Consider the following 144,179-nt stretch of genomic DNA (forward strand, 5'->3'; position numbering starts at 1 on the left):
CAAAAAGTAGCAGGTATGCAATTAAGATGTCAAAAAACAAAACAAAAAAAGGAACAGGAAGAAATTCTCCCCCCACCTCCACACCTGCTTTTTATTGTTATTGTTACAAATAAGCATGATTTCTTCTCCATGTTTCTCAGGGTTCCAGCAGATGGTGCCAAAAAGTGTGGGCTGGTGCACAAAAGTGCGTCTTTGTGCGGTCAGGAACGTTCCTGAGAGGCGAAGAAGGCCGCTGTCACTCCACTCACCTTCACATTAGGCAACACAACAGCCAGCAGAGTGGAGCGGGACAAAGAGGTTCTCGGATGAAAGGCGATGGTGTATTTCTTCAGGGTTTTGCAGCAGAACACGTTCACAAGAGCAGCGTTTGTTTGTTGGCAGGAGCCTCCTGCCAGTGCCTATTAATAGTTAGTTATTTATAGTTTAAGTTAAACCACACTTAAACCGACTGAAAGCGGTGGTTAGAAGTAGGAGAGAGGTGGGGGGGGAAAGAGACATGGATGGATGCAAACTCTGTTAATTGTCTGACCCGCTCTCTCTCCTCAAATGAGAATGGATGGAGGGATTCCCGGTGTCCTGATTGGAAGATGGATGAGTGCGCAGCTTTGGCTTTAATTGATTGAAGACAGGAATTCAGTTAGGGGTAATTGAATCATGGAAATCATTAAAAAAGCTCAAGTGCAGGAGATAATTAGGAGAGCTAACCAGGTTGTAATCAACCCTGGTCTTCAGAGGGGGGAAAAAGAAAAAGAAGCTTCTTACCCTGCAAGATTTAAGTTTCCCTGACAGTCTGTAAGACATCAAGCCCTTCTTTGAGCTTTGAAGCTGCTTTTGTGTCTGTGTCTGTGTCTGTGTGTGTGTGTGTGTGTGTGTGTGTGTGTGTGTGTGTGTGAGTGAGAGAGAGAGACTGGGATTATATTTATTAAAAAATGAATGCCGTGCTTTAATATTTCCGTTTACTTTTGCCTAATTGGTCTCCAGGCCAGTTTGCTGCTACAGATTCCCAGGGTCAGCCAGGGGTCAGCGTTCTACTTCATTACTTCATCCAGGGAAATGAGGAGCCTGATTAGTTTGGGCTCGACCTTGGACTATTCTGTTAAGCTCTCTCCTCACTTTAGATCTCAGCAGACCACCCCCACCCCACCCCCAAAATCATTGAAATCATCATGGTAAAGAGAGGGGAAAAACAACCGGGGTGCGTGTGGATGTTTTGAATGATGCAGGGGAGGCTTTCTTTCTTTCTTGTGAGCTGCTGAGATTCGGTGGGCGATATCTGTAGGTTCAGTGTCACAGTGGATGTGAAGTGCAGCACGGACTGTTACCCATAGAAACTAAGTAACCTATGGCTGGTGACTGTCATAGAATGCCATGGTAACAGCAGAGCCTGGCTTGTTTCCTATCTATTTCAAACACACGATCATACTTAAGTAGAGCTGCTCTCCCTCTGCCCATTACCACCACCCTCCTCCTCCTCTACCACCTCCTCCCTCGTTCTCCCTTCTATAATGTGTTTGTCATCCAGTTGGAGTGGCCAAGCATTAGTTTTATATTTGAGGCAGCAGCCAGCAGGGGGTTATGATCTGTCCCCCTCCTGCTGATTCAGGCTGCCCTAAGTCTGGATATGCCAAGCCCAAAGACTTGTGGGTAATCCCCCCCCCACTCGCCCACACCTACCTCCGCTCCCCAGTTTTCCTCCAACCCACCCGCCACCCCCCTCCTCCCCTGCAGTGCTTCCTGAATCAGATTGCTGCTGACCCCCGCCGAGTGATGTCTCACCCTGGAGGACGGGGGAGCGGGCGCAGCAGGGGGAGCAGGCAGGCAGTGATGCTATGCCCCCTGGGCCGGGCACCAAAACCTGCATTATAAATCCACGTCCCCACCATGCGTGTCCAAATCAAGAGCATCCCAGTGAAGTGACCCTCCAGGCGATCCCGCAAAGATGATCTGAAGCGTGCATCAGGTGCTGACTGCCCCTCTTTCTTGTTCTTTCTTTCCTTTTTTTTTTTTTTTTGGAACATGTGACATCATCGGCTGGCTCTTCTGCATAAAATCAGCCGCTCTTCCAGCAGCTGGCAACCAAAACTTGCACAACTTCTGCAGGCGTTAAGTGCTCGAATCAACATGGAGCTTCACATTTTTACCACTTCATTTCTGTGCCTAATTTTTTGTCAGAGATGAATAGATTTACAAATCAACAAGCAGCCTCGGCGGAGCCTCGCCGCACACAGTTTTAGCCTTGGCTTCAACCCATGCCAAATCGATTCCAGAGGTCATTTTCCCTTTCCTTTTTCTCTCTTTCCCCTCCTGCACCACTGGTCCTGCTCTGCAGACCCCACCCCACCACCACTGTACTGAAGTATGGCTAAGACTTTGTGTGTGTGTTTATTTTCTCCTTTAGAAGGAAAAAAAAAAATCAGATCTGTCTGCACTTAGCAAAGCCTCGCCTTCTTCACAAGCTCGACAGTGGAAGGATGGGGGAGGAGGAGGAGGAGGGGGGAGTCTCAGAAGTATTGATGTGGAGTGAGGAATGCATGAAGTTTGCTGCGAGATGAAATAAACAGTGAGGATATATGAGATGAGCGTGAGGGGTAAAAAGGAGAGATGGTGCTATAAAGTAAGGAGAGGGGGGAAAAAAACAGAGTGAGGTGGATGTATTGAGGAAAAAACAGAGAGATGGAGATGGAGAGAGAGGCCAGGCAGCTGGGAGCTCCCACAGACACGCACTTCTGTCTAAGCAGCTTTCCTCTCAGGGCAGGGTCGCGGCGGGTCATGGCAGGATTACACTTTTGGCAAACAAGAGGGAGCTCCTTTCTCACAAAGCCGCGCACGACTCCCCCGTGACTCTCGGCAGCTGTAATAAAGCCAAGGCAGCCCTGAACCTACAAACAAAAAAGCTAACACGCTATCGATCCACAGCGGCCAACTTTCACGAGGTGGTGTCGAGAGGTCGACACCGTGCAGACAGCTCGGGCTGGGGGTGAAGGGCTATTATTGGGATGAGGGAAAACTCTGGCGTTTGGTCTTATCGCAGAAAATTCCTCACTTAAGTTTGGCAATTTTCACCAAACTGTCAGCGCAGGGGATTGAGTTATTGTTGTTCAGAAGATCAGTTATATATATTTATATAAAAAAAATAGCAGTCTGATATTCCAATCACCACAATCCAAATGAGTTTTTTCCCCTCTCTCTCTATCCTTTCAATCAATAGCCATCCCCTGCAGTGCCTCCATGTCTCTTTACTTCCTAATCAACACTTCCACTCATAGGGAGGTCAGCCGAGCAGGCGCACAGTGCCCCGAGCGCTGCTTTGAACTTAATTAAGCAGCTTTAAACACAGCCGAAAAAGATTCATTAATACACAGGCAAGATGAGCAGCTAAGATGAGAACATGACCCCCTCCCTCCCCTCAGCAGAGGCGATTCGGCTCCGGATGGCTGTTGAACCCACAAAGGGTCAACATTGGGAGGGGAACGGCTATGAAGGTCCCGCAAGGACTCCCAAATCCTTTAGATTTGATATAGGTTCCATAAAAACTCTCTTTTTTGGCTTATAAAACCTATATAAACCCTGTGTATTTGCACAGAAGTAAAAAAAAAACAACAACACCTATATAAATATATATGTATCTGTGTGAAGCACAAAGAATGAAGGGGAAAAGAGAGGTAAAGATGGAGGTGTGCATGCGCCTGGAAGGCTGCAGTGTGCCACCGGGGTGCTGTGAGGCAGGGCCTGTTAAAGGAGAGCTCCAGACCAAGGTGTTCTATAGCTCGGGGGCTAACGGTGATAAATGAGTCCCTTAATGTCGGCAAACACTTTATCTCTGCTTCATCTGTTTTCATTAGGCAGGGCCAACCTTTGGCTGGGAGAGAACGTGCTGTAACTTTCATTACTACAACACAGAAAGGAGAGGCGCAGAGACTTCCCATCGGTCTAATAAAAACACCAGCTAGACCCCATGACAGATCCTATTCCTTATTATTACGATGGCATGGCGCTGTTATAAATTTCGAGAAATGCCACGTCCCTCAAAGATGATCGGTGCTTCTCCTTAACTCGCTGCTCATGATTTCTGCTCCTGTGGGTCTGAGACAAACTTGTAATCTTTCTCACTTCTTATTTCATCTTCTTATTATTTACATTTGTCGCAGCATTACTGAATAGCCACCACAGCGCTTGCGTTCATAATCAAGATGGCGATGGAGGAATTAGGGCTTGGTTTGTTGTTGCTGAGAAAAACAATCTCACTGCTTGCTTCATTTAGTGGCTGTTCTGTTCTTTCCCATCATGCACAGAACACAGCTTTCATTAGCAGATTGTGTTTGCTCGGTTACAAATGTAAATGTTTCAATTTAAGTATTTCGTTTTTCAGTCACTCATTTTCATCTTTTTCACCCTGAACTGTTAAGATGACAGCCTCGGCACATTTAGAATCACACTCTTTGTAAGCTGACGCACACACTTCATTAGGTACGTATGCTTATTACTGCACGTTTCTAATCGGCCAAACACATGGCAGCAGCTCGTCCTGTAGACATGGTCAATATGACCTGCTGAAGTTTGAACTGAGCATCAGAATGGGGAAGAAAGGTGATTTAAATTACTTGGCGTGGTTGCTTGCATTTCAGAAACAGCTGGGATTTTCCCACACAATCATCTCTATGGTTGGAAAGAGAAAATAACCAGTGAGCTGGAGTTCTCTCTGGAGGTCACAGAAGAATAATCAGCCTACTTTGAGTTAATGGGAGGGAAAAGTAACTCAAATAACCATTTATTACAGCAAAGGTTTACAGAAGAGCATCTCTGAATGTACAACATGAAGCAGATGGGCGACAGCAGCAGAAGACCACTCCGGGTGTCACTCCTGTCAGGTAAGAACAGGAAACTGAGGCGACAGTTCACGCAAGCTCACCAAAACTGGACAACAGAAGCTTGGAATATGTTGCCTGATCCGACGAGTCTCAGTTTCTCCAGCAATTTTCAGATGGTAGGGTCGGAACAGTGCATGGAATGGGCTTCCATGGGCAAACAACTGCATCCAAGCTTTGCATCGCCAAGCTCAATGCAAGTGTCGAATGCAGAGGTGTAAAGCACGCCACCACTGGACTCTAGAGCAGTGGAGACATGCTCTGTGGAGTAATAAATCACGCTTCTCTGTCTGGCAATCCAATGGCCAGTCTGGGTTTGGTGGTTTCCAGGAGAACGGTACTTGTCTGACTGCATCTGACGGGTGTAAAGTTTGGTGGCGGGGGGATTATTGTGTGGGGATTTTTTTCAGGAGCTGGGCTCGGCCCCTTGGCTCCAGTGAAAGGAGCTCTTCATGCTTCAGCATACCAAGATATTTTGGATAATTTCATGCTCCAACCTTTGTGGGAGCAGTTTGGGGACAAGTGCTTCCTGTTCCAACATGACAGTGCACCAGTGCACAAAGCAAGGTCCATAAAGTCATGGATGAGCAAGTTTGGTGTGGAAGAACTTGACTGGTCTGCACAGAGTCCTGACCTCAACCCCTCTTATCTTTGGGATGAATAAGAGCCGAGACTGTGAAGCAGGCCTTCAGGTCCAACATTAGTGCAATTGTGAAAGAACGGTCAAACATTCCCATAAACACATTCCTAAACCTTGTGGAACGTCTTCCTAGAAGACTCGAAGTTGTTATAGCTGCAAAGGGTGAGGAGACATCATATTAAACCCTATTGATTAGGAATGGGGATGTCACTCAATTTCACATGTGTGAATGCAGATGAGTGAATACTTTTGGCAATATAGTCCATTTTCTTGGCTCCTTAGTACCAACTGAGCAACATTTAAACAGCACAGCCTTCCTGAATGTTTTTGCTGGCCATCTCCATCCTTTTATGACCACAGTGTGCTTATTTTCTGATGGCAGCTTCCAGCAGGACAACACACCACGTTACACAGCTCACATCATCTCAAACTAGCTTCTTGAACATGAGAATGTATTGAAATGATCTCTACTGTGGGCACAGTGATTAATTATTCTGCCTTTGTCATGTTGTAATTCAGCAAACTCATCTCAAGTCCACTTCACTTACTACCTTCTGCTGTATAAAATGAAAATAAACGCAGAATGGAAGTCATGTGACACCTCTATTTAAATGAAAATGGTCAAAGATAACAGCAAATGTTGAAATGGAGAAATTTCATCCACTGAAAAATGTGTTCTCACTTTGAATTCGATAACATCTTTCAAAAAAAGTTGGGACAACAAAAGAGCATCCCTGAGAGGCCGAGTAATTCACAAATAAAAACAGGCAGGGGTTCACCACACGAAAAAAAAAAACTTTTCGGCCTAAAATTTGAAAAGAATTTGTGGATCTCATCATCTGTGGTACATAATGTCATTTAATGATTCAGAAAACTGGAAGAAAAAAGAGACAAGAATAGAAAGCAGTGCTGAATAGCCAAGATCTTCAGGCCCAGGGGGGCGCTGCATTGAAAACAGAAATGTATCCGTTGTGAGCTCGAGAACACTTCAGAAAGCCATTATCAGTGAACACAGTGTGTCCCTGCATCCACAAATGCAATCTAAAACACTGACATGCAAAGACTAAATAAAAAAAACTGACTAGATCCAGATCCTCCACTTCTCTGAGCCTCAAGTCTCTCTGGAAACCGTGGGCCGTGTGTCCCCCGGCCCTAACAGGAGAGAGACCAGCTGGTCGGGAACAGAGTTCGCACGTCAGCATCAGTGATGGTTCAGAGAATTACTGAATTAGTGCCCACGACATGGGCAACATCTGGCAACATACGCTGCCATCCGGATGACGTCTTTTTCGGGGAAGGCGTTGCTTATTTCAGCAAGATGATGCCAAATCACATTAAGTACATATTAAAGCAGGATTGCTCCACAGCGTAGGCTGACAGGTGTCCGTTCCACACCTGTCACCTGTATAAAACCCAGCTACCCACTCACATAACACAAAAATACCACAAATGAGACGCCAAACTGTTGAGAGGCTAAAATCCTAAATCGGACAAGAATGGGAAAACCAGATGTTACACAGAGGACACGAGAAAGCCATTCAGAATAATTTAGTTCAAAACCACAGAGTTTCTTTTGAATGAACACAAAGGATTCGTTTTATTAAATATATCTTTGATGGATTTTTTTTCTCCCTGAAGAAAACTTTTTGAAGAACTTTAAGGAGCAGTTTGCTGTTGGTTTGAATTTTATAGCTTGGTTTTGTTCTTTATTAAAATAAATAAATAAATAAAAATTAAGCTAAAAGGGTAAAAAAAAATACATTTCATTTTCAGAACTACAGCAATCATTCTGTTCCCAAATGAGCCAAAAGATGAAGTAATGCAGCACTGTGGTAATCTTCTCCCAATCTTTTTTCCCTTTTAGAAATACTGTTGCTGTGAAATTTGAAATGAAACACACACACAAAACCATATCACATGCTGAAACAAAGTCTGTGTTATTTTTATGCTATTCAAAATTAAATATATGGTTTAAATGGGATGGCACAGCGGTTATTTGGATCTCCTCACAGCAAGGAGGTCCTGGGTTTGAATCTGAGCCTTATTCCAAAATGGATTCAATTCATTTTACACCCCAATCTTTTTTCCAGACAAAAACCCCGTGATGACAAAGCGGAAAAGGTGTGCTTGAAATTCTTGCAAAGTCATTAAAAATAAAAAACAAAAATACAACATGTACAGAAGTGTTCACAGCCTTTGCCATGGCACTCAGATTCATCCTGTTTCCACTGAAGTTCCTACAGCTTAAATTGGAGTCCACCTGTGATAAATTCAGTTGATTAGATATGATTTGGAAAGGTGCACACCTGGCTATAAAAAGGTCCCATAGTCTACAGTGCATGTCAGAGCACAAAACAAGCCATGAAGTCCAAGGAACTGTCTGTAGACCTCAGAGACAGGATTGTATTGAGGCATAGATCTAGGGAAGGGTACAGAAAGAGCTGGTTGCCTGATTGGGGTACCTTATTTGGGCCTTATTCAGGGAGGATATCAAGAACAACACCTAAAAGGCACATGACAGCCCACCTGGAGTTTGCCAAAAGACACCTGAAGGACTTGGACCATGAGAAACTAGATCCTCTGGTGTGACAAAACAAAGATTGAAGTCTTTGCCCAGTGTCATGTCTGTAGAAAACCAGGCATCACTCATCACCTGACCAATTCCATCCCTACAGTGAAGTATGGTGGTAGCAGCATCATGCTGAGATGTTATTCAGCAGCAGAAACTGAGGGGTTGAGGGAACGATGAGTGCAGCAATGTACAGGGATGATAACTTGCTTCCGAGTGCACTGGACCTTGGACTGGTGCGAAGGTTCCTCTTCCAAGAGGATAACGATGCTGAGCGCATCGCCAAGATAACAAAGCAGTGGCTTTGGGACCACTATGTGAACGTCCTTGAGTGGCCTGCCAGAGCTCGGACTTGAACATGCTTGAACATCTCTGGAGAGATCTGAAAATAGCTGTGCACTAGTGGTCCCCATCCAACCTGATGGAGGTTCTGCCAAGCTTGTAGCATCACACTCAAAAAGACCTGAGGTTGTAATTGCTGCCAAAGGCACTTCAACAAAGCGTTGAGCAAAGGCTGTGAATATTTATGTACGTGTTCTATTTTTGTTTTGTATTAATACATTTGAAAGAATTGCAAGCAAAGGCTTTTTATTTTGTCATGATGGGTTGTTGTGTGGAAAACGATGAGGTGTCAAATGAATTTGATCCATTCTGGAATAAGGCTGTAACATGACAAATTGTGGAACAAGTGAAGCGCTCTGAATGCTTTCTGGATGCTCCGTAGGTATGCATGTGTGAGTGAATGGGCTCTCTCATTTCTTTCGGTTACCACTGTGATAAATTGGCAACCTGTCCAGGGCCCATGACAGCTTGGACAGGCTCCAGCCCACCTGCAAATTTAAATAGGGTAACTGGAAAAAAATAGATGGATTATATCTGCCTGTATTAATGTATTTTTAATGACATTTTTTTTTAACAGTTTCTAGACAATTTTGAAACCAGTTTATAATTAAACTACTTTGTTGGCATGGCTCTGAACTGTAGTGTTTAACACATCTGCCTCACAAGCAAAAGGTTCCCCTTGTTTGATTTTTTTTTTGGAGACACATTCAAGTCAATTTTATTTATGTAGTGCCAAATGTCAACACGTCACCTCAAGGTGTTTTATATTGTAAGCTAAGAGCTTGTAATAACAGAGAAAACAACAATGAGATGACCCTGCTACAAGCACTTGGCGACAGTGGGAAGGAAAAACTCCCTTTTAACAGGAAGAAGAGCCATCGGGGAGAGGAAACGGAAAGAGACACCGTGGAAGAGAGCCAGAGATGAATAATAACTAATGATTGAATGCAAAGTGGCGTATGAAAAATGTTGGGTCACAAGCTAATCCAACTCTAGTCTTGGGTATCAAGCCCACACAAATGGGAGGACATCTAGTGTCACCAAATCAAACATGCAACATTGGTCTGCTGTGGTGACAACCTTGGGGAAATCAGCCAAAAGTCTTGGTCATCGTCTCTGATTGGGAAAAAAGCCCCCAAAACCTACATCTGTGAAGATGTTTTGTGCGGTTAAGTGAGCGTCGAAATCCAACAATATCGCAAGAAAAAGACAAGACAGCCGACATAATATCTGATGTAAGCTTTACTTTCAAATCCTGTTACATTTAGATCTGGCAAGTTGAACATAAAATAATGCCAAACAAAGAAAAACAAATACAAAACCAAAAAAAAAGAAACAAAAAAAAAAGAAGTACAAATTATCTATTTACCAGTTATCATCACAACCCTGTACAGCCTTAACAATGGAGTAATAAAAAAAAAAAAAAAAAAAGCTTTGTACAGCACATACCAATCTTTACCGAGTGCCAAAAGTTAAGATAGTTGAGCCTTTTCTAATCATAAAATACAGCCAAACTTAAAGCTAACTGATTGCAGACAGTGCAGTGTGATGCTAACTAAATGCAACCGAGGGGGAGTTAGTTTGAAACACAATTAAGTGCTAAAGAACTAGAGGACAATGTCATGCATACTCTGAAGTGCTCAAAAAGGTAGTCAAGCATTAAAAAAAAGAAAAAAAAAAAAAAAAAAAGGTCACTGTGCTGCTTACAGTTGGGCAAAATAAAGAGAATAAGTGCTTAAGAGTACTGGGTTTCAAAAGGAGAGAGCCCTATTGCCTTTTTAAACATTACACTCAAACTAAAGGGGGGAGACAGGGAGGGGGGAGGACGTAAAGAAGTGCAGCCATTCATGATTACGCTGTATTAAAAAGGCAGACATTTTAAAAAGGTGTCAAGAGGAGACACATTCTTTTTCTTTTATTATTTATCTCTGTTTTTTTTTCCTCTATTGGACCCTGACAATTAGTTTGACTCATTCTCAGAAGTCTCAGGTGGTTTCCTTCCACCAAGTGGCACTAGAGTATAAAAGATAACATAGATAGTACAAGGAAAGTGTGTGTGTGTGTGTCTGTGTGTGTGCTGGAGAGATGCTCCCTTTACTCCAGAGACAGCATGCCAGACGTCGACAGAACAAAAAGGAACAAACGGGAATTTAAAAAAGAAGAGGAAGAAGGGGGGAGACAATCGAGGCATCACTCCAGAGCAGGACGTGACGGATTCCATCCTAACATCACGTCCTGCCACGAGTTACAATTTGGTCTTGACGATTTACGTTCTCTGTCCAATCGATGCGTTCTTCTTTTTTTTTTTGTTTTTACCTTACATAAGTGAAGTAAAAAACCCCAAAATAAACATGCAACAATATTTCATTTTTTAAAAAAGAAAAGAAAGTAAAAACAGACACATGGAAATAATAAGGGGAAACAACCCCTTTACAAATAAGGGATTTTGGCTTAAAGACCACTTAGGAAACACAAACGCGATCGATGACGGGTAAAGCTCTTTTTTTGTGCCGCTCCATTTTGCAAAAAAAACAAACAAAAAAAAAGACTCGTTTTCGAGCATTCTCGCAGATAAATACATAGTCTCATAATCAAAAAGTGCAGCACTGTGCAAAATTGGCTATCACAATTTAGCCTGGGACCTTTAGTTCCCAGGGGGAGCTTGACCTCTACTGTCTAATTCATGCAATTTGTATTCATTTGCTTTCTCTGATTTCACAGAGGCAGACCCTTTTGCACCGCCAGAAACGTCTAAATGTGAAACTAAGGGGTGTTGATTGAGTCATTTCCAGCAACTACTGCCTACTTCACATTATGCTAACTTGGTGGATCTAAGTTTGCACTTAAAAAAAAAAAAAAGGGGGGGGGGGTGTAAAATAAAAGGTTTAAGTGCTTTTGGCTTGAAGTGTAACTAAAGTAAGTGCAATTAGAAAACTAAAAAGGTTGACACGAGGGAAGGAGGCGGGGGGACTAAAAGCAGTACCGTGTCTGCCGGCCTAACAGAGGCCCGGCTTGGCTTCATCGTGGCACCTACAGGAGCTTTGCCTCGTCACAGGTTCTCTATGAACGCTAGTAGAAAAGATTTATTATGATGTAAAAGGCTCAGTTAAAAATAAAATAAAGAAAATAAAGGACAAAAAAATGAGAATAAAAATAAACGAGGACACAGAAAGGCCACCAAACACTAACTTTCCCCGCCTTTACCAGCACTGAAGACGTCTCTTGACTGTTCACACTTCTGTATCGCCTTTTTTTTTTCTCCATGTACATAAACAAAAATACATTCATTCAAGTCATTTTGGAACAGTTTTTTTTCTTCCTTTTTTTTTTGTACACAAAAAAATTACAAAAGCTCCAAAAAGCACCATTGAATCGGCCTGCGGTGACGCCTGCTGCGGGCTAGCTCGCTAAACCCGAGAGCGGGTCACCTCCACAAAACAGTTATCTCATATCTCTTCTAAGTATAGGTGCGTGATACATAGCTCTGCATGTGACGCTGCTCTGACATCGATCCCGTCTCAGGAGAGACGAACGGATGTTTGTAACTTTTTTTTTCTGCAATATTTCATATTTAGATTGATTGATGACAGGTCGGATTTTCCATATTTACATCGTCACAGCTTACATATATTTTTTTCTGAGCTTAGAAATAACTACTAACTCTGAGATGGAATCGATATCAGCCAGCAGCTACGCACAATACCGTTTCACCATTATACAACAAAAAGAAAACAACAGAAATTTAAAAAATAATAATAATAAAAGTTAAAAACAAACAAAAAAAAAAACAAAGGATGGGAAGGGGGAGGGCTATAAAACTATGTACAAGATTGATAAATAAGTAAGTGCGTGGTTTGAGGCGTTGCTTTTGAAAAGCATTCCGTTTCATTGGTTCTGTCCACAATTGCACCGCTAACACTTCAAGGATATCTCGAATTTCGCTTCCTAATGACGTCAAAGCTAGTTTGAAACACAGAAACAGGCATGCTATTCCGATGCATAATAGCAATAGACAAAAATGCACTAAAATTGTAGCACTTGCGAGTTTTGTTTTTCGTCTTTTTGTCTCCTTGAAACGACTAACGAAAAATTAGCTATAAAAGTGAGAGACGTTAGTTCCGTCAGGTAATGCAGCTGGGTCCAGGTCATTCAGATGCTTAAAAACAGGGAAAAAAAAAACAACAAACAAAAACAAAATATTAAAAAAAAACAAAACAAAAAAACAGGTAAAGAGAGTAGTAATTGATGCTGAAGTAGTAATAATTCAATTGATAGAACTGATAAGAAAAGCAGCTTTTTTATATATAAATGCATTTTAGCATGTACAGCCTTTTTCTCTTATAAATGTTATTTTTTTCTTTTTTTTTCTCTGGTCCAGCTTATTCTGCTGGTCTGATTGGAAAAAAGGGTTGCTCCCGCCGCAGTGGTCAAGTGTCATTCACACCACCGTCCGAGGAGTGAGGGGAAAGAGCAGGAAGGGGAAGGAGGAGGAGGAGAAGCGGGTGAGGTCAGACAGTCTTGGCCCTCTCCATCAGTCCCAGGTAGGCCAGGAAGGAGTGTTTGTGGGAGGAGGGTGAGGGGGAAGAGCGGGAGGGGGACGCCAAGTTGGAGGAGAAGAGGAGAGGAGACGTGGCCGGCCGCCATCTGGAGTGGAGCTGGGAGTGGAATGTGAAGCGGCTGTTGTGGGTGAACAGGGTGGTGAGGGGGATGAGGTGGGCCCGGTCGCAGTTCCTGTACTGCTCCAACATGTGGCGGGAGGAAGGGAGGAAGAGGGAGGGGCTGCCGCCGTCGCCGGCAACGCTCGCTCCGCTGGGGTTTCTTGGGGCAGCGCCACCAACGCCGTTGGCGTTAACCAAACCGTGCCAGGGGCCGGCGGGGTCCAGCTGCTGGGACTTGCCCAGCGTGAGCGACAGCGCGACGGACTGAAGCGCCTGAGATGCCGTGAGGTTCATGAGAGGGCTGTTGCTCCCGCTGCCTCCGCTGCTGCTACCACCGCCTCCGCCGCCAAACAGGAAGTTCTCCTGGCTCTTCTGCAACGACGAGCCACCCGGTGACGTCTCCTCCATCGGCAGCTCCTCCCCTACCGTCTCCTCGTCTTCCTCCTCTTCTTCTCCTCTGCCTCCTCCTCCCCCTAAGGCTCCGTCCATCCCCCCCGTTCCCCCGCTCTGGTGTTTCTTGAGGTGGCGGCTGAAGACGAAGGGGTGTGTGGTAGTGAAAGGGCACTCTTGGCAGCCGAAAGTCTGGCGCGGCGCGTGCTTCAGCTTCTTGTGCAGGTTGAGGTTGTCCTTGCGCTTGCAGCTATAAGAGCAGCGGTCGCAGTGGAAGGGCCGCTCGCCCGTGTGCACGCGCACGTGCTCGATGAGCTTATTGGCCGTCTTGGACAAGTAGCCACACTGCTCACACTTGTAGTGGTTGCCCAGGCGGTGCCTGCGCATGTGGGCCTCCAGCGAGGCCTGGTCGGGCCACAGTCCCTGGCAGATGCGGCAGCGGTACTCCATCTTACAGTGCGTCTTAAGGTGGCACTCCATGGCCGCTGGACGATTGGTGGAGTAGATGCAAAAAGGGCACCTGGTTAATGGAAGGAAGGACGGAGGGAGGAAGGGAAGGGGGGCAGGGAGGGAGGACACAACACACAAAAGCAAAAGACAGCTGAAAGGAACATGTATGTCCACAGCCATGTAAGACACCTTGAAACTTAATAACACGAGAATGATGAAGAGGAGGACAGATAAAGGAAAATTGTGTGCAATGTACAGTTCTGTGTGCACGTGGTGGTATGTGTGGAAGTTTAATGGTGAAAGAATTGAAGTGACCAGGTATGCATGTGTGAGAGGGGAGGGGAGGGAAAGGAGGAAGGTGAGGGAGTGTGGGGTAGGGGAGATGACAGGCAGGAGAAAAAGATTGGAGCAGTAGGACATGAAGGGAAATGAAGGAATGGAGTGGCACTTACATTTAAATAGCACCTTTCATCTGCTCTGGGCCCCAAAGCGCTTCACAAACCCTGCAGAACAGAATTACCTCAGAAAAACCTCGAAATGGTCAAGGCCCTCTCTCCCTCTCTACACACTCCTACATATACAGAAACACTTTACATTGCTCGAGTGCATACATGTGTGTGTGCGCACACAGGATGGGAGGGGGAAGGGAAGGGTGGAAAAAAAAAAAAAAAAAGTATTGATCTGGGCTCAAAGGGGGGTAAGAAAATGCAGGCAATCGAAAAGCAATTTTCCCCGAAGGTTCTTTAACTTTTTTCTAGTTGGCTTAATTCTGCCTGCTTTTATTAGTAAATATAAAAGTGGCTTAAAGAAAGTCTGGCAGAAGGTCACATATGCAGATGTTAACAGTAAGGTATACGAGTCAAGCTGGAGCGACTTGAATACGCAGACATCAAAAGAGCTCTGTTCTTCTTGTTTAAAATACCCTCTATCCAGGTCTATATTATTTGTATACTGTACCATAAAAAATTAATCTGGCTTCAGAAACGTACACCAGACAAACAGTTAAATCATTAAACAAGAAGTCCTTTACATTTAATCGCTCGCACTACAGCTAGCAGCAACGTGTCGAGGTAACGACTAAAAGACGCCGTGTGCAGGTCTTCGAGCTATGAAGGGGCTTCTTGTGTCATTTTTGCATTCGTATTTTCAGATGAGATAAAAGTCAGTGCAACTCTGTTAAGCAGCTTCCTGTTTTCATTCAGTGAAATGCTACCATTTCCACACATTTATAGCAATGTTGAGAACTTCACTGATGGCTGAACAGAAAAAAAAAAAACTACAAAAAAACAAAAAAATGTACAACACAGGTCTTTCGTGACAAGATGAGGCGGTATTCATAATGATATTCGATGGTTCTGCACATGCACGGGACTGGAGTTGTGTGAGAGACTCGAGAACAAAAACAAAACATGGCTCATGTTGCTTGAAATGAATCTTCACAAAACATCTGCATTTACTTTTTAAGACGCATACAGAAGCTTGAATCTTGTATCCAGAGTGGCGTTAACATGGCCGAAGCTAAAGGTGTGTTTAAGTACATTGGTACATTATCAGTGTGTGTGTGTGTGTTTGTGGGGGGGTGCTGAGGTCAGCAGATGAGTTTTATGTTAGCTTGACAGGCCTGAAATGTCACAAGGACGTGTCACAGTACAACAAAGGCTCCTGTGGGACTGGAGTATGGTGATGGAGAGGGAAGCGTGAGGAGACGAGAGCTGTACACACAGTCGGCGCTAATGGCTCAGTCACACTAGAGGAAAAGTTGGTGGTTGTCCGGTGTTTGCGCTGAATTTTTTCCACATTCGGCGGCTGAGTGCGCAGAACTCCTCTCAGCCTCTCTGTGACCACTTTTGATCGCACAGGTCTCCTAGTGGGAGGCAACCGGTTTGGAAACACTCATGGTCTGAGTGCAGCAACTCTCAGACAGATTGGTGAAGGTTTACAAATAGCTGCTGATTAGTTTATCAACAGACTGCCAACATCTTACAATCAGTCAGAGTCAGTCTGCAACCATGAGCACAACTGGTTGCAGACTGGCTGCATTCCATTATATTCCTATAAAAGCCACAGAAGTCGCAGAGCGCCTATGTCACTTTGTAGTCAAATATTTGTCCTGCGGCAACTACGTCACTATTTGTGGAGATATTTCTGAGGTTCTCGCTGGACTCTGAACGTAAGTAGTTAACATGAAATTCTGTGCATGTAGACGACAACAGATTTGCAATTTAGCTGTCTGATTGCTAGATTGAAACGGATAGCCGACCGACTCCAGCCTATTGCCGTTTTATCTCCATCTTGATGTGCCAAAGTTGCTTTGAAGGCAAAACTGACCACAAGCGGTTGCAGACTTAGTCTCTAAAAATTTAACAACTTCAAATTGATTGCGCACAGTCGCAATACTTTTGGTCGCACTGCGGTCTCCGACTGCCGTTTTCCTCTAGTGTGACTGTAGCATAATAAAAACAAGGCTGCTTTATCAGAATACATTAAAAATAACAGAACCATATGCAGTGTGCATGTGTGTTTGTTCACACTGGTATTTAAAGGCTGTTCATTCTTTCCACTGCATGCATTTAGACTGAACAGACTGCGAGTGATTTAGACATTTGTGATTATGGGGTGCCTGTAACATGCTTGATTATCTTTTAGGGGTGTGCCAACAAATTTTATATAATCAACAGCAGAGTGCACCATGTGTCCGTTATTTTGAGGAGGGAGGGAAGTAGTTTTGTGGAATGCAGGTTTCCTAAGATATTTTTTCCTTGGCATGCCTGTTAGCTGTGGGCAGAGGAACAACAGACCCTGAGGGGAAGCCCGTTTCCATCTCCTTTCCACTCTCCCTTCTGTTCACAACAGCCACTGCAGACCCACAGACCGCTGTCTAATAAGTTGGACTTGCCAAGACAGGCTGTTGAGAAAAACTGAATCAAGTATCATTTCATTTGCTGGCCGCAAATAATAACCATTAAAAGGGAGGTTAAACGATTAAATGCATGCGGCCCAAATAATCTTCAAATTAAAAAACGTGTTGGTTACAATCAGCTCTTATTTAAATGAATAATGCTTATATATGCTTGTGCATTTTTTGAAAATGTTGCATTTATAATAAGTTACAAGCACACCCCATGAGGTACTCTAATGAGTGTGTATATACAGTATGTGATTTTTGTGTGTAGTGAATTGAGAGGGGAAGGGAGGGGAAGGACGGGCGGAGTTAGGAACCTCTGTCTGTACTTGCTTTCCTTACTTGAGCCCTCCGGAGGGGACGGTGTGGCACTTCTTGTGCTCCAGCAGCTGCTCGGGCGTCTTGAGGAACTTGTGGCAAACGTCGCACTCAAACATTCGTGTGATGAGGTGGATCTGGAGGTGGCGCTCGTACATGCTGCGCGTCTTGCACACAAAATTGCAGAAGACGCACTCGAAACCTGGAGAGAGAGCAAGAGGAGGAGGAGAAAGGTGAGTATTAAGACCGGGTTTGTTTTTTTGTAGAAAGCTGATCTGCATTTGGACGAAATCTCAGAGGTTCCCCATCTGCTAAGGGGAGAGAGAGAGTTCAGATACAGGGAGAGTTCAGGTGTAATAATGCCCTCTTAGGCTGCAGGAGTAAAATTCCTCTGCACTTCTGTTCAAGCAAAGGGGCTCACGAGAGACAGATCGTGAAAGTGGACGGTCCAAGGAGATGCAGCAGGGGCTCGAGCTCTTTAAAAAACACACGACCCTGCAGTTCTTGCAACAAAATGACCCCTTAATGCTCTGTAACAAAAACCTCTTTCTGTTCTACAGTACAGACAGACTTCAGAACACAGGACATGGTTGTACACAGACTCTCATTTAGAGTAAACTAACCTTCATGGATAAAATCTGCAGAGCATCCAATTAAAAGGAAAAAAAAAAACAATAATTCACAGCATCCTCGATGAGGCCACATATGAATACAATTAAGTGAATCAAGTTAGTATGTACTCATTGGCTGTGCTTGGTTGAGAATTAATGAGTGTGTTTTTGAAGGACAGAATCGGTTTGGGGGCGTTGTCCCGTCTTCTTGAGCCCGTCGCCCAGCGTGCACCTTCCTGACCAAAGCATTTAGTCTTAATAGATCTTCAAAAGACAAGGGTAATTATGGAGACGGGATCTCTTTAATACTCACTTTCTCAATCAGAGGAGTACCCTCAAACTTTTTAGCCAAGAGATTTGTTGATCAGTTTGACCAACTTCCCCCCAGCGAGGTTTCAAAAACATGTCAGTTTTGCTTGTTTGGTCACTTTAAACAACTTTTTAAGAACACCTAAACTCTGATTCTTGCTCATTTAGAAATGAATAATTCAGTTTGTGGAGATTTCAGGGGCTTTGAAAGTGTATTTGGGTGCAACAGTTCCCACAGTCCCTTGCCTTTGTCAGACTTGTCCTCGGTTCCCGATCCCGAGTGGCTTCCGGAGCTGGACTGGCTGCCGGCGGAGGAGGGTGGGGCTAACAGGCTCTTGAGTTCTTCGTTACCGTGGGTGAGGTCTCCGCCCTCCGAGCTGTTGAGCGAGTCACTGAGGGCCGAGAGGGAGGATGAGGTGCTCTTGGTCTCGCTGAGGGGACTTCTCGAGTTCAGACCTGGACGCCGGAGGGCGGAGCACAGAGAGAAAGAAACGTTTGTTGGTAGGATCTAATAAGCAGGGGAGAGAAACTGCAGGGGCAGTGAAGAGAAAATAAAAATCTACACAATCTGTGAGCGACACATCATTGGTTTCTAGATCCCCATTGTTATGCACGCGGACACATACACAAACAGAATGAAAACAGGCAGGCTCGATGGTCCTGAGCTCTGACTGAGGCCCTGCTGCCAGTCCAATCAAGATGCAGTGTGCTTTTATTGATCCCCGTCTGTAAGTCTGCAATTCAGTAGGAAGAGAGAGGGAATAAGGAGCGGAGGGGGCGGCAGGGAGGGAGGGGCGAGGAGCTCGGGTCATGGCCAAAGGAGCTAAGATGGCGGGAGCATCTCAGGGCACAGCTCAACAAAGGGCATTCACTCAGGAGGGAGAGGAAAAGAAAAAAAAAAAAAAAAGGAGGGAGGAAAAGCCTGCACCGATCCTGAAATGGTTGACCTACCTTTTTAATAACAGCCTAGTACACACACACACACACACACACACACACACACACACACAAAAGCATTAAATGTACAGGAATGTGCACATGCAGCGCACATGCGTCTCCCCCCCGCCTGGTATCACAAGATGACGAAGCGCCTTCAATCAAATCTAAATATACCAGGGTCATTCACAGCACGGTCTCAGCAGCTTTTAAATACAGCGTGCCTCTGTCTCCTTTGCTGCAGTATTTATCATCTGCTGGCCTTCTCTTATAATATCCCAAAGGCTAATGGCGAAAGATGCAAGCGGGGAGGGAATGCCCTGAGCCACCGAGACTCGACCTTAAAACACACTTTTAACTGAGAAATATTTAATTTTCTTTCACAGAATAACTTTTCTGTGACTGTCCAGCAACATTTATGATAAAGAGAAATAAAGAGGCAAATTTTCACTCCTCCCTTCTTATGAAATCCCACCCACACAAGCCCCCGCCACCCCCCACTCACTGCAAACTTCACCGGAGGGGGTCGGCTCAAACACCCGGTGAGCTCTCTGCCATCTCGCGCCTGGGTGTGTCCACACATCTGACAGGCTGCCGAGCCCACCCTCTCCGACCACCTGAAGTTTTGACACTTCACCAAAAATGGGCAGGACCTTTGACAAATCATTAAAACGTCCTCACGAAAGAAGGCGGGATGCACGTTTCTACAGTTGAAGTCGCTCGTACCCCCTCCCGCCACCGTTTGTGCCTTTGCCACTGGTGTCCATCTTGTGCGAAGCTGAGATAAATGCCAAGAGACGCTGAGAGACTTAAAAGATGGCCAAAGTGGCATCGTAAACCCAGCTCGTCTCCAAAAGGACCCGAGGCCTATTGATTTTCCCCCCCTCAGGCACGATAAGGGCCAACCTTCTCAGATAAACAAGGCCGCCGTGGCCTCTGAAAGACCCCTCAGCTGTCTGGGCCGGACAATCCCACCCTCCCACCCACACATAAGGAGCAAACACACACAAACAAGGAGCACTAGCAGAGGAGCACAACGTCAGCAATAAACTGAACAAAGCTGTTTTAGACAAAAACAGTCATATCGACCACCAGAGGTTCAGACCAGCAGCTTTAAAAGTCCAAAGAAGGTCGATCGGAGGAGGCTTGTTCATGAAACCCAGCTCTGCCGCTCGTCTTTCCCTCTGTCCTCTGAAATATGTTTTTTATCAAGGGTTACATTAAGATGTTTTTGCTTAAAACAGCCCATAGTGATTTCCTTTTATTACACAAAAGCAACCCATAAATATTTAAACAGTGGCAGAGTTTATATTGCTGTGATTATGCTTTTTATTTCTCTTAAATTTGATATCTGTTCACAAAACGCACATACGCCATCCAACTCAAATGCTTATTACCGAGCACTTTATCTTTAAGTTGTTCACATACAGACAAGGTGAGCAGAGGAGGAGCCCTACGATTGCCCTGCTCGCCCTATCTGCGCTGCTAAGGGGGGGAGAGCTCTTTAACCTCACCCGTTGTTTAAATTTAAACTCCATGTGTTGGAGTGCAGAGCCAAAATAATAGAAAATGTGTCACTGTCCAAATACCGCACTGTATTTATATTCTGAGCTGTGACCAAGAGCCACAATGTGTAAGCTACCACCCACTCTTCCATGCGAGAGTAATTTTGAAAATAACTCCATAAATCTCTTTTTCTGCGGGAGCTGAATCTGGTACTTTTGCAGAACAGGTCTGAGGACCCGCAGAAACAACAGCGAGCGGAAAGGAGATTAAAAGACGCGGAGTGCGGTTAAGTCCCGCCCATACGGGAAAGAGTTCTCCATGGAGTTTACGTGACTCCTCATCTCCTCCTACCTGTGACCTGGAAATCATCTTACTGTGCCGTTCTGAAGCATCTATCGTTTCCTAGAACGCACTGAGAGGAGGCAGGAACGAAGAGAAGAGGCCTGATTGAGGGTGCGCAGATGTATCCTCTGTGGCACCGTTTGCACCCATGACATATTACAGAGGCGTGAGACACAGATAACACCTATACGTTTTACACCAAATTAGGTTTAGGTGTGAAAAAAAAAATACTGACTGTATTTAAAAAAAAGAGCGCAGCAACAAGATTGTGCGTATTTTATTTGTATTTCTTTTAGTTCCTTTCTATAATATCTGGAGGGGAATATTTAAATCATGCACAAAAACTTTGATTTACTGCCAATTACACCAACATTTCAGATGGAAAAAAAGACATGTTTCGCACACGATATTCAAAAAAAGACGCAACTGATTTAGAGCGCAACATCTGTAAATCACCCGTAAAACTAACCACAGGAGTATAGCGCCTCCCCCCCCTTTAGTAAATCTGGCCCATGGTATGAGGAGGACTCTACAACTAAGTCTTCCTCCTTATCCATTAAGTGCATCTATGAGAAGCTTGTTTCTGCTGCTGAAAAGAAATTCATCAATTCAAGTCATTTTTTTGCCATTCAGAAGCCAAAAGTGTTTGTTTTTTTTAATTAAATACAATTAACATCCTAAGATACAAAATAATAAGAAAATAACATGAAATGTTGAGTTATTAAATTGAAATATAAAAGTTCTTCCTGAACGCCGGTAGTCTCATCTGACATCTGCTATCCAACAGTAGGCTGTAACAGTGTAACAGCGGGCAGGCCATGCATCTCTGCCACATGTCACACATAACCAGTCGCTTTAAAAATGAGGTTCAGATTCAAGGACGCTTTTTGCCTGGACTCCTTGCGTCCTCTTGTGGGTGGGACTAGACGCGAGGAGAGCAGACGAGGAGGGAAACGGTGAAATGTGACTCATTCAAAAAGCTGCGAGTAACGTGGCAGCAGTATGCTAACACGCAGCTAACATTAGCCTTCCAACAGCTAATGAGACAGAGCAGGAGGCTGAAACAGTAAAGTCTAATATTTCAGCCTCGCCAGAGGGTGAGCTTTTTCTGTTTAGGAAAAACAGAAAAAAAACAAAACAAAAAGCAAATTGTGTGAATATTTGATGCTTTGCTGATGAGTTGGAGCGTATTTTTTCTCTTTTCTTTTTGCAGAACTTTCCTAACATTTCCTTCCATAAACTGATCATCAGCTCACTCCAACAATACACATACAAACAAAAAATAAAAACCAAAGACTCTCTCATCAGTGCCGTCACCACCAAAAGTCAGGCCAGCTATCTGTACCTGCGTGCCCAGTGCTGATGTGGTTCCTCATGTCGGTCTCCTCCATGCACACATAGTCACAGACGCTGCAGCAGAGCGAGAACATCCACTGCTCCTTGTCCACATGGAGCGACATGTGGCTGACAAACTGGGCATTCAGCTCCGTCTGGAAACCACACACATGGCAGCTGGACAGAGAACAGAGAGGAAGAAGGAGGAAGAGGGTGAGAATGAGAGGAGGCCGACAGGCCGCTTCAGTGTTAGATTTTCCCTGCAAGAACTGCCAAATGGTATGTTGTAGCTACATTCCTCTCAATGTGATAAAGACTGCTGAAGATAACATACAATTCAGAAATAGTGCAACTGACCTATTTTAAAAGACATTGGACACATTAAAGTGTCCAGTAACATCTTGGAAATTCATCCAGTTAGATTTTTTTGCAGACATTTACAGAAAGAGGAGATGATTAGCTAAGCTCTGTTTGTTCAACCAAGCTGCTCACAAATCAAAATCCAAGCTGTTTTACCAGAACAGAGTAACTGTTTTTTTAAATATATATAATAAAAACCCCACAATTTAGTTTGTTTGTTGTCCTCCAAAAAAGCCACGCCACTCTTTATGCTAAGCTACAGTACTTTATGTTTTGCTTCCAAGGAACAAGACCTATTTTAATTTATTTTAAAGTGTTGTTGTGCAATAGCAAAACAATTAATTAGAAAAAGGGCACCTAACTGAAGGGATGAACCAATTTTAAATACTTGATTCAGGTCCTAACTAGCAGCCTGTCACACAAATAGCTGAATCTACAAAAATGCAAAAAAAGACCATTTTTATACCAACAAGATGATTCCCCAAAAGCTTGATTCTTGATTTGGTGTCCAGTATGTCCTTAATTTTTTTTTTTTTACAAAACTGGACAAGGAGGAGAAAAGAAGATAGCAGGGCTAACAAACAAAACAAATCAAATAAAAACTATCAATCATAAATTGATTTATGGACAGCAATTTTAGACATCCTTAAAAGATCCAGAAAAAATAGAAAAACAAACAAAAACAGCAAAGACCCGACACAGGACCAGACAGAAGCTCCATCACAAATGGTCTCAGTGGAAGGTTGGCTGTCAAGAAGTCATTTTTAAGGAAGAGAAAAAGGAAGTGTTCCACATTAAACATGAATTGGACTGAAAAATACAACAAGTGAGTGCCTACAGTCATCTGTAAAACACCGTGGACACTGTGTCATGGTTTGGGGCTGCATTTCAGCCAGGGTTGTTGGGGGTCTTGTGAAAAATGACGGAATTATGAGCACAGGAAAGTGTCCAGCATCCTGGATTTAAAAACAAAACAAAAACCCAAACACACATGCAGTGGAACACCATCAGTCATGGATTGGCCTCCCCAGAGCCCGGAACGCGACATTATTGAAGCAGTGTGGGATCATCTTGACAGAGAAAAGAACAAAAGGCAGCCAACATCCAGAGAAGAGCTTTGATTATCCTTCAAGAAACCTGGAGAACTAATCCTGAAGACTACTTAAAGAAGTTAGAGGAAAACTTGCTAAGAGAGTTCAGGCTGTTTTGAAGAATAAAGGTGGTCACACCAAATATTGACTTTCTCAAGCTTGTTAGAATTTCAAACTCTCTGTTTTGTTTTTTTATACTGTATTTCCATGTATCGCTAACATATTTCTGCAACACTCATTTCTCAGCTTCCCAGCAAAACATAAGGAAATGTGGGACTTTTGCACAACTGTTCACCGGGTCTTGGTTCATGTGAAAAGCACAGACACAAGAGCAGATCTACTTCATCTCCTCATCTGAACTTTTAGCAAGAAGGCGAACGAGCATGTTTCAGATAAAATGAAAACAAACTTTTAACGTGTAGCAGTAGCAGAGAGAGGGTGTAATTGTGCATCAGAGAAATAAATATATATATATTTTTAAAAAAAAGCCTAAATCCACTATGTGGTACTGGCTTGAGATGTCCTCAGCAGGTGTGGTGGCAACACGTGGTCACTTATCACTACCTGTAGTAGTACGGGCAGTTCTTGCGCTCGGTGGAGTCGGCTGTAACAGCGCTGACAATCTGCTCAGCATCTGTGTTGACCAGCTTGACAGAGTGGATGGTCAGGTGCTGATTGAGGTTAGCCCTGCACTTGGCTGCATAAGGACACAGGTGACACTTGTACTTCCTCTCTTCTGCAAGGAAACACACACAGACACACACGACCCTGGGTTACTGTAAACATCACCTCAGATGATATTTCATTAAGTTGCGCTCAGCCTCTGAGCTTTTAAAGCAAGCCTAAACCTAATTACTTAACGCTTAACCCTGCCTCACCTTCGCCCGACCCCAACTGTAAACCTGATCCCCAGATTTCTGGGAAACACATGTAGATGCCACAAGATGTTTTAAAAAAACAAAACAAACAAACAAAAAAAACAACAACAGGCACACATGAACATCATCTCCCAATAATTTGCGAGCGCTATGAAATCCACGCAAAAACACACTTCTCTTTATCTGAAAACAAATGAACATAACAGCACATCCAGCTCAAACACACACATGCTTACACAAAGACACACGCGCGCGCACACATACGCCATTTGCCCCAAGGACACGAAGCCAGGCAACCTTTATGTCGCCGGGGAAACCAAAAAGACCATCACACTGACATATGCCCCTGCTTCTGCTCTCTGTGGTGTGGCCAAGCTGTTCACAGCCAACACTCTCAGATGGTGAGCGTGCATGTCGTGCAGTGTGTGCACGCTAAATGTGAGAGCATGTCCAATTGTGTGGGGGCATTTTGTACACTAGTCTCCATTTGTGCACTTTGTGTGTGTATAGTTATTCGTTACTAATCCTGAACAGACAAAAACTTTACAAACAGGAGAATCATTTTATTTATTTATTAATTCATTTTTAACCAATAAGGAATGAGGAGAGTGGAGAGTTGTGGAAGACGGCGATGGGGTAGAATGAATCGATGGGGTGCAAAGGCGGGCCGAGTCTGAAAAACACAGGGTAATCAGGACACAAGGGAGTGAGGCAGACTCCCAGAGAGAAAGTGAAAGAGCTAACCAATCGTAGCAGGATCAGAATTACTGGGGTGTGTGTGCATGTGTGTATACTCCGTGGCATCCTTCTAGCTGGGTAATTAGACGGGCAGTTTTCCCAGTGAGACTAATCATGGTAGTAATCTCTTTAAAGGAAGGGTAATCTAGTCTAGTCAACCTTATTTATTTACTGTGGGCAGCATCAACAACACAGGTGAATGCCTAATGCCTGCACATGAACGGAGAAGACGTCACAGCATGCTGGCGGTGACTTACCTGTGTGCAGGGAGAGGTGTCTAGAAAGGGTCTGCTGTCGACCAAACACCTTGCCACAAATGGGACAGGGGAAGAGCTGTTCGTTTAATCTCCACTGGGCGATCCCATTTCCCAGCTCTCCGTCATCCTTTTCCGAGTCTAGAACACACACGCGCACACACACACGGAGAAAACCGTTCCCATCATTTGCTGCCAGCTACAGAAACGACTGCAGACTGCTGTAACTCAGCCAAAGTTACTTACGCTCTACATGCACTGCTGTGCTAAGTGAGCTTCTACTAACCACCGTGTTCTCTGGATTATTGGGTAACCTTTGCTTTCCTCATCTGTTTTAAGCATTTTCCTTTTATTCAATAATCTGTTGTCAGGTGGGATATGAGGCTCCAACATTAGCCCGCTACGATGCCCCAGTTACTTCCCTCCTCAGACCAGTGACGCAGCTTTATCGAGGCGCACTCGTCCGTTCATATTTTCGTTGAGAAATATTTTCACATTTGAAGAAATCTGCTTCTTTGCTTTCTTTGAGGACAGCATCTAATAATTATTGACCTAGCAGCCAGGCCGTTTTTTCACAGGACAGGCAGAAAGTAATAACAGCAGCCCAGCAGGATAAACAGCAGCAGTAAAAGGACATCTTGCGTGTACACTGTAATTTTCATACTTGTTAGTGAATTTAAATATGTAAGGTTTATTTTTGAACTGTGGACAGAACAATGCCAGACATTTTTTGCTCTCCTGCATCCAGCTGACATAATCTAAGCCGTCCTGAAATTTACCCCGATGAGCCAAAACATTATTCTCACTCCACAGTGAAACTAACAATGTTGGATATTTCATAACAGCAGCATGTGTCATGGTCTGAGATATATTAAACCTTTAGGGAAAGGCTGGTTCTGCAGGTCAATTTACTGAATGCAGGAAACATGATCTGGTGTACTGAATTATCCTTATAATTGCATATTTGAAAGTGAATATCCAGACTGTGGTACAGGAAGCTTTTTGAATGCAGTTTGTAGTAACAACTACATCTGAGCAAAATTCTTGGCCCATATATTCTCTGGGTACAGCAGCAGCTCCAAAACACGGCCCATGTCCCTAAGAGTCATCAGATAAGAGTCAAAGTTTCTCAACTTTAACAGTGACCAAGTGACCATGGCGCGACAACTGGGTTAAAAAAAAAATCTCTCGACAGCTTAAAGTATAATGTTGACAGGCTTTTAATAAAATTTAATTCAATGCAATTTGATTTATATAGCTCCAAATAACAAAAACAGTTGCCTCAAGGTGCTTTAAAGGGGACACGCTTGAACAAGACTCAGCCGAGTCCAACAATGCGCGCTCCAACTCAAACGTCTTACACTGGCTCCCTGTTAAATCCAGAATTTAATTTAAAATCCTTGTCCTCACATATAAAGTCTTGAAAAATCAGGCGCTGTCATATCTTAAAGACTTATCCTAACAGAGCACTTCACTCTCAGACCTTCAGCTTGGTTGTAATTCAAAGAGTTTTTGAAAGTAAAATGGGAGGCAGAGCCTTCAGCTATCAGGCCACTCGCCTGTAGAACCAACTCCCAGGGTGGATTTGGGAGACAGACACCCTCTCTACTTGTAGGATTAGGCTTAAAAGTTTCCTTTTTGATAAAGCTTATAGTCAAGTCTGTATAGTTATGCTGCAATAGGCTTATGCTTTAACCAGATGTGAGGGATGGCCGTCACCGAGCCTGGTTCTGCTGGAGGTTCCTTCCTGTTAAAAATAAGTTTTTTCTTCCCACTGTTGCCAAATGCTCGCTCATGGGTTTTTTTCTCCATAATACTGTAGGGTCTTTACCTTACAGTGTAAAGCACCTTGAGGCAATTGTTAGGAATTGGCACAATATAAATAAACTTGAACTGAATTGAATTAAAAGGATTTGCTGCAACAATCTTGGGACCAGATACTACACGACACTTACAGCATGCAAAAGGTGTGTTAAGCAGGGGTGGTCACAGTATTTGGCTCTTAAAAGGCTACATAAACGTTCTCTAATCTAACGTAATAATTTCACATAGTTTCACATTCAGGGCAAATGAAACAGAATGGTGACATGTTTTGTTAGTTCCTTCTTTACGAATGCATTTTAATTATAATCTGTGTTCACATTTTTGATGATTGTAAGGTAAAATCTGTTCAACAGCCAAAAGCTTGGAAGGTAAAAAAGGCTTGTTTGAGAAAATATGCCCCATAATCAAAACATTTTCAGTCATATAAATATGAAAAAGTCTTAATTCCCTTCGTCTGAACAGCAGAACGACTGATACACCGCGGGCTAATTTGCTAACCCACAAGAGTGAAACCTGTCTGCCACCATTTGACAGATGCTCGTTGTTTAGCCTGCAGGTGGGATGCAGTCTAAATGCATTCTTAATGTCAACGGCAAGCACAAGTCCTTTGCTCTGAAGCCTGCAGCACAAGCACACCACTGTAACTCTCCTCGCTGTATTTCACCTCTTTCATTTGGGAGAGGATGGAAGGAAAGACATAAAAAGCATAACACTGAGAATTTTCACTTGCTTTGACAGACGCTGAAGAAAAGAAGTTACAGCTTTGAACTAACCCCCACCATATGAATAGAGCAAGGAGTAATTCACAAGCGCAAAAGCATGTAGCACTTTTTTTTTTTTTTACCTCATTGTGGTGTACAACTACCATGAATGAAGGCAGAAATTTTATTTACAAATGTCTATGCTGTTCAGGGAACAGGCTACACAGGTAGCCTTGGCCAAAACCTTTCTATGTGCAAGACATTAAAAGGTGAAAAAGGCATCTTTAAAAATTCTTTAGTCTCTTTTTTTAAAATGACGATAAAGAAAAGGAAAAAATGCTGCTCATTCCTCCCACTAGCTCAGAGTTAGATTCTTTGCAGATGGAAATCAGTGCACTTCAGTCCACTGTTGATATTTAACAACTGCTTGCTATCACTTTTTTTTTTTTTTTTTTTAAAGGCTGTCCTAAAACATACCGTCTAGCCAGCCGATGAGCTACTCGTGTGGGTTTGAATACCACAATGAGGGAAAAAAAGCAAAGATTGTTTTGTGGCATTTTGGGGGCATGTTTAGTGGCAAGTGGTAAAGAACAGATGTTGGTGTGAAAGGACATTTCACTGCTGCTGCAGTGACTCACACAGCTTCACGCATTTAAAAATCGCCTCTCTAGCCTCTATATGCAAACTACTGAATTTATCTAGCATATCTTTGTTCGTGTTCTGTCATCTGCGTCACACTGTCTCCTCGCAGAGTTTCGGAACTGTCAAAGCAAGATCACGCACAGTCAGCTCGACTTTTCTGCAGAGAAATAAGCGTCGGCTAGGAATCCAGACAATAGATGCATCCAGACAACAGATACAGAATTCTATCAAAACAATTACTTTTCTTATAAAACTTGATTCAAGCCAAAAAAAATTCTCCTACCTTGAACCACTCGTGAAATAACGATTTGACAGTATTTCTAAGGAAGTGTTCAAGATTCAAGGAGTTGACTGCAGATTGAGTTTCTCGATTCATCCAGATCGTTTTTAAACTGGAGGTCAAACTGTCTGAATGAACATTTAAGTTGATTAACATGCAGAAATGTCAAATATCCTCTGGTAGGAAAGTTCTGGATTGTTGATCAGACAATGTGAAAACATCCGAAAATGTCGCTTTGGGTTTGGGACTGCAAAAAAAAAATAGATTAAAACAACAGTCTGGAACTCGTTTGGACCTTTTTTTTAAAAAAAAAAAAAAAAAAAAAACTGATTAGAAATGGAATTAAAGGCAAGGTGTCACATGTTGAAACAACATTAAACCCATTTTGAATTTAATTACCTTTACTCAATTTAAAAAAAAAAAAAAAAAAAAAAAAAGGCAGAACATGTGTAATCATACTTGTTTCCCGTTCACCGCTCTGCTGCAGAGAAGGATGAACGAGGCTGGAATACGATGGTAAATGCATGCAGGCCGGTGTCAAGCAACACCTACCATTAGTGACGTTAATAACGAGCAACTTTGTGTTTCTTCACACGCATAAACACACAGTAAAAGTCCTCAAGGTGACATCCTGCATTAGCTGGAATCTACCTGCATCTATCGGTTTTTAAACTCATTCGCAGTTTGTGACCTATTGTACAAATCCTAATATTTATTATGTCTTAAAGCTAAAGTATACCCCACGAAAGCATTAACTTGTCCTGACTCACAAGTGAGACTCGGGGATGGTTTTGGTCACACAGAGTGATGAGAATCCAGACAGCAGAGGCTCAAGGCCATGACCCGGCATACACACTGATGATTAAGCCAATTAGGGTGTAGGGGCCTTCAAGTGGTTAATGGTTTAATTAGTGCTATTAGAGCAGAAGAGAGGGACGCAAACAAGAAATGAAGGATTGTGTTAAACCCCAGACTGGAGGGAGGAGACAGCGAACTCCTCAAGTCACACTGGTATCACACTAACTCCTACTCATTTATTCTCTCTTTCTTGCTTAAAGGGAAATGCTCACACTTTTCAGCTTCATCTCTGCATGATAGCTGCTCCATTAGCTGCTTCATAATGGAGAGCATTTTTGTGCTACAGACGCTCTGCTGAAGCTGTTATGTCGCCTGTTATGCAGTTCACAGTCTGGTTTTAAGTTCTTTTATGGATTTTTTTTGTTTGTTTTTCCAGGGGGTGGACGGACAAATTAAAGTGTAGTTTGTAGATGACAACAATAGTGCAGCCATTAAAAAATAAAAAATAAAAAAAAATACTGGAACAATTTCATTTTGATTTTTGGTGTAATTTTGAATCCGGTCTTTTGTCCGTCATGATTTTCAACTTGATTATTTCAAGTGTGCTTTAGCGTAGTCCTTAATTTTTGAACACTATATATTAAGCCGGAGGATCTATACTGATTAAAAATGATGAAGTGAAATTTTAACTGGTTTGGATAAACTGCACGCACGCACACGTGAAATTGAAAATGCAGGTTTTTATAGAAAAATCTTTATCTTACACTGACATCAAATAAGATATCAACTAGCTGTTTAAAGGCTCAGTCACCTCCTTACAAGTCTGGATAATGACTTTGGATTGCAAGGCGACTGCATGGGTCGCCTGGTGAGAGGCAACCTGTATCAAACAGCTGTGGTCAACTTGAACTGGATGCAATAACTCAGATTGGAGGTTTGCAAGTAACTTCCTTTTAATTTCTAAATCCAGACAGATTGCGAACATGTTGCAATTAATCTGAATCAGACTGCACGCTCAGGCGCAACTCATCTCCTTCCAACAGAGGGAATCGACTCAGCTGGTTACCAGCTGGTTATATTCCTATATAAGTAAGGTTGCAGAGTGCAGGTATCATTTTGCAGTTAAGTCGCCGTCTTGTAGCAAGTACATCACTGTCTATGGAGGAATTTCTGTTTCAAACCTATGATGTTCTGGCTGGACTCTGAATGTAAGCGGTTAACCTGAGTTTGTGTATGTACATGCAACAGTTTTGTGATTTTTATTTTTTTGTGTCTATTACAGTTAAAGGCTGTATTACAGTTTGCAATTGGATATAAGAGTTGGTTTGACCTCATTCAATTTTAATCTGAGAGCTGCCTCGGTTTTATTTGCAGTTTTGATGCAACAAAGTTGCTCTGAAGATGACAACTGACAGCGAGCCGTCACAGACTCGGCCCCCATCTTTGAAGCAACCACGCGGTCTCTAACCACTGTTTTCCAATAGTGTGACCAGACCATAGTATGTCTAAATCGAATGTTAAAGGAAACTTTGAAGTTGGGATCTACAAACAGAATAAATCCATCTTCAAAGAACAAACAAACAAAAAAAAAAAAAACCTAATTTTTGGAATTTTAGCTGTTGATTGGATCAGATTAAACACTCAGACAAATAATATTAAAAAATAAATAAAAAAAATATTAGAATTTAAGACCAAGTCATGTTAATAACAAACAAAAGAATTAAAGACATTTGTTCATACTGGTAAGCTGTCATTTTCTGCTCATTGGTTTTTACATATTTTTATAGGGAAAAACCCCAAAAGAACCAAAATCTGAGGAATTTTATGAAAAGACTAAATTAAAACAGAAAAACAGAAAACTTTACATCTCTGGTATTTTGTGAAACTCTCTGATTGTGGGCAAACTAAAGACTAAAAAACACACTGATCACCTTTTATAAGTTGCGGCACATCTTTTCTTTTTGTCTTCTCATGGCCACAGCAGCTGAATGGCAGCATTTTCCAGGAAAATACTGTCTTCCCCTATACACTTCTCTTTATAACAAATTGGAGTCCAGTGGAATGTATAATCATTATATTACACAGGAGTGCTAAACAAAGACTCGAGGTATGCCTTTGACAGCTGACGCAGGATCAAAACCACACAGTGACATCTGCGCTATAAAGGAAAGGTGGCACAAAGTGGCAGGGAAAAGATGGCAGTTCACCGACCAATGAACTGAAAATATGTTTAAAGGTCTGCCTCCCTACAGCTGCGGTGGGCAAACTTACCGATCGAAGGCAATGGAGACGCAATAAAACACGGACACAATGAATGAGGGAGGAAAGAGAAATGGTACAACTGTAAAAGAAAGAAAAAAGACAGAGAGAGAGAGAAAAGGCAGCAGAGGCTGAATGTGAAGCTTAAACACACAAGGGAAAGGGGGAGGTGGGCTGGGCGAATTAACTTTCAGGACACTCTTGACACCCAGAAGCCAATCAGATTTTCATTAACTGGCAGAGGGACAGGCAAAGCTGGCACAAGCTAATTAACCTCTGGATCTCTTACTGCCAAAGGAACAAGGAGGGAAGTTCTGAGATGCCAGGAAAGAGGGGAAGAGAGGGGATGCCCTGAGCAGAGCCTTCAGGTTGGGGAAATGTGCGAGAGTTCAGAAGGGCCTGAAGCGGCTCTATATATGAAAAGGTGAGAGGAGTGGTTTAACCACAGTGTGTGTGTGTGTGTGTGTGCTGTATTCACACGAAGAGTATTAATCTGTGGACATACTGTATATTGTAAGAAAGCAGGTAATGAGCAACTCCACATTATCAATTATTTCCCGAAGCTGTAGCGAGAACAACATGAAGACTTGGAACCTTTAAAGACCATGAATGATGCAGCGATACCGAGTGCTGGCAGTTAATTAAGTCTCATATTTTGTCGAGCTGCGGAGGACTTTTTTTAGTCCAGTTTCTCTCGTAACAAAACACAAAGACACCGGATCAATTCACTGATTTTTTTTTTTTTAGCTGAGGGCACAATGATTTTCATTCTTGATCAATAAGCAAATTACTTTTCTTTATGTGATCAATTATTTAAATTCCATATAAATTCTTATTTTTAAATTTGTCTTTAGGTCTAATTGAAAACACTAGAACTCGAATCCCGCATCTTTAACTTTTATCTACATGTCCGTGTTTCCCCGTGATGATGTTGGCCCACAGTGTGTGTCGGTAACATGTGTCTCACCGTTGAATGGTACCCTGGTAGAGGAGCTGGCCTCTGCGGGCGAAGTGCTCTTGGAGCGCGAGTTAAAGGGTGATTGTCTGAAGCACTCGTCCAGAAATGGACTGAAATGGAGAGACATGAAATAAATCACACAGCCTACTTACACGGCCATCAAACCAACCCAATATTCAAGCCATGTAATTACTGATCAGACATTGAACAAAAACACGTGTATTTACAGTCTATTTACAGACTATTTACAGACTTACCTGTTTATCCCCACCATGTTACTGTCTTTGTGGTTGTTGGCTTTGCTGACTTTTTCTGGAGAGAAAAACAATAAACCTTACGTTTAGATCTCTTTTCTGTCAAAGCACTGTGCTCAAATTTGAGGGACCGGTGACAAGCTGTCCATTTAGGCTCAGTGTTAGTCGGCAAGTTTCCTAAAACGCCCCGTGGGTCGCAAGTCGCTGCCTGACAGTGACACAGAGATGAAACATGTGCAGAGATTTATCCAACATCCCAGACAATCTTAGTTTGACACATGAGCTGCTATTCAGAGGAATCACACAGATCAAGCCATCGGATGAATAATTAAACAGCGCTGTCCTAACTTTCCTTCTTGATCGGTTGTGACACAATCAGGACAACGCCAAGTGAACTTATGGCCAGACTGCCAAGTTAAGCTATGCTCACGTAAAGTGCAGGTTTGCCACAGCCAGCAGGGAGGCCACTGGCCATCTGGATTAGTGGGAGTTTCTCCAGCGGGTCTGCTGACCTTTGCGCCACGAGCTCGCCCAACAACACCAATTTGCAAGCATTTAAAAAAATTAAAAATAACAATGTGCACGGCTGCCCAGATATGCATTAGCCTACCCAGATGACACATGTGTTGGTGTACGGTCATGCTCTTGTATGATAATGTGGGGGGGAAAAAAACAAAAACTGTCAACATTTTAGTATCTAAATCAACACCACTACTCTTGCACCTATGGACTCAAACCACAGCACAAGAGCTGAATCACCTTCAATAACATGAAGGTTGAAAAAGATGTGAATGTTTAATATTTGACTGTATTACACTGTATGCACACATTCCACACCAAAGTCTTCAACTCAATTGAGATGTGCTGCATGGAAAGTTCACAGAATGTGACTCACAACACTTCCATATGTAACCAACCATTCAGTGACCACCTCTTGCCCAATGGATGCAGGCACCGTCACGCTGTACGAACCTGCTAATGCCTCATCAGTGCAACAATGCGACCACAGAATAAGTTATGCATTTACACATCAGTCTGAGGGGACAAGTAAACCCAGAAAGCCCCCCACAGTGTAACAGCTCACTGTTGGAGGTTAATGGTTCAGCTTTATCCTCTAATGTTTTACCCATCTGTAAATAGGCAGTTTAATACACTGAGAACTGGGTGACAAAGTAAACTCTTTAAACTGGAAAATATTTATTTTGTTTTCATTATTGGCTTGCCTCTTTGTTTCCATTGTCCCCAAATTGTAAAAAGCCCCCCGCCCACAAACACAATATGGTGCTATTAATTTTTTTCCCACCGAGAAACTGTTTAGTAATAAGAAATATCAATATAAATGTACTAAAAGAGCAAAGATTTTCTGTTTTTTCCCCTCCTTAAAAAAAAATAAAAAATCAAAACCTTGAGAATCCTACAGCACTACAGTACAGGAAATCTCTTAAAAGTAAAGCAAGAATTATCAAGTTGGACACTAGGTGCCCAGCAAATGTGCACACGGATCATGGGTGTTTCAGTATTTGGCAGTAAAGAGCACTATACAAAATGCCTGAGAACGGAGCCATATGTGTGCGTTTCAAGGCAACGCATTGAAGTGAATTTCAAAGCTGCAATCATCTCGGTGTTCAGAGCGACCTTGCTACTGATGTGTCTCTGAGGTCCTACTGCTCTGGGTAATTCATATTGATTGCTCATTGTGTGACAGCAGCCCACTCTGTTCCAGTCCCCCTCACATTCAAGCCCAGTTCCAAGGCGGGCGGTCGTCGCTGTTGCCAGGCTCGTGATGGCCTGGCCTCCCTGGGTGGGCATACTCCGTACCCTCGCTGCCCTCCCTACCCTCCTTATCCTCAGCCACCCCCCGCCTTTGCTACAACCCACCACCACCACTACCAAAACCCACCCCCTACCCAAAACACCCTATTCCGTCACACTACTCGCCAAGGACAGAGGTCTCTTTCCGCGTTGCCATGGAGATGCCGCACGGGAGAAATGTAAAGGGAGAGAAGGAAGGAGGGAGGGAGGGGAAGTGCAGGGGGAGAGCGTGTGCAGCCAAGTGTGCTTGAGCCGGCATGTCTGAAAACGAGGAGAGAGAGAGAGAGAGAGAGAATGAAAGAAAGAAAGAGGGAGGAGGGAAGAGGGGGCATTTGTGCAGACACCACTCCCCATGGGGCCTTGTGTGAGTGTGTAAAGGTGTGCAGGAAAGAGTGTGTGGGAAAGAACGATTGGCAATGTGTGAATTTGTGAATATGTGTGAGAGCAAGACGAGCAAAAAAGAATTTAAAAAAAAAAAAAAAAAAGGGAAAAAGAAAGATTTACACAAGCTTGTGTCTCTGTACAGCATTTAAGAGATGCAATCAGAGCCTGGATAGAGCCCTGGGTCCCAGCCCAGGGCTACAAACCTCATCTCTCACATGCACACACCTGGTTTTTCTCTGGGGGGCCATGAATACACGTCAGTGCTCTGTCTTCATCTAGCAATACAAACAGCTGTCTGCTGCTTCAATGTCACTTTCATGGCCATACAGGTAAAAAGCAGGAAGTCATTACATCCTGACTTTACTACAGAGCCACCAGAGGATGGAAATGGAAACATGTAGGTTTTATGGTCAAATATCACAAACTGTCCAAGGTTTACACCAGAGTGCTGAGGGGAGAAAAAAAAAAGAACATGATGCTCCTGTGTGTGTGTGTGTGTGTGTGTGTGTGTGTGTGTGTGTGTGTGTGTGTGTGTGTGTGTGTGTGTGTTGTAGATCTTCTATGGCTCAGTAAACAGTGAGTGACCAGCCTGAGGTAACATACCTGACAATTTAAACAATAGTTCAGAGGCCATTTTGACCGATATGTCTTGCGAGAAGAGATCTTTCTGGGGGCATGCCAACGTCTCGTGGAGGTTACTCATTGGCTCGCTCTTCTCACTCGCACCTAAAGTGCTGAAGGCTAGCATGTGGGAGGCAGGTGGGGTGAGGTCTGCAGGTGGCGGGTCCACCTCCATGGGTTCTGCCTTTACCTTCACCTTCTGGTATTGGGCATCTTTGTTGTTCTCTGTGGAAAATAAGCAAACAAGGAGCAATTATTAGGGTTTCTTCAAAGAAATTCAACCAGCACACCCAAATATTTGTAGGTAAAGATTTCACTCTAGCTTACTGTGATACCGAAACCACAGAAAACCCTGAGCAATAACTTAATAAGAAAAATTAGCAGTATTATTACAATTATTATTGTATATTTTTACTACATTAGTGCATACTTAATGAATTTTTAAGATTAAACAGAAACATACAGTACGCCATTTACATTAAACCATTGGTTCCAGTCAGTTTTGGAGTTACGACCCCTCATAATGATTCATATATACATGTATAGTTACTGTAGCAGGTTCATCCAATCATCCAATTACCTCTGATCATTTCAGGAAGCCCAGGAAAGTAAAACTTTCCTTAAAAAAAGAAAAACAAAAGAACAACAATGGCAAGTCCAAAACAAACAAACAAACAAAAAAAACATATCTGCAGGCATTAAAATGTTAGACTTCTACAGTTTAATGAAGACCTGTCCCTCATTCCTCTTGAATAACATTATTCATCCTCAAATTTCATGATCATTTCCATTTTTCCACACCTCGCCTTATTTCAGATTTTAACATCACTACACCTGTCCTGTTTGCCTGCATTCCCCCAGCCAATCAGACCCGGGTCCTTAAACTCATTATAATTGATGGCCTTTGTTCTTGTATTCCAATTAATCCATCCTTATTGAACATTTTATAAAACTCTCTATTGTTAATTTGTCTAGACTTAATCAAGCGCAGTATAATATTACACTGCACTTTTTCAAGTAAACCTGACAACAGAACGGTGTAATTGCTGATGAAAGTGCTTCATTTGGCGCGTTTTTCCTCTAAAATTACCTAACAGACGTGATTACTCTGTTTAAGCAAAGTCTATTTTAAGAAAAGTAAAACCCTCCCTCTTCTATCTTTGAACATACTAAGTTAAATCAGTGATCCTGGCATTTCCTGCCTTCAAAAGGCAAAAAGAAAAGGTTTACACCACTCACTTCAATTGTTGTCAATCACTAACGATTAAAAAAAAAAGAAAGAAAATCCAAATATATTTGTAATGATCAGCATGATTACATTATGAAATTCTAGTTTATTTTCCCTGCCTGAATCACATTCACTTAACCGAGATTCACTCCATACCCCACCCGTCCCTTCTGCCCGTCCTACCCTCACAGAGACCCTAAACCCCAGCAGGGGGGCATGGCGTTTTAAAAGAATCAAGTAACACTTCAGTTTAAACTTCTTTAAAAAGGGGAAAAAACATATTTAGTTAATTCAAATTTCACCATCTCACCAGAACAAAACACTCAAACTCTCCCTTCAGGTCCAAGTAAATTAAGCATCCTGCATGCGTGTTTACAGATGTTGCATGAATGGAATTAAATCTAAACCAGCGGAAATCCGAATAACAGCCAAAGCATGAGAGCACTGGCTCTAAAGCTGAGCTGAGCCGGTTAGCATCTAGCTGTGTGATTATGAGGGCAAGAGGGCAGCGGGAGGTCATGCTGTCGCTTGAGGACAGCAGTCCATGTAGGTTTACTGAGGCAAGCAACAGAGACAGTAAAACCCTTTAAATGTTACCTAGGAAGCAATGCCTCTCTGTTTATGATGACACGTGTAATTTGCTCCCCTCCCCACCATCTCGCAATCAATGATGCAAAATGCTAAAGCAACCAATGACTTGTTTCTTGTGCAAGTTTAAAGAAGGGAGCGGCTAAAAATAGTCATGAGGGAGATGGCAGCTGTTAGGAATGTCCTGAACTGATCTAGACTCAAATTTCATCCATGGATGTTTAAAGAAAAATATGAAGAAACTGGGGTTACACCGAGCTATTTCAGTGTCACAAGCTCTCCAGTGGTCTTGATTGCTATATTTATCAGATTAAATGTTCATTTTACAGCAGGTTTTCACTGTGCAGCTGCATAATGAGGAAAAATAAATAAATAACTCAAATCCAAGACAAAAAAACAACAACAAAACCCCCAAAAAAGAACAACATTGGGACATCCTTAAGCATCTGCAATTCCAAGATAGCTGATCTTTGACCAGAGTGATGGCAGGAGGCAGAGTCTCGGTGTGATGACAAACAGAAGCAAGACAAAGCAGTGGGGTTTATACAGCGCTGCTGACATGGCGACTCACACGATTAAAGGGATATACAAATTTGGCAGGACATCAGGAGCAGTGGGAGGCATGGGGGAGGCTACAGGAGCAGGAGAGAAAGACAGGAGGGCAATAAAAGACCTGGGCTAACCCTGCCACCTCTCCTCTTACATTCTTTATCCGTCTGGTCAAAAAGGCCAACGTGAGACAAACGCTGGTCCTGCATTAAAACTGAATTTACTAAATCCATGTGTATGCATACACTCCTGTGTTTATGTGCATGAAATAAGTGCTACCAGCCCCTTGCCTCCTCCCTGAGGTCCAGGTGTCTGCTTTATTGGTAGTAGCCAGCATGTGGGGGACACTGACAACCATCAGCCCCACTAATCCCTTAATCAGGTAGCCAGAGTTGGCCAAGAGTAACCTCAGAGAGGCTGATGGAGAAGCACAGGAGAGGAGGAGGAGGAGGAGATAGAACGGAGGGTGGAGGGGGTAGGGGGCACTGCACTGTCAGGGTCAACCAAGGGACACTCGAGCCTTTACCATCAGATCTCCACCCTAGTGACAGAGGCTGCGTGAACTGATCTGCTGCAAAACAGATGAAACGCACCAATGTACCAGAGGATCATTCACGTGTTAGGATAAATATGCTTATAACTCAAAAAGCCATGACACAACGATCGCATGATAACAGACGTAGCACATTTTAAAGGGCTTACTTCTCCAGGATGTCTGGATGGGTGATGTGCTCTCATGCAACCAAACATGTTCTGGTATCAGTGGTTAATAAAGACCTATTTTCAGCCATCATATAAATATGGACAAGTGCACACTTATCATTTGAGCATTAAATAACTACCTTAAATTATTTAAAATGCTGCAGCAGTGTTTGTTTGTTTTTTAAGTTGAGAGTGTGCCGTGCACTGCAGCAAATTTAGTTAATTTAGAAAAAACATGGACAGATTTTCTTTTCAATCAATCAACTGGTTGAAGAGTAGTCACAATTTCAGTCCAACAATTTTGATTGGTCAAATTCATCCCTAAACATTTGATCTTAAACACACCAACACTGAAAGGATCACATCACAGCAGGCTGGATGAAAAGTCTATCTGTCACCAAATAAAAAAATGAAAATATGGCCTTACTCCCACATTGATAATAGCTATGGCTTTTTGGTTGGGGTCATGACCTTATGTTCTGAAGCCATAAAAAGCAGCCCTTTACACTGTCTGAATCCAGCCCATGCAAGAGCGCGCGCGTGTGTGTGTGCGTGTGTGCGTGCGTGCGTGTGCGTGTGTGTGTGTATTCCCCTCTAGTGCAGAAGCCTCCAGCTGCCATTAGGCCACAGAATCAGGTCTGGAAAAATGTCTCAGTGTGCATGGTACGCACAAAAGAGACTGTGCCCTTTCTCAATAAATATCATAGCTTTTCTTTAGTGTCACTGTTGCTCCAGCACCACTATTTCAAGATGGGAACCAGACTACACAAAAATAGTAAAAGGAGTTTGTCACATCTGGGATATTTCCATTTCCATTAATATTCTATTTTTAAAACTTTCTGTGGCTAATTTCTTAGAGCTTCCTCCACTTTCCTGATGGTTTCCATGGCAGCATTTCATTAATTAATACAGTACTGTACAAAAGTCTCGAGTCACACCTCATTTCTTTATATTTTGCTCAAGGAGCCAAACTTCCTTGCATTTTTTTTAAGTGGACTTCAGCATTAGTTATCTGGGATTTCTTTGGACTCTCGCTGCTTCTTCACTCATTTTTTAATCCAGTCCTTGTAATGACCATTTTCAGAGAAATCTTTTTAAGTTTGTTTTGACCTATGAATCATTAAAGCATAAAAAATAAAATAAAGTCGTCAAACACAAGGGATGAACCAATGTTGTGTCTACAGATCATAGGCAGCTTAGGAAAGAATTAATTTCAAGTTGGATCGTTGCTACTAGCAGCTTGTTTGAAAAATAAATAATCTGTTCCAGTTTGTTTAGATGAATCTCTGAAAAATGGTAAAGATAACACAGTTTGACAGACATTAAATAGAAGTTTTGCACCAACAATGTGACTCACAAAAACCTACTGGCAAAAACTTGATATTTCTCTGCATAGTGCGAGTGTGTCATTAAAAACTATCTGATGAAAATGGACAAGTGGAGGACAAGTGCACACCTAAAAAAATTTAAAAACTATGTACAGCAGATGGAACAGCAGTTAAACGCCATGTCTTTTAGGAATCAGAAGACTGACACAGGACCTGAAACATTGATCTAATTGTCAACGGCTTAATTTTTAGCATGGCAACGATCCCAAACACACTGCAAGTGCAGTAAAAGCATACCTGGATAGAGAAAAAACAACAACAAAACCACACAGTGGAACACTATCACTCATGGATCGGCTTCCCCAGAGCCTGAACCTCAACCTTATTGAAGCAGTGTAGGATCATCGTGACAGAACAGAATAAAAGGCAGCCAACGTCCAAAAGATTCACTTCAAGCTCGTGAGAATTGTACAAATTATTTTTTTGTCTTTGCTAATACTACGCTGTATTTTCATTTTTTGTTTGCACATGTTTCAATAATTTACTGCACCTGATTTGTACATGTTTTTGCAAATTCCTTGCAAAAATGTGTAACTCAAAAGAAATTCAATGACTGACTTGAGACGTTTGCACAGTACTTTAAGTGTCCACTTCAAAATAACAGACACAAAGGTTGTGTCTATTTGCCATTTTTTGAAGGCTCAAGATCTTTTTTCAGTTCTTAAGAGCAGATGAAACAATTTCACAGACTTGCACATATCATTGTCGTTCCAAATCTTTTTAAAATAAGAAGTGGCCTTTTAGTTTTATTTGGGTTTAGTTTCAGTACTTCACGTCTTTGTGTCTCTGTTTTACCAGAGAAATGAAGCTGCAATGAAGTTGAGCAATAAAAATGTGCTTGGATTAGTTCATATAAAAAGTGTAAGAACAGCCATTCTGTGCAACTCTGAATGTATGCCCCATTACTACAAACATGTTATATTCTCATTCTCTCTTCCACATCTCGACTCAGTGTTTGAGTCAGACTGGAAGTGATTGGGATTTGTGTGATGTTCTGTTTTTAGTGATCACCTTTGGCCTCAGGTGTCAACTTGAATCTGTGTGGACCTGGGAGCCTGTTTTGCTGAGGATACACAGTGCACAGGTTGCGCAATTACACTTGGATTAAAACACTCACGCAGTCCAGTGATTTAATACATGCACAGTCAATTTACTGCACTACCTTGGTGCAATGAAAGCATAGGAATAAAAACTTGGAGTGACAGGCAGTGAGGGAGATAGAGAGGTAAAGAGGATGGGTAACGATAGGGAAAAATGTCAAACAGTGCTAGAATAGAAGAAGAAAAAAAGAAGCACCCGAGGGTAACAGGGTAAAAAAAAAAAGCAAAGTGAGAAAGAAGAGCTGGAAAAGGACAGAAGGATGAGGAATAGCTAGAGCCTAAATGACAACCTCTCCCCCTCCCGTTACCCAAGTCTACACTTCTCCCTGCTCTGTTATTCCACATCTCTCTCCATCCCTGCCCCCATCCCTCGCTCTCTCAATCTCTCTATTCTGCTGCTCTCCAGCCGACCTGCTCAGACAGGGGTGAAGAGTTCAGGCGCTTCAAAGGCTGCAGTGTAGAGACTGCATGTCATGTGGGAGCCACAGCAGCCTTGCCTGCAGACTTCACAGACAGCTGCTGCTACAATTGATCCTCGACCAGCCAGTGTGCAGTAGTTCAGGCTTCCAACGGTTGCATACTGCAGCTACATCTGACTCTGGAGCAGCGTGCTTGATATACAGCCCATAAGTAGCCAGATAGGGCCTTTGCGAAGTACTCCTAAACAAAAACATTGGACACAAGCCAGAGCTGAGGTAAGGATACTAAAGCCTTATCATACAAAGGTCAGGACAAAAGGTGCCAAGTGATTTCCTCTGTAATTTTGTCAATCACTGCTGCATATATTACCAGGCACTCAGGAAGCAAACACATCCAGCAAGGGGCAAAAGGAATCAACTCTGCATTTCTGTAAATAGAACTTATAGGCAGTGATGAGGAGCCAGCGAGACAGAATATGGAAGTAGGAAGGCGGGAGTAGGAGAGGTCAGCGAGCGGCCACACTGAGGAGGCACAGTGAGGACACTGCCAGAACAGTGTAGAGCTTAATATAAAGTAATACCGTACAGTAATGCCAGTGTTTTGAATTAGAATGAGGTGCTTAGGCATTACGCTGTGATTGGTTATATTGAGTAAACAGTAAATCCTTTTACGTGCAAGTGACGAGAGAAAATTACAATCGCATTTACTTATTTGCTAGAAAGAGGAAAGGTTTTAAATATTTAACATTCTTTACATCCAAACCAAAGCTGGGATTCATTCAAATTACCTCATTTTTTTTTTTTTAAATAAAAGGTATTTATGTTTGTATCTAATATGCATTATAACAAAATGAATATTATACTGATCAGACATGTAAGTAAATAAACAAATGACGTGGGTTTTTTGTTGTGTTTGTTTTTTTTTTTAATACATGTAGGTGTAGAGGATGCTTTATTTTCTAATGATCCCTTTAACAGGATAACATTGATAGTTAAAAGAATTCCCAGGCTGTACCCAGGCTCTCACCCTGTAAAGACTCAGGCTTTTGGGGGTGGCAGACAGTGGCACTGTATGTGGGCCATATTGGACCCATGTAAAGTCAATGGCAAATTATGATACAAATGTAAATACTTGTATCGTAGCCTTTGTCACATTTCAGTCACCAATAAAATGGTTTACTGTATTTATTGAGAGGTTCTTTTTATGATTTTCTGGGAAATCATAATACAACATTGTTGCTCTTATTTTGAAGGGCTGCTATTTCTAATTTAAATTAGCATGTCTGCATGAAAATGCAGATTCTCTCTAAATGTGCTGGAAAGATGGAAAAAAAACAAAACCCTAAAACAAAATAAAAAGATTAATGCACAACCTATATTTTTTAACAAGACTTGGACTTGTAATTATTTATTGACTGAAGTATGAGGTGAAAGCGTGTGCTTCGTTTGTGGAGAGCAGATTGCCGTGTCTGAATCATCTCATGAGACTAAACATGACAAGTACATGCTTGGATAGGCTCATGCTGAAATAGGACAAACTGGATGGTGTTGCAACGGATGGAGGTCCAAATCTGACAGGGAAAAATGTTGGACTTTAGAAACTGATACAAGATAAAGTGACTGAAATGAAGGTGCAAGGAACTGCTAAGAATTAACCACATGGAAATTGATTACTAAATTAGTTTACTTAATCAGAGCAAGAACACCAAATCACAGACAGTTTGCTTTACATTTGAACTAGGATGAGACTGAACATGGTGACACAGGCTACCACACAGCTGTCAGGTAGCTCATCGAGGTGCCATTAAAGATAGAAAGAATATGGGACCTGAGAGCAGAAATTTGAGAGTTTTATGAGAAGAAAAGTAATAGAGCTCTCTGAAAGGAAGGCAGACGTTGCACTTGCTGTTGTGACTGCCCCTTGCTTTTCTACTCATACAATGAACCAAATTTTAAATAGTTTAAGCCTAAAACAGACTAGATTTCCCACTTAAAACTACAAGCAAAATAACAATAGCATAAAGTCATTGAAAGAAAATACGCATTTTATTCAAAACTGTTTTTGGGAATGTTGAATAAATAGTGAAACAATGTTGGCATTTTTAGTACGCCCATTTCACATTCTCATTACAAAGTGCAACATCTACTTTTACAGTAACAGTAGCATCTTATAAGAAGATACCTTAATATAAATTAATATTAAGCACAACTGAGTTCAGCTTATTGTTGTCTTCCACAACAGTTTCTCAAGTGGTCTCTTACGAAAATGAATTGCCCACCCCTGGTCTAAGAAAATGTATGAATGAACAATTTGTTTCCCTAAAAATCGATCTGCTAAAAAAAGAATCCATACATTCGGCTATTTCAATATCTCTGTGGGTACAATTATAGTTTAGAAAGGTCCAAAAAGTCTTGTAAGAACCCCCCCCAGCAGATCAGCCCATGTAGGAAAATGCCCAAAAAAAAAAAAAAAAAAAAAAAAAAAAAAGATTGTCCATGGTGTGTATTACATTTTTCACATAACCAACCAAACTGATTCTAACCAGAAGAGAAGTGGGATGATCTAGAGGAAGATAAGTAAACCAGAGTCTCCATATCTGAGGCTGGCCGTTAAAAAGAAGAGCATAAACTCAAACTTTCCAAACTCTGACTCAAAGGTCAGCATGCTGGATTGTTTAATGAAACTGCCAGTCGATGACCTGTGAGGCATCTGTTTCTTTTAACAGAATAATAATCCTAATCTCCACAACAGAAAAACTACCAACAAAAGGAGGGTTGTGAAAGAACTGATGTGTAGTACATGGACAAAAATCCTGAAACACATCACCAGTGAAGAAATTCTGCAGAAAAAAACATCTGTTGACATTTTAGTTAAAGAGGAAAAATGGAAAAAGTCCCTTGTCAGCTGTATCCATGTATGTAATCAAAGAGGATAAAAAGCTTGCTTGTCAAAATGAGATTTTCATTGGATTAAAAAAAAAAAAAATTAATGAACTGTTTGTTTGTTTCCACAAAACCGTAGTTGAAATATTTTATCACTGAAAAATAATTTCTTCCAGGTAAACAAATCCACAACCTTCTTTAAGTTCCACATTTGTGGTTAAACATTATCATGTTATTGTAGCTGCTGCATTTGAGATAATCGTGTCAAGTCCATTAATTAGGAAGCCAGGTGAAGCTGACTGTTAATTATCAATCAATTAGATTTGGCCAGTGCTACAAAATCTGCCGCTACTACTGGAAAAAAGCTGAAAAGGCTTCTTTTTTTTATTATTTAACATTCAGTTAATTGATACTGCTACACAGATGAAAAAAGCCCAACCTTACAGCTTTTAAAATCACAATGACCACTCTATCAAAGAGGTGGTGGACCAAACCAGGGGAATTGCCAGCAAATATTAATAGCTAAAATTGAATGGACATCGGAACAGGCTCCAGTGTGATGCATTTGTCCCTTTCCTGCAGAGTGAGTGCATACAGTCTGGCTTTCTATAACAACAACAATAAAACTAACCTCATATGTTAAAAGGGTGTTGCTGTCAACTGCTCGCTCTAAATCTTTCTGCTCCTTAGTGGTCAAAATTGCTTAATGCAACTTTTATTAGCAAAGTAACGAGCACTAGAGAGGGGAGAGGGCCCGTAAAATGTCCTCGGAGATGCAAGGCCTGTTCCTAAGAAAAAAAAAAATGAGTTAAGTGAGTACAGTGTGATTTCACACCTATGGTGAGGGTGGCTGGATGGTGAGTGGGAGGCACGGCTGTTACCCACACGATGCCAGTCTGCCAGGGCACCACCTAGGGCCCTACATCGCCCCCCTTTTCTCCCCCTCCCGTCCTGTGACGCCATGTTCCCCTTGCCCTGCAACACCAGTGCCCATCTGCTAGGACACGTTAGCCGCTGGCGCCAGGGACTATTTAGCCTGGCGTAATTAGCCCCCAGACACCAGCAGCCTGGTTTTTAAACAGATGTGGGGGAGGTAGCGCTAGCAAGGCGACTATATACGACCAACAAATGTTTGATAAGGATGAGAGAGGAAGAGGGAGAGAGAGCGCGAAGAGAAGATGTGACCTAGTTAAAGGGATGATGCAACTTATGTTACAGCACAATGGGCAGTAATGATGACAACCCCACTTGCTCTGACTGTCCAATGCCATGGTCGAGGAAAGCCGAGCAGATGAAATTTAATTAGGCTGTGTCCATTTGCTGTACTGACATACAAGTATGTGGAAATAAACACTTTAACAGACAGACAAGGATGTTTTAACCTAAAATCCCGATGCGTTTTCCTTATTCCGAGTACCCTCACTGGCTTATTGTGTACTTGGCCTGACCTTTAACGAGGGACAGAGAAAGGTTACAGTGCAGATGCCCTTGAACCTCATGATCGTAATCACACGTGACTGTAACGGCAATGACCTTTACCTGCTTCCCTCCCCTCCTCCTCCTCACCATCTTTTTCCTCCCTTCCTCCACACCCCCCAGGGTCATTTGAGGGTCCAGACTCTTGTCAAGGCTGTCACTCTAGACAGCCCTCTCCATCTACCGCCCCCACTGTTGCCATGGCAATGGACGGCACTGCGCTCCGAGGACTGTGTGAGGGGGCAGAGGGAGCCAGCGGACGGATGAACGTTGCAGCATCTTTCCCTAACCTAGGTCAACCTTGCAGAGCTAGTGTAAGTAACGGGAGGGGATAAATGCTGGTCATGCAGCTTGAAGCCCAAATAAACTGTCAGGATAACGTCAGCGCAGGGACGGGAAAGAGCAGTGATGAAACAAAGAGCACAGGTAGAGGGAGTACAGTGAAGGAATTACATAAAGCCCATAAGCATTGTCTCAATTTCTCTGTTTACACTCACGGGCCAATCATGTAATCCCTGTCTTCTGCAAAGACATGCACACACACGGAAACGTGACCTGGGGGCAGGCACTGGAGCAGCACACGTGTACTATCACAGAGCTCCCAGCCAGCATGAGTCACTGTGAACACCAGTCGACCCAGAGAGAACAATGGCAACCGGTGTGTGTGAGGGTGTCTGTCAAGCGTGCACGTACTGGCACAGGATGAAGAGCCACGGATGGAGCAACACCCCACTGCGCCACCGTCAGACAGCCATTTGTTTTCTTTGTGTGGATGCATACTTGCACGAGCGTGCCACACTGTACGTTTTATGATTGCACCGCCTGTCTTCCTCTTATACTTGTAAAGGAAAAACAATTGCGCTGTACACATAATTTGAGCACTGCAATTAAGCAATCAATAAGGAAAGAATCACTCTGCTCATATGTAGTTGGAAAAGCTAGCTGTGTCGGTGCATACTTCAGCCTGTTTCATTCCTGACTGCCTGAGAGACGCTCTCCAGCAGCCCACAGTGGACAAACACCTGTCCATAACACACTTGAACCAGACCTGGCATTCAGTAGAGATTCTGATGCAGGTTTAAAAAAAGCACCTGCTCTAACACTTTATTTAGCCCGTGATACAAACCGTATAGTACGTTGAAAACAATGATTGCATTTATGTAATGCTAAGCGCAGCAGCAGCAGCGCACAAACTCCGAAAGAAGGAATCAGGTTTGCATCTTCTGCTTCCTTGGGCAGGGAACCAGAAGAGGCAAAGGCTAAATCACGCTGCAATGCATGATGTCAGAGCGGTCTGCACAGGTTGAGACGTGGTTCATGTCAAAACTCTTGCTCTTAAACTGCCTGACATGGAACAAGGAGCAAGTCAGGGTTGAGTTTAAGTTCAACAATGCAAGCAAGGTTATATAATATTATATAATTTGCCATTTGCTGGCCTTGTTTTGGGGGACATCAGAGCAGAAGACACTAGACAAAATAAAAGTGAAACAGAGGCTTCAAAAGAACAAAGACAATTATCCCCCTGCAGGTCCATAATACTCTCCTCAGTTTTAGCTTGGGTTTTATGTCAGCCAGCGTCTTAACCTTCTGCCTACATCTAACCTCCCGAGCTGATCTGGAACATAAACAGCCAACTGGTACAATAAATAACAAGATAACAGTGCGTGACCTGTTCTTTCCTAGAACTACTTGCAGTGGTGACCGTTCTTTTAAATATGTACGTTTGCAGAAACTGCTTTGTTGAAACTCACGAAATACAGTGCAAGAATTCAAAATATATATTGAAGACCACAGAGTTAGTGTTTTGCATAGATTTAAGGGCACAGAACTGTGCCAATTGTTGCAAAGACCGATCTGAGAGCTATAAAGCTCATTTTGCATTTCTACAGTTCTATAGATAAACAGACAGCCTACCTGAAAGCTTAATCAGCAGCTCAGAGGCGACCTTAACGTTGATATCCTGGCTCAGCAAGCTGTTCTTAGCCATGGGGCTTCCTTCTCTTGGTTTCAGCGACCCTGGGCGATCTGTGGCTGCCACCGTTGGCCCATCTGGGCTGAAAGTCGTAGGGAAGCTTGGCTGGATCTGGCTCTGGGACTGGGAGGATGGTCTCGGGCTCAGTGCTTCCTCCACTTTGGGCTCTTCCTTCAGTTGGAACGGAGATTTGAGTGTCTCCCTCTGATTGGCCGCTGGAGCCAAGAAGACAAAAGAGATCAGAGGGAAAAGTGATTATCCAAAGAAGGCCATGATCAAAACACCTGACATGCATTTCATAAGCTGAAGTCACTTACGCAGCACTGTGAAAATGTAAAAAAACAAATGAATGACAACATTTTCCACAATGAGATATCACAGGTCATACTGGCCAACAGTTGGCGCAATATGGGGGGAAAAACCAGGGTGCAATCTCATGATCTCATTTCGTCTTAAGGGTATCCACAACAAATTCAGAATTCCTCCTCTCTTTCTTTTCTACCTCACAGAGCCTTTCCCTCTCCCCAACCCATTCATTTCTGTGCATATTATTCTCAACCTTAAGTCTGGATTCCTCGTTTCCTTTTGCATTTGACATCATCTGAATCCCCTTCATGAGGGGACATGAAATAATTGGACATGAAATAATTCCAGCAGTTCTGATAGCAATCAGCCGAAGTCTTATCTGCCATCTTTGCTGTGTGTAGCCTAGGTTAGGGATTGAACTGTCACATGGATCCCTCTGCTCTAAAGTCATCTTCAAGAGAAACTGGGCCACATCTAATCCGCCTTAGATGAATAATTAATAATTAGACATGGAGCAACTTCCGATAGCCGCCAAGAAAAGAACAGCAGGGCAAGCGCCTCTCTTTGTGTCTCTGAGCACATTCCACTACTCCCTGTGCTAAAGCGAAGGTTTTTACAGGTTATGGCTCAGAAAAATGGTTGAAATAAAAACTGCTTTAACACACACAAAAAAGAAGAGCTAAAAATATTGCCTAAAATATACCATACTGTTAGTGGAAAGACACGTCACGTCTGTTTAATACAGGGCTATGGGAACAGAAGGTTAAAGGATACCACTGTCTACCAATTAAGTGCAGGTGCACTATAACATTTTTCAGAAAGAATGCGAGCACTGAGGACTTTTTTAACAAATAGATTATTGTGCAATATCACAAAACTTCAGTTACTTAAATTTAAGTCACACTGTTTGGCCACAAAATTAAAAACCACTTCCTCTAGGTCCCTCACTGAACCTTTTTATGTCACTAGAGCCATTTTCATTTCCAAATATAGTTTTGTTCTTCTTTTTTTTAAACTATGTCAAATGATTGAAAAATGCACTGCACAATATTCGTTTGATTTATGAGGACACAATAACTTGAAAACTTACCAAGTCTTCTGGACTTAATTGGACGTATTAAAGGATCAAAATCCCCCGCTGTTGCATGAAGTGAAAAAGCCGAGTTTACATGCTCTTTGATCTTGTTTATTCAAAATCTAAAGAGATCAGCCCATGTGACTTGTGAGCACTATCTGCAATAGTGGCATTGTGATGTGGGGCAAATTCATATGCGAGCTAAGAAGCAGCTTTGTTGCTATGATAACCAAACATGACAGAAGTTACAAAAATAAAGATGGTATATAATGTAATTTTTACCCCATAGCAACATAACTCATTTGTAGAAGGACATCACTGCAATCTGCAATAAATCAATTTGCGAGCGCTCCAGCAGACACCACGGTTGAGTACCTGCTAAGGAGCTATGCAGGTATCACTAGTTCAACTTAATAATTAGCCACACCAAATTTGGCTTTCCATTTTTCCATTTGAATGCTAATACTGTTTGACTGTGCTAATGTCGAGTGGTGCAGCGACAAACACATCTTCACATCTACTGGCACAACCCCTGACACTTGTACAGTTTGAAACAGCTTGTACATCCTAGCATGGACACTCAATCTGCAACACACACACAAACACACACAGAGCATGGCTATAAGAGAGGCTATCACTCTTGGGCAGACTGCTGTCCAGTCTCCTCTGGCCCCAGCAGAGATCTGCTCCGCTCCTCACCCGATCGTCTCACCTAACATCTCTAACCGCCACAGGCCTGCCGCCCCCTGCCCACATCATCAATCTGCGCTGGCCCCAGCCCCTCTGATTAATGATGATCTATGCCGGAGGGATAGAGGGCTCAGGGACAGGGGATACAGGGCAGGGAAAGGGGACAGGTGCTGGCGTTCTGACCACCCATGTGATGTTGTGATGCCACAGTGCCACACAATGGCAGGGTTGGGCTTGCAGTTCAAGAGGCTGAGAAGGAACAGGGTGAGCAGCAGCAGGGAGGGGAGGGTGGGGGGACATGGGGGTGGGGCGATGACCTTCAAGTTCAGGGGGGCAGTGGCGCAGGGTCGCACATGGCACCAGCTGGAAATGTCATGCTGTCAGATGTCAGCGGGCAGGCTAAGTATAACCTGGTCAGCACCTGGAAGGACGTCCTCTAATTAGAAGCGTGTTGGGCCATGTCGGATCAGACAGGGACAGCGCACTTGGTCAGCGCCTTACAAACACAGATTAAACAAAAAACAAAAACTCACATTTAACCATACTTTGTGTTGCCGTTTGCTTCGTCATGCTGCGTTCAAACCCCGGGCAGTCGCTGCGCTTAAACCACTGACAAATAAATACTAAACACAAGCTCGGATTCTCGAATCCTTCTCCTCGGCGGCCTCATGACAACAAAAACAACTTCAGGACGTGCACTCACACACAAAGTCACACCACTCCTGTGACCTTTTGGATTGCTATAAATAGAGCGCATTTCCACTCAGAATCTATGTTACAGATCCCAATGAATAATTTAGTAGCCTAATCCAGTAGGCAAGTTTTTTGTTTTTTCTTTTTTGCTCCTCTGAGCTGATGGCTCAAGAACAACAACAAAAAAAAAAAAGGCAGCGCAGAGCACCAACAGGAACTATTCAGCCAACAACACCACCAAGCTTACACTTTTGGCCTTTTGTCTGTCAAAATTCACAATCACAATAGCATCATGAGCATCCAGTCCCTGGCAGATCATTCTGTGAAGTGAGCACAGATTCGCGGAGGAGATGGGCATCTCTGGGTGACTGGGCTTCGCTTATGTGAGTTTCGTGACTGTGTGTGTGTGTGTGTGTGTCTGTGCATGCGCGCACCAATGTCCAGTGTCAGCTCCCTGCGCTGGTTCTAGCTCAGGTTTGACGATGCTATCAGTTTGTCTCCGTGTTATCACACCCTTCTGACACCTGCCACCAACGCTACTTCCATCGCCGTTCTCCTGCCCGTTTCTCTCCCCCTCGCTACGCTTCTCTCTTGCGCCTCATCTGTCTCACTGCCAGGCGCTTGTCCACTCCACCTCACCTCTAGCTCCGTGGCCAGGGCTGCCGTCAAATAACTTCATTAGCTTTCCACCTCTGTCACGCCGGCCTGCTCCCCCTCTGACAATTGGCTGCTGTTTTTTTTGTTTTTTTCAGAGAAGAGGAGGAAGAGAAAAAAAAAAGCACAGGGCTACATGGGGCAGGTTGAGAACCCAACAAAAGCTGACAGTGTGCTAGACACCGGACAGTGATACTGATGGCTGCAGTGGGGATGTATGGACCAGAGGTCACACACAAAAGACCTGCCTGTATCTGCTCATGCAGAGCTGGAAAGCAGGGGACACATACGATTAAATCTAGACATTCTTAAAAGAAGGGAATCAAAAAGACTCTGTCATGAGACGTTCCAAAAAAATGCCTTACAGAATCTTTCCTGCATACTTTTTTCCTTCAATATGCATAAATACACACAAAAAACCTCGATCTCCTGCTAGGATGACACACAAACGGCATGTTTTACAAGTCTAAATTCTGCTTTTGCGTCACATTACTGTACCCAAGCACCACATGGGAGTCGCTCTCCCAGGAAACACATAAATAAGACAACTGCAGAAGCATCATGACAGATGCAACACCTCCTATAAACCCCCCCGCACACCAATTATTCACACCCAGCCAGGGTCAAGCACGTTGTGCCTGTGTCACCGCAGCGGGGTGGGAGTGGGGGGGGTGTTCGGAGGGTGTGCAGTGCCCGCTGTCATTATTAACTCGGGGTCCACTGGGCACAGGGTAGGGGCTGTGCATTTCAAAGTGCCTCTGTGGCTTTCATCTCTGAATCAAAATGTGGATCACACCGGATAGCTAACGGTTGTGTCAGTGTGCAAGGATAAAAATCAAAGGGTATCAGTATAACACTCAACGGAAAGCAGGGCAGCCACCCCCCCCCCCCCCAAAAAAAGAGATATGCTTATTATGTCAGAGGTCACTGAGAGTTCACTGGCTTTTTATGCCTGGGGAACTCGATGCAACTCCCTCTTTGCCTTTTACTCCCTCCGCCTTTGCTTGCTGTCACTTTATCTGTCTCATTTTTCTCCCCGTTTTTCTTTTTTTTTTTCCCCTCTGCAGCTTTTTAATACCCCGCCCCCGCCTCCATAGGGCCTTGTGGGATTGAGGCACTGAGACAGCAGTGTAAAAGCAGGAGGGATGAGCTGCTCGTGTACGCACTCAATCTGGGTTGGCAGGGAGGTCAAAAGAAATAGAGTCTAGAGGTCCCAGGAGGAACTTCCTCACCTCTCCTTTCCTGGCTGCTCCTTGGCATGGGTAAGTCTCATAAAGATCTGAGCCCACTTCTTTCCACTTTCATAACCCTCCTTTCTTTAACTCCGCCCCCCAACAAAGGGAGAGAACTTTGTGATCAAAGAAGTGGTATTCATTAAAGCCCATCATCACGCATTCAAGTTCAACATCCTCTCGTCCTGTCTTTTTATATCCTGCCTCACTCTCTTTGAATGATGCCCCGACTAAGATGTCCGCCACTTGACACTGGGCTGACATTGCAGGGAGCCATCTTGGCTCCTCTGGGAGTTGCCTGGGCTTGATTGTGCAGTCTGGGAGTGAAGCGCAACTGGCACCCAGGGGGCATCCATGTGGAGCCGGGGCGTGCAAGATCGAGTGGGAGTTAACTAAGCTGAGCCGAGTCCCCGTGCATCCTGGCGGGGTCACAGGATGGCGCTGAGGGCGCTAATCATTTCAAATTATGAATTCCTTTTTAATTATGAATTATGCATAAATTTTTAATTAATCTAATGTTCCCAGGGTTTTTTTCCCCTCCCATCCTTACTCTCAAGATCTCAATCTAATTACACAGTATTAAGAGGAAGAGTGGCAGTCGTCGCCTCGACCCTGGCGCTGAACCCCGGTCAACCTTTTTCCATCAATCTTGCCATCTTCTCCAAGCTCATCCTTTGATATTTTCTGCAACACGGTGAAATGCATCTAAACATGGGTCAGGCCTCGTACGGCTGGGAACAGCGTGTTTGTTAAGTTTGTTCAAGAAAGTGCAGTATCATAGCTGGCTTAGGAAAATAAAGAAGGAAAGGACAAACTTCCTATCAAGAGCAGCCAATATGAAGTCTTCTATTTTAGACGACAATCTTTAAGTCAGCTTGTGTAAATATTCAGTTTATCCCTTTGGCTAATTTGGAATTGAATTTGTCAGTAATAATAACAACATGTGCAAGGAAAAGCAGGAGGAAGACGCCAGGAATCTACAATTAGTCACCAACCGTGACAACTGACAAGATGCCGGCGAGGAAAATAAACCCCTTGACCACTATTGATGAGGTACCCTTGAGCAAATCATTTAGTCCCTGACTGCTTTTGTGGAGTTAATCAGTGCTCAGCTGCAGAGAGCTGAAGACGTGCCACCGGGCATTACCAAGTATCAATTTTACCAAAAAAAAAAAAAAAACAAACAAAAAAAACAAAAAAAAAAAAAACACCCCATCATACTGCATTTATGTTTGACTGGATAAATGATTTTAAAACTGAAACTTTACTTGGGTATTGATATGTAAAAATAACTGCAATTTCCAAAACTTAGACTAACTAAGAACATGCATGTTTGCATGAACTGCATGTTTTATGCTATTGGATTTAAGGTTCTGCCCTTTCCCCCATAAATACCACACTGGACGACCTCCCTCGTACCAGCAATGATGAGTTTTGACACCTCTGTGTACATCTATAAAGACAATTTCCAGGTTTTTCCAAGGGTAGGTGATACAAACCCAGTCACATGACCGAAACCACTCAGTTCAGGAAAGAGCATCAAGGGTTACTCCTAGTAGATAAAGCATTAACAACGTCACAGTGGCACATAAGTCAATTTCCTGTATATATTCCATTCTGCTGCTACCAACCCTGGTTGTGTGTACAGTGGGATGCGCTTTGCCCGATTACCAGCAATTTATGTTAGATGTTTTGAGTCATTACCGACAGGGTCCACAATTCATAAGCAACAACAACAAAAAACAGAAGAGACAGGAAAAGCTCAGAAAAGGCTTTCTGAGCAGTCTTAGCCCCATGCAGTGAATCGGGCAGAAGGAGGATATGAGTAAATGAGCTAGATGTGTTGGGCCCAACAGTTTCTCACTTATGCATAAACTCTGTGTATCAATCATTGAAATGTGTCAGCTTTTGAATATGGATTTAAAGCCCAGATCTCACCTTCCCGTGTTTATCTCAGCGTCATCTGTGCTAGGGTTTTGTTTTTTTTTTTAAACTGATGTTACTGGAATATTTTAAGCTGCTGTATCAGTTCACTACATTATGTTTTCAATAGCAATACAGAGTATATATAACAAATACCTATGCACAGGCAAGAACACATTAGGCCAAAACCTGGATCAGAAACCACTATTGTCGTGTGGGTACCACAATGTATGGTACACAAACAAATCATGAATGGATGATGTATGTATGATGTATAAGAGACTACAGTATACTATGATTAAAAGATTTGAATTCCTTTAGTATAGCTGAAATTGCTTTGAATACATGTGGCATTATGACACCACCTTTTCTGTGCTCAATAAGTTAAAGAGCTCAATCACATATGCCAAAACCCATCTGTGCAGTGCGACTAGATGCACATAGTGTGAACTGTTTCTATTCTTTTCACCAAGAATGACACCAATGGGAATTTTAAATGTTTTCTTATGTTAATGCCCATAAAATAAAATAAAAAAAGAAGCCCGAGATGCGTTGGTGTACGTGCTGCTGTCAAAAGCTAAAACTCTCTATTCCCCGCATGTTTGAAATAACAGACATTTTACGTTCTCGTTGTTTTTATAAGCCATTTAAAATAAAAAATAAATAAAAATAAAACAGCTCAGAGACATACTGCAGCCTTGACCTGAGACAATAAGCATAAAAAAGTGTTTACACTTCTTACGAATGTTATTTCTGGTGACAATGAAGAATCAAAACAAAACTTAAGGCAAAGGGGAGACAACATCTAGCTGGAGATCAGCGCCGATGTCTTCATATGAGAGTTTGGAAGAACTGAAAAACTCTTGATGAAAGTGCAACTGCAGTGAGTCGAGTTTAAAAAGTCAAGCTGAGAAAGCGGCACAATAAACAAAGCAATTATGGATTACAGGAGTTACACCACCGCTGCATCTGTGTGAGCTGCTTTTCTATGCGTTTCTGCACAGCGTTAACTAAATGCAGCACTGTAAAGACTGCACTATAAAAAAAAGCTTTTGTTTAACGTAGGAAAAAATAAATCTATGCTAACCTGAAAGCTTCATAAGCAGGTCAGTGGCCGTTTTGGTAGTGATGTCAGGGCTGAATAAGGAGGCTGTGGTCGGAGCGCTGGGGCTGGATCTGACGCCGACTACGACCCCTACTCCGGGTAGGTCCAGGGAGTTGACGCTGCTGCTGGCACGGTCCCTGCAGATGCTGAAAGGGGAGAGCACGGACAGGTCTCGCTCTTGTGGCTCCTCCTTGATGTGGACGTGATTGGAGGACGCCTCGACTGGAGGGGACGTCTGCTGCTGAGCGTCCGAGTGCAGCGGGGACACCTCCGTCGCTCTCATGTCTGCGGAACTGCCGTCACCCATCAGGGAGCCCTCGCCCTCCGTGTCGGTGGTGATCTCCTCTTTCACCTTGACGTCTGTGCGTGGGAAGTGCTGGTGGCAGCGCATGTGAAGCTTCAGGCTGAAGTGACGGGAGGAGGTAAAGGGACAGAGTTCGCACTGAAACGTCTCACCCCGGTCCTGGTGCTGATGTACCTGGGAAAAAAATGGGGACAGGTTTAAGCGTCAAACCCCTCCTTATCTCCAGCACTGCATGGCGCCAGGAAGACAGCTAGGGATCTTTTGCTTCATTTCTACATTTCTTTGTGAGCCGCAACAGTGTTAAATCATGCAAAAGAGAAATGTAAACATTTAAATAGTGATCAAACACGACATGTATGGGGATCAGATCAGAGAGGAGAAAAATAAAATCCAACCTTCATGTGGGACTTGAGATTGTCTTTGCGAGCACAGCGGAAGGGACACAGCGGACACTGATGGCTTTTCAAGCCTGTGTGGATGACCATGTGTCTCTTCCAGTAGCTCTTGCGTTTGATGACCAGGCCACACACAGGACACTGGAATGGTTTGCCACCATCCTCAGGAGAGCCTTGATGGGAACCAAAGAATTATTATTTTTATTTTTCTGTTATTCATTTTTTTATTTAGAGGTACAATCCAGTCCCAAGATTTTGATGGACTTTGATGGATGAATATGCATTAGCTAAACGAAGCATTTAGTTACTGTAAGTGAGTATTGTGAGTGCAAATGGTTCTCTGTCTCTGTGTGTTAGCCCTGCGACAGACTGGCAACTTGTCCAGGGTGTACCCCGCCTCCTGCCCTATGACAGCTGGGATAGGCTCCAGCACCCCCGTGACCATGAAAAGGATAAGCGGAAGCGAATGGATGGATGGATAGTTACTGTAAAGCAAGCGTGGCAAATATATTGATCCTATTTGATCTCAAAGGATCCGTATGTAATAATGCCGGCACCACTGCACTAAGACTGCACTAAGTGCATTTGGCTGAAAACAAATTGGATTTGTTAACGACGATCTTCATACGTTGCAAAGCCACCTAGCGGATCAGGGATGGACAGTTCGGTGGGCTTGTTCTCGGCCGCAGGATGCATGTTTGACAATCCCACTGTAAAGAAATGCAAATCCCCTCTTTAATAAGGGAGTTACTCAGGCACTGATCAGATCTGCGAGAGACAACGTCTGCGCACCTAATGATGAAAACTATCACGAGAGAAACACCAGCTGGAAGCGATGGAACAATGAAAGCAAAAAACTCTAGCATGTTTTAGTATCTCGATTATTGTTGTTGGCTTCATATCCGGCATCCATTACTGTTTAATTGGTCTTATTAGAAAGAGGCATGATTGCATTACAAATTCTACAAGGGCCTGTCAGGATGGCTTCATAAGTATTCCAGTGCCGTTCCTTGAAAAACATCTGGTAATCAGTGTTTGGTGAAATTACTGTGCTCAGCCATTCATTGACCTGAGGTGTAAAACCTCGAGACTGCCTATTTGCAACAATAAACCACCATCTGCGGCCCAACTTCTCCAAGCACAGCAGAGATCACAATGCAGAAATGACTTGTGCTTAGTCTAAGTTGAGGCGAACAAAGCAGAAAACCAGGAGGCAGCGTGTGTGTGTTTAGTGCTTAACATGTGCATTTCCTATGTAAGCCTAATCACGTGTTAGAAAAACAGGAGTCGATTCTTCCTAAAACACGAAAGCACAGCATGCCAACGTGATACAGTTTTATAGCAGAACTAGCGAGGGTCTACAATAAAACAAGACACGACAGTCAATAATCAAGGTCACATTTTTCAGTCTGGCGACCAAACAACTACCTGCATTTTTTTTTTTTTTTTTTTTTTTACAGTGCTGCTCGACCTTGACGGCATGCCGGGTTAGAGCAGACCCCTTTTTAGCATGCAGATCACAGAATATTACATCGACTGCCTCATCTGTCTGAAGTCAATTTGATCCAGCCATTTTAGTTTTGGCGGGGTTGCGACACAATCCCTCAAAAGTGCCCATCCATCTCCCTGAAAACGTTCTGTTCTCCCTTAAGACTACTTAGCTGGAGCTTGCACTTTGAAGCCATCTCTCCGCCTGTCCAAGAGTGAGATCTGTGTGTGCACCCTTGTTTGGGTTACACGTCTAAATCTGAGCACGCTCTTACAGATTATACTGCGTGCCCATTTGTAAGTAACAGAGAGACAGCGTGTACGAGGGAGAGAAGAAAGAGTGAGGGAGGAAAGAAAAAAAAAAAAAGAGTGCACGCATCTGTATCCAGTCAGTGGAAAGTATGATGTGTTTGGCCTTAAGTCTGCTGTGCTGATCAGTGCAGAGGGCTCTGGTTAGTGGGGTATGAAGCCAGGAGGAGGCTGCTGAGATGGATATGGACTCCAGGGCTCCCCACTGTGCCGAGCACACACTGACGGCCCCCTTTTGGCAGCACGCACATCCGAGCACAAACGAGCTGGTCTGGGAAGGCAGTGAGGTCTCAGTCGGAACCCCCCGTCGAGCCCACAGACCATTTCCCAGACTAGAAGGCCAGCCAGAGCTGTTTTCTCTCGGCTATGCTCTCTGCTCGGCTGACAGTTAAGCTGAGGCTACACTACACACTGCTTCAGCGCCAGTGAGGTGAGAACAAAACCATTACAAAACTAGAGAAAACATGTCACCGAAGTTCACAATTCTGTTTCTCCGCCGGCATTTCTTTTTTTTTTTTGGTGACATGCGAACCTGCCGCTGCTACACGAAAAGGAAAGGAGACACGAGTCCGCGCTTTTTGGAGTCATCCTTAGAACGAAGTAATAATTTAGCACGGCTAACGGCGTGACTTTGAATTTCATAGTGTTGTATGTTTGGCCACACGATGGCTGGGGAAATATAGAAACTGAACTGACAGTCAAAAGACGTGAATTATTTTCTGCTGCAGTAAGACGAGCTTGCACATTCAACCATAGCAGTCTTGTTTAACTTTAAGCAGACAGATTGTGTGTTTAACACAATCTAACACTTGCGTGTACTTTAAAAATTTTGCAAGTCTCTCTTGCTAAAGAAGAAAAAACTACATATTTTAAGTAGAGAAATATGGAGTTATGCACCTAAGCTAAGATGGGCTGTTATCTGTACTGGTGCAACCATTATTTTAATTAATTCACTAATCTCATTATGCTTATAGTGATTCCCATGCTTATTATAGTCCTTTATTGTGCTTTTAGATTACCTGCTTGGTTGCTGGGCTTCCCTCTGCCCTTAGGAGGAGAGGGCAACAGCAACTCTAGGCTCTGATTGGGTGTAGAGGGCGTGGGTGCTTTCTGGTTCTTGTCCAACAGGGGCTTCACGTCCTCTTGGAGGACCCCAGTAGTTGCCAAGGGGGAACCGTCTTTCTTCTCTGCCAGCAGGTTTCCTGCTGCCCTGGCTGCCACCTCTTTGAGCAAGGCAGCGGAGGAGGTCATAGACACAAGTGAGAGGAAGGAACTCGCTGCTTGGTGGTCCGTAGCAGCACTGCCCGTTGACGAGGCTTGGCTCCGTTCACTGACTTTCTTGGAGAGCGCAGCGAGGGTGGAGCTAGCTGACTGCGGGCTAAACGGAGAGTTAAAGGCATCGAAGCGCACCACATCGTCTCCTCGACCACCCCCACCCAGGGTGGGCACTGCAGATGAGGCAGAGGTGGATGAGGAGGAAGATGTCGTTGAAGAGGAGGCCACAGCGTTCTTGTCTTGAAGCACAGCGTTGGCTGCTGCTTTTAATTTCTGGATTGCAGAGTCTGGGGACAGGCTGGAGCCGCAGGGCGTGGAGCAGCTGGCTGGGGGCCACTTATCTGCCACACCTGCCCATACAAAGCCACTGCCGTTGCTTGGGGTGACAGAATTAAAGGGGTCTAGGGGCTCTTGCTTGATGTTGGTGGCTGAAGGAGCTGTGGAGGCCGGTGAGGCTGAGCCACTGTTGTTGTTGTTACTGGCCAGTTTTCGGGCAAGAGCACTTAACTGCTGGGCGTGGTGGGAAGATGGAGAGAGTGTCAAAGGTGGGGCTAGACCTATTGGAGGAGAGTCGCCCCCAGCCCCTCCCCGGGATGACCGACCCAAGAGCTCCCCGGTGTCGAGTTTTAGCGACCCAGCTTCTAGGAGGCGCCGTAGGTTGCTGCTGAGGGGCTTTCCCAGGGCTCGAGATGCTGCCTCGCCGTACAGTGACGATACCACAGACGAGAGCGTGTCCTGGGCCGAGAATGCACCTCCATCCAGTCCAAGAAGTTCCAAAGAGGCACGATGGACAGGCGTGGGGCAACCCAGCGAGCTCTCACCTCCGCAGGTGTCATGATCCCCAGACCCAGCGCTGACTCCAGGTCGTTCGTCGGGAGAGGAGCCCCTGGGCAGGAGGACCTCATCCTGGGTGTCTCCAAAAGACGACGACTCTGAGCGCGTGTCAGAGGCGTTCCCAAACCAGCCTTCCTCCTCCACAGCAGTGCCATCAGGCCCTCCTTCCTCATTGCTGTCCACATCTAGAAGAGGAGAGGAAACCAAAGGAAGAATTAATGAAAAGTGTGTGAGTACTGTGGCAAAGGTTGCTTTAGCTAACAGTTAAGACTGATGATTATTTCACAGCTAAACAATTGCCGTACAGCTCTAACTTCGGTTTACATTTATGATGCTTAAGAGCAATTAGACAGTTAAGCTTTCACAGTCTGGCTTCTACACTGCAGAGATTAGCAAACTACACATTGCAAATTCTTAATTGGGAGTCAAAAAGCCTTTAAAAGCTGAAAAAGCAGACAGACAACTAAAAAGACTTAAAGCCCAAATTCAACTTATTTTTTTTTTTTTTTTTTAAATACAGTCACAAGGCACATCCAAGATGTTTGAGTAATTTAGATTTTTCTGTCTTTTTTTTTTTTTTTTAAACCTTATTTTTCCCACCCTTGGTCTGGAAGAGCCTAGTAAAGGGGTTACCATGACAACGGGTCCTTCTGGGAGGCTAGACAGCAAAGATTAGGGTAATGGAGGTTACAGAACTAGATTAATATTCATGAGCCTGCGGATACCACCAGGGAGCCAATAAGGATAGGGTTAAGGTCACCAAGGGTCATTAATATACACTTCATGTATCAATATTCATAAGCAAAACATTACAGCTTGCCAGACAAGGGCGAACAAAGAAAAGTGAATATTCCTGATACATATTAACAAACCTCCATAAGAATATGTCAAATGCACCAAGCCCGGGTGAAACAAAATGTCAAAACTGACACCTCCTCTTTGGGTTACTGAACACACAAAGCTCACGAAACATTTAACAAAAAAGGGAACTGGCTGAGATTCATTAGAAAAGCAGGCACTCAAAAATGAAAATATCATTTAAGATGTCTTACACACCAACATACATTTCCAAGCACACCAAAGCTGTGTTCACCTTCACGACCCTCGCTGAGGCCCGGTGGGTCCGCTCTTTGTTTACAGGCAAAGGCAAAATCGTTGCCAGGCAACCCAGCCCAGCAACCTGTAGGGATCATTAGAGATGGCTGACATCTGGCCAGCATGGCTCGCTGTGGTCCGCAAAGGTGACCACAATCACAACCCGCTGTGACCGCTACTCTCCTTCTGCAACAGATATCAAACAGGGCCTGCACACTTCCAGATATCTTCTCATCTCAAACACATCCCCACTTTCTTTCTTACATTTTACAGTAACACAGAGGAAGATGTCAAAAAGCAGAGCAACGGGTTACCTTATAATATCAGCCTTAGTGCTTTCCAAACATCCTATAGCCGCATGCCTAGTAGCCTTCACCTTGACAAGATATTACAGGACGCACTTTATGGCACTGACGAGCTTGTGTGACACTTTATCTGTTGAGACTATTATTAAGGTGAATGAAAAACACCAAAATGCACCGATTGTGAACCCAATTTACCATGCCGCTTGAAGCCATTTTACCACCGGAGTAGGGTTAACAGGAATAAAGGGAGGCAGAGGGAGAAGGAGCCAGTGAGTCATGCAGGGCAGGGCTTGACCCATTTCCATGTGACATGCGAAAAGCAGCAAGAGCCACTAATGGCTGTAATGTGGTTAGAGGGAAATCGCTAGATTACTGACCCGAGGTCTCAGCTTTGAGGCTGAACTTTCTTGCTACCTAAGTTCAATCTTAAACCTCGGGGTTAGATGCAGCTGCACACAACACTAAGCCACTGGGCTTCTGCCTGAGTGCTACAGTGCACACTTCACTACCATGGCTTTGTGTGTCACAGGCGAGCCACCCCTGTGGACAGAATGACATTTTCCAAGGTCATGGTCTCCAGACCAGCTCTAAGGGGCCTTCATGCCAGTTCTGTACTTACAGCTACTGCTACATGCCCATCGTACACATGGAGACAATCTTCTTTGAAGAACAAACACACGTTTTATTGCTAAAGTCCTGCCCATGATTATCTTTTCCTTTTTTTCTTTTTCCCCTGACATACACATTTAACTGCTTCGGCTCCTCAACGGTGGCTGGTTTGATGATGGAGACATGGAGATACGGGCCGAGGCGGCAAGTGTCTGCCACTGAAAGGGAACCATTTAGCGGTGTAATGGCGGGGATGACTTGCATGTTGAGACAAACAGCTGCGGGGTGCTCAGCAGTCTGGATCTGTTATCACTCACACACGGATGATTCACTGGCAAAAACGGGAGGGAGTTTTCTCTCTGGGCCACTGAGATGTATAGCGCCACCTTATTATAGACAGACAAAGACAGACCTATAAAGGGGTCCAAGTCCAGCCTGAGACTCCATTAAAGGGAGGGCCAAAGGCTTCAAGACTTCCCAGAATAAACAGTGTTGAGCTTGACCAGAGATGCACACAGAGCAGATAAAAATATTTTCATGTACAGCGTTTAGAAATTTGTTGTGCTAACCTGTCAAAGGAAGAAACCGGGAGGCTCACAGCCCGTAACTACAGCTAAAAACAGTTGGACCTTCCAGGTAGTCGAGTTGTTCATTGTTTCACCACACAGAGCTGTCAACAATCTCCAGTTGTGAACTTGGCAGGATTATTTTGGCTGAGGCTTTTCCAGGTCAGAGGGTTGTGCACGCATGTGTGTGCTTTCGTGCTCAGATGTAGACGTACAGAACGTGTGCCAGCTATATTTCAGCTAACCTTGTCGCGCAGAAAGATCACTAGTTAAAAAAAAAAAAAAAGTAAATATATAAAAGGAAGGCGTGTGAATTAGAGAAAGGAGAGAAGAGCAGGACACAAGAGTAAAAGGTAGGTCAAGAGGTCACCAACCACATGACTTCTGCGAGGCTGCTGACTAACATGTTCCCTCTCCTTTTTCCTCTCTCTCTCTTACACACACAAAGCTACTCTGTTGCTTAGCCAGGCATGAATATTGGCCTCCCTGACCCCAGGCCTGAACGGGGTAGGGGGGAGAGGAGACGGGACAGTGAAGGAAGGAAGGGACAGATAGAGAGATGGCAAAAAGGGAGGGGCTGATCTGACTGGGCAGGCAAGAAGAGGAGGCCATTAGCCGATTAAGGTTGGACGGGGGTGCATCAATACTGCGCTGATGTCAAAAGGAGAGTCGTGCCCATGAGCTAATATAAGAATGAGAGAGAGAAGGAACAAGAGATAGAGAGAGGAGGATAGTGCAGGTCAGGGAATCACTAAAAATCGCACAGACTGCTGACCGCAAAGCCCTACAAAGTGAAATAACATGAAAGACTGTCACAACATACCGAGACTAGAGCCATCACATTTACATCACCAAAATGATTAGCCTCTCTTTCCTGCTAAGACTGGGAGGCTCATGGTGGTATGTGTGCTTGGGTTAAGGAGGTAGGGCACAGGGTGAGGCCATAGGAAGGAAGGCAGGGAGTATGGATGTGGTGAAGAAGGAGCTGGGGCAGTAATTAAGTGTCCGGCTGGACCCTGGCGGGGGTTGCCACAGCCGCGGGCTATGCTAATGAGCAAGCCCGGCGGTCAGGGCTGCCTTATTAGTGCTCGCTGGACAATATGGTGGGAGAGATGCACTACTGACTGCTTCACGTCTCTGCAAATGACTAACAGTCCTCCCAAGGAGGAAGGTAATTCCATTAATTGGAACACAGTGGATCAGGATCACCTCCCTTTCCTTTTTCCACAAACCCTCACTTGCTCGATCTATGTCAAATCCCCCCCTCCCCCCCCTCAATTAAGAAAAAAAAAAGAAGTAGAAATTACTTATTTCGTTATTCATTATTACCTGTAATCAGTAAAGTAGTCTCAGTTATGTAACCAGGATGTTAGCCACTTTGTCATATACTTTACTTCATGCGTGTTTTTTTTTCGTAACACCAACCAATTTTATAAAAGTTTTCACTTTGAAGAAGAATAACAGCAAGAGAAGACTGCAGGAGTAATGATTTAACCGAATGTTAACACAATACTTCATTGACATTTATTAGAAACAGACTTACTTTTGATTCAATGTCAACAAGTGTAAAACACATGTAAGTCAGTACCTTTCTAAACAGACAAATCTTATACAGGGAGTGCAGAATTATTAGGCAAATGAGTATTTTGTCCACTTCATCCTCTTCATGCATGTTGTCTTACTCCAAGCTGTATAGGCTCGAAAGCCTACTACCAATTAAGCATATTAGGTGATGCGCATCTCTGTAATGAGAAGGGGTGTGGTCTAATGACATCAACACCCTATATCAGGTGTGCATAATTATTAGGCAACTTCCTTTCCTTTGGCAAAATGGGTCAAAAGAAGGACTTGACAGGCTCAGAAAAGTCAAAAATAGTGAGATATCTTGCAGAGGGATGCAGCAGTCTCAAAATTGCAAAGCTTCTGAAGCGTGATCATCGAACAATCAAGCGTTTCATTCAAAATAGTCAACAGGGTCGCAAGAAGCGTGTGGAAAAACCAAGGCGCAAAATAACTGCCCATGAACTGAGAAAAGTCAAGCGTGCAGCTGCCAAGATGCCACTTGCCACCAGTTTGGCCATATTTCAGAGCTGCAACATCACTGGAGTGCCCAAGAGCGCAAGGTGTGCAATACTCAGAGACATGGCCAAGGTAAGAAAGGCTGAAAGACGACCACCACTGAACAAGACACACAAGCTGAAACGTCAAGACTGGGCCAAGAAATATCTCAAGACTGGTTTTTCTAAGGTTTTATGGACTGATGAAATGAGAGTGAGTCTTGATGGGCCAGATGGATGGGCCCGTGGCTGGATTGGTAAAGGCAGAGAGCTCCAGTCCGACTCAGACGCCAGCAAGGTGGAGGTGGAGTACTGGTTTGGGCTGGTATCATCAAAGATGAGCTTGTGGGGCCTTTTCGGGTTGAGGATGGAGTCAAGCTCAACTCCCAGTCCTACTGCCAGTTTCTGGAAGACACCTTCTTCAAGCAGTGGTACAGGAAGAAGTCTGCATCCTTCAAGAAAAACATGATTTTCATGCAGGACAATGCTCCATCACACGCGTCCAAGTACTCCACAGCGTGGCTGGCAAGAAAGGGTATAAAAGAAGAAAAACTAATGACATGGCCACCTTGTTCACCTGATCTGAACCCCATTGAGAACCTGTGGTCCATCATCAAATGTGAGATTTACAAGGAGGGAAAACAGTACACCTCTCTGAACAGTGTCTGGGAGGCTGTGGTTGCTGCTGCACGCAATGTTGATGGTGAACAGATCAAAACACTGACAGAATCCATGGATGGCAGGCTTTTGAGTGTCCTTGCAAAGAAAGGTGGCTATATTGGTCACTGATTTGTTTTGGTTTTGTTTTTGAATGTCAGAAATGTATATTTGTGAATGTGGAGATGTTATATTGGTTTCACTGGTAAAAATAAATAATTGAAATGGGTATATATTTGTTTTTTGTTAAGTTGCCTAATAATTATGCACAGTAATAGTCACCTGCACACACAGATATCCCCCTAAAATAGCTAAAACTAAAAACAAACTAAAAACTACATCCAAAAACATTCAGCTTTGATATTAATGAGTTTTTTGGGTTCATTGAGAACATGGTTGTTGTTCAATAATAAAATAATTCCTCAAAAATACAACTTGCCTAATAATTCTGCACTCCCTGTATTAAAAATGTAAAAAAAAAAAAAAAATCAAGTAAATTTTTACAAATCCAGATCCTGGCTCTTTTGCCATTTCCCATTTTTGAATATAAAATCAAAGGTTTAAAAAAAAAGAAAGGTGTCACGTGTTTAGAGTAAGGACACATCTGTAAATCGGTTGAATATTGATGTTCCTTTGCAGGAGCAACATGACCATCACTCCATCGAGTTTATTCATCATGTTGTTTCCATTAGGAAGTTGATGAAACATGACAACCAACAAGGCGACAGGCAATACCAGTGATTACTGAGGCGAAATGTCATACAGGACAGTATGCCTCCTATTTACATTAAATGAACTTGTAAGACTGTGCCTGTCCTTTATGTTAAGCAACACCACCGCTTAACAATCTTAAAATAATCTGTAGTGTCAAACAGGGGCAGGGCTGTTTAATGGGACTTCTTAAAATTCCAGCTCGGTTCCAAAAAAAAGGGAAAAAAAGTGGCAACAGTGTGAAAAATGATGTCAACTGAAACAGGAAAACAATGACTTGGAAATCATTTTAAACATCTGTTTAATTGATAAAATAATGTCCAAATGATTTTAATAAAAATGCTCACTGAATTTAATGCCAGCATTATTCAAAGCAAAGCCGATGGAGGTGAGAAAAGAAGCCATTTGTTGTGTAGTGCTAAAAAAAAATACAAATAAAAACACACCTGGCTTAACATTTCAAAACTAATCTGTCGAATAAATCCAGGAATCTCCATTTGTGTGTGTGTGTGTGTGTGTGTCTATTCAACAACTATTTCTAGAATTCACTTTTAACGTGACCTTAGTTCGCATTAGATCTTCTTAGGTTCACATTTGAGGCATTTATGGAACATCTAGAAATTTTAGCTACAGAAAAAAACCCAACCCAAGCCTTTGCTAGAAAAGAAAGTGATAGTGTAATGATCCATCTAACTATTATTCAAACAATTAATCACAGCACTGCTGTCCTATCCTAGTCCTTTCTAGTGTCACTAGTTAATCTCGCACGCTGGTTTTAATTTCATGTATGGATGATCAAATGTATAATAACCAAAGATGTTGCTTGCCGTGCACCATTTTTAATCACGATTATATCAAACTAATTAAAAAAAAAATAATCAGCAATTAATTTGTTTTAACATAGTCTCAGCAAAGTGCACAAATACAACTAACTTACTTAGAATATGTATACACATGTTTTTGTACTTTTGACAGTACTATGGCTCACAACAGAAAAAAACAAAAAAACAAAAACCTGAACCATGTCATAGATCAGAGCTTTCCTGTAAGCAGGCCGATTACAGCGTTGTCTGGCGCTGTATTGTTAAAACAAGCATGTATCCTTCTGGTGCCTTCATAGATGCGCTAGTTACCCGTGCTAAATACACTGATGCACCCCCATACTATCGCTACTATATCACTAGTGCTGGCTTTTAAACTGTGCACTGACCACAGGATAGTTTTCCACTTTGCCCTCAATCCATCCTTAATGAGCTTGGGACCAGAGACGAAGGTGGCCTCTGCACTGCTTTTGCATGCATTGTGTTTATTTGTATGTTCCTCTACAGAGTCATGTCAGCTGTGCACTTTTCTTTTATTACATTACATTATTAGTTTGCACACGCCCCATTTAGATGCCTATTTTTTTTAAATCATGTTATGGACCTCTTGCCATTTAACTAGTCTAGTTTTTACATTTTAAATAACTAGTTTTAAACGACTAGTTAAAGTGACTAGTTTCTAGAAATCTACTGTAAGGACTGATCAACTCATTTTCTCGTGGTGATTCAACAATGTGGAGGAGAATGTGATGGAGGACACCACCTTGTCCATGTTCAACTAAGATGAGATCATAGTTTCATCAGTGAGCCCTGATGCTCTGCACAGATGAAGGCATCATCATCCTGGAAGAAACCACTCTCATCTGGACACAAACATTTTATCATAAGATACAAGCACAGCTACAAATCAACTTTTTATTACAGCCATCCTCTCCTCCAAGCGAACTAAGGGACCCAAACCAAAACGTTCCCTCAGGGGTCACGGGTTAGAATTTTTTATTTTTTAGCAACAAGATATTCACCCTATAGTAACACGATGTCGTTACATGACATGTCATCTCATGTACTGATGAAGATTAACATTAGACATTCAAATATTCAGTTCAAAAATGATAAAAATCCAGAATCAACGCCTCTCCAGCTACCTGCACTATTCCACCCAAGTGTTTGTGTCTGTGACAAAGACATAAAGAGCCCATCTTTCAGCTGGAATCTGAGGTGAGGTGATACTCTCAGTAGGGATCAGGGTTCAGACAGCAGTGCTATATATAATGGTGGTTGAGTCGTATTGAAATGTAGCGCAAATTACCATCTGTGTATTTTCGGCCTTGGCCTCCGTGGTTTGTGGGTACTTTGGGCGGCATGCCAGAGGTGAAACAGGAAGGAGAAGTGTTCTTGGAAGAGAATGAGACGACTGAGAGCCCGAGACCTCTGAAATTCCTCAATGCAGATGAAGTGCACTTTACATCCTGGTTTATTTTTCCCTTCCATTTTTAGCATCTCACATAGAAAAGGTAAAAAAAAAAAAAAAGTTCTTGCTCATAACCTCAGATGTGTACTCGAAGCTATGTGCCTAAACTGCTGGAGGGAGACGTATGTATTACATGCTGCAGCTTTAAGCTGAAACATTACAAGTTCATCCCTAAAGGAACGAAATCTTCATTACAGTCACTTTAAAGTCAACTTAAAATGCAAAAAAAAGTCAATGTGACACTAATATGGTAATGTCTGTATTACTGCACTGTAGCCCTGAACTCTAAATAATAACCAACAAAAGGTGCGTGTGAGAACGCAAATGTCCAACATTCATATTTAAAAGCAGTCGTTTTCTCAGAAGCAAATCCTTCTTATATATTTAATTATGATGTTTAAAAGAGCAAACATTTCAGTGACTGTTTTCAATGCAGTATGAGATTCCTGCTTAATCGTCACAGTGCACATTACCTTTTGATGGCAGTTGGCACGGCCCCCCAGGCAGGCAGGCAGACATACACAAAACATAGGATCCCGACAAGAAAAACAGTCATTTTAGCTTGAGACACACTGATGATTGGTTTGCTTGTGTTCATGCGTGACCTTTGTATTTTAACAGGTTAGTTTGGATCTGATGTTACGTGTTATAGCACAAAAGTGAGGAGACAATTTGTGCTTTCTATGAGGTCAAAGTGACTGGTTTTGCCAGCAGAGACAGGGTGGCTTTGAAAAGACTGATTTCTTTTCAAGTGTGTTATTTCCACAAATCAATGAACTTTGCCAATGCTGCCACGCATGTCGTTATAACATGTGAAGTTGTTCCTTTGTTGTTTGACAGGCAATGTGTCTCACTCTGTGCTGCAGGAGAACTTCTGGGATCGAGCGAGAGACGACTTACGCAAACAACGGCCAGCTTTATTCGAGAAAAGCTTTATGTAGCTCAACATCAAGTTATTTCAATACAAATACTCTCTAATCCTATATATCGTTTGTATGTTTTTTTTGTTTTTCCCAAACACATAGGTCTCGACTTGATTCTACTGACAATGTGCAAAGTTTATATAAGCAGTTGCTTATGACAGCTGAACATAAGTGTCATAAATGAATGTACTTAAAAGAAGTGTGAAAGTTTGGCTTAACAAACTTTGTTCTAAACTAGGGATATATCAACACTTTTAGCCCTTTATTATACAATCTTTGATTAAGCACAAATTAAAAATCATCAAACTCATGAGACAACCTTTAATCTTGTAAAGGAAACAGTTTAAGAAATGGATAAATGAAAACACACACACACACACACACACACACACACACACACACACACACACACACACACACACACACACACACACACACACACCGTTTCAGAGGTCTTTGTAGCCCGCTCCACAAATATCAAGCACTGCATCTGTACAACACAAAACTGATGTGACAACAGACAAACATCAGTCACCATCAGCATTCATCAATAGGCTGAAGCAGTCAACAAGGTGAATATCTGCCAGTATATTGGCCCATATTTCTACTAAAAATATAAATTATTTTCTGCTAAATGTAAACCAATTTAGTTTAACTTCATATGAGTTAATAATCACCCAAAAATGCACACACACGCACACACTTCAGAACACCATCTGTAATTGAAAACTGAAAATACTCCCACTAAATGTTAAAACTGATCATTATAACAATAAACAGCTCAGGCTTGTATACTAACTGAAGTACCCAGTGAGAACAGGCCAGGGTCTGCTATCTGTCACTGTTCAAAGAACCAGCTTAGAATATGTGAAACATCTATTCCACATGAAACTGTCAAATCCCTTCTCAACTGAGTGGGCAAAAGGCAGGCATTTTCTAATCACCGTGCCTATACTATCAAACACTCTCAAGGTTATTGCATTTTAAGACTTTTTTTTCCCCTTCCTGTCTTGAAAAGGTCGACAAAGAAAAGCGCTGGAAAAAAAAGAAGAATGAGAAAAACTCTAGTTAGTGTGTTGCATTCGTGTGTTATCGTGCAGACTAGACACGCCGATTTCAATGATCTGAAATCAGTTGGTAAATATGTTGCTTTTTTCAATGTGCGTCTGGGCCAAAGCACATGCTGCTAGATATTTGGCACTATGAATCCAGAGCAGGTAATGTGAGGTGTTGAAACCGCATTGATGAAACGAGAATGCAAATCACTCTATTCAATCATTTTATCAATATTCTGGAAAACGAATCAAGTAAATGGTTTGTTTTTTGGAGTTTCCTAAACATCTGTGTATATCGTTTACAGCTGTTCAGATGGTATAGAAGGCTAGATGCAAGCCCTGCTGAGAACCTGTCCATTCTGTGAGAGCAGGCCATTATACTGGCACATGCATTTTAAATGTCTTGCAACCGCAACCTCGTCTTACTCTGACGAATGCTTTATGTTGCTGCGCCTTATTAAAAGCTCTCACCATTATTGTCTGCTCCACAGCTCATCTTTCTAGATCCTAATTTAGTAAACTGAGAGCTCTGAAACAACATATAGATGGTATCGTTCCATTTATACCATCAATGCCGCCTGACGCCCAGGAAGGAATGATTGTGGTGACTTTTGCGTACTCAGCTATTCAAACATTGTAACAAGATGCCAATTATCTACAAATAGTTAACTGAAAGGCAACAGTACTTCAATGTCCTGTCCTTAAGTAATAAGGGGGGGGAAAAATCCAGTGAAAACCTCACATCGGACCTGAGAGATGTGGTCGAACCTTCATTTAACCCATCTACTGCTCACTGAGACCTCATCAGAGATGGTGTCAGTGGAAGGGTGGTTGTCAAGAAGAAGGGAAACAGGAAGAAAAGGTTGAGGTATGCCAAATTATACAAAAATACCTCTTTTCCACTAGCACCTACTCGACTTGACTCAACTGGACTTGTTTTTAAGGTTTGCGACATAAACAGAGTGCATGTCATGAGATTGACTACTTTACAAAAATCAAATTCACCATTTTTGAAACCGATGGAAATGGCTACACACAAACCAACACCGCAGTAATGACAAGGTACAGATTTTTTTGAGCAGCAAGTATACCATCGCCTCAATGTCCTCCATTGTTGTGTTTTGTTTGTGTCGCATACAAAAGACTTTCAGGCCACTTTGCTGTGACAGCCCCACCCACACTTAAGTGGGACTCTGATTGTGGAAAAGAGTTATAAGTGGACTGAGAAATCAGTGGCAGCAGGTGTTATGGAGGGATGAATCCAAATCTGAAATGTACATTTCTACTAATGTAGACCAGTTTACAAATATAAAACTGTCTAAGTAGTTTACCTTTACCCTACAATTTTACCGCAAATAACAATTAGCTAGCTGCCACCAGTGCAGGCGCAGTGGAAACGAGTTCTCTAACTGCACACGAACGTAAGGCGCAAATGCTGACTGCCTATCAGATAATCATTAGTCCTTGATCAAAGACTTCCCTTCATAATGAGCTTCAAAAGTTTCAAAAGTGTCAACAGAAGCTAAACTGCAAAGACATGACTGTCACTTTGTTAATGTCATTAATATCAGATAAACGTAGCTGCCGCGATTAGGCTCATCAAATAAAAAGGAGTAAAGGATACAAAAACACGCTTACTGTTCAGTGGATGAACTTGCTTCCTATAGTGGTGGATATTTTGTGTAAGTTATGTTAAATTAAAACCTGAGATCATTTACAAAGCTATGATATGGATGCAAAATATGCCATACATGTTGAATGTCCTTGACTTAAAATGTTGCTACTGAAACACTAGCCACTTGAATAGACTTGACTCTGGCTAGATACATTAAAACAACATAAAGAAGGACATTCGAGCTCCACAGCAGAGAGGAGAGGGTTTAACTGGCTAATTTAAAAAAAAAAAAAAGAGAGAGAAAAATTAAGCCAGGATATTTGGATTTTCAGGGCTCTGGTTTAAACAATTAAGAGGGCTGTGTCAACTTCTTAGCGGCCGTGGGTCAGTTGATGATTTTAACTGTCACGCTTTGTGCCAATTTTTTTTTTTTTATTTTAATATGAATGGCATCTTCTTTGCTTGTAGTGTTTTTAGTAGGGATGAGTCATGCTTTTCTACTGAATCTGCTTTATGCGCGCTGGTAAATAATCTAAGCAGCCATTTGAAAAGAACATCTCAAGTCTGACAAGGCTGTACAAAACCCCTCTTATCAGTTAAAGTAATTGTATGGGGTGTTCTATACAAAATGAATAAGAAAAACCATCAAAAGCTACAACTATGGTTCACTGCTCCAAATGTGATAACGCCACAGTTTTTAAAGAGAAGTGCTAAATGTCAAGGTTCAAATTTACTATTCAGCACCTTTGCGGTTTGGTTTCCCTGAATATAATTTAGTGGTTTGTTTCTTTGTGTGGCTGTGTGTAAATTTCATGGCAAAATAACAATTTCCACAAATTTGAACAGGTTGAGGTCTTTAAAAACTAGATGTCAGTAAGTAATCATCTAATCCCAGCAATAATAAAACTACTGACAAGCCGAAATTGCTATTTGGTCAAAGAGGTATGGAAGGAGCCAACTTTATTTTGTTTTATGTTGCAATATATTGTTTTATAGACCATTTTTTCTAATTTGTATTGCTATAGTCTACTTGTAGTCCTCCTTTGGGTAAGGCAGTGCAATACGGCTTTAATCTCAATACAGCCGGACTCTATGCAAAAACTAAATTTATGAACCATAATTTAGTACTCCATTTTTTTGTGGAGAAAAGCCAGATGGCAGGTCTATGTGAAGTCAGCCAAAACGCAAACCTTTCATTTTTGGGGGGAGGAAAAAAAAAAGTCATAAGCAATTCAAAAGCAGGGCTTTAACAGCATCACTATTATTTAATTAGGAATAACTGACTTAAGAACAACATTAATCAAACTCATTTCAGTTCATGGGCCACATGAGCTCAGCCCAATTTGATCACAAGTGGTTCGAAATATCGCATAATGATCCATTTGTGCTATTTTTAGAGTAAAGAAGAGCAAGTACATTCTGAAAATGCCCACATTTAATAAACCATCCATTTACAAACCGGATGACAAAGCACCTGGAAGAAACACAGTCTGATGTAACTACAAACAAACATCATAATTCAGAGACACACACTGGCCCAGCTCCTTAGTTTAACCACCTTAATAGAGTGTCATATGACAGATCATGGGTAATGTCCTAGTTTGGGCCTCTTACTTGGACTGATGACAGTTTATTACAGCTGGTTAAAGGTTTTGGTTCGAGCCCCGGCTTGGACGGTCTCGGTCGTTGTGTCTTTGGGCAAGACACTTCACCCGTTACCTACTGGTGGTGGTCAGAGGGCCCGGTGGCGCCAGTGTCCGGCAGCCTCGCCTCTGTCAGTGCGCCCCAGGGCAGCTGTGGCTACAATGTAGCTTACCATCACCAGTGTGTGAATGTGTGTGTGAATGGGTGGATGACTGGTTGTGTAAAGCGCTTTGGGGTCCTTAGGGACTAGTAAAGTGCTATACAAATACAGGCATTACCATTTAGATTACTGTAGACAAGCATAGCAAAATAAAGCAAATATATAATAATTAAAAAAAAAAAAAAAAAAACACTGAAAGAAATAAAAATTATTATATATGAATTACATATGAAAATGACTTTAAAAAAAATATAAAAATCCCCCCCCCCCCCCCCCCCCCCCCAAAAAAAAAAAAAAACTACAAAAAACTACAAAACAAAGTACAACCTGTAATACAATTCTTCCTAGTACAAAGTGCAGTGAAGTAAAAGGCCCAGTCACACTGGCAATCACGTTTTAGATCATCCGCTTCATGATCGATCACAATTCACATATTATTGTAATGTGTGAAGTACAGAAACAGAGTGATGAGCTTCGGTTGGTTGTATTGCACAAAATAATGGGATCCATTAAAATCCATTGAGAGGTTAAGCAACACTAAGAGCGGAAGAGCTTCTTTTGAAAACTGGAAGGTCCCTGCAACACGATCAATATGACTGTGCCACTGAGCAAATTTGGGGCAAAGACCTATTAGGTGATAACGTGCTCAAGTTTCACTAAAATCTGACCAACACTTAGGAGGAGCAGTAATTCCTGTGATCTGAAGGAAGACAAATGGATATGTAGATGGTGGTCCTTAAGCCGGAGATGTTTGCAAAGTGCGGAGGACTTTTTTTTTTTTCTCAAAGTCATCCAGTGGGCCTGATTGGACCGTTTGATTCATGTTTGACAGACCCAGTCTGAATGATTGAGTTCACACTTTCTTGGCTGTGTGAGGAAGAGTTGCTCATACTCAGAAACTTCTCTCATATTCTCTCATTGGTTGAGACATGTCGGTGGCCACATAAAACCACATGGAACCCACACGTGCATGTTTTTACATATATGCATGTACGTATGCAAAAATATTCAAGCATATGTAAGCACTTTTCACTAGTATCGTGGTTGTTTTACAGTTATAACGTACACAGGAATTAGTGACAAATACTAAGGTTTTGAAGTATACTAATTTCCAAACTTGCAACAGCATCCCAACTCCTCAAATGAAATACACAAATTCCTCACGCATTTGCTTGTCTGCATGAGGCAGAATTGTCACAAATGGAGCGCAGATTATCGTTTCATGTGGTGCTGAAAACGACCAATAATAAGCCACTTGACACACAAGTCAGACGCCACCAATTTTTCTTCCGCTTAAAACAAACTAACCTCGTTCAAACCGAGGCGTGCATGTTGCGCTAACTTTCAGAAGAAGCCAGGGTACATTCTTTAGAACAAGTGTGAAAAGAACAGGCCATCACCCTGCTGCGTAGTTTTCTGGCATACTGAAGCTCCTCACAGAGGTGATTGTGTGTCTGTGGAAGAGAAGTGAGAGAGTGTAGGAGGGTGGAAGGTGGGAGTGTGTACAGCGTCCATGTATTGTTTGTAAATCACCCTACTGGCAAAAGGGACACTTGGCTCTATAGCAGCCAGTCCACCCAGGGATACAAAGCAAGCTCTGGTGTGAGGTGGAGGGGAGGGAAGAGTGAGAGGTAATTCTATATGTGCATGTATGCATGTATGTGAGAGGACAGTGTGTTAGAGCGATGGAGACAGCATCTATTAGAGACACTCAGAAAGGACGGCAGGGGAGAATGAGCAGAGGAGCGAGGAGGACGAGGGGGAGGGAGGGAATCTTGCGAATGGGGGGTAGGTGGTGGGGGGTGTCTTTTTTTATATGGTGGTACTGGTTTGAAGGCTGTTTGGCAGAGGCGCCCAAGGCAGTGCTTGCTTGGATTTTAGCCTGTCACTTAGGACAGGGACACTAATCAGGATTGGTCCCGGTTCCTACCCAGAAAAAGGGGGAGTACTTTCAGACCATTACTTAAGAAAAAAAAAGAAAAAGGAGGGGAGGGGAGAGGAGAGGAGAGGAGCAAGAAAGAGAGAAGAACTGCTGTAGCACAGCAGGAAATGCTAACCGCTAGCCTCATTTACATGCAGGTCCAGGGAGAATGGGGGGGGGAGGCTTATTCCGTTTCCAATCTCCATGTTAAATGCTGGCCAGGGCAGCTGATGGGAATGAGAGGCATTGTTCGCCCCATGCTGCTCTTCCCCCTCTCCATTACACCAATACCTGCCTCTCTTTCTTTGTGGCATTAAAAAAAAAGGGGGTGGCACTGCTTTAATAATTTCAATCTCGACCTGAAATCCATATGAACCTCACAAGGTTTGTATGTGGCTGTTTACTTTGTGCAGACTGTGTACTGCAACCAACCCTCATAGGTCTATCTGTTCTGTCATAACCAGGTTGTGACCCGAGGCTGCCGCATTCAAAGCCATCTTTCACCCACTGAGTCTGTTCTGTGGCATAATGATTGCTATGACAACCATCACTTAAAGCCACGGGTAGGTGGAGGAGAGATGTCAGCTTCTCGTCTACTCTTCTGATGATCTCATTTCTGGCTGGCAGGTACAACAAGGTCAAACCACTGAAACTGGAAAAGTGGCTGCTTGCTACATGCAAATGACAGAACCGACTTTCCAAACAATTACACTGCCCAGTCCAAAAATCGACGTGGGGCTAAGCTGCGAGAACCACAAGGTAGGGATATGAAAAATAAAAATAAAAACCACAACAACAAAAAAAACAACAACCCCAAAACAACAAAAAAAAAAATATCAGGGGAGTCGGAGAGAATGAGATGTAGAGGGAGGCACGGCTCTCTGGCCAGCTATGAGCACAAAGTCTGACTGTGCGTGCCAAATGAGGTTTTAAAACGGTTTTTCTGGGAGGATTTGGGCTAATCTAGAAAACCTTCTGGAGTAAGTGCAAATACATCTGCCGCTGACCACTCTCCTGTAGAGTACGAGGGATTAATGGCATGGCAATCTGAACCAACATGGACCTCGGTCAAAACACTGGTGGGGTGTGGGAACATACGGGCAATTATGAGCTGAGCCATCTGATTCTGTCTTTTAGCTTCCCACATCCGACCGCTGGTAACTTGACTCGACTAATTTGTCCAGCTTAATTTGTTTCTACTTACAGTTTTGGCTTCTTTAAAAGAACCATAAGCCACTGGACTCTGCACTCAAAAAAGATCCACTTATTTGCTAATCTCTTTAGAATCGTAAGGTCGGAATCAAGTGAGCATGTGCCCTTGGTTAACAATGAAAGGCAAGATATTTGTTTTAATACGCCAGAAGACGAAACGACTAAATAGCAGCATCGTAAATAACCTCACGCCGCCCTGACAATGTCTTTCTCAGGAGATGACATCACATCAGTGATTTTAACTTCTCTGGATTTTTGTCCCACTGCCAAACACTTCCACACCCTCTTTTAGAGGTGATATATTGTTTCCCTAGAGAGCTGTCACTGCCTTATGGTCTTACTATCCTGTGTCTGTGACGGACCCCCCCTTCTGTACTTTTAATCTTCCTATAAAACTGATCCTATGTCCCAAAAAGCTGTAAACACACAGCTGTTAGACCAGCTAGTTAAAGACATTAGCCCGCGTCGTGCTCGTGTCTGCCCAAATGCGCAAAGACGAAACGCGTCCGCGCCAAATGGAGGGAGAGGGGTTAGCCTGGCTGGTGCGCTGAAGGCTAACTGAAGCCAGGCTGTGCTTCAGAATGTCTGTGTGTGTGTATTTGTGCGTGCGTACGAGGCCTCCTGCCCTCCTCTACCCACACAGGAAGTGAGGTTATCCCATAGCACTGTGCCGTGCCGAGTGCACTCAGCAAGGGTGACAAAGATCAACGTGTTGGCCAGCCCACTAGGAAATATACGTACATTGAATTACAGAGTTTTAAAAGGCAGCTTTGTGGGTAATTAATGCGTAATATGCATAAGCAGTAGGATCTGTATATAGACAGTTAAAAAAAAAAAAGGAAGCAATAAACCAAGCGGAATCCACAGACGAAAAACAAAATCAAGATGCCACCTTGTGCCAAAAATATTCCCAGTTTGGTGCACTTGTTAATGATGTACCACATGCTCAAAAAATTCTTCACAGCCCGCAGGGGGTGGTCGTTCTTTTAAGACAATTGAGGAAGTACTTTATCTCTCAACAACGCAATTTAAGTGTCTTTCTAGGAGTGAAACGTGAGACAGAGGCAAACAATAAATCACATCCCTGTTTAGAGCGGGCGTCTGGCACGACTAGCCAGCTTCGGCTCCCCAGACCACCACCACCACCTCCCTCCTCCTCCACCACCGCCGCCGCCTCCTCCTCCTCCTCTCCTCTCATGCTCTCCATCCCTCATGCCTGTTAAAGGCTTGTCCTGCAGGGCCTGGATGCACTTGTGTGGTACAACAACAGAGAAACCGCCCAAAGCTCTTAACAGCTCTTCCTCTCCACTTCCTCCCTCCCTCCATCTCCACTGCTGCTACCACCACCAGCTCCTCTCTCCCTCTCCACTCTGCTCTGTCTTTCCCAGCTGCACCGGCGAGCTGTTCCGTATGAACTGCTGCCAGCTGAAAGCCTGCTACTCCTGTGAGATTGCTATTACTCAGTGCAAGCAGGGCTCTGCGTAGCCAAAGGGCTGCTCTCCGAGCTGTAGATCTCCATGTTGTGACTTGTCAACACGGGAAAAATCGTTACCAAGGCTGAGGCACTTCCATTCCTCACAGAGGGGGTTCTGATTGCGACCAGGCAGACAGGCAGGTACTGTACTGAAGTATTAGGCTGACTACTGATTTTGTGCTGCAGAGGACTCTCTGCTCAGAGAAAGCACTTTGAAATGATTAGATAACACACATCTGAAAAAAAAAAAAAAAATCCTTTCCAAGTTGACCATTTCAGATCAAGTTTTTTTTTCCTGTGTTACAATTTGAACTAAACTTTGCTACACTGTACCAGAATTTATTTTTAAGACACCTAACTTACCACAGGCTCGAACAGAAAGCTTTTTAATGCTTCTTTACTGTGACTTATCAAATGCATTCCTTTACTCTTTATTAAATAGTCTTTATATTTCTATGAGCGGCACGCCTCTCTGTCAGTTCTTCTACTAAAAATGTCGCTGGATTGTATTAAACCAGCTGGGGGAGATCCAAAGTGTGACTGGGTGAGTACCACATGAGCACAAAAACCGTCAGGCAGCCAAGTCCCAAGTTCGATTCCCAGCCAGATGGATCTTTACTACAAGTCGTTAGCCCGCTCTTTCCCCCCGGGCTTCCTGTCTCTCTCCATCACTCAAATGCAGAAAAAAGGCACAGGACTTTTTCCTTTCTCAAACATATTTAATAAAGGGGAAAAAGGATAATATTTATTCAATCTTCAAAAACTCCAATATCTTCTAATCTCCTATAACTCAAGCCAAGACTGCACATTAATGCATTACCACAAGGGGAAAAAAACTGTCCAAGTTTGGGGAGCTTTTTCTTTTTCTAAATTTAAAAAAAAAAAAAAAATCAAATCTTTTTTGTGCACAAATACGGTGATGCTCAGTCTCACCATCTAACATAAAAACGTCATTACTGACGATGTTCCAGTCACACTACTATGTGTACATGATGCTTTATCATTGTAGCCCAGCAAGAGCTTGAAGTTCAAGTGCAAATCATCCTGCATTTACAACCTTTAGCATTTGGTACTGTTATAGCCCTTCTCAGTATGCAAGAGACCGACTTGCATGATTCTCCTCCATTAATTAAAAAAAAAAGAAAAAAAACGCACACAGACGCTTGGGTCGTGAAACCTCAAAAGACTTGGCGAGGTAATATAACAATCTGCATAACTTGTGTGAGTGTGTCTAGACACAAAAGGATTATGTCTGGCCCACCACTTGTCATTGTGTGGTGCTTTAACTAGCTATGAATCCACAAAGATCCAAGCAGGCCTTGTAGTTTTGGTTTGACTAGCACGCTGTGGTCTAGGTAACCGTAAGTGCACGCAGTCTTCCAAGAAGACAGATTTCTTTTGTAAACATGTCAAATTATCACCAGAAATCTCAGCACAATTGTTCATCTTCTGTCCCAACACATACAAAAAAATGAATTTCTGTGATGCTGTGTCTTGATGTTGCTTTAGCCCAGACTTGTATTTACTGCAAAAAGAAGTCATAGGAAATCAAGGCTCGTGGTTTTGTGTCTCAAAGTATTGTATTTCTGTATTGGTGATAAAATCCAATTAAAGTGAAAAGAAACTGAATTAATGACAAAAAAAGAAGAAAAAAAAAATCTCCATTGTGCTTTACCAACGTGACACTGACCAACATACTTGACCCCGAGTGTTAAGAGTTTTCAATTGACATGCCTGCATTCAGATGTTCTCGAGTAACAAACATAACCAAAACCTAAGGGAGACATAATACCAAAAAAAAAAAAACCACTCAGTTAACAATGTAAGGTATTAGCCTGGTTGTGTAAAGAGCGGTTAGCATTTCAAATGATGCCTTCAACAGGATGTGAAACTGAATTTTTTACAGCGTGTTCATTTCACATTATTTTCAAGTAACAGATCCACACAGAGTTTTGCTTCTTAAGAAATGGTTTTTTTTTCCTTTTCTTTTTTTGTAGTCTGTGTGCTTTGAGCCAATTGTCTGAAGCAGCAAATAAGGTTAACATTTGGTATAAATATTGATCCTCACCCTGAGGCTTAGTTACTTCTTTGAAACCAGGCCCATTAAACCTTGCCCAAACTCGCGTCACTCTCAGTGTTTTTCTGTTACTATTAAGTAAAACACAAAAGGCAGCTGGAGTCTTCTTCTTCTGTTTTTTGCTTACAAAGAAGAAGAAGAAGAAGAAACAGGTTTCTCTTCTCTCAAAGACTATACAGCGAGAGAGGCGTCCGCCACCTTTCCCCTGCCCTATAATTCATTTCTAAGTTAAAGGCTGTGTATCATTACTCGCTTGAGCTCTACTCGCCCGACGCCGCCAGTGCACCCAAGCCTCATCAACTTGAGGGGCAGCGGTGGTGATGTTAGGGTGTGTGTGTGTGTGTGTTGGGGAGGGGGTGTTCTTGGCAGAAATTCCCCCACAAATTTTATGCCAAGAGCGAAATGGAAACCTCCTCTCATTTTCCTTTCCCCTTAATCCAATGTTTTCAAGCCCCAGCCCCACCAAGGTCATTATAATCATAGCAAGTGGAAGGTAGCCAGTGACCCGCCATTACAGTAAGCTCCAGAGCCACCCAGTCTGTCAGCTATTGACTGACAAAGACGAGCAGAGTTAGATCTAGAAATGCCCAACGCAACTCCATTTCAGCTGAAGATAACCAGGGGTGGACGGAGAAGGCTCCTCCCCAGTCGCTGAGGACGGTGCTTTTTGTGATGTGGCTCTTCTTGATTGTTTGAGAAGCACGAGGTGGTGCAGAGCGGGTGATCCGAGTAAAGCGGAAGCTGGGATATGGACATTTTGGGGACAGAAGGCGGCAAAAACGCTGCTTCTCACATTTTCGAATGCACAAAGTCACATGCAAAATATCCAAACTTTTACGCATTTTAACCTAACTTTGAATCGCAAGTAATAAGGCAGCAACATTACACACACACACACAATAACACACCACAAGGTCATAAAGAATGGCTGTTTTCATTGTGGCACCAAAGGTCATGTTTACTTGTCAGAGTGAAGGCGCCATACTGTACTGTGACCTCCATAGCCAGCTTATGTACCCACAGACACAAAACACACACACACACACACACAAGAGGTTGTGTGTTCACTTTCATAACACTTTCACATGTGTGTGCCATGCACACGCACTTAAAGAATAGTCTCCACTCACAAGCTGTGCCACAGACAATAGGACACTGCACACTGGGCAGCACAGCCCATATATCTGGGTCTGTGCTAAGATAAAGCACCTCCAGCATTAAAGCCAGTGTATTAGCTTGCCCTTTTTCACCACAGATGAAGAGATTTGAAGCTCGATATTGTGCTCGTTGGCTGGCACACCACCAGGGTGTTGTTGGCTGAATAATGAAAAACACACAGACTGACAGCAAATGGCATGGGGTGACACTTCCATTCTAGAGTGGGAAGATCCAAAACAAAGCGCAAAAAGCTTCTGACAAATTCATACTTTTCTGTGACAGTTTGTTGACTGAGGAGGGAAACAACTCCTAAATCAGAAAAAAAAGCAGCTTTCATTTAGAGCCAGGAACAGGCACAGCAGTGCTCCAGTACAGTGCCTACACGGGAGTGCATGGTTTCAGATACGTGGGTGAAGAGTATTTTTGTTGCAGGCCAATTACGAAGCGGCTTAATTGAAAGGTTGATGTGCTCAAAAAGAGAGAAAATACTGGGACATCTTGTGTTGCTGATCCAGACTATACATAATCACACTGTGCCAAACACAGCTTTTATCACGAAACCGTGTGCACCTTCTGAAAACACCGGTTGTCTTAAATCACAAATCTTAAGCAACCCCTCTCATTCCCCTCTGCTTGGATCTTATATTTTAATCAGCTCACCGCTCGTCTGATAGAACGGTTCATTTCGATTCACACACTATGCCAAATATTTACATTTTAAACTAACAAACTCCATCCTTAAAAGTCAGTGCCTTTACCTTGCTGCTTCTTTCAAAGTCTAGAATGCAAAAATTGAGATGGTTTAATAGATATTCAAGTGCTGCAGCCCTCCGCCCCCCCCCCCCCCCCACACACACACACACACACACACAAAATACAATTTATTTGAATATATATCACAAAGTGAGTCACTCCACCTGAGCAGGACTACAGACGTGTTCTTATTTCCAGGAAAAGACGAGTATAAGCTCGTAGGAGTACAGTGGGCTGTACAGTAGAAACCCCCCACCCCCAATCTGAAACCTTTCTTAAAGAGAGAATGGCAGAGCAAACTGATGAATACACCTCACAGAAAAGGGTCACTCTCACCTCACGTGTGAAATTAATGTGCCACTGCTTGCATTTCAGGGCTACGGCGAGCGCTCGTCACACATCATGACACACAAGACTTTGGCAAAACACATGCCTTTGCACAACTACCGTTAAAGACACCCCTCCACCCCTCTAGGATGTGTAGTGATAGTATGCAGGCTGAAGCGGATTCTTATCATTTAAACGTCGTGACCCTGCTTCTGCGCGGTTCATCCATGTGACTTACACACTCCTTATGCAGCACATCAGCGAGGACTCGCTGTCAGTCAAGTCAGGAGCACACACACACACACACACAGTCCCTGCACCCACTGTCACCTCGTCTCCACCTCTATGCCTCCCAGCCAACCGCTGCAATTTCCCCAAGTTCAAGCCTAGGTCAAACACCTGAACAGTAGATCAGTTAATATTAACAGTGGAGAAAAGGAAAATGGGATCTGTGCTGGTTAGGCCGAGCAGCTCCCCAGATCTGACATTTAAGAAATGATGATGATGAAGAAGAAGAAGACAGTGCCATAAAGACAAATGCATCAAGCCACTGTTGATGTAAACATGAATCACTCATTATTCATTACATTTACATACTAATATGACTAATTGTGCTCTTTTGCTTACGCACGTGTTGGGCAAGAATGATTAAGAGCAGACTAAATGCCACTCTTGGATAAACCCTTTAATAATAGTTGTCATCGGCCACGCTAACGTCTCCAGCAATCCTCTAGTGGCCAGAGAATGTCACTGCAGCTTTTCATTATCTGGACTGATAAAAGGCACAATACGAACATCCAAGACACGGTAGGGTCAAACACACAAAAGTAAAAAGAAAAAAAAACGAGCTTCTTCCCAATTCAGCTTCAGCACGGGATTCTCTAATGGGCTTTCTGCGGCGTTTGCACGGCGTTACCGTGAGAAACGTAGTAAAGAAGCACAAGTGTCGTTTCCTTTTTCTAACCGCGTTATTGATCGTAGTCTGTCTGCAATGAATGGCTGCAAAAGGGAAGGGGGGAAAAACCCTGAACTTCAGGTGACCGACCATGGCTCTGACACAGCCTGCATGCAGACTGGGAGGGGTAGGGGGGAGAGAAAAAAAATTGCATTGCCTCGGAAAGAAAAAAAAAGAAAAGAGAAATTAACCATACTTTAAAAAATAAAAAAGTCGATGACAAACAAGCGAGAAGAATTTTCGTCTCTACGACTGGGGAGCCGCAAAAAACTATGAGGCGAAAGTTGGACGTTTATTGCCGACGAAATGAAGTTTACCGAGCGTTGCTAGATAGCGCTATTGCTAACTAGGAACACTGGAGTACGGGTAGCCAGAGTCTGGCTCGTCTGATCCGACTGACCCTTCATTTTATTGCGGCCAGACTCCCAGATCCTCCCCTTTCTACCCGAAAAGCGACCTAGCGGAGGCGAACGCATTACCGAAAACGCTCGGCCGTTATCGCCCCACACGCACACACAACCGACACATATGCCAACTGACCGCAACCTTTAGCGGAACCGGACCTTTATCGATTATACCCTTATTAAAGCCACGTATCATTTATCCACTCACTGCCTAGGCTAACGTTACCCATCGCCAACAACATGGCTGCCTCGCTCGGACCTAAAAAGGGGAGAAATAACCTACGCCGAGTCTTTTGTCTGTTTCACCTCTTTAACCCTAAACTACTGCGCAAAACACACGGAGAGCCGTTAAAATTGCACAAAACGAGCGAACGACTTACGTGAAGGCAGGCGCTTGGGTTGCTCCTGCTTCCTCCTTGGCATTTTCCCCCGTTTTTAATCACATTCTCGTCCTTGTTTAGGGATAAGGAGAAAAAAGGTTTTTCCCATTGAGACTGGAGGCGCCAGTGATGGCAGGGACTTGGTCGTGCACCTGGCTTTGCTCGGTTTAAAGTGTATTGTTGGGGGAATGGGAACACACAGGCGGAGGAGGTGCCGCTGTTGTTGTTGCCGTGTCTTGACTATGGCTGCTCTCGGTGCAAGTGTGTCTCCGAGCCCCTAACTAACACTAATGCAGGGATCAAAGGGCAGCAACAGCAGAGCAGGCAGACACGCGCGCGCACGCACACACACACATACACAGACACGCGCGCTCTCTCTCTCGCTCACACAGGCGCTCACACGCGCTCTCTCTCTCTCTCTCACATACACACTCACTCACTCACTCAAACGCACACTTGCGCGCACGTACACATTGGAGGAGCTCGCCCCCGAGAGGAGCGTACGGACAAGGTGCCCCCAAGCTTTCAGAGTGTATTACTGAACAGAAAATATATTTGAGAAAGCAGGGACATAATTCGGCGGAGAGAGCATATTGATGGAGTCGGGTTGCATTAAAGGGAGTCAGGGCAATTTCCTTCCCACAAAAACAAAACAAACAAAAAAACCATTATAAATAAATAAATATATTTATATATGTATAGAGATAAATAAAATAAAAAAAACAGCGCGACAATAATTTATGCGGTGCATGCAAACATGAATGCACATCTTAGCTTTGACCTGCTGGTGGAACTCGCTAAATCCGGGGCGAAATTTAACATTAAATTCAGCGCTCTGTGGATACATTTTCACTAAAACCCTAATTCTTATATATATATATATATATATATATAATCCTTATCACGATTAATATTAGCCCTCAATTTGCGTCACGGTAAAAGTTAATAATAAATGGAAATAAATAACAGGGGGCTTGTGGTGAGTACGACTAGATGCAATGCATTCTTCTTCTTTTTTTAATTTAATTTCAACATAATTTGCAATGTGTATGAAAAGTGCAACAAGAAGAATACACTCAGGCTTCACACATGTCAAACTTCATGTAAAAAAACGGCCTGCAGAGTTATTCCTGGAGTTTGTCTATAATAAGAACAGTTTTTTAAAAGAGTGCATTTGTGTGGAAACCTGTATTAAATCAGGTGGGGGAAAAAACAAGTGTCGGTGTCAGAAAAATGTCCAACAGTTATCCAACCCAATGTAGTCATCTCCCCATCAAAGTTGAGAGAGAGCAAAACTGGCCAGAGCTGAATCCTCCTCCCTCTCAGCTGGGTGTTGGGGCTTTTTCACAGCGCAGGCTGTCCCCCACTCCCTGCTGTTGGACTCCTCCAGGCTGTGTTCTGTTGGCCTGCCGCGTTCTTTCACACCTCGGCCGTGTGTGAGCAGAGCTGTGTCTTCATCCCTCCATCCTTCCATTCTCCAGTCCTCCTCCTGCCATGCCTTCCACCCACCCCCAGCGGAGGCGCAGGAGGCTCGTTACCGTGGCAATTAGTGAAAAGCCCAAATTAGCCCTCTTGGCTGTCCACAGGTGACAAAGACACTTTGCATTTCTGCTAATTAGGAAACAGAACAACATGATTAAATGGGGCCTATCAGGAGGAGAGTGGACAAACATGTTCCACAAATAGCAAAAGAGCGATTTTATATTGCATCTCCTGCATGAAATGATTAAGACACTCCATTAGGTTTTTTTTTTTCATTTGTGGAGAGGATAATGTTGGGTTGTGATGCTGAATATTACAATGATTTATATTAAAATTTTAATAGAGTTGTCCCAGTGTGTTTGTGCGCGTGTAAACAGCTGTTTCTCACGTGCACATGCAGATGGACAAAGACAGGTTCTCCAGGCAGAAAGCTTATGAGCTGGGAAACAAAAGAGGTTCAAATCGTTTAGGTTTCTTTCTGCTTGCAGCTTGTTTTTTTTTCTCTACAACATAAAATATGCAAAAGACAAGACCTCTAGACGGTTTCTTGCACTACATCAGAAAGAAACTCTTAGTTTAAGCACTAAAAGATAAACGTGTAGAGCGTTCACTGTGGACAGAGTCATCGAGCTAACAGGCCTTATCACAGATGACTTTACTGTATTTACTTTCCGATCAGTTTCCATGCATACACTCCTGCAGAGCGAGCTACTTTTGATCACACCATCAGTGATGTGGTTTGCAGTTTTTCGATGAAATCTCAGATAAATGTGCGTTTCTTCGTGCTGGACACAGTTTTCTTGTTTGCACATTTGCAGCCTAACAGTGGCACTGCAGATCTCTCCTTTAAGCCATCGCGTGTCGTGCTCCTGTGCAAAATCTTGGTCTGCTTGTCCACCCTTAGCTTATTACACCACATTAGTGATCATTAATGATAGCAAACTGTATGTTATATCACACTCACTTTACAAGGCTGACTTCTTCAAGGCACAAATCATCAAAGAATATCTTTTGCATTGTCTCGGAAATGCCATCATTTCCACTAAGCATTTACATTAACAGCAGATTAGCCAAATAGGATACTAGTGTTTGTCTTAGTGGAGCTTTTTTTTGTTCCCCATTGAGTTTGGTCACCATGGGGAGGTCACAGCCTGTTCTCTGACCCTGACAATGCCAGGCAGCTGAGGTAATGCGAGCAACAGGGCAGCCTGCTGATAGTAGCCATGGCAACAATGACATGACCTCACTCACGGTTGAACCTAAAGGTCGTTCCTCATTGCTCAAGGGAGGAATGCTTCAACTATTTTGCTGGTGACAGCCTCTTAAAACTTCTCACATGACCCTGGTGGAACACATGTGCAGCGCGTGTGTATTCGTGCATGCACTAATTACATCTTAAGGGCCGTGTGTTTGTGTCTGCTTTGTTAACTAATGCGCAGTACATCCGAGGTCAATTACAATTTCTTTGTTTCACTTCCCAGTAGCTGGTTTAGGTTTCAGGCCTCTAATGAAAGCTCATATTGTCATGTGGCATTATTACTACTTATTAAAATGCTTCCCTATAGTGGCACAACAGTTAGTGGGGGCTAAATGAGTTTCAGGTGCTTCAGTGGAGCATGGAGCAGATTGGAAAGGAATGGGCTCGCTTGCTTGTGTACCTTGGGGGTAAACTGAGCATCTATCCACTTCTTCTTCTCCTCCTCTGTCGCTTTCCCTACCTCCCTCTCCTCAATCCTCTCAGGCCCCATCCTGTGCTGGCTGGGCTGGGCTGGTTGGGCCAACGCTAGGCTCAGTCAGTCAGATGTTGCCCTGGGGTAAACAGCAACATCTGTCCCCTGCCCAGCCATGACTGTCGCTGAGTGATAAATCCTTGGGTGGCTCGTGCCAGCGCTGTCCGGCGTGCCACCTGTCCCCCCTTCCTCCTACACAATATCCACAACCCAGCCCCTACACACACATATACACACACACACACACACACACTTCACCCTATTTACACTTATCCGCCTTCATCCTGACAGTGTGACAGAAGCAGGTGGTTCACTCCCTTTTTGCCCTCTGGCCTTCTATGCTCTTGTCCTCGGTTGGCACATTTATGCAGGGTGCGAGCAGGGTTGTCGCCTCTAGCAAATACCAATGGAGAACTCCCTGCACCAGGTTTTTTAGCAGCGGGTCTCCTGGAGCCTATATGAGTTGCTTCTCTGAATCAGAAATAAAAGTGTGAGGATCAGATAAACAAACTTTTACAAAGGTCAATAAAATGTTCAGTGAAAAAAAAGGGAAGCATCACAAAGTGCTGGAAATTTAAGAGTATGTGACTCAAATGACAATAATTTCAACTTATTTAAGGATTTCCAAGCTCCAACCCAGCTGACCTTGAAAACTGAGCTGCCAGACAAAAGAATGCACACATACAACTTTTACTTATACTTTCTCTCTGTGTGTGTGCTCGTTTGTGTGTGTGTGTGCTTTTAAGTGCGTGTGTGTGTGTGTGTGTGTGTGTGGCACGTCTCCCGCTACTGCTTCCTCTCTCTTTCCCCTCAGCTACTGTTAGTGTGACAGAGGCAGGTGGCCAACTTCCTCCCCTTTGACCTTCAACAGTTTCCCCACAGTAAGGAGACAGTGCAAACACACGCATGCACACACATTTCCACAGACACACATATACAGAGGAGGAGCCTAGGTTGCCCTGGGTGAACTGGGGCAGAGGTCTTGCAAAAAGCCCTGGAGGGAAGCGAAAGGTCCTTCGACTCAGGGCCGAGAGTTATTTTAGCGCCAAACCTGACAGGGCTGAATGATCATCACCACGGTGACAAAACCTCAGTGAATATGCACATCAGAGAGACAGAAAGATGCGAAAACTTACGGTTATAAAAAATGAAAGAAATCATATACGAGCTTATTCGTGACACACCCTTTGCAAACACTGGTCTACAAAAACTGCAGTGCTCTTTTTATCATTTCAAACGTTTTGCATACTGAATAACGGCGCTTTTTTAAAAAGAGAAACTCACACAGCATTAGGACAGTAAAACTCTCTGCCACCTGCCTCTAAATCACTTTTACTCACGAGGCTGGGTGAGCAAAAATAATTACAAAGAGTATTATGAACTGCTTTTCATTTGTCCACCTCTCTGCGCTTGGCTTGCCTGGCTATCTTTTTTTTTGTTTTGTTTTACAATATGTCTGTACTTATCTTGTAAAAAGCCAGTGTTATTTCAATAATTATTTCCAAAAAAAAAAAATATCGAGTGATCATTTCAAGGCTCAAATATTTCCTTTGAGCTTTTACTTCGGGCTTGTGTGTGCACTATTTGCATGTTTGTTTTTTGCCTCCATGTATGTGTAAGAGGACCCCTGCTGATTAATGTCACTTCGCATTGTAATGGAGCGTGCTGAACATGTTCGGATATCTGTAATGCGTTACCAGTCTCAGCTTGATTTTATTGCCATGGTCTAATAGGATATTGCCACTATCACAATTTGGATTAACTTCCATATCACTGCTGTTAAACCAAGTGAGGTTTCCGTGTGTGCATGCACACAAATAATAGAGAAGGGGTGGTGGGAGGGGTGTCTGTCAGGGTAGGCTTCTGTGGTCGATTAGTTTCGCATTCAGCACCTCCTTCATAATGTATCTATCCGGTCTTGTCACCACAATACTTCTCATTTGCTGTCAGTAATTCTGGGAGAAATGTGGAGATATTTTTCACCCTTTACCAAAAATAATGCACCGTCTAAATTAGCTATGAGGAGTTGCTGTACCAGCAGTTGGGCTTTTTTTTTGACTGCCTTGCCTCTGATACACAATCATAAATACACAGACACACGCAGGTATAATGTAAGCCAGTAAGGAGGTCTGGCATGCTTTTGTACAAGCAGGGAGCTATATGCAGAGGAGGCTGCCCTTGGTCTGTGAGTCCTTTGTCTTCCTGCATCCCCAGGCTCCACCTCTCTCTCAGCCAGCCCTCCAATGGGAGAGCCTTCAGGTGTTGACCTTATCGGGTGCAGGTCAAAGCCAGGTCAGGGATCTGTTGCTAGGCTACCATCAGATAAGTGGCTAGGGTAGGCAACAGTGGGCAGCGCTGTCATTCAGGGCTTGTCATGTAATCTTGTTCATTTGCAGACAATTGTCTGGACGTCAGAAAGGCTATCTGGCCCATAATGTTGTAATGAAACACATTAAAATATTAAAACCAGCCATGCTGAGCATTGGCAGCTCCACTTGGCACATGGCTTTTTTTTACAGTCATGCCAACTGTCATGCAGTAACATGAACCCCCGAAATACGCTTGTGTGGTGGGCTGTGTTGAAATGTTAGAGATGTAGAGGATCGAGTGGTATTTACTTGTTTTTTTTATTTGAAAGTATCTGCTTTACAGACTTTTACCCAACTTAATTTAACAAATAAACGCATTCATTATGCAGACATACTGTTATGTATCTAGGGGATAATCTATTTTAAATTAGGTCTAAATAATGCATAAAAATGATAGCACTTTTTAATTTATGAACTTCATTAAATAAAACTTTCTCTTGGTTAATAATAAACTTTATGTTCCCACCAGTGTGTGTACATACGTGTGCATTCTCCTCCAAATATTGTACATATAAATGACTGGATCATGACTCATGGCTCATATAGGGGTACAGGTGGGAAGGCGTCTTCCTGTTTGCTAACCTACAACCTTTAAATAGTGTCCAAAGACAGATACACAGCGATCTGTCTGAACAGGGAACGCGAGAGCAGAAAGAGGGAGGCAAATGAGAGAAAGAAAGAGAGAAAAAGAGAGAGAGAGAGATAGTTGTTGCATCTTCACACAAACATGGTCTGTTCTCCCACTCTGCCATTCTGCCACCTGGACCGAGCTATGTGGGAGACTGCGCCACACAGTGATGAACGACACCAAACAGAACAATTTCTGTTCACACTGTGGGTCATATGGCGTAAGACGGGTTGACACAGCGTCTGTGTCACATAACAGGTTCCTCTTTGGCGACACCTGCATTTTGTCAATGTCAGCCACCCGGCCGTTCAGGTTAACTGTCGAGTCTAAGAGGAAGTGGCCTTCCAGAGGCCGAGTGAGGACCTCAGACAGTTACACATAAAGACACATAGATAAGGCACGTGGCAATTTATCCATGCCAGTCCTCGTACTGTAGCTCCAACATGGGATCTCGTCTGTTAGATTGGCGCATTGTGAAAAGAGGTTCTCAGTGTCTGGGCGCTTGCCAGCTGACATTCCACGAAGACAAATTGAGAGAGAGGCTCCGGCAGATTTATCGGGCCATTGGCTCGCCTCAGGAATTCTCTTGTAACATGGCACTCCTGTGAAAGGGATAAAGAAATTAGTGTAAAACAGCCCCCCACCACCCTACCCCCGCCCCTACCCTCTCCAACAGCACCCGTTTAGATATCCAGTGCTAGCTTGTAAACCTCTAACACACACACACACACACACACACAATTCCTTTTTTTTTTTAGATATAAAACTGGATGGATGCAAGATGGATTGGTCCTCTTATTTCTATGAATATTCAAGAGGGTGGGCAAAAGAACATTGCTGTATTCTGGCTGTTGAGTCACAGGTCCTCAGTGGCAGGAAGCACTGCTGGTCAAATGACAGAGAGAGGGAGAGACAGAGTCAGAGAGAGAGGGATGGAGGAGAGATAGAGATATGCGTGTGTGTGGGATTTGAAAGGAACTGCTTCTGGCTGTCTTGGATATTTATTCCTTTCTAACGCAATGGGGTGTTTGGAGATCCAGGCCAGCTATGTTCTTAATGCTACAGCGAGGACTGGGAGCATTCTTCTGCACTTGCCCAAGTCTGGTGTGTGGATGCGAGAACACATCCTCAGACCAAACCTTTTGTTGATAGAGGGAAATCTGTTTTGGGACCTGATTTATAATACGATCGTTAATAAACTGCAAGTTAATAGGTAATCCTTGCACTTCATCAGCAATGCGCAGAGTTGCGAACAGGTGCAGTTTATCCCACACTATGATCTTATCCTAAACCCAATCAATTAGCTTTAAATTCAGTTTAATTTCATTTATATCGAACCCAATCACAACAACAGTTATCTCAAGGCGCTTTATATTGTGAAGTATGGGCCCTACAATAATACAGAGAAGACAGAGAAAAATCCCAACAGTCAGATGACCTCTTATGAGCGAGCACCTTAGCGATGGTGGGAAGTAAAAACTCTCTTTTAACAGGAAGAAACCTCAGACAGAACCTGGCTCAGGGAGGGGGGGGTCAGTAAATATTATTAATTATCTTTCATTTTCTGCTAATTTAAAATAACAGCAACTACATTTAATTAACTATCTACGTGATGCTGACTATTTGCAGATTGGGAAAAATTAACATAGAAAGTGTGGCCTTTTTTTTAATATTCATGCAACCTTGCACCATATTCATCATCAAATAACAAGGATTAATCATTAATTACTTGCACAAGCATCACTGTTGGAAAACTGCTTCCCGCTTTTGCATACAATAGAGCTCTAATGCCATCGCCCATATCATTTGTCAGCATCTAGAGGTTATCTGCCAAGTTGATGAACAGAGAGATTGGCTATGAAACACAAGGTGTGACAGTATGGCAATATGTTATAGTATGCAGGCAGGGCTCATCAGGAAAGAGAGGACGAGCGGCTTTGTTCCAAATGTCACAATGCATATTTATGGGTGCACTGGAGTGGCTCCTTGTATAAGCACCATTCACCATCTATCAAGCAAAACCACTACAGTGTCCCTTTGGCAACTTGGTAGCATAGTGCTGCGTGCAAAGTGATCAAACTGGCCAATCTTGCTGTGAAAATGGTCATTCGTGGAAATGAAGTACACTGAGCTTAACGAAGTGCAATTATTGGCCAGTTCAGACAATTATTTTCCCGACAGGATGCTTTTTGGCAAACTTATCCAACTTGCTATACTGTGAAAAATAAAATATATTCTTTTCCTTCCCTGATGTGGAACAGCTTTGAAATGCATTTCCTCCTTTCCCCAGATTGAGATATAAAAGGGAAACGGCAACATGGGAGAATGTCAGACAGAATGACAGACAGACAGCCAGATACAAGCCCACAGCATAAGCTCCACTGAGCTCTCTTTCCACTAAGGAGGATCTCAGGAGAGTTGTGTGTTGGCTGGCTGCACTCGGGCCATACAGCACAGGATGGGCAGTCTGACTGTCTGGCTACAGTGACACTCCTTGGGGAAAGAACATGGCTCCGGGGCTGTAGCTGATTTGAGATGGTCTCAGGACTAAACCCTGGGGGACATCAACCAGGCAGAATTGGTTCTCTGAAGCTCTCTTTTCAGATTTTTGCAAGCAGTGGAGCTCGATGGCTGTGGAATGACAGGAACAAGAACAGGGCTTTCATCTTGACTGTGAGCAGCTCAGTAGGTTTCCTCCAAATTACAGGGAGTGATTACATCCCACCTAGCCTGCCTTGTGCCACCCCCTTCTCTAAGCACGGGGCCCCCAGGCCAGCCAACCTCTGTCAACTGTCAGCGCTCATAGCTGAGTCATTAAGTGGAAGTTGAGCGACGTGTCATGGGCAAGAAAATAATAAGGAGCAAAACTCAAAGCACAGGGACACTCCTATCGCTTCTGTGGGCAATTTACCGATGCATAGAAATGTAAATTCTTCAGCACTTCCCTGCTACAGTGAAGGGATTCAGAGCTCTGTTTTGTGGATGTGCAGTAAATGTGACGATTTGATCAATTGTTCCGGTAAGTGGCCGCGCTGTTGTACAGTTAAAAGAACAGAGGGCAGGCAAGATGTTTAAGCAAGTCAACCATTTAAAGGAACCCTAGGTGCTACAAAAGTAATAGATACAAGCGTCAAGACATGCAACTGAGTTGTCCTGGTCGCCTTTTAAAGGAAGAAAAAGGTTTCCCATCACTTCCAGGCTATTACCTCCATACAGTTTGGGATTACACAGAAGCTAGAGAAGGGATACTTGGTCTACCAATCTGTTTTTTTATTTGAAAAGTCCCCCAAGCTTTTCCATTATCTTCTCCATATCAAGCTTGACCTGAAGAGAAAACCTGGCTTCAAAAGGGTCAATGCAGTCTAGACTTTCTCCACATCTTGCACTGCCAACCCCCACCTCAACCCCCATCCTGCATATTGCTTTAGGATACAAGAGGGATGTGCCCCCTCCTCCTTATTTCCACTCACCTCAAGCCCCTGCCTGCTTTGGTCCAGTCCCCCATTTCCCACCTACAATAGCATCTCCCGTCACCATAATCTTTCTATTTCACAAGCCCATCCCTCGGGGTTAAGAGGTCTGGAGATGGAGACGGGATTTGTCTGTCAATTGACAGCACTGCTGTTATGGTTTCTGGCTGACCAGGTTTACACTGCATGGTCAGAGAGGTTTTGAAGAAAAATGACTAGCTGTTTGTCCAAACATTAATGTAAGCTGCCTCCCCCCCCCCCCTCCCCCCGTTATTATCATTATTATTGTTTAAATCTGGCCTTATTGAGCCTCTGTGTGGGCGTGAGGCTCCAAAAAACAGGTTGAAAATAACTACACGGTTGATGTTTCCTGCTTTTATACTGCTGCTACTACTGTGAAATGCTTAAATGCTTGCTATTTTGGGAAACCAAAATAAATAGAAGAAAATATGAATAAAGAAGCATTAAAAATACAATACTTGCCTCTTTTGCCTTAACTTGTTAGCAAACTAATGATGCGGTGATTGTGAAAATCTGTCAATACAGGTGTTTAAAATAACAATCTGGTCATTAGTCAGTGTTTATATCAATACATTTTTCACTGGATTTCAGCCTAAGCAAATTATTGTAACAGATAAATATCAGCCACTGACAATGGGAAGTGTCAAAGAGCCAGTATCCATTACCTTAAAATGCAAAATTATATATATATGTATAAAACACACACACACAAATATATATATATATAACACATGAAATGCAAATGAATACAAAATTAGAATACAGTGAGGAAAAAAAATCAAACATTTAAGACTGCCTGAAGCAATTTGACACCAGAGAGGGAAATCTACTACTTACCTGAGAACATGTGCTGACTAAAAGCAAAAACAATGAAATTAGAAACAAAAACAAAGCCTGTTGATGCTTTTGTATTTGCATGTGTTTATGTATTTATTTATTTTTGAATCTGCTGTTACAGCATATGTAAAACAAATCAAAGAAAGACTTGGCATCTTAGACATAGATTACAAATGTAATGCATAGGCAGCAGAACAGTCTGGTGATCACTGACGGGTTAACAGATACAGCCCACAGTGTCAATGTTTTAATTAAGCCCTATTTCAGCTGACTTATTAACCATCATTGGTGGATTTTGTGCTGGTTACAGGCCAGAAGCACTTTTCTCAGCCTGTGGATTATACCCGATTTGCTCGTGCAAGCTCACTTCAAACATTTTCTCATTATGTTTCCACTAAGATCCAAGAAAACATCTGCATTAAATGCCAGTCATGAGTATAAGTTCTGCTTTATCCACAAACTTCATGACTCGGACATTTTTTTCGTTTCTTTTTATTAGATTATTGGTTTTTATTGTACTACGAAATAAAAATCACAAGCATTTGCATTCAGTGCGTTCAAGAATGGAAGCGAATAATCAGCGTGCCACATTTCAAAAAGCAAAAAGCCACTATTCGTTACAACTATAGGATAACAAAGGACAACTAAATGTAAGCACGCAGAGGTCATTTCTGAAGGCCATGGAGAAAAACGGTGGTTTTTTTTTCCTTTCCAAAAATTTTCTACAAAGCAAGCAACGACAAAGGAAACAAGGGACAAGGGGGAAAAAAATCTTCATTGAATATTCATTAACCGGTGCCTAGGTGTATACATGGCTCTTAACCACTCTTGTTTATGACTTAAGGACTTGTAGTACTGACCTTAGTTTAACACAGCAGCAGATACCAAATTAACCTCTAGCCTCCACAGGGCTAGCCATGCCCTGCTAACAAGCAACCTGTCTAGACACACAAGAAGTACTTTATGATTCCACCTCTCACAATCCCCCTCTCTCTCTCCCTCTCTCTCTCTTTTTCTCTCAACCTCTCTGTCTCTGCTAACACGTACTGACACATCCTCGTGCCCTCTATCCTCTTCTATCTTTCACCTCACCATTTCATCCCTATTTCCCCCCCTACACAATTTTTCATGTACCTCCCAAGCTGTGCAGTGTTTGGGTCACGCACCCTAACAACCAGAGTTTTTATCAGATGGTAGACTTTCTCTTATCCTTCACAGCACAGCTTACCAATAGCATAATAATAATAATGATAATAATAAAAAAATAATAATACTATTACTAATATTGCATTATACGTTTTTAAAGCTATAATGCACTTTATTTATTTCTCTTTTAAAAACAAGAGAAATTCCACAGTGATTTAAAAATGTGTAAACCCAAAGTGAGAAACACTCATAAACGTACTTTAACATATAAGTAAACTTCTGTAGCTTTTAAAGATTTCCACTGAGATTGAAATTTATTACATTAGGTTAAGCTTTTGGATTAAATTAAATGAGACTTTGTCCATATGATTAATGTAGAAAATTATGCATAATGCAGTAAAATAGTATCAAAGTCAAACATGTGAGATTCAGAGTAGTTTCATGAACATTTAGGGAGAAGCATATTTACCACTGTGTTGCATCACCTGTACATTTTACAACACAACCTTCGTGAAATTAAATTGCAGTAATTTAGACCACAGAGTCCTTCCTTCTTCTTGCTTGATATATAATTGATATATAAAAGTTTGGGTTCTCTGGAATTGTTTGAGGTTTTTTTTATTTTGTTTTTTGCAATGATCCATTTTTTTTAGTGTGTAACAAAAACAAACAGGAAGGACTGTTACTCTTTATGATGAATATTCAGAATATGTACAGACATCCTCTCACTGAAATAAGCAATGATTCTTCTGTGAAACGCATCATTTGGACTGTATAGCATATGTTGCTTGAAAATGTGTATTTATCCCTGTGTGCCCTACAGATGTGCAGGTTAAACATGCCATGTGTACTACATGACCATCACAGGTCTCAGCTTTTGAACTATGTGCTGATAAAAATGTACTTTCTTTGCATGGTAGTGTTTTAACTTTCATTTGCTGAGGCAGTGACAAATAACCTCCATCCATTTATCCAATTCAGGGTCGTAGAGGGGATGAAGCCTATCTCAGCTACCACAGGGTGAGTGGCAGGGTACACTCTGGACAGGTCGGTAGCCTGTCACAGACAACCAGGCATGCAGTTAGTGGGGTTAGGTTAACTGGTCATTCAAAATTGCCCATAGGTGTGAATGTGAGTGCGAATGGTTGACAAATAATATTTTACTGAAAATGGACCCTGAGCCCATGCAGTGATTTCTACTAAAGCATCATGTCTATTTTTAATGTCGTGCTAGCTGAGAGCCCATAGATCATGGCCCTTCAGCAAAAGTTTTGGTGAAATCTTTATCGATTCTCTGATTGATTAATTGCTATTATGTACCACAAATGACCACAGATTTTTTGCAGACTCAACATTTCCAGTATGCTTATTTTTTGCCCATGTACCTGATAGTCTTATAATATTTTCAGTTTAGACTCTGATATGTTGCCTTTGTATTTTTCTCAATTATAGGCTTTAAATGATTTGCAAATTACTGCATTTTGTTCTTGTTTACATTTTACAGCATCCAAACTTTTGTGAAACCATAGGTTATAATATATATTGATGTCACCCATTAAGTTTAACTCAATTCTGCCTCAGGATCATATGCATTTTAAAACAAGGCAAGCACCTAAAGTATTTTTTAATATTTTAATTTAACAACACAAAGAGGTATGGGGTACCAACATCATTATCTCTGTTGTTATTAGTAATATTCATCCAGAAATTGCTCTGATTTCTTCTTATTTGGGTAGTGATTTTCTGTGCTGTAACCAGAATCCAGATTCAAATGTTTTGTTTTCATCATGCTCTTTCAGTCTATGATGGTAATTATGTGAAATATGATATATAGAAAACGCACAGATCTAAATTAATGACTAACAGCAGGAAAATAAATAGCTGATATATATATATGTATATATATATATATATATATATATGTATATATATATATATATATATATGTATATATATATATATATATATATATATATATATATATATATATATATATGTATATATATATACACACACATATATATATATACACATATATATATGTATATATATATACACACATATATATATATATATATATATATATATATACACACACATATATATATATATATATATATATATATATATATATACACACACATATATATATATATATATATATATATATATATATATATATATATATATATATATATATACATATATATATATTATTTTGCTGGACTAAAATTCACATTTCCTTTTTTTCATAATCTTCTCTTTGCACATCAACTGTGATGGCTGGGAACATAAAAGTAACGGTGATAGTGAACACAAGGCTACAGTGTTGTAAGAGTCTTAAACACATAAAACACCGCATGCTCTGAGAAAAGTATTTGATCCCTTACAGATTCCTTTTTCCCCTCTTTTTTTGCCACTTTGGCACACTTACATGTTTCAGATCAACAAACAAATTGTAATTTTACACAAAGGTAACCTGAGTAAATACGAAATGTGGTTTTTAAATGATGATTTCATTGATTAAGGGAAAAGACTATCGAAAGCTGGCCCTGCTTGAAAAAGTCATTTTCCCAAAACCTAATAACTGCCTGTGGCACCTTGGCTCTCACTGGGGTTCGCTGGAGTCCCAAAGCCTTAGAAATAGCTTTGTAACGCTTTCCAGACTGAAAGACGTCACTGACTTTGTTTCTTATCAATTCTTTATTTTTTTTTAGCTCAAGGAATGAGGAATGGTGTGTTACTTTTTGAAATCTTTCACCTTTTACACTTTGTCAGACAGCTTCTACTTAAGTGATTTCTTGATTCAGCAGGTCTGGCAGTAACGAGCCCTGGCTAGGGAAAAGTTAGCAGTTAATTCACGACTTAACAAGTGGGGATTATTTTTTTCACAAAGGACCAGGTAGCTTTAGAAGCTTTTTTCCTATAACAAATGAAATCATAATTTAAAAACTGTATTTTGTATTTACTCAAGTTATCTTTGTTTACCTGAAAAACGTAAATGTGACAAATATATAAAAAAAGGCAAAAAATAGAGAAGGCTCAGGCAAACATTTAATCACAAAACTATAGCTACTTTGTTGCCAGTTTGATAGCTGATTATGTGATTAGCGATCAATCATTTAAGTTTTTGTCCTCAGCCGCTTTCCGTACAGAACACGCTTGTGATTGGTCAATCTGACGTCCATGCTAAATACAATTGTCGGGAAAACGTCGGTCTGGTGAGTGAAATGCTAACAAACATATTGCTGCTGCATATAAAATTAAAGGGTTTCTTCTTGTGTTGTTGGGTGCAATAAAATGTAAGCATGATTTTCACAAAGACAGCGACCCTCGCTGCGCAGATTCACGGGAAAATAGTCGGTTAGCAGGTTAGTTATACTCGTTAGCTAGCTAGCCGCTAACAATACTAGCCTGTTTGCGTTAGGAAATCGTTACTGTTACAGACATGAACACGAGTTAGCTTTTGTTACGCTAATGTAGCTCCATGAAATAAATCGCTACTATAGTATCTAATGCTCATCTTCCATCCTTTCAGATCACAGTCAAAATGAGCCTGAGGAAGCAGACCCCGAGTGACTTTCTGAAGCAGATCATTGGCAGACCTGTTGTGGTCAAACTGAACTCTGGTGTCGATTATAGAGGTACGTAACAGCTTAGCCACTTGTTTCCCCCCCAATACTGATCGGTAAGTAATGACTTTAAAGGAAAACACGGTGTGTTTGTGTACCTGCAGGTGTTCTGGCCTGTTTAGATGGTTACATGAACATCGCCATAGAGCAGACAGAGGAGTATGTCAACGGGCAACTCAAGAACAAATATGGAGATGCCTTCCTAAGAGGAAACAATGGTAAGCATGTCCCTTTTATGTAGACTTTGGTATTTAAGGCAGTATAGGTCTTCTGTAATCAGAATCAGAATACTTTATTGATCCCTGGGGGAAATTATTTTTTGTTACAGTGCTCCATTATAAACAAAGAAGACTGAAGTGCATAATTAATATGCTAAACCTAAGGAAATGCTGTGCAGCTGTGACAGAGATGATAAAATAGATAAAAAAATAAATAAATGCAGGTTTATGTTTCTGAGGCCATCAGTTTTTTCTCTTAATGCCTGAAACTGGAACTCTTCCATGACAGTTGGAAGGAGCAGAAAATATGACAAACACAGGTGAGGAGCGCAGATTAAAGTGTGATCTAAAAAGGTTGTCAAATAGCCAACTTACCCAGAAAAGTAACCTGCTCTGTAGGATGTTCCTCTCAAAACAGGAAGCTGTGGTCTGTCTGATAATGACTCACATTCAGTGCTTGCTTATTAATTCCGTTTAAATGAGGGCATACATTATGAATGGCACAACTTAATGGTGCCATAACCTTTTAGCTATGTTCTGGTCTAACACAACTCATTTTTTACTTGTAAAATAAAAGTGTACACAGCTCCAGTAAGCTGTACAGTAAAAGTCAGTTGTGAAGAGTAACCAGAACCCTGAAACTGTAAAACTGAACTCAGAAATGTGTTTTATTTTATTTTTTTATTTGTACCAGTACTTTTTTTCCCTCTTTAAACTGTGGAAAAGGTCTCTCGCCTTCTTGAAAGTATTGTGAGGGTTAGCCAAATGGTGATAATTAGTTAATGATGAAAAAAAAAAAATCCCACTCAAATTAAATTGGTCTTCAAATTAAACTTTTTGCCTGCATTGATTTTTCGAAGTACATCATTATATGATAATAATCAGTAGATAAACTGTTAATGACAGTAGCTGTAAGCTGATGCCCGAGCTGATTTATTAAGATATTTTTAACTCACTAATTATTGTTAAAACAACACATTGTTAACACAGCTCTTGGGAACTGCCCCTTTTCACTCATTGTCAGTTCAATATTGCATTTTCTTGTGTGTCTTGCTATATTTTTATGAAACTTTATATTCTCCATGTTGATCAGCATAGACAGACTGGAGCGAACTCAAACTGTACAATGGTTTTGTACAGAGACATTCAGAGTGGTGTGAAAAAGTGTTTGCCTCTTTTTGATTTCCTATTTTTTTTGTGTGTTTGTCACACTTAAATGTTTCAGATTAAACTAATTTAAATACTAGACAAAGATAACACAAGTAAACACAAAGTGCAGTTTCTAAATGAAGGTGTTTATTATTAAGAGAGAGAAAAATCCAAACCTACATGGTCCTGTGTGAAAAAGTGATTGCCCCCCCTAAACCTGTTGGGCCACCCTTAGCAGCAACAACTGCAGTCAAGTGCTTGCGATAACTGGCAGTGAGTCTTTTCCAGCACCGTGGAGGAATTTTGGCCCACTCATCTTTGCAGAATTGTTTAAGTTCAGCCACCTTGGAGGCTTTTCAAGCATGAACTGCCTTTTTTTAAGGTCATGCCACAGCATCTCAATCGGATTCAGGTCAGGACTTTGACTAGGCCACTCCAGAGACTTCATTTTGTTTTTCTTAAGCCATTCAGAGGTGGACTTGCTGGTGTGTTTTGAATCATTCTCCCAACTCTGCTTCAGCTTGAAGTAATGAACAGGTGACCGGACGGCAGAATTCATGGTTCCATTTACCACAGCAAGCCTCAGACCATCACACTAACACCTTTTCACTGTTGGTATGACGTTCCTTTTCTAAAATGCTGTGTTCGCTTCATGCATGATCTAATGGGACACACACCTTCCAAAAAGTTCAACTTTTGTCTCGTCAGTCCAGAGAGTATTATCCCTAAAGTTTTGGGGATCATCAAAATGTTTTCTGAGGCTGTTCCATGTTTTCAGCATTTGTGGATAATAGCTCTCATTGTGGTTCACTGGAGTCATACATCTTAAGAAATGGCTTTAAACCCTTTTCAAGACCAAGAGGTCTTTGTTTCTCATGTCGTCCTGAATTTGGATTCCGACATGTGCCTGGCTTTTGAGGATATTTTTGGTCTACTCCACTTTACATGATTTCTTGATTGAGAACAGGCGTGATACTAGTCAGACTAAACGCCTTCATTTGGAAACTTGTGTTTACTTGTGTTATTGTTGCTTAATATTTACATTTGTTTGATGATCTAAAACAGACAAACATAAAAAAAATGGAAATCAAGAAGGGGACAAACACTTTTTCACACCACTGAAACTGTCCTGACACAGAGATTTCATGTTTAATCACTGGTATGCCCCTTTTTTAATGAGAATTGGCTCATTGTAAGGCTCTTGTTTGCAGAGATAGTTTTAATATATTCTGTATTCACCACAGTAGTCGGAACATTTTTTTTTAAACTGTATTGTTTACATCTTCATCTCTCTGTCTGCATTTTCCAGACACCAGGCATGCACTGTATCCAGTATGTGATTTGATCTCGAATGTGAGTCATGCAGGCCGGTGTTTCAGGCCGCAGATAGTGTTATTTTTAGTCAAAATAACCAGTACAACAAACTATACAGATTATCTTTGAGGGAAAAAATGTGGAACGTGGATGCTGCAGGGGGTCAAGGTTTAACATAGAATTTACTAAATCATCATCAGCAGCAGCAGCACATTTTCTTGTTACTGGAATCGTCTGCAGGTTGTGCAAAACGCTGCAGCTAGGCTTTTGACAAAATCCTCCAAGTACTCACATGTGACACCGTTGTTATCTCAGTTACACTGGCTTCCTGTTAAATTTAGTCAATTTTAAGATCCTGGTCTTGACCTACAGAGCTGTGCACGGACTGGCACCAGCCTACATCTTTGATCTGCTACAGCCCTATGTCCCTAGCAGGTCTTTGAGGTCATCTGATCAGGGCTTACTTGCTTTAAAAAATACTAAGAGGAGGACTAAGGGTGACAGAGCTTTTGCCACTGTGGCCCCTAGACTGTGGAACTCTCTCCCCCAAACATTAAGAACTGCGGACTCAGTAGCTGTTTTTAAAAAAACAACTCAAAACTCACCTTTTTAAAACTGCTTTTGGTTAATTTTTTGGGATTTGTTTCTGTGGAATAATTTCTGTGTTTGGGGCTGCACATTCAGACTGTTGTGAGGTGCAGTAGCTATTCACATAAAAAAAAAAGAAAGAAAACAAAACACACAATGGCTCCTCTGTTAAAGACATTTAAGAAAAAAATATTTTACAGTGGAGCCAGACTATAATTTATAACAGCTCATAAATAAAACAAATTAAAGACGAGAGAAACACCCTTCAACAGTGTTGTGAGCATTGATGTTACACAATTTAACCAGCAGAGGGCGCTCTTCAGCATCTCTCCTGGCAGTACAGGGTGTTTCCAACAACCAGCTGATTCGAGCAGCCGGGTGGAGTGTAAATGAATAACTACACACAAAAAAATGTTAGGGGAATATGTTTATTTTGTGTGTCTGAAAGAAAATAAAAAATATCATCCGACATACCGGAATATAGGATTTTTAAGTCACCAGATGTCGGTGTCGATCTTAAAAATCCTACATTGGCCTGCCTCTGTTTTGCTTTACCCCGCCTCCATTGAGTATTTTGTCTGTCAAATGAGATTTTCGGAATTTTGATTTATTTTTATGGATCATCGTGTATGAATAAGATCCCCCCCCCCCCCCTTCTTTTCTCCTGTCTCCTTCTTACAGTTCTGTACATCAGCACCCAGAAGAGGAAAGTCTAGTGAAGACCATTTTGAGTTCATTTAATTTTTTCAGTTTTTAATAATGTTTCAGAAGACGACTGTCATACGTTTTTGGTTCTGTAAAGCTTGAGAAGCGTTTGTTTTGTAAAAGTGGAATATATGAATAAATTCTGAGTTTCGATTTATGTCTGACTTGTTGAACGTCATTTACACATTTTGGTGTTATTATCACAAGGAAAACAACTACAGCTTCGCACGTTTACCGGATATGGTCCAATCTAACTTTTTCCTAGCAGGAAAAGTAAGAATTTAACACAAACCTGCGTTTTCCTCACTCAGAAGGGCTTTAATGTTTAAGTAAATAAAAGGTGGTTAAGAAAGCTGGTGAATTTCTTTTGGCTCTGTCCAAACCTGCAAATAACATAATTTTAAACTATTTGTAGAGATGCATCATCTGGTGTGGTTTTTATTTCCCATTTGGTGCCATGGAAACAAAGAAATGTTCAATGTAAAAACGAACTGAACTGTTTTTGAACACTTAGCCAGCACAAAATTGATGTGACTCAACAGATGAACATAGCTCACTGCTATACCAGCAAATGTCTTGTATTTACCAGTAGCAGTCAATGATGAAAGTGCTTTCTGACTGATATATCCATACATGCTTAATGATTTTAATAATTGTCATTTAAATCTTAAATGGCTGCTCTTAGACTTCCCCCTTGCTCGTGGGGAAGTCTGACTGTGGAAGACGAATGATCTATTTTTTTTGTCCTTTTAGTGAAATCGCTCGCTCACAGTTTATCCCCGGAGCAAGCGGAGACATCAAATCTACCACTGTTTTCCCAGAAGGCTTCAAAAGGATTAGAACATAATTTTGTAATTTGTCAGTCCTAATGTGCTAATTTTGTAATTGATCTTGATGCGACTGGCCTGCAGAAACCCATTACTGAATGGCTCGTGTACAAAAGCACTCATCATTACACATAATCTGACAATCGGCCGCTTTATAATTCCAAATAAAGCGCTTCAAAACAAGAATTTATAAACAAAAGCTCCTGTTGTGAGGCTCATTTAGCTTCAGTCTCTGGCTCTTTGGTTTGCAAATTGATCACAAAGATTTAGCTCAATATGACATCATGCTTTGATTGCTTTGTGCGCATAGATAGATATATAAATATAGATGGATATATATGGATAGTTATAGATATATTTTTTAAACCCCTACATCTGAACTTTGCTGGTGAATGTGTTGCAAAATACACTTGTTGATCACTTAATGCGCCGTCACAGATTGAATATCTACCTGTGAAAGAAAAAATGTGCCATGCAAATATGTATCACCGACCAACAAAGAGTACAAAGACTGCAGGACCAATCTATAAATGGTGCCACCTGCAGGCTATGTCAGGCTGCATTAGCATGTAAACAGATCTGTCAGATCAACTCTGACTGCCTACTGCTGCAGTCTTCCATGTTGTAATGCTTTTAAAAATGTCTCGGAGCGAACGGGCCTGCTTTATCTTTTTTTTTTTTTTTTAAATCATCCGTGACTGCATAGGTGTTCTTTGTTCAGTCAGGTTTGGATTGGCTCTGCTGTGTTTTGCCCTGTGAAAATCAATGCGGTGGCACATGCAGGGAATTGGAAGTTTATTCCATTTCTGCGTCTGGCCTGTGGTCATTTAGCAAATGAGTTCAAAAGTGGCATCACCTCATTACGCTAAGATAAGAATGCTATAAATATATGATTCATTAGTTTCTTAATGAGAATGCTGTAGCGTGGAGGCATTGGAAGAAGGGTGGGGTTGGGGGTGGGTGGGGGATTCTTTTTCGTCCAAGGATGGATGTTTTTTTTTTTTTGTTTTTTTTTGAGAGCCTTGTTTTCCAACCTGTACATGCGCACTCTGGCCCCTGGAAGGAGACAAAAGGCTGCCAAGGTCAGGCCTGACTTGAGAATGAAGGACGCGTTATTGATCAAACTCTGGCGAGCTGCAGCTGTAAGAGAGGGAATGTTGGAGGGAGATTGAGCTGCAACACAGACACACGAAACACACAGGCGGACATAGGCGCTGAGTGACATATATATATACACACACACAGAAAGGCACGGCACACAGCGCAACACACAAAGAATCATTATGGCACTTGGCGAGGGTTAGTGCAGGCAAATATTTACCCACTGGAATCATAACTGAGCCGCTGGCCGTGTGGCCTCACAGGGAACCCAATTAATACCATTCACACAAATGACCTGGTGGGAGACATCGTGCTCGCTTTGTTTTGTTTTTTTGTTTTAAAAAAACTCTTGAATCAATGCAGGTTCTTCTTCATCTTGCATGTGCATGCATTTGTCCTATAAACCCTCTGCAGAACAAAACTGTTTTTCTTTTAGATCACTGAACACCCAAAATCCACCTCCTTTTTTATTTTACATTTCATTTGAAGACCCTTCATTCCGTCGTCCAGGCTTACTTTGCGTAGAGCGCTGGTCCCCACTCGCCCGATCACAGCGGGCTGACGGAGGATGCTGCAGTGGCTCGCTGTTGACGTGTGGAGGTGAGTGATGGAGGGGAGAGGACAAAGGAGGGTAGAATAGGTGACAGCCTTGTTATGTAGGAGAGAAAGCCAAGGGGGGGCAGACTCAAGTCTTACAGCACCACCAGCTGCCAGAGCTACAAAACTACAGTGGAGACGACATGGGATGAGGGAGGGAGGGGAAAGTGGAGTATGACTTTGACCCTGACTGATCACTGCAGCATGACTGTCTAGCCTTTTCACAAGGGATCAAAGGAAGACAAGGACAACCTGAGATTCTGTTTTATAACATTTGGCTGTGCAATGTGGAACTTTTTATATGAATGGTTGATAAAGAGTGTTTTTCTTTTGTTTGTAAAAATATATACACAAAAATATTCAGTAACTTTAACTAAGGTGGCTCTTCCTGCACATTTACCACATTTCCGCTGCATCTACCACCTGCACGTGTAGATGCGAGCAGCTATTTGTTTTTGCGTGTGTAAAGAGATCGCCCTCCTCACATTGTATTAGGATGTGAACTTGACCTGCTTTGACCTCTGCCTGACAGCCTGTCATGTGTTTAGGATGTAAATGATGGCGCTGACCTCACACTCAGCGGCTCCGCTCTCACGTTTCGCAGGCTGGGTCAGAGGTGCCATTTGGAAAGTGCAGAATAAACAAACACCTTAGAAACAGCATGGCGGTGGCTGACAAATTTAAATACGTTCCTCTGATTAATACGCTGAATGTAAGCTGCACGTTAACTGATTATTCCACGAATCAGTAACGGGAAACATGATTTTTATAATTCTGCCCTCCACATCCCCCACAGTGAAGCAGCTAAGATATGATTGAAGTGTATACTTGAGGCTTTGATTCAAGGGAATTCATAAACTATTGCATTAACTGTTTAAGCATTGCACTCATTTCTTCCTCCATTTTCACAGGCCTGAAAGTAAACCGTCAGAGATCAAGTGATACAAAGCTTTATGACAGGTTTCACCGCAAATTAAGAAGTGGGACTTCGATACGTTCCCTAACCCTAACCCTAGGCATTACCATCAAAGTGAAAAATCTAAAAAGACTTGAAGAGAGATGGCAGAAACTCTTGCAAGCTGATGGAGAATAAGTAAAGTGACGATACCATTATTTCCTCTGTAAATACAAACCTCTTCACAACAGCTGGTCAAGCCTGTGGGCATTGAAAGAGACACCTTCATTAATGTAAATACAGAAGGTTTCCAACAAAGTGCAAATAACTGGTATGTAAAAAGAGCAGAAAGGCTGGATTTGATTTTTTGCAGATTATAAAAAGGCCTGTCTAGTTCTTGAAAAAGGTTATTTGTCAGCTAAAGTTAAGATTGTCTTGTATCAGAATAAGTGAAAAAGAAGAGAAAGAAGGAGCTATCATCATCTGTCAACCATGGTAACACACTGTAATGGCACATGTATGTATAGTGCCAATGAAACTGGGTCTGTGGTGTTTGCTGATTATGTGAGCCTGTACAGCTACAGCTTCTGCTCAGGTTCAACCAAATGTTGAAAAGACTTAAAGCAAAGAAGTGGAAGTTTGTTAACAGGCTGATACAGTCATCTTACCACAAACACATTAACAACATTAGTTGTTCCTGAGGCGCAAAGACTCGCAAATATAAAGCACCCAAAGGTGGCTGCAGTAAAGGCCCGGCGGAGGATCTCAAGGGAAGGGAACTCATCATTTTGAGATATCCACTGGTTCCAGATCTCAGGTGGTCACTGGCTGCAAAGGTTTGTGTCCAAGAATCAATAATATTCCTCATATTTATACACTATGTTGGTTTGAGCCTGTACAAATGCGGACAGTGCAAAAAGGGCTAAACGATTAACACAGTTTTGTTTTTTTGTTAAGCGAATCATGTTTTTATGCTTCATTTCAAATCCACTGTGAATGTGGTTGAAGCAAAAAATATATACATGCTGAGTCTCGCAACCACATTCATTCAGACAATGTATCAGCAGAAAAAAGGTGTGCATTACTTATGTGTTGATCCGCAAGCTTCTCAGAATCGCTTCCTTGTCTTTCAGGAACCTTCATCCACGTCCAAGTTTGATGGCTGTTTTGATCCTAATTGAGTGTGAAGGTCTGTGCAAGCCTGTGTTGTTCTGCAACCCCTAGGCTCTTTATTTAGCCTCGAGGACAGTCAGCCATGGCCAGAAATGCGACCCCTGACCTTCTTAACTGGAAGAATTCTATTTTCAGCATGGACAGGGTCTTCTGTGATTTATCTTCCCCCAAAACAGCCCGATGCAGATGGCAAAGTTAGCGGAGTGTGACTAGGTGCTCTTCAGGACGCTAGAGAACAGCTCTTTGGCTCTCGGTGTGCTGCATGTGTACGCTATGAAGAGTAAAAGCTTTATTAAGGAAGACAGGAAAAGTCTTGAACGATCCAGTAGCACGGTCCATGTGAGTCCTTGAACCTTGGCCCCTAAAAGATTCTGCAGCTGTCCTGCAACAGTAGGGTCTATTTTGGAAACGCACTCACTTACATGTTAATCGTACTGTAGCACTGACCGTGACCTGACCCACTTACAGCTCAATAAGCTGTATGGATATGAATGCAAAGCGCATCATCACTAGTCTAATCGACAGGCCAAAAACAGGTTTGTTAGTTTTGCGTTCTGTTGTCCCCCCGTTCTGTTAGCCTGAAGCTTCGGGCTAAAAATGTGTGATCCTCAAGCAAACTCCTTTAATCCATAAAAATAAATAATTAGGTAAATAAAATAAAACTTTTATTCTTCAATAATAAGTGTTCGACTAAACAGCTCTGCTGCCATATTGCTGAACTTTCCTGACATGAAAGGTATTTGTAATTTTATTCCAGTGCAATTCCCGACCACATCATACTGTAGGAAGAAGAAAAAAAACCTCACTGTTACTAATACTTGGTAGGAGGTAATTTTAGGTTGCACAGAAGTTATTGCATCAATGGCTGTCTTGGGACCTTGTCTCACAAAATAGTAAATGTAAGGATGAGCTCATCAGCGCTTGTGAGCAATAATCAGTGAATATGAGGTAAACGGCCCGTGTCAAAGAGCCATTTTCAATTACGTTTGCTTCAGAATGGCCCTTGCCTGTCCTGTTTGTCAGCCAAGTCTCACTATTATGCACATGAGATTTGCATGAAATACAAACTAACCCTGCACTCAGGCAATTAGCCTCCATTACACTGGTGTTCCGATTGCCAATTTGTCTGCCATGCAAGGTAATCTGGAGCGTTGCTGGCAAGCACCCAAAACAGTAATAATGGTAATGCAAGAGTCTTTTGTTGTTGTTTCCTCTCAGACTAACAGCCACAGGCGGCTGGTGTGTCACTGGATGAAATGTTGAGGAAGTGGAAATGTTTGCACGACAGTCAGAAGTTGAGACATGAACCTTTGTTCTCAAATAGTGCAGGCCAAAGGCTATTGGGGTGCTGATTTGATCTGATTCTCTCTCACCGGGTTATTCGGGGTTAGTTTTAAGTTTTGCTATTAAGCCTGGAAGAGTTGCCTGAGAGTTACGTATATGTCTTTTCAAAGGCTTTTTATGAGGGCCCAAAGAATCAATACTGGACCATGTGTATGTGAAAAGAACTGCTGGCAGCAAATCCAGCCGTAACTATCCCAGCTGTGCAGCTCAGGGCTTCAGTATGTTTCAGCTTCAACTCTCTACTCTCGCCACTATCACGCCATCAGATTTCATTCTAGCAACGGTGGAAGCTGTTTCCAGTGAAGATGCTGCGTATTGGGAGACGGTTAAAAGAAAAAATAAGAAGAGTGTGAATCTTTGACTTCTATAAAATCATATTTCTACCTATGATCGAGCTGACTGCTAAAATAAGCTTTTTTTTGGAAGAGAAAACAAAGGTTAAAGGTAAAAATATAATCTGTAGGGTCTGCTGCAAACATCCAGTATGGTTTACAGTCCACAGTGGTGCAGCTTTGATTTGCTGTAATGAATGCTCGTGGCGTTGTCAGCATTTCGGGGTGCTCTTGATGTCGGGATAAACTGTTCCAGGTCTCATGGTTCGACCGCTCATGTTTCTTCCCTTGATAGTGATAGTACAGCATGCTCTGGTTAAAACATCCAATAATAACCATCAGTAGCAACAACTCAACATGTTACGAACTGGAAATATGCTCCAAAAATGTTCTTTTGACCGATTTGTTTTACAGAATTCAACCTGTCTTTCACAATCAGCAGCACCGACTGTTGTGATGTTTGATCGTGTGTGTGTGCCACACTAGAAAGGCCTTTGTGTGCATGTTTGGTCATCTCAGTTTGTGTGTCCACTGCTAAAGACGGAAGCTCTGTGGTTTGACTTGCTGCACTCAGACTGCCTTTGATATTGCTCAAGGGCAAAGCCAGACAGAAGAGTTATGACTTCAGCCCATCTTTGACTTTGGCCGTCAGGGAGGTCATAAGGAGGCTACAATCACACACACGAGAACACATATTAAACGACTTAATCTATCACAAGAATGCACAAACGCACGCACGCACGCTTGCACACTGGACTGCAGCCACCATGAGAGTCAGAGAAACACAATTAATGGCTTTTTTATACCTCAGTTAGTTTGTGTGTGTGCGTGTGTGTGTGTATGTGTGTGTGCGTGTGCACAGGAGAGAGAGAGCATGTGAACATTTGCGTCACAACATATTAAGAGACAGACGGAGGAAAGCACCTTTCACATCACGATATGACTTCCCGTACAGCGCAGCGCGCGGACAAGAGGCCATTAAATTCAATGTGACACCCGCCGGGTGAGCCACTGATGCTTTTTACGGGGGCGTGTCACTTCCAGAGTTTTTAACGAGCGTCACTGCGAGCGAAGAGGGGACGCTCTCCGACTCACTCCAGCAGAAGGCGCCAATAGAATTGAAGGAGCAGGTTTTATAGGGACCGCACATGTGATGGTACGGCCTGGAGGAGGAGGCGTCTGATAGACTTTTATGTAGAGCCTAAAGTGATGGAGCAGCGCTTTTAACTGAGCATACAAATTGAAACTTGAACATATTCTTACATCATTTTTTTAAATTTTGTTTATTGTGACAACTGATGGGATATTCCTCTCTGGAAAAGATTCTATAAATTTCAAAAGCTTTATGGATATCGACATGTAATCTGGGCTGCGACCAAGCTCCTTTTGCAGCTTCCTTCCCCCAAGTTTTGAAAGCACTATCCGAGCTCCTTGTGCCCTCTTGTGGTAGATCCCGGTGATGGCTTTGCCCCTTAGCCAGCTACTCAACTCTTCCTCCTCTTCCTTATTTTAATTGACCTGGATTTGTTCCTTTGCTTTGCTGTAATGAAAAAGCAAGAGGTGCCTCGAGACTGAAAAATCCTGTCAGCTTCACCCTGCAGCAATTCCCACACCCCAAAACTGGGTCCCCTTTACAAGATCTCCTGTTTGAAGCTGAGCAGAAATAAAAAATTTAAAAGACCTGGGTGCTTCAATGCCTTGCGATGAATAATTAAGAAATATGCATTTTCAGATAATGGAGAAGAGAATTTTTAATACATCTGAATGTAAATCCATTGGAAAAAGAAAAAAAAACACTGCATATGTTTGTGTGGAGCTGGCACTCGAGTTTGTATTGTATTCTTATTTCTCTGTGTAAAGATGCAGTGAAATATTTATCCAGAGTTTCCTGTTAAACACAGAGAACGAGCCCGATCGCTTTCTTAAAATACAGAAACCTGTACAAATGGGTCCAGTATGACACGCATGCATATTAATGCGGTCTGCTCAGTGCGCTGCTCAGAGGTTCGTGTTATCAATACAAGGCGATCAATATTCTACACGATGAACAAGGCCAATCAATCAAAAAACGCTGCATGAGAAATGAAAGAGAGATCAAACTGAGAAATTAATGTATTTAGCAGATACAAAGTCCTTGGGTGAATATATAAAATCCATATAAAAATACGCATTTGTGTGATTAACAAAGATGGATAATGGCGCCATACTTTTTTAAAAATGTCATTCTGAACATGTTGAAAAACGTAGAGGCGATAAATACACAAGCAATTTAGTCAGTCACACCTGCCACCACCTCCGTCTGACGGTGTCACGGCAGGTCACGTAAAAGCCATATTTCAGGTTAAATTCTCCCCTGCTGCTCTTTCCCCACTCCCCCTCCCTACTCACCCTTGTCATGTTACAACTCCCAATACACCTATGATTCATAAACCACAGGGCTGTTTGATTTTACACTTGATGACTCATCACAGGTTTAAGTCTTCATATTAAAGCCCGGTGACAATTTTATGGTCTCCATACTGGAAGGAGAGCGAGCGTGCTGTGCCACGATACAACAGAAACTCCCGTCTGTCTTCATAACTCATCTCTGTGATGGCAGAGCTGGATTGAGTCATCTTCGCTTCCGGCTGGTGCTGTAGCAGAAAGCCTGGCTGAATGCTGGGGCCGAGGTGTGCTGTATGTGTGTGCATGCGCGGCGTTTTGTTGTGTGTTTGTGTGAGTGTGTGCTTGAGTGAATGCTCGTCCTAATTAAGCATCGGCAGCTCCTTGGACCAGGGGGAGGCAAGACTTCACAGCCATTAAATCAGGACAATGCTTTTTGTGTCACTGGTGCTGGCGTAAGTTGCCCTGCTTCCCCTCCCACTTCTTGCATCTCCTCTCCCTCCTTACCCTCCCACCTCCTCACCCTCTGCCAGTCTCACAGCAGCCAGGCAGCCTAGGGCTCCAAAAATAAATGATGGCTTCCCAAGTGCATGGTCAAGGCCAGGCAAGTTGGCAGGACTAGGCATCCTTTGAGAGCTGTAGCAATAACTCACTGGGGTGCCCTCCAGTGGTGGATTGTGCTCACTGCAGTTACACTTCAGGAATGCACATCCAGAGATAAAGGGAGCAGAAATACTGCATAGTATAAGGTCCAAAACAGCAGCATAACCTGCATTTACTCACTTCATGGCCTTCTCTTAGACTATTGTAATGTATTAGACAGAGAGACAGATAGATAGATAGATAGATAGATACATACATACATACAGTGTCACAGGTGCCAAGTAAGGGCCTTATACTATGAGAATTATAGCATGTATATATACAAAAGTCATAAAAACAAACATATACAGTATTTCTACTTTTAAACTGATTGCTTACACAGGTATCTAATCAGGGGATCACATGTCAACTCAGTGCACTTAGTCATGTGAACATGATCAAGACGACCTGCTGAAGTTCAGACTGAGCATCAGAATCAGTGAGGAAAGGTCATTTAAGTGGCTGTGAACGTGTCATAGTTCTGGTCTGAGTATTTCAGAAATTTTCCCCACACATTCATTCATTCGTATTTAGGGTTTATAGAAAATGGCCTGAAAAAGGGAAAATATCCAGTGATATCCATCCAGTTTTCTGGATGAAATGCAGAAGAGCATACCTCTGACCTGTGTCAAAGATTGCACACCTGGTGCCACACCAGCCACACCATACCAACATTTAACCACACGAGGGGCCACTCCTGTCAGTATAAAAAACAGTAAAGTGAGGCTACAGTTCACATGGGCTCACCAAAATGAGACGGTGTAAGATTGGAAAAACAGTACATGGTTTGATGCCATCTTTTGACTTTGTATTTTGCCTCCAGGTCACTGAGATCATCGTCCTAACGACTCCTCTCAGTGCCCTCTTCTTGCCTTAAAACTAAAGGCGACCTCTAAAGATGTAACGTTGGTGGAATTCACTGTAAATGTTTTCTACTGCTCTTTTATTTGACTTTTATTTACTTATATATTTACTTTCATTTTTTATTTATACTTCATTTTTCAGTCTTATTCGTGGATTGTATTATTATTTTATTTATCACATTTTTAAAATCCTTCCTACTTTGTATTCATTCTTATTGTGTTGTTTGTTTATGAGTTTTGTGTGCCTGGAGAGCACCTTGGGTCAGTCTCTGTTGTTTGAAAATGTGCTATTGAGTCTCAATTTCTGCTGCGACATTTAGATGTTAGGGTCAGAATTTGGTATAAATAACATGAAAGCATGGATCCACCCTGCCCTGTATAAATAGTTCATGCTGGTGGTAGTGTGTAATGGCATGGGGGATATTTTCTTTGCACAATTTGAGCACCTTAGTACTAACTGAGGTTGATTTCAACACCACAGCATACCTGAGTGTTGCTCCTAACCATGTCCATCCCTTTATGACCACAGTGTACCCATCTTCTGATGGCTGGATATCAGATATCTATATTTGAATCATTGCTGTATGAAAGTAAACTTCAAAACATCTATGTTAAAATCATCACAGGTGTGTTGAATTTCTTTATACAGGTGTTTTTTAAACTTTGCAACTTGGAACACTGGGGCTCAACAAACTGAACCTTGAACAGGTAAAAAGCACTAATATGTAGCATTATAAAAGCAAAAGTTAATAGAGTTGAGTTGTAAGGTTAAAATAAACCTGTCTTCACACCCAGCAAAGCTCAGAATGAAGGGCACTAAGGAGTCAAAGTGGGCCAGTGTAGAGTATTCCCAGCACGGGTGTCACCTGCTGTTCCAGGTCAGTGAAGGACTGGTGAGTGCGTGTGTCAGAGTCAGACAAAAAGACTATTTAAGTCATTTGTATAACCAGACATATCTATAATATGCATAACTTAAGACTGGAGCTGAAAGGATTTTTGAATGAATTACACTTTCAACTGACAGAAACTTAATTGGGAGCTAATTTTGTAACTTTTAACCTCCATTAGAGCTCCATTTGCTAATTAAAGTTTCTCAAATGTGAGCTTTTTGTTACTTTTTTCTTTTCTTCTTTTATACACACACATACACACACTCAAAAATGCCTTCAAATTTGTGTGGACCGGTGTGTGTGTCCTCACAAGTGACTGTCGGTTCTCATAAGTATAGTAGAATGGAGATTTCGGTCCTTACAAAGATAGCTAGACAGGAACACACACACACACACACACACACCCATATATATAGATTTTTTTTGTCAGTTTTTCCACACTTGATAGACAGACCACCTGATGGAGGATGGACGGTTCATAGATTTGGAGCTGCTTTCAGTTTCCCCCAGCTGGACATATGAAACATTTGAACACATATTTTAATTCCTATTTAAATGAAATAAATCAACACCCCAAATTCTTAATCATCATACCAGACAGCACTATTGCCTCACAGCCTGATGGTCCTGGGTTTGAACCTTGGCTGGATGCTTTTGTGTGGTTTACTTGCTGCTTTAATATTGTCTCAGGGTCTATTGAGCTTTATGTCCTGATGAAATAAAAGGAAAAAATTAAGCAACGGCAAAAAACCAAAGAGTCTGATGGTTTTGGCAAGAAGTAATTTTCATTTGATGCCAGTACTTCTTAGTGCTCAGGTATGTGTATTGTTCTGTCAGGACAAAAGCAGACTTTTCATATTTGCAGGCTTTACACACACTGATCGCGCAGGCAGTGAAATACAGCAGCTTACTGCTTAATACGGGAATAAAATATACAAAAGAGAAATATCATTCTTGCATCAGAAGAAGAAGAACAGACGCACTCACACAAAGCCTCATCTGCCCTCCAAAGCTCTGCACACTGTAGTAGCTCAGTGCTGTAGAGTGGATGGAGCGGCTTAGAGGCAAGTCCTTTGGTCTGCTATTAATTTTACATACTCTAAGGAGGCAATATATATCTTTTATCCATTTAATTAGTTCTGCTGTCTCTAAGTTGGTCAGATCTATTTTCCACTCGATGAAACGGGCTGGTCGAGTCAGTCATGGAATTCATCAAATATATGCATTGCATCTCTGAGGACCCTTCAGTCGTTAATACATATTCAATGCCTGAGTTATTGTTGTCATAGACAGACACGCTGAACTGCAGTTCAGAGAATTGAGAGCAATTTAACTCGCATTTCCGTACAGCCCGTTATTGACTTTGGCATCAAACACGATGGATAATGGCGTCGTCTGCTTAAATACAAATAAATGTTTGCAGACACGGACCAATGCTGAGGGCCTAAGGCACTTCTAACTCGAATCCTCTCCACAAAACAATTCAGGACATGTGCTGCCTGTGAAATCCAATCAAAACGTCTCAATAGATGATTTATTAATTTTAACAAAACTTATTCAAGTTTCATAGATGTTTTCCTCTTTGCTGTTTTCCCTGTAATACTTCTGTAAACGGGCGCATCGGTGGGTGTGCTGGATGTCCACTAGGGGTCAGGCTGACACAAAGCATTGAGCAGCTTCTGAAACAACGCGGCACGCGCTCAGATGCTGGAGCGTTGTGAGGTGATGTGAGGCCAGGTCCTAATGATGGAAATAAGATTCAAAATCTTTTAAAATGAAAATGTTAAAAAAAGGAAATTCAGAGTTCTAAAGTGAATGAGGTGAAATGAACACATGTCACACGCAGAGAAGCACAATAAGAAACCCAGAGACAAAGGACATGTTTGATTTTAACAGACTCGTTTGCATTTCATAAAAAAATCCAATAAAATCCTTGACTGCCTGGTGGTCAGAGCCCACTACTGCTGCTATTTCAAATCACAAAAATTGCTTTTTTCTTTCCTTCTTTCAATTTTTTTTTTTTACACCCCGTAATCACCTTCACCTTTAAGCAAATCACGTCTGCAACAGAGTCAGTGCATTCACCTCAAGTGCTGTGCCATAAGCAATTTTATCAGAAATGATTGCTTTATGCTCTCCTTATAACACCCCTCACGGCTAGAATCACATAATAATTAATGTAGCAAAAATGACTCATTAGTGCAAATATATTCCAAAAATACACCAGTCAGTCCTGCTGATGAAAATACATTGATTTGCTTGAAAGGTGAAATTTAGGAGCTGAAGGTAGAAAAAAAAGAAAAAAGGTGAAACTGCTCCTCGCTAAGGTGCCATTAAGTCCATACGAAAGGTTTCAAATCTGCTGATTTTATTCTTAAAGTGTCGAATTCAGCTTTCGTCACTACGGCAACAATTCATAGCAAAAAGAATCATCTCAGGGCGATTTACGTTGGAAAGCAAAGAGCTAGCAAGCGAGCACTTGGCTTCTTTCTTTCTTTCTTACCACAAATCTCAAATCAACTGAAAACAAAATCACACTGTCAGGCTAGTTTTCTCCAGTTAAGTCACCTCATAGATTCATACATCTGTTATATTCTTCAAATCTTTAATTAGTGATCACCTTCAGTATTAAATGTAACACTGCTGAGATAATAATTCAGGACGGTGCTTTTGCTGCTGCTCTCAGGTTTAATTACCGTCTGCAGCGCTCAGTATTTATCCTGCCCATCGTTCACGTTCATTCATCACTTTTTGAGAGGAGCCAGGTTGGTGTTTGTAAAAGTCCTGTCACAATTCTGAGCCTTTTCTGTAATTAATACATCCTTGTGAGCATAATACATTATGCTCACAAGAATTTTTTTTTGTAATCACTAAAAGTTTCCTAAGTCACACATCAGTAAATCTACAAAATAAGACAGAACAAGGAAAAAACAACAACAGAAAAAAACAACTTGTTTTTTTCTTGTTTTTTTGTATGTTTAGTCAAAAAAACTTCACTCTCAGATGTTAACAAACACAAATATGTGTTTCTGTGAGTTTTGACCGTGTATGTGTGCTTGAATATCTGCTGTGAGGATCCTGACACAGACACAGACACACACACACACACACACACACACACACACACACACACACACACACACACACACACACACAGAGAAGACAACTCGGTGAAGTCTTTAACAAGCTGTCAGGGGCCATAACATTGTTCTCCTGCAACAGTTAACACAGCACACCAGGCAGCTCCAGGTAGTGACACCCTCAGTGCACTACAGGAGCACCTTTGTGGTCCAAACACACACACACACACACATAAAGAGAGAAAAAGCTGTGCTTGTACTCGCATTCTCACTTCTGGCCCCATACACACCGCAGCAGCTAATAGGCGGCAGTGTTCTAGCTTAATGGAAGTGCAGAGAGAGAGAGTTCTGCTGTTGAGGTAGATAGGGCCCTCTGGGCAAAAACACATTAACCTATTTGGAGGGCGTGAATTCTAGATGGTGTTATTAGCAGAGAGTCTGAGCACCTTGAGCTGAGCGGCTCTAATACTCACTGTGAGTTTGTGTGTCAGAGAGAGAGAGAGGGAGAGAGAGAGGAAGAAAGAAAATTCTTAGTTTCGCTCGACTGTCTCAGACCAGGAGTGAAGGCCTTTGCACAATTTATCTCCAGCGGTGTGAATCAGCAGGTTGGAGAAAAAGCTGGACTTCCTTCACTCAGGGTTTTATTAGCTTTTGAGCAGGAGCGCAACAACAAGTCAATGCGGTGCTGAAAAGTGAGGGTGGAAACAAACCCGACCGAGTAACTAGTTTTAAAAAAAAAGTAACACAAGTCGAGAATCAGCCTGACAACAAGCTACAAAACTTATTAGAGAAAGAAAACACAACAACTGTCACTGTCACAGCTACACATATAATCTCACGCTGAATGCTAAAGGAAAAAAATAAAAGAGCGGGGTAATTGCGCTTATGCCATCCACCAATTCTATCCAATTAGCCAATTAAGGCTAATTACAGTTTTAGCTTTGGCACAAGGCTTTTCATAATTAACCATTTATCAAATCTCCGCCTTCTTTCTTACCAGAAGACACCCAGGCAGCAGAGCAGTGCAGGCATTCGCTCCCATTCTTCCACCTCCCCCAGAGGGACTGGAGCTGTAAGTTTGCTCCCGCTTATTCCCCTGATTACCTTGTGAGGGCTGTAAATACATTTATATTTAACCTTTCTTTAAATTATGACTTAATAATTATTATACAGACACAGCAGATGGGCAAAAGAATATACACGATGATTGAGTGGTTGCTCACAGGCAGTCGTTTTAAGGTTTTGACCTTAATGTGTTAAGTGCACTGATATGACCTGCACTGGATTTGGAGCTGTATAAATAAAAGAAAAATGAATTCTGATTTGACCATTTATGGCCACCTTTAAAGCATCAATGCACCGAGGTGACCACAAGGTCAGCAGGGACTCCAACCTGTCCCGTTCTTCTTTACACACACACACACACACACACGCACAGCACTCTAACCCCTATTGTACCCACTGCATTATCTACTTTTAGTTTGATCCTCCGGTTTCACAGTGTAAGTGAATTTCGTCAAGTTTTACATTATTAAAGGGCAGAAATAATTTATCTAATATTCATTATTTATATTTATACAAGGAGCTTGTCCGCAGGGAGCAGGTCTCATTTTCAGCCTCATATTTTGTAAACAGGCAGTCGCACAAGTGACAGTTCCTTTGATTTAAAGAGACAGGCCTGCTTATGGAGAGTGATGCCTACCTTGAATTCAAATGGAAAGGTGATCAATTTTTAATTTTTCTTTTCTTTTTTCCGTGCGGCGTTTGCATTGACTCTCTCTCATATTCTCCGGCTGCTGTTGTCCCTTTCAAACGGACAACGGTGGCGGACAGGTGAGCTTGAAGCGGAAAACGGAAGCAGAAAATTCATCTGAGCAGCAGCCCAGAGAAAAAGAGAAAACGCCGGCTTGGAGAGGAGAGCGCGTTTATTCTGGAAAACAAATGAAAGGATGACTTAAAGAAGATCACCCTTAAAGAACTCATTTTAATCTTAATCCTCCATTTTTATGTTTTCTTTACTTTTGTGGAAAGCCACAGACGACTTCTGCAGAAGCGTCTATAACCCCCCCCCCACCCCTTTAAAAACCAATAGCATCACTGGCAAAGTCAAATGCTGATAACAAGTGAACTTCTTTGCTGAGAACTCACCGGAGGCTCACGCATTAAAAAAACAGCATGAAGTTGGTCAAGACCGCAGGATTGCGTATGCAACTTTCCATGTTAACAACACAGAGCAGACAGACGGGAGGGCTGGCAGGGCCAGACAGCCGCGTGCATGTTTGTTAGGCCGAGCGTGTCTGCCCCGCACCTCCACGTCAGCGGTGCCTGAGTAGCTGTAAGTATGAACAAAATCACTTTTCAAGGAGAATAATGTAGAACAACATCATGTCAACTTTAGGATATATTTATATATTTCTCTGGGCGCGGCATTAATTTTAAAGGAGCATTTTTTTTTTTTAAGTTGAGGAAAAGGGAACGCTGCGCTCCGATCGCGTTACGCCGCTATGCAAATGAACGAAATGAATGTCAGAATTTGCAGTGAAGAATTGATGAGGACAGAGAGCGCTTGTCTTGGTTGCGAGGCGCGTGGATGACGGAGAGGACAAGTGACGTTCATTTTCAAAGGAAAGTTTCACGCCAGCTATCATGGCAGCCAGTGTGACTTGCAGATAAATTTTAATGCCCCACTCTGACGATTCTGTGTCACTCTCCCCCTTTTTCCCTTTCTTTTTTTGTAAGAACCCATCGCTATCTCCTCTCCCTATCTGCGATAACATCCGAACAGACACATGTGCATGTGGCGCCAGGACCCAGAAAGCCTGTGCACATGGAAAAGAAAGATTGGGGGGGGAAGAGTCTTTATAAAAGATTCATCACAAATGTCTCTAATCCACTACTGCATTGTCAAGGAGATGTTATAAAGCACACATTGTAAATGGATTCTTCCCTCACTGACTAAAGTCATTTCTGCAGAGGGATGGGGGGAGTGGAGCCAGGGCGACAGGGGGCATCCTTGTGTGGCACCAGACAAGTACATAGTGCGAGCAGATGAGCAGCACTCTCTGGGACTGCATTACTACCTGTCCCCAGTGCTGCGCTGCCTGTGAGCCTCACTCTAATGTACAAGCCGGCCACATTCCCCTTGTCAAGGCCTTGACGTGCACATCAAAAATTACCCAACCTAAAGTGACAGCCCCCTTTCTTCCCGTCTCTCTCCTCTCTGCAGCCCAGCCTACTCTCCAACCTGCTAAAGGAGTGAAAGCCAAGACTGCCAGTGCCACTCTACAGCGTCAGGCACTTTATTTGTTCCTCACCGCAGGCAACCGGGAGGTAAAACAATATGGATGGCACTGTGGAAGCTCATAATATTAGCTTTAGCTGTGGGCACTTGGCCATAAATATCGCACTGCCTCATGGAGAATATGATTGGAGCCACTTGAAGTATCGGGCTTTTGAGCAAAGGTCTGGAAAAAAAAAAGAAAGAAAGAAAGAAAAAAATATGGTGGCCGGGGTGTCACTACCTTTCTTTCATCTCTTATCAAATCACCCTTCAGCTCCTCCATCCTCCCGGTGCACAGTGACACAAGTCTCTCATGCTTTTAGTGGCACTTTGAAAAATAAGACCTCAGTGAAGCAAAAATAATCACTCCTTTCAACACTTCACTTCATCTGGCGATGCTCTTCACTCCTCCATTTCGGAGCCTCTTCAATCATAGGCGATGATTTCGGGTATAATTTATGTATTTTCTGTTCGGGGGGGTTGGAAAAGGAAAAAAAAAGTGACAAGAAGAGCTCCGGCCTGCCACAAACACGCAGACAAACATCTACACGCACACGAAATCTGACACATTTTGTACAGCTTTGATCTCTTGCGCTGTCTGACTGTTACAAACGTGACACTTTACGGTCTGATCTGGTCTTTTTAACCCCTCGTGGTAATCCGGGAGTGCGCGTGTGTTTCAGGAACGATGCTAGAGAATTTGCGCGCTGTCTTGAATTCACATTTCTCTTGAGGACAAATTAACGTGTTATGGTTTCATGCTGGCACACGTGCAAACTTCCTTACAGATGTGTTCATCAAGATAAGAACAGATTGGATCGAGTAGGGCGATATGGACACCTCAGCCTGATCTGCAACAAAAAGATTTCGCTGTTTCTTTCTCCAATCAATAATCTTTTGTTGCTTGGATCTTTTCTCTGTGCTGCTCTGCGCATCCCCAGACTGACGCTGTTCAGTCAGTGCTACAACTCTATTAAGCTCAAAGAGAACTGGATAGGTTGTTTTTGGACACTACAAAACAACGAAGCAACCCCCCCCCCCAAAAAAACAAGTCAAAATGGACACAACTGTTTAAAAAAGATGCTTCAAGGATCAGCAAAAGCACCACAAATATAGAAAAATAGCCATTATAATAAAGATAAAATCATCCAGGGAAGACACAAGATTTAATTGTATATCTAGTTGTTTTGAGGCCATTCCCTTTTGAGAAGCCAAGGTTTTCCACTTATCTATAACTAATGGGTAATGAAAGCTTGCTGTTTATATTTATATGCAATAATTTCTTTCTTTGTGCATGTGCAGATCGCATTTTAGATTAAATTTCTTTTCTTTTTTTGTAATATATGAGCTGTGACATAACCAGAAGGCTCCTGGTATGAATCTAGTGGATATGAGAACATGCAAATCTGCTGCTTTTTCACTCATTTTTTGTTCAGTCCTTGTGCCTGACCATTTTTTGAGGACTATTTTTTCTTTGTTAAGCCACTTAACACTGATCTATGAATCAGTCAAGCATAAAATGGCACCTAACTCAAGGCATGAACCAGTGTTGTGTCTACACATAACAGACAACTTGGCAAAGAACCACTTTTAAACTTTAGCCACCTTTTAACCAGCAGCCCTTAGCAAAAACATATCATTTGTTCCCATTTCTTTAGTTGAATCTATGAAAAATCCCAAAGTTAAGACAGTTTGACAGGCATGTCTGTGAAGGTTCTCAGTCATCCAGGTCATCGTAGTCAAAGGAGCTTGCAAAGAAAAGCGTCTGGACTTCTTTAAGTTGCTTGAAGACGTTTCACCTCTCATCCGAGAAGCTTCTTCAGTTCTAAGGTCAAATTGACAGGCATATAATTTTATTTTTGCACCAAGAAGGTGATTCCCAAAGATTTATTACCTGAAACCTTGGCATATCACATGGTGTGCAGTGTGTCCTTAAAAGAACTGAGGAAATTGAACAAGTGGACCACCAAAGAAGAAGTGGTAGGCATAAACATGAAAAAAAAAATCTAGAAAAAAACCTGACAGACCTGAGAGATGCACCTGGACCTTTAGTTGATCCATCTACTGTTCCCTGAAGCCTCAGCAGAAATGGTCTCAGTGGAAGGGCGGCTGTTAAGAAGCAATTCATAAGGAAGAGAAACAGAAAGAAAAGTCTGAGGCATGCCAAAGTAACAAGAACCTGACTGAAAATCAGCCGCAACAGGTCTGATGGAGTCATGAATCCAAATGAAAAAGTTTTGATTGAAATCATCATCAGTGTGTATGAAGGAGGTCCAGAGAGAGGTACAACAGCAAGTGTCTATCTACATGTTCTGGGACAACATTTCAGCCTGTGGTGTCGGGAATGTTGCCAAAATGGAATTATGAACGCAGAAAAGTACCATCAAATTTTGGGATGCAATACAATTTGGAAAGTGTCTGACTGATAACAACTTTATTTTTCGGTGTGACATGTTTGTAAGTTGCTGGACTTATTTCCCATTTTCCCAACAAAATATAAAGAAATGAAGAAGGACTCAAGACTTCAGCACAGTACTTTTCACATTACGACTTAATGAAGTTTTCCCAAATACCTCAAGAAAAAATCTGAAGAAATAACACAAGCAGTTAAAATAAAGTGTTGCTTTCACATGTACTCAGACTGCTCTAGATACACTGAAGGCACGCTGTCAGGAAAAGGTCAGTAAAGTATAAACACACACACACACACACTCAAAACTCTTTTCAGCATAGGAACACAACGAAGGAAAAACTTCACGCAATGTTGAGTTCATCATTTATATCTGGAGCTGTACGAACTGTTTTTCCAGTACAGTCACTGTTATTTTTCTGTGAGGAACTTTAAAACAGATGTTCAGATGTAGTGTTAGTTTGAACTGGATTTGAAGCAGAAGCAAACCAGAGAAACAGTATCGGCCCTTTCTCACTCCTCCTTCTCTTGTATCCACATAAGCACACACACACACGCGCGCTTCCATCTGAGCCAGGTCACTTAGGACCACTGCCTCATCACTTTAACTAAGTTACACAATCCTCGCCTCTGCTGTCTTTTAATCTCCACTTTCCCTCCTCTCACATCACCCTCCTCCTGCACTCGCATCTGTGTGCATCTGTGTCCCCAACTGCTGTGCAATTAAAGAGAAATGAGCAGTGCTGTTAGTTCATAAAAAAAGGGGGTGAAAAAACATAATGTAGTTTGCGTGTCACCATAAATTTTCCGCATGCTGAAAATTTAAAAGAGCTTATGAATAATTCGAGGGGAGCGCAAAGGGGAAGAAGGGTGGCGGTGGCACTCGCGGGCTGGGGTGGTAAAAGAAATAGAGTGAATGTGGAGGAGAAGACAACAAGAGAACAAGGGAGGATGGAGGGGTGTGAGGTGGGGGGTGAGGTAGAGAAATGACACTGTTATTCATCCAGGCCTTCATCACAAGTTTGGAGTAAAAGACGCGAAACTTCAAGCGTGCGCTCTCCCGTGGGTGAGATACTGCAGTTCAAACAAAGTAAACAACTGTTTTACTCTGATGCACACTTTAGTCTTGCTGGAGGCTAAGTTGCCTTCCTGCTGCAGCTGGTATTGTGGCACACTTTGCCGACAGGGGAGAGCGCGAAAATTGTTGCGGAGATCTCACAGTATTCTAACCGAGTGTGGCACGCCGGAGACTCAGCCTTGTTATTTACATAAGACGAGCAGGTTGGCTTTCATGAACGAGGAGCCGCTCAAGTAGAAAAGGGTCATGAACGCAGTGTGACACAATACAAATATGCGCTTGCTCGCGGAGAACTTTAACTGACGGAGACGAGGATGCCCATCTGTGAAGAACAGCGGTCCTTAGTGGCTTTATTGCATTTCTACTGAGCTGCATTTGGCAAATTTTGACCCCTCATTTTTGGTCTAAATGTGAACTGCCACAGTGATGATCACCTTTGATGGGGTCATTACAGCCTGATATAAACTATTCAAAAAGCACAGCTAAATTGTGCTGTAAATTGTGAATAATGCAATCAAGATCCAGGACATGCAAAGCAAGAATGTGAAAAACATACAAACATAGAAAAACAGATAAAACGGGGCAGAAAAAACACAAAAACAAAGAAAAAATAAAGCAACGTAGCCTGAGGTGAGCTGAAGCTGTTTAGTGAAATGATAAGACTTTAATGTTTCACCTGGTCCAGGAGAAAATCTCCCACAAGAACACATATCAAAGCGCCTGTTTTTTAAAAAGAGGATTACACCGAAAACACGCAAGCGTTTGTGCAGGATGCAGGTTGTTTATCTGAATATCATCAAGTCCTCAGTCTGGAGGCCTTAACCACCATTTATTCCCCCTCTTAAATGTGGGATTTGGGCTTCACTTTAAAAAAAAAGAAGAAGAAGAAAGAAAGAAAACAGCCTTCAGCCTTTCTACTGTAGCAATTTAACTTCTAACAAAAATACACACAGGTTGGGAGTGTGATGATCCATTAAGAGCAGCAAGATAAATAAGGATTAAAGCCAGTTTAGTTTAGAGACGCACGCAGTAGACGCTCGCGGTCGTGGAGGAGAGATTAAACAGACGGACGTTGTTGTGGAGGAGAAAAAAGCGAGTGGAGAGAGACTCATGAGAAGCTGAATCATGGTTAACACGGACAACAGCCGATAGACAGGCATTTCCATGTCAGAATCAGGCTTTAAACGCACACATAAAGCAGAGAAACGTTTTCATAAATACTCATAAACAAGCAGGATACAGTAGAAAGGTTCAAAATCTGGCCAGTGCTAGCTTAGCTTTGTTTGCTGCAGAACAGTTGCTTGATCAGACATGTAATGTCCATTGCCTTCAACAACTTAAACTTCCAACAGATTCAACGTGCTTGATTTTATTTAAGCTTATCACACAAACACGTGCATCGACTGAGTTTTTCAGACACGCAATAACAGCGTGTATACAGTAACCAATCAAAATAACCCGCAACACCCCCCTCACAATTGGACAAATGTTACCACGCACAACAAACTGGCGCATTGCTTTCTGCTCAAACGTACATACTAAATAAGATATGGGGGAAAATGAACCCATTTCCCCTCTCGTTACTTTCAAATGCAAATTGGGTCCTTCATTAAAATGTGTGGCTAAACTTCATTAGCAGCAGATATTGATTTTCGGGGGTACGACGATCTGATAGGCCCTATAGGCAAGTGAAGGTACAAAGGTTTGTCTAAATGCTAACTGGTAGTATGTGGCTGGCGGCTAAGTGCAGTTCTGGCTCTGAGAGATATGGAACATCTGGAGAGGTAACATTTACATAAGCTTCTCTTTGTACATGGGAACCTTCATTAACATTGCGCTGCTTTGAACTGAGGATGAGATGGTAATACGGATGAAACTGAAGTTAGGAGTAGAGGCATTGTTGCAACCATGTGCTGATTTCTTTGAGGGTATTTCCTGTTCTATTTGCAGAAACCTGGTCTTAATATCAGAATTGTAAGCGTCAAACTGCCGGGGCCAAAAACTACTCAACTATTCTGACTTCAGTCTTTAGGGTCCACAATGAATAGAAACATACACAAATAGCGTTTAACTGACATACATGAGGGTTAATTGTTTAATTTGCTTAATATTGTGAGCTAAGTTAGCAACATGTTAGAATATGACAACTGCTGTGCTGCTGTGATAGCTTGGATTGGTCTCCTGGTAGAAAAGAAAAGTGTGCAAACATTTGCGCACACACCCCCACATAGGCAACTCAGAGTGCAGCATCTTGTCGAAGGATGCTTCGACATGAAGACTAGAGAATTGATCCACAGACCTTGTGATTGGTAGCCACCACCTGCTATAGTGCTATGTAGCCTAATGCCACAAAAATGCATGAGCCAGACATTTCTGTGCAGAATTGAGGTATAATGAGAGGATCCAGAGGGTCACAAATGTACCTTTCCTGCTGACACACACCTCTGCTGACCGGTCTCCTCACAATGAAACCTCTAGCCCTTTCTTTAATTTCTCCAGCACTCCTCCTCTCTGTGACACCCAGGTCTGCACTATAGACTCTCTCTTAATTCCATCTCATTATTTCTCCAAACATGGTCGCAGTTTGTGGCTCCCCCTCAATCAGTGGCCGGCCTAACCCCCTGATCTCTGGCAAATGGGGGCCCAGTTGTACGCCACTCCTCACACCGTGTGGAGCACACAAAAGGCTGTGACCCAAATTGCGGAGGATTTAGGCCTTAATCTGTCTTTACTCTGTCGAAAAATGGATGGCTTGGATAGAGACCAGAAAAGCAAGAGAAAAAAGGAGGAGGGGGTGGTGATAGTTTTTATAGGATGGAGGGTATAGAAGCATTAAGAGCATGCCCCCAGTTGGGGAAAACATCTGCTCTTCATCATCAGGGTGCTGGTCCAAAGCCATGTTATGATTGTGAATGTGCTGAACTTGGAGGTTGCGGTCGGTAGGCAGGGACTAACATGGCCTGCTTTACATTTTTAAAAAGCAACACACGAGGAGTGTCCTGGAATCACGTAGAGTGTAAATTATTGAAATTATCCCCGGTGTCAGTGGTCTAAAACAGCACAACATGATGCAGAGACGTACGTGGCTCTGCCTGCCAGGTCCCCCAACACACTTGTAAACAACTGTAATTCTGTGCAAAGCAAGCTCAAGTACAGAATGTCCGTGTGTAATTTATTTATCATTTATTTATCTGCCTACCAAAAGGCAGCTGGAGGTGATAGATACTCTGTTTACCCCACTGTGAACATACTCACCCAGTCCACACGCGAAGACTCACAGACAACTCAAGCATCAGCTATGACTGCAGCGTTGCTTCAGATGACTTTAAGTTTTGCTCATGTCATCGCCTATCACAAAGAGGAGAGAAAATCTCGGTGGTGTTTCTTAAATCTTAAATTTAGCCCTTATTTCTATGATTTAATAAACATCACATTCAACAAAGCCATTATTAAGGTCAAGTAACACTACATCCTGCGATTCCCTGAGTCCTAACACGGTCAAAGAGTCTGTAACAATCTTTTCCAGTGGACAGGAGAGAAGTGTTTTTTTAAACCTCTTTCAACATTTACTCTTCCTTCCACATGAGGAAACACAGGTAAGTCCTGTATGTGCTCCCAAATTAAGTAAAAGCCTGGCTTGGCTTGAGGGCTCCACAGACGCAAATAGAAGACACAAGAATGGAAGTCCCGAGGTCAGCTGCAGGATGTGACCAGTGCGCTCCAGTAACGCCCCCCCACCGAGCACGACCTTTTCAGACCTCCCAAAAACAGAGAGACCGGGTCAAAAACAGGATATACAGATGTAAACAAAAGAACCATGTTCAAGGAAATTCAGCACATCAAATCCGTCCTTGCCACAAGACAACAATTGTGTGCATGTCCAACAGCTCTGAGTGCACTGGGTCTAAGGTCTACATCTGTAAATAGTGACCATTACAGTGGGCCACTTGAGCCAGATTTTATCGTTTGCTTAGTGTCCCATTTGAAATGAGATAAAAGCCAATAAATTTGCCAATAAATATCGTTTTTTGTCACAAAAAATGTATCCATGGTGTAAATTCATTGAATCAATTTCAACGTTAGTGATGAATAGTGAGTTCTTTACCTTTGAGGAAACAAGAGAACTGGTGCATCTCAGACAGAAATGGATTTATTGACTCTGTTGCACCATCCAGTCCGTCCACTTCCTGTAATTAGATGGTAAAAAAAAAAGGATTTAAAAAAAGTAATATTTTCATTAAACTCTCCTATTTGTTTACCCTGTTAATGACCAAGCTAACAATCTTGCAAAATATGCATAGACTATATATTAAATATGGGGGTTTTCACCCATTGGTTTCTGTACGCACATCAAGTGACAGTATAAAAGATGGACATAAAAAAAGAAAGAAAGAAAGGAAATGAAGCCAATTTGACTTCTGACCTGCACTCCATCTGAAGGCCACCAGATGGCGAGCGTTGCGGCTGAAAAAAGACTGATCGAAGAAAAAGGAAAATGGCTTTCAGCCTTGGTCACTGTAAACACTTTCCTTTGGTGATAGTTGCTCATTTTGGGTCATACTGCAAATTAGTGATACAGGGTATTAAAGTGGACACTTATCTCTGGTGTGCTCAGTGGCAAATGACTTGTGACTGACAAGTCATACAGTCTGTGTTTCCATATTTGGAAGAGAGGGTATAGTGTTAAGTTAGCAGCTAATGCTAGCTTGGTTAGCATACCTTGACTGCATAGTTGTATCACATACAGTGAATTATTGCTAAACTCCAAATAAAATAATACTTACTTATTAGGAAAACCTGGATACAGCATGCCAAAATATCTGTTAAATAACTGTATTTAAAAAAGGCACCAAAGCTCCAAACACGATCAAGATGTTCAGTTCACCAAAATATTAGCGAGGGACTTCTTGAAGGCAGCTAGCAGCCCATTTGTCACTTAAAGCAGCTCAATAAAAAATTGAAATATTTAAGCGTCAATACAAAGGGCCAGCCTTAAGACACCTCTAATTTATTTGCAGTTTTTAGTCCTTTATTTTCCTTTGTTTTCTATCCCAGAGGTCACCACTTGATAGTAATCTAGCTAGCTACTCTATGCAAACTTTTCCCATGTTCAGCACCTCAACAACAAAAAATTACGTACAATACTGAGGAAAAAAACATGCCAGTGTAAACCAGCCAGCCAGTTAGCTACAGTGAAAATAGAAATAAACTCTGAGAACCACTCTCCAGCTAGCCTAGCTGGACTAGTATTTTATGAGGAGACATGCTGGATCCTAAATCTAGGAATTTCCTTAAAACCTCTATAAAATATAATATAATAATATTATTTTGGAGCTTATGTCAAAACCTCAACGAATGAAAAATCATTATCTTTAAATAGGAGATGGGTTTTTTCTTACTAATCTGCTCACGTCAGGTTTAGCCTATTGTTATATTCAGAGGTGAAAAGTCTGAGTTTTGGGAATTTTACTGGCTCAGTGATATTTTAGATAAATGATAGTTATGCCTTTTCCCTGTAAGCCCACACATATACTGGACACTACACTGCCCTGCCCAAGCAGAAGAGCTGTGCTTAACCAGCCCCAGGGAGCTAGATTATGAAGAACAACCATCTGATTTCTTCTTCCTCCTCAGACCCCTTACTTTTCCCCCAAAACCTCCCATCTCATCACCGCCTCTCGCTCGCCCCAGCCTCCTCTCACTCGTATGATTAAGGGTCAAGCGTGCCACCTCGTCTCCAGGCCATCATTAAAAGGGCGACAGAAAAGAGAACGAGAGTGAGAGAGAAAGACACCCTGGCACACAGGGCTAATGAAAGCCATGAATCACAGTGTGGTCTTTAAAGAACATATTAGTGGCATCATTAACTCTGCACAAAGGCCAGAGCCGGGGTGAACAGACAGGTCGCTCCACCAGTCTGCTGCCCCACCCCCTGCCACCCGCCCCCACCGCTCTGCCTTTCATATCCCCAAGAGCCGCCTCTCATTAGAGAAGCACCCACACTGCCACATATGTCCCACAGTCCTTGACTATTTGCCTGATAAATTTGAGAGACATCTAAGGTGTAACCTAAAATAACTGGCACAGCGTGTTTTCAGAGTGGCCCAGACAAACTCCAAAACATAAAAAACAAAAGCTCCCACTTCTGCTTTCACGAGCAAACAGCAGACATAGATTCGGTGGACATGTTCCTCTTAACCTGCCACTTCCTGTTTGAGCAAAAACAACTCTCCCTGCAGACGCCCTGCAGACGCCCTGCAGCGGGGGCCTGTGGGCGCTCCTCACGGGCAGTGACCTTTTCACACAGCCTCGGGACAAAGTGGGTCTCTCAGCTCACCCTGGAGCAACACCCACCACCACCACCACTTCACTCCAAGTGCCCCTTTCCTAGCCTCCTTAGATACGCAGGACCTGATGGTGTTTGCTGGTAGATGCTGGAGCCTCTCCATCAGAGGTGTGTCTGGAGGCCCCCGTGCTCGGGGAGTGAGCCCAGGCCTCATTAGGCGCTCCATGATGAAATGATCTGAAAGGCCCCAGCCTCAGTCAGCACCAGCCAGCAATCACAGCAGACTGAACTGGAAAAGCTCATCTCAGGGCCCCACAGGTGTTAAATCATGGATAACCTTCTTGTTTCTCTCGCAATCTAACTATCTGCACCCCCTAACTTGCTGTGTCTCACTCAAACTATGTATGGCTCGCCTCTCCTGTCTTTTACTCTTTTTTTTTACTCTTTTACCCCTCTTTTACTGCCCCCCCCCCTACTACAGCTACTCACAGACCACACTGTACTGTACTTTACTGCTTCACTCACCAGAGACATCAAAGTTTAACACCTACAACTTACAGCTCTCAGTCGCATCTCATCTCTCACTTTCCATGTTCCTCTCCCGGATTGTTTCTCCAAGCTTTTCATCATGCGTTGTAATTGCAATTCTTTTTTTCTGTCTTTTTAACTCTTTACCGCACCGGTGTCACACATTTAAATCTTTTACAGCAATAAAGTAAAGTCCAACTTTGGAGAATTTAAGCAGCATCTACTGGAGATATGGTTGAAGATTTAAATTTATAAGATTATATCATATATTATGCAGAGAAGCACTAATATACGATTACAATACTTAAATATCTAAACATCTAAAGTCAAGCTCTCTTTTCCAAGTACAAGAACAATTATGGTCAACAGCATGTAGTCGAATAAAAATGTGAGTTTTTGTTTCCTGTCACTTTTATTTGATACATTATTTAACTGTATTATCATTGCCAGCACAATGTTATAACTGCCTGATGTGCAGGCAATTTTTATTCTGCTGGATAGTTTAATATATGCCACCACATTACATTACAGTCTATCTGTCTTTCTATCTGGCCTTGACACTGATGATAAGATTCGGTTCCTGCTTTGAAATTATAATCATAATTCCCTTCAGATGAACTGCACCGGTGACATGCAGGTGCCTGCAGGTATGCAGGTTTGAAGCATAGCCGGCTCCGCATGCGCCACCGAAAGAATCAAAGTAACAGCTCTCTGGGAAGCAGGGTGCTTGAGTACCTATCAGAGTAAAGGGGAGTGATTTTAGGGGACAGTGAAGAGATATTAGTGCCTCATTCCTGTGAGGTATTACTCGCAATCCAAAACAGAGGAGTGGAGTAGCGGGAGCAGATGATTGTAAGTATTATGCTGCCTTTCTTGAATATATGCTTGAATAATTGAATGCCACTTAGTCCCATTTGAAAGTTTGAGCATGTTGTGGATCAACTGCACCTATGGCGGGTCAGTGTGGCTAGCAGGGACAGGTATTTACACTACGGCTTCTAATATATTCATGAAATGCAGGGCATGAGAATTTTTCTGAAACCCTCACGTATGTAAGTCGCAACACACAGAGCCATGGATAATTAAAGACTGTCGCAAATGCTTTATTTCTGCAAGCAAAACATCCCTCCCCTGCCCTTAACTCCACACCTTGTATGAAAAGCATAATTCTATAATAAAGCTAGTTTAGGGGAAACCTAATGTTATATTAAAGCAGAGTTAATCTATGCATGGGGAGCCTTCTTACCATACATTATTATGCGCTACAGAATGCTTTAATGTGCAAAAAAGACCCCCTTTTTTTGGCCAAGAGTAGACATTATATCACCACAGGTTAATAAAACTTTGGGTTTCTTAATTTTTCATAGTGGTTAGTGCATATGTAAATATTTAATGAGGTCTTTATGCTCCAGATATTCCAACAAAAAGGTTAATAAGCTCTAAGATGGAAGATAGGGTATATAATCGCTAGTCTGTCCTACAGAGGAAGGAGGACTGGTGGAGAAGTAATAAAAAGGCCAAAAGAAGGAGGGGAGAAGGATACAAAATGACACTTTAACTGCTCTATGAAGGAAAAAAATATAAAGAAATAATATAGAATTGTGACGATGATATAACCGAGTCTTTTATAAATGTGTGCTTGTGTGGTGCGGGACTGCAACAAATGTTAAAACTATTAGAAAATAGCATGTTTTTGTGAGCACATACACAAACATATTAAAGGATTCTGATGACGTTTGCTGTGGATTATCGCTTAAATATCAAACTGAGAAAGATAACAGCCCGCCAGTCGATTTACTGGCTAATCATTTCAGCCTTACATTAAGGAGACACTTATACAGGACACACGTTAACAGGTACAGCGGTTAAAATGTAACCTTTAGGCTGTCCCTGACTCAGTTATAGGCTCTCAATCGAGCGGCGCTGTTTCTGTTTAATTAAACAAAGCCGCCAAACAGCAAACAACTGTACTACTTAATTTAATTTATGAAAAAAATATTAATGAATAGCAGAACTGTTAACAGCAGCCCTCTATCAGCACTTGAGTGCCCTCCATGTAAGGCGGCATTTCATTTCTACTTATAAAATAAAATCTACATACTGAAATCAGCTGGGAAGCCCAAACGCCGCTTTCATTTAACTCATCTTCCACCATTATGGCATGAAAGCCCTGTCCCGTCTGAAGCATATAGCTCTTTCCTTAATTAACACACACTGTGGTGTGTTGCAATATCAAATTAATATTTCAGGGCTGCTTCGTTTTTATGGCCACAGCCATTTGAATAGGCCTTAATAGAGTGACAAGACATTCCTACTGAACACTGTCCCATGAAAAATGCACAAGCCACTTAAAACCAATGGCTAGTCACAAGAAGACACTTGGCCCCTCAAGACAAACCATGACTTCTTTCCTGATGAGAGGAAAGCAGGCATATTTTCAGCACCCACTGAGGAAAGTAATGCTCTCCCCAGCGCACACATCTGTTATGAAGATTGGATGAAATGGTTTGATAGTGAAACATTAGCTTCTTTTAAATCTCACGCCTGGTGAGCATTCTTCAAGTGTAACGCAGGGTTAATAATTAAAGTGCCCTATTCGCCATAGTATTAATTGTCAGGGCCATCTGATAGTCTTCTTGCCAAAAAAAAGAAAGAAAAGAAAGCCTTGGACTCAGAGGTTGCTTTAGCATATTTGAGCTGAACATCTGGCTGCAGATGAGCTCATTATGAATGGAAATACAATACAAAACAGAGCAGACTGAAAAGGTCTGTACTGAGACTGTTTTCATAGGCCCGACGGAGGCTTAAAATAATCAATACATCTGAAAGAATACGGGGTTAGAAGGTCGAAAGAATTCTTCGGGGGTGGCCGAAGGTCAGTTTATTCACTTACTAATATATGCTGCAAGCGACTGAATCCTGTCGACCTCATTTGAGTCAAATACGTCCCAAAAGACCTGTTGGTGAGTTCTTTTGAAGCCCCTCCAGACGTTCACGCAGGCAGCATATTTAGATGTTTCCGTCGGTGCACCTCTGCCTCTTTAACCGTTTCATCAGGCGGCACACACATCGGATCCTCTCCTTCATTCTTTGATTATCCAGCACTTGCCCCAGTGGGATTACGAGTAGTCAGTAAATACAACTGTGTTTACAGGGACGTAACATTATTAGGGCTTGCAGCGAATCGAGCTCCTCTAACTGTGCAAACTGCTGAAATATTAAAGCCAATAAGAGTCAAATAACATCTGGGGAGGTCTGGCAAAGAGAGGGAAGGAGAGAGAGTGAGCAAAGTTGTTGACTGTAATGTCCTGATCGGCTAACAAAGCACCTGTGATAATATTCTCTTTAAGCGTTGTTCTAAATACGGGACTTGTCTACTAAAGTGTTTTAGAGAACTTTTCATAACTGCAGTCAGTAATTACACTGATGGCACCTGTAAGAATGTCCACATACTTATGCACACTGATAGCACAAAGCTACATGAATGAGACAAAATTAGAAATAGCTCTGATTCTCCCGAATTGATCTAACTTCCATATAAAATGTAATTTTTAAAGATGAAACATGAGAGTTTTCCGCTTTGGTTATTTACTTAGTGTGACGTCGGACCCCAGCACACGCTCACACACGCCGTGGTTATGGTGACACACGCTTCTTTTATTATATACTGTGGTTTTGGCTTGACGCATGGGACACAGACACTCCCGCTCAGTAGTCGCTCTCCTTCTTCCTCGACTGTCATTGAAACATAACAAGAATCTCAATCTCGTCCCAAACACCTGTTCAGCCCCGCCTCCGCGCCGCCCCGTGAGCTCACGTGCCACTCCTCCTCTGCAGCGGGCCAGAGACCACACCCACGCCACACTTAGTTTTTCATTTTAACTTTCATTTAACCACAATGTGAAATTCTTAAGATTAAGACTCACTTTTGCCCCAGTGTCCTGAGCTGACATAGACAACATTAACCTGGTTTCCAGAAGACGTTTCTGGAAAAACCTGCACAAGCACGTGGAGAACATGCAAAGCACACTCGCACATTGAAACCATAACCCTTTTACTATGAGCCACTGTGCTCCTCATGATATATTTTTTAAATGCTCTCTCTCTCTAGAAAAAACAAATGTTAAGATATTTCCTGAACCTTTACCTTAAAGCTATTTAAATAGAAAGTGATTCAATGCAATGAGAAAACAAAACCAAAATGGAGAAAATGTACAGCACACAGTACACTGTGAATCTAAATATATATATATCTATATATCTATATAGATATATAGATATATATGACATATATAATCGATTCAGTCTATAACAAAGCCACAGATGTCCCTCCGCATTATTTGATTTTAACTGATTTTTAGTGTTATATCGGTGAATTGTGCAGCAAATAAATGCTATGGAGGAGAAATGAAGAGGGAAACGCTTCTCAGAGAGTAACTGGTGATGATGATTGAAGGGTTGAGGGAGGAACAGAGGAGGAGATGAAAAGAATTTGGGATGACAGGATGAGACAGGAGAAGAAGAGGACCCCACACGATGGGGGGCCTGAGAGGCCGTCTGCAGCGTTGCCTGATTGACACACAATTGCAGCGCTGCTGCCGGGGCACCTCCCAGAGTTTGGAGAAACAGCACAAGGCGCACCCACTGCGAGCAGGCAAATACACCTGTTCATACAACCAAAATGACAGGTAGGAATACACAGAAAGACAGAAGCACACAGGCATATGGTGAGGAAGAAAAGTAAGGTATTCTTTGTCTGTCATGTGAGAGCTATTTCTGAATCAAAGGCAGGTGAGATATGCATCCATTGATCTGCAGCAGGAAAGAGGGGCTAAAGCTAAAAGGGAAGCAGCTTCAAAAGGCGCATAAAGGAATAAATAACCTTCAGGGGGAGACTATTTAGGTAGAGGCTGGTTTATAATTAGGCGGCAGGCCTACTGCTTAGGATCACTAGTACATCTTTGCCACTGCTGATTGAGTGTGCGTGTCACTGGGTTGACCGTGCAAAGGGATCGTGCAACCTGTCAGCCATAATTCATACATACAGTGCAGAGTAAAGCCGTGCATCGGCTCGCTGCAGTGATACAATTTTGTCTTTTCTCTCTTTCACCTACATATTTTGGGGCAGACAAAGAAAACAGCTTTTAGATGCTTCCTCACCTTCTGTAATTGGATTTCATATTCTTAAAATTTCCTAGAAAAAAGAAACTAGTTTGAAATTAGTGCATATCGTGGTAATTTTAAAAAAAATCAGCAATGCATAAACTTATCATCAGCTGCAGTCTGCATAAATGCGCCTCAGTATTTATGGCACAGATGCATAACCAAGCTTTGTATGCATAGTCAGAACTTGATTATGAATCTGTGACAAAGACTTCCATTGTACTTCAAGACCTACATATAAATTATCCACACTGTTGATGGCACGTTCCTTTGTTCTAGAGAATACAGCCACTGTAGCTGATTCTGATTGGCATATTCCACCTTATTGGAATTTATGCTATATCAAGATTTTCTTTCTTTTGGACAACAAACTGCTTCTACTTCAGTTTTCTAGATGCCACAATCATCAACACAATGGCACAAACACGCGTGTGGAGCTACAAGTCAACAAGTTGCATCTGTTAAATTCAGAGCATAAAAGGTGGCGGAAAACGGGGCTCGACATGACGGCAGGAAGACGATTATTTACTGCTGTCGGGGGAGAATCTCTAATGTAATCAGCCTCTGACGCAGCCCGATTGTAAGGCATAACCCTCTCTTTTCATTCACATCAGATCAGTTTTATGCTCACATACTCTGAGCTCGCTGACACCCATTAAGGTTCCCAAAGGTCCATGACAACTCCTTTGTCTCTAATGGAGGAGTCGACAAACAACCTGTGAGCGTGGGAGATCAGGAAACGCTGATGGAGATGCAAGAGAAGCGGCGAGAGTGAGAAAAGGGATAGAGTGGTAGGTGTGTGTGTGTGTGTGTGTGTGTGTGTGTGTGGGGGGGGGAGAGACAGAAAGACAACAACTGACATCTCAGGGAATTTCACAGGGATGGCTAATCCAATGTGATCAGCGGAAGATTTTAATATTTAAATAGCCAGCAACGCACCAGAAGTTTCTAATTAAATTATAACTCATGCTTGAAAAGCAAAAGTGCATGTGTTGTGGGAGCTTAAATAATTCAGCCCGCCCTATATCTCGTCTTTCTGTTAACCTGGAGACAAATGGCACTTGCTAGGGCTTTTAGACAGGGGGCTGGCACTGTCAGAAACATGAACAACATCAGCTTGTAAAGGGCCTCACCCATCAGGGCCCAAATCCAAGCTGACTGGCCTCACTACAGAACAACGTCTCCAACCTACGAATTCATTTGGTTAATTAATTCATTATTAATTACCTTAAAGGCCACACAACATTGGCACATAGTAAAAAGATGACAGGAAAAAAGCCTCCTCCTAATGAACCGGAGATGTTAATGAGGCACCAGACATCTATGTGCTGGCTCCGCTCACTATATCATCCCACCTGCGTGCTCCTATTAGAAGTTTCCAGCAAAAAAAAAAAAAAAAAAAGTATCAGAAAAGAGTTTATTAATTAATACAGTCTTGAAGGATATATGAGACGCTCACAATATCCATGAGAAGCGTAAAATATTTAGGGTGGTAACATTCATATTAATGGCAAAATTACACATACATCTCAGAAATTAAATTAGAATTCGACCCAACATTGATGGCAGAGTCATGTCAAGCATATAAATGTACTTATGGCTCGAGGTTAGAATATCTCTTTTCATTCATTATTTTTCTTTTTTTTCTCCTCTTTTTTTTACCACCAGGTATCTTCGCTTTTGGCTACTCTGCCCTTGCGGCGTAATTCCAGAAAAGAATTACATTTTTGATGGGAACTAATTAGACAGGCCTTTACCTGAAATTCTTCCAGACTGTTGCGTGTTCCTGAGTTGGGATGATGGCGCTATAACTTATTGAGGGGCACCAACTGTTCTAACTTCTGCTCAGGAACGGAGAGAGCTCAGAGGTCTGCTTCTCACAGATTGTACTTTGCAGAGCAGAACAGAAGAGACCCTGAAAAACAAACTCCAAAGAGACAGAAAGTCAATCAGTCTACAAAGGCAGATTTCACTCTTTTAACAAAAAAAAAGAAACCTTCATCTCTGCTGCATACTTCCATACTTGCACTTGCTATTTTGAGTGCATTTACACCGACAAATCTGGCAGCTTATGCACCCGAATGTGGGGCAATGTACAGTAAAGACATATTTCCCCTCTTTTCTTTATTTCTTTGCTAGGAAACATGCATTAAAATCCAGTATATGGGATAAAAACAGAATTTGTGGAATTCTAACAACCTTTAAAGTAAATATTTAGCATGACTACCTCTATTCTTCAAAACTTCTTAGGCAGGTTTCTTGTAATTTTTTTAACTAGCCTCCAGAAATTGTTCTCAGGGCTTCTCTGTGTGTTCTTCTATCCATGTCTCTTTTTTCTGTATTGGCAGTGTGTTTAGGATCTTTGTCATGCTGAAAAATGTAGGTGAAATTTTCCAGATGTATTGAGTGGTGGATCAAAATCTGATTGTACTTTTCTGCGTCCATAATTCCACCAATTCGGACAAGATCTTCAGCACCACTGACTGGAATGCCATCCCAAACCATGCCAGAGCCTCCACCGTGTTTTACAGATGAACGTCGACACTGTCGTGCCTCACTCATGACATCCTGTGTACTTACTGAAACACTGGATGCATCTCTCAGGTCTTTTGTCTTTCTTTGCTCCCATTTCTTAAGGACATGATTTTCAGATACTGTTCATCTGCTCCTTATAGTTTTCTTTTTAGGCCTACCGCTTCTTATTTCGTCCACCATTTGCCAAATTTCCTCAGATTTTATAAGAACGCATTGCACACCATATACCAAATTTTACACTAATATTTGGAAATCTCCTTGTTGGTGCAAAAATACTATTTTATGTCTGTTAAACTGTGTTATCTTTGGCATTTTTATAGATTCAGCTCAGGAAATGGCAATAAATTATGTGTTTTTGTGAAAGGCTGAAAGTGGCTAAAGACACTATTTAAAATGGTTTCAGTGCTAACTTTTCTGCTTTGTGTAGGCACAACACTGGGTCATTCATTTACATGCTCTTATTTAATCTTGAATGATTGACAGGTCAGTGTTAAGTGGCTTAAAAAAAACATTTCTCTGAAAGTGGTCAGGTATAAGGGCTTTACTAAAAATGAGTAAAAAAGCAGCTAAAATGTCCAAAGAAAAACTATGACAGATGAAAGCCTGGAGAGATATTGCTCAAGACCACGTTGAAAAATGACAGTAAAATCTGTCTCCTTGCAAGAAAAATATAAAGAAATGAGAGGTGGCTTTAGTTACTGTTGTTACATGTGTTGTTCAGGTGTTCAATTGTTTCCTCACAAATTGTACCAGCCAGCGCAACAGTGGTGGTCACACTTATGATCAGTGATTTCACATAACCCTGTCGATACAACAAAAAGTACACAGTACTCGTAGTGTAGTACATGGAAGTGTAGTAGCCTAAGAATTGAAACTGAAACACAATAGCTGTGAAAATCTTTTGTTTTCGCTGCCTTGAGAGGGAAAGCCAGCATTCACATACCAAGCATATTACAATCCTGAAACTGGGGAGCATTTTTGACAGAATAACACTCCCTGCTGTGATTACTGCATTAACGGTGAGAACACCTCAGACATTTTGCTGAGTACCTTCTATTTTTCACTTTACCCATTCCCGTTTTGTTTTTTTTAAATCCCTTTATTCCTATGTCAGTGCACACAGACACAACTGGCAGAGGGTGGTAAAGTGGTAAAGAGAGTGTAGGTGAGGTAGGCACTATCATGTTCTGAGATGATGAAATAAAACAAGTCTGGCTGCTCCCATCTCGTCTCTTGCTGGCAGTTGTAGAAAAAGCCGCAGAGCATTTCAGGTAGGAGGCAGATGCAGACATTAGATATACTGTATGTCAGCTCAAATACAGTTTAGTACAAAGGACACCAAACAACCCAAACTACCAGCGCAATTTTGTGTCTTGTCCTCAACAACAGGAACAGCAGCGGAGGCCCGATTCCAGGCTTGGCTGCGTGAAGGAAGGGGTGAGGCGTGGGGGGGTGAGCTAAACTTGTGGATGTTTATTTTACAACTTGGCGAGCACTTTGAGTTCTTGGAACAAAGATGCGCGCTTCTGTTCTTTTGTGCTCGCAGTTCACACAGCCCTTTGGCCTCAGTCTTCTCAAGTCCCCAGTCATGACTGATGTGAACCAGTCAGGACATATAATTCAGCTAGCAACTACAAGAAAGTAGTCCACCCCAGGGGTCTCGCTTTCTCTGTCTCTGACATGCACACACATATATTGTATATATGAGTGCATGACTTTTTGAGTAGCCCTTTATGAGTGCCGCTAAGTTTCTAATTATTCTGATCATAAAGAAATACCTTTCAAGAAGCTACTGTTTCAGACCCGGAGCCTGATTAAAGAATGCATGATACTTCAGTGACAAGACTGTATTATTAATTCATTGCAAACAGTGGAATTTGGGTGTGTTACTTTGAAAAATGTTCAAAACTGGCGGCCTGTAATAAAAGCACTGAGAGAAATTCCAGCTCATTAACATTTAATCACAAAATTCTCTTTCGTATGAAATACCCAATATAGGCTGTCAGAATCAATCAGGTGTCCAGAAAAAGGGAGATGACATGCCAAAAGGATGGGGAATATGTCAATAGTGGCACTTGCTGTTTCTTCTGGCTGTCATATTGCCAGTGCTGCCTTTAAGCCGAGGATGTTAGGAAGTGTGGCTCCGTTGTGCTGCTTTTAAACACTCTGGGAGACAGAGAGACAAAAAATAGCTTCAATTGCAAAACCTTTGCCTGACAGGAGTCAGCGACGGAGGCTTGTGTCATCTTTTTGTGTGGGAGAGGTGTTCAAAGCTAAGGCTGCTGGGTAATAGGGTTCTTTGGTGCAATCGGGGAGCTAGAGGAACTCTTCACTCATAATTTTATAATTGGCCTGCTGTCCTGGGGATGGATGCCAGTAGTCTTGTCTACACCTTTAACTCAACTCTTTGAAAGCCTGAGGTTGGCTCTCATGTGAAGAATGGTTGTAAAGATGCACTGTGATCCAGATTTCCCATAATGCTTTGGGAAGGCAGAGGAATAAGGCACACATCTAAGCTCAACTAAGTTTAAAGTTTAGGACGCCACATTTAACTATGCCAGTTATGAAATGGTTAGAATGTAAAACAATCCAAAGAACAGATGAGCTCCTGCAGGACAGCAAAAAACATCCCTAAAGGGACATATTTTAGCTCTTCATCTGTAATTTTTGGGTTACTGTCCAAAGATTTACTTCATTTCAACTTTTAGCTGTGTTTCTGAGCTGTGCTTTCATGGATTTTACAGCTTTAGCTTTACTGATTCTCACATGGCTGTTCATGCTACATTAAACCAATTAAGTAATAGATAAATAAAAACAAATGATGGAAAAGTTGCAGATTTTCTTTCACTATATGCTACCGAAATTTCATTTTTTCCCTACTATCCACTGTACACATGAATACACTTTTTTCTGTAATTTAACACGTTTATTTCAAGCTGACAGATTTCATTCAGCATTTCTGCTTTGCCCATTTCTTAGAAAAAACTGAGACACAATGTTAAAATTGCACTTCTTTTTCTTATATTAAGATATCTAAAGGATTAAATGTCTAATTAAACATCTTTACACTGACTTTGACATCCCTGCAAACATGCTATTTTTTCTGTTGTCATTATTTTCCTAAGATTTAACAGCAATTTATTAACAGCAGTTGTTCAAAATCATGCAAGTGATCAATTACATTCAATAACTTATAAGTAAAATCTCTTAGAGTAAACTGACTGAGTTCAAACATGCTTTTTCCTTAGCAGGAAACACGATGCACTTACTTAACTGACACAGTTTCATAAGAATATCCTTCATTTGCGTGTGTGTGTGTTTTAATTTGGCTCTCCTGTGAAAGTAGAGCTGCACTGTGATTATTCTCCTCAGCCAGAAACCTGAATACAAGTTAATTAAACCAGGCCCACTAGCTTCAACATTAGAAGTGCACTGTGTGGGCTCAGCAGCATTTGTGCTTGCATCATTACTTTTTCACTTTTCCACATCATCTTGGAAATACTGTGGCATGTTGGCCCAGATAATGTTCTTAGAGACAGTATAACACAGTTTTTATATTTATCCACACAGGGAAGTGACAAGAACAATCACTTTTCTGTCTGTTATTGACTCAATAAATTAAAAGATCAATACATTAATCACATTCTCATTACCTTAACGAATAACACATTATTATGTGAGCTTAGATGGTGATATTCAGGTTTTCCAACCTCAGTTTGTGCAATTTTAAATGCATGTAAACATTTCTATCGTTTTTCTGCTTTCAGAACTGCCAGAAAATGTGAAAGTGAAATTTGTAGGAACATGTGGTTGTTAAGTAATTTACAGGGTACAACTACAAATCCAAAAAAAGTTAGGATACTGTATATAATGTAAACGGCAACAACAACAACATGCAGTGATTTACAGTTAATTTTAAAAATACATTTAGTAAGTTACTTTTGTACCTTTGTAATAGCTAAACGGGACAGCTACAGACTCTGCTCTCATACCTATTTTATTTTATTCAGGTAATCGGTAATGTGAAACCAAATGTTGTTCTAAATCTTAAATCTTATTAAAAATGCAGCTCTGTTAGCGGCTTGACTGCAGTGACAGTTTAGCAACATCAACTTTTAGTTATATGAATGTTATAAAAAGGTGTCGTGTTTATAGTTTTCTTCTCTCTTATAGCGTGAATATTATAAATGAACCAGAGTTTCCTTCAAATGACTACAAATAATTTTCTAGATGCTAATAGGTATTTTAATTACTACAGGGGTGTCAAAAATAAGGTCGGGGGGTGAGAATCGGCCCAGCAAAGACTCCAATCCGGCCCACTGGACATCTTTGGAGAATGTGAGGGTGGCCAAAAATTTTGGATTTTTAATTGTATTTTCATAATTTTTACAGTTTGCCCTACTGATAAAGACCTCACAATGACTATTAATCTACTATAAAAATAATTCTTATTTTTTACAATATGTCTAAAGTAAGATAGATAAATTAAAAAAAGTAAAAATAGGACATTTTCTGACTT

General features: G+C 42.2%; 2 protein-coding genes across 3 annotated transcripts; one reads left to right on the forward strand and one right to left on the reverse strand.

Moving 5' to 3' along the window:
* Positions 1–9,640: 9,640 nt before the first annotated feature.
* znf827 (zinc finger protein 827) lies at positions 9,641–85,413 on the reverse strand. 2 transcript variants are annotated; one of them, XM_084931637.1, is made up of 14 exons: positions 84,966–85,413; positions 59,526–60,800; positions 56,710–56,882; positions 55,993–56,488; positions 48,275–48,547; positions 36,010–36,252; positions 33,214–33,268; positions 32,966–33,066; positions 25,498–25,635; positions 24,189–24,360; positions 22,184–22,350; positions 18,301–18,510; positions 17,159–17,336; positions 9,641–13,984 (listed from the first exon to the last, which is right to left on the reverse strand). In XM_084931637.1, the coding sequence occupies exons 1-14, from the start codon at positions 85,006–85,008 to the stop codon at positions 12,925–12,927; spliced, it is 4,584 nt and encodes a 1,527-aa protein (XP_084787763.1). In that variant the 5' UTR covers positions 85,009–85,413; the 3' UTR covers positions 9,641–12,924. The 2 variants fall into 2 exon arrangements, with proteins under 2 accessions (XP_084787763.1, XP_084787762.1); XM_084931636.1 differs by lacking the exon at positions 84,966–85,413 and adding an exon at positions 61,709–64,418.
* A 14,335-nt stretch (positions 85,414–99,748) lies between these two features.
* On the forward strand, positions 99,749–104,411 carry lsm6 (LSM6 homolog, U6 small nuclear RNA and mRNA degradation associated). The gene is made up of 4 exons (XM_084931638.1): positions 99,749–99,869; positions 100,187–100,292; positions 100,385–100,498; positions 104,231–104,411. The coding sequence occupies exons 2-4, from the start codon at positions 100,199–100,201 to the stop codon at positions 104,263–104,265; spliced, it is 243 nt and encodes an 80-aa protein (XP_084787764.1). The 5' UTR covers positions 99,749–99,869; positions 100,187–100,198; the 3' UTR covers positions 104,266–104,411.
* The last annotated feature ends 39,768 nt before the right edge of the window (positions 104,412–144,179 follow it).

This window comes from Perissodus microlepis, chromosome 6 (genome assembly GCF_051167445.1).
Source record: "Perissodus microlepis isolate ML-2025 ecotype Zambia chromosome 6, ASM5116744v1, whole genome shotgun sequence".
NCBI lineage: Eukaryota > Metazoa > Chordata > Actinopteri > Cichliformes > Cichlidae > Perissodus > Perissodus microlepis.

Excerpts from the sequence above, each read along its gene's own strand:
- znf827 (XM_084931636.1), bottom strand. The coding sequence starts at position 61,835 with ATGCTGGCCAGATGTCAGCCATCTCTAATGATCCCTACAGGTTGCTGG. Across the intron at positions 56,883-59,525 it reads GAAGCCCAGCAACCAAGCAG|GCTCTCCTGAGGATGGTGGC; the intron begins GTAATCTAAAAG and ends GTTCCCATCAAG. Across the intron at positions 17,337-18,300 it reads CGAGGACAAGTCTGACAAAG|GTTTCGAGTGCGTCTTCTGC; the intron begins GCAAGGGACTGT and ends CTCTCTCTCCAG.
- lsm6 (XM_084931638.1), top strand. The coding sequence starts at position 100,199 with ATGAGCCTGAGGAAGCAGACCCCGAGTGACTTTCTGAAGCAGATCATT. Across the intron at positions 100,293-100,384 it reads CTCTGGTGTCGATTATAGAG|GTGTTCTGGCCTGTTTAGAT; the intron begins GTACGTAACAGC and ends GTGTACCTGCAG. Across the intron at positions 100,499-104,230 it reads CTTCCTAAGAGGAAACAATG|TTCTGTACATCAGCACCCAG; the intron begins GTAAGCATGTCC and ends TCCTTCTTACAG.